Genomic DNA, 123,286 nt, shown 5'->3' with positions numbered 1-123,286 from the left:
TTAATTAATATTTTAGCTAGCTTCAGATTTTTACCTAGTTTTAGCATTTGTTTTTTTAGCTAATTTTTGATTTTACATGGGGTTATTGAAACTGCTTCTATTATGTTACTGTAGTCAACATGCAAGTGCTAGCCTAGATTTGATCATCAGTATTTTAGATAGTTTTAGCTTCTTGGCTTATTTTACCTTATAAACTGTTGTAAACTTCAAATTTAGCTCTGTAAGCAGGCCATAGACCTGTCCTATCCTGGTCAAAGAAGTATATTTACTCAACTTTAATGAGTTTTCATGTTTTCTTGAATGTGGAGTGTTGCTTTTTGAGACCATTTAGCCTACTTCATGTTCTATATAAGTATCTTTTTTATTTGGTAGTACAAATCAAAGCAAATGTAGTTAATCAGAGTTAATTAATGATTTAATGAGAAGAAAAATTACATTTACACACAAGTCAAGGTTGGTTTGAGTACCTTTCTACCCTTAGCAAAATAAATCATAATTTGAAAAACATATTTTGCATTTACTCTGGCTAACTCTCTGCGGGCCCACTGTTTCTCAGATCTGTATATTTTATCTTTCCTTCTCATTCTCATTCTCTTTGGGAATATTTTCCTCTAAAGTTGAGCTTTAAATGAAGTTCTCCAGATTGAGCAAGTTTCTGGTATCGCAGCGTGAGTGGAAATGACTCCCTCTGCAGGGGTCAGTGAGGCTGAGATGGGCTTGGTTTGTAGAGGACTACTAGATTAACTTGCACAGGAGGTGCACACAGATAGGCACACTTTTTAATATTATGATCCACGGTATGAATACTGCATATACTCTGGTCTGTATTAATCAAATTGGAGGGTAACATTTGAAGATTCGTGAATTTCATTATAAAGGAATCACCCGGAGGCAACGCTGGTGTGTGATTTACATTTCCCAGGCTCAATAAGACCAAACAACAATCGCTTTCATAGATGCTGCACTAAAGCCTTTATTGCAGTGATGCTTGTTTCTCAAAACAACATTTGGTTTTTGGTTTCAAATATGTCTTAAACACACAATAAAACATAACTCCATAAAGTCCACTCCTTTCAGCTGTGAAGCATGTGGAAAACATTACCACCTTTCTCAACTTCCAATAAGACGATTTCCACGTAATCCGACAAAGTTTTCAGACCTCGCCTTCAGATTTATGTCTCATTTGAATCCTGTCTGTCTCTGCCATCACAGATCAACCGTATTTTTTTTTTATTTATCTCAGTATTTGCCAAACAGTTTCCACTCTTGACGCCTCTCCAGTGTCGAGCGTAAATCTGGCCGCAGCTCATTATTTCATTAGGTTCAGCACGACTCCGGAGGGCACTGCTCATGAGCAACCTGATTACAATCACAACCGACTGCTTCCACAACCATTATTACATACAGATGGGAGAGGGTGGAAAACCCCACTCATCCCACGTCATTCGGATTTGGTGCCAACATATATGTCACTTGGAGAGGCTGAATGAACTCTGAGGGGGGAAATGAGAAATCATCTGGAATTGTTTCCGATCCACAGGCGGAGCAATGAGCTGCTTAATTTCCCCAGTCATATAGTTCTTACTATATTGTGGCCTTCAGACCTGAAAGTCAGTAATTACAGCCAGACAAAGACCCCAGATTTACTGGGGTGAAATGCCGTAAATTTTAAATCTGTTAATTAAATTCTGCTGCTCTCAATCTCTCTGCGGCCACGCCATTAAAACTCATGTGGCTTTAATTTGATCGCTCCCCCTCTTTTATTTTGGAAAGCCTTCAGAGGAATTTTCTAAAGTACTTCAAAATTGGTTTGTACAAAAATTAAACTGCTTTATATATATATATATATATATATATATATATATATATATATATATATATATATATATATATATATATATATATATGCATATATATAAAACAATAAGTGAGAATGAGTTTGGCTTTGGGGTAAGCAGACATTTAATTTGCATTGTTCACCAACGTTATCACAGAAATACAATAAATTGAATTAAAAGAGGAATAATAGATTAAAACACTATTTGATACAATAAATCATAATTTGTTGGTTTCAAAATTACAGGGTTATAAATTAAGCAACAGTTTGTAAATTTTTATGATGAAACACAAGAACATATTAAATGGTTAGATTTTGTGTTTTTGCAGTGATTGATTAATAAATATTTTAGCCTACTTCATGCTGCTAGAAAGGTGCAATTAACCAACCTTTTGACTCTACAGGCCTACCAGTAATTGACTGTACACTGCAAAAACACAAAGTCTGACCAAGTATTTTTTTTGTTTAGTTTATAGTGCAAATATTTTAGTACACTTAGAATAAGACAAAGACTAACTTACAAGTGACTTATAAGATGTAAAAACTTGTTTTAAGTCAATAATTCCTTAATTCTGATAAATATAACGAGTTTCACTAGCAGATTATTAAACTTATAACGTGAAAAATGTCTTGCTAAAAGTGAAATTATCTGCCAGCAAACTAGGACTTTTTGAGAATAAATACTAAGGAATTATTCACTTAAAACAAGCACCTATATGTAAAGTCAAATAGAGTTTGAATACAGATATATGTATCATGAAATTAAATTAGTAAAGTCAAACTGAGCTAATATAGAAAGGGTGTTGTCTTATTTCCTGCTCCCTGTAATGACAGAAACCAAGCAGGCAACTCAAGTAGAAAATGTATTATTTTGGTTTTATGCTCCTCTTGTGAGCATTACCAGCTTATGTATACAAACACAAAGCTGTAAAAAGAATAAGAGGGTTTTTAAAAAATGAAAACTCTCTGTTGAGTCTCCGTGGAAACAGACGAGCTGCAATAAGGCTCCTTATATAAATATTGTGGCTCTACATCTTTGCTGGCAGGTACACCTCTGTGGTCACTAGGGGGCTATCAAAGCCAGAGCTACAGCTGCTCAGCGGCAGTTAATAATCAGGTGCATGGGCCTGTAAGGCGTCTCATTTGTTGTTAATAACAGGTACTTGCAGCTTGATTTTACTGCCCTGCCACCTCCTGAAAGGCCGAGGCGCTAAATGTTTTGTGCGTTTGTGTGTTGCTTTCTATAAGCAGCTGGCCTCTGTGTTTGTTGGAAGAGTAAAAGTGATCTGTTGACAGTTTTCTTTCCTTGTGTAAACTGTGTTTTTTTTTTTTTTTTGTAAAGAAATGTGCAACGTTCTCTAAATTTCATGTTTTATGCTGTAAACAAGAGCAGGTTTTTGACATGCAGACGCAGTCAGATTTACAGCCGAGGCAGTTGTTGGCGCTCCGGTGCTGCAGCAGCACAGTGGGGGGTTGCAGGCGGTGAATAGCTCACATTGCTCACTCTGCTGTTTGTTTCCATTACCATCACCTATAACACTGCAGGTAATTCAATCCATTTACTCAAGTCTCATAGCAATCTCATTGTCATTTTTCTCTGCTTTATTAAAGGTAACTTTTTCTCATACTTGGAAAATTGTAGAAAAACACAAGCTGTAACTCAGGTCCATTAGTTCAGAGGGAGGGGAAAAAAATCCTAATTTATTAACAGCAGTGCCTCACCTATTGGTTCCTCTAATAATCTATATTTCCTAAATGTTATCAGTGTGTATTCACTGCACAAACACAAAATAGGTCTGGTTTCTAGTGCAGATATCTTAGTCTGCTTGAAATAAGACAGAACTGACTTACAAGTAACTTTTAAGCAAGATATAGGAGCTTGTATTAAATCAACAAATTCTTAATAATAATTTTAAAAAGTACAGGTTTCCCTGGCTGATTACTTCACTTATAGATGTTTTCCTTTATAATATGTTTTCCCATGTTGTAAGTGAAATAATCAGCAAGTGGAGCTAGTATTTTTTTGTCAACATCAAGAAATTATTGACCTAAAGCAAACTCTTATATCTTGCTCAAAAGTTACTTATAAGTTAGTTTTGTCTTATTTCAACTGTACTAAAAACTATACCTAAAGCACTTGGTAAGATTTAGTGTTTTTGCAGGGTAGCACTTTTTAAATCAATTCCCGACTTTCTGTTTTCCTAGCAACAAGGGGAAACACAAAAAAACATGTCACTCAATTAAGATAATTGTGCTAAAACAATGGAATGCTTCTTCTGTCCTACCATTACAAACATAAACATGTTAAATTTGTTGCATTGGAACATGGCGCCTCGAATGATTAAGTGACGTAGTTACAAAGGGTCAATAGGTTGAATGATATATGTTGATGTTGGGAAATGAACGAGAGACTCACTCACCGAATTTTTCTCCTTAGTTTCGCAGCAACAAGAAATAGATCCACAGGCATTTGCACAAGTCATCATTGTGACCAAATAGCTCCCTCAGGTACCACACCCATGTTTGGAAGGGCTCAACAGGAACTGAGCAAACAATGAGAAGAGCTGGATTGTGAGTGTCTTATTTCCCAATGTCATCAGTGCTCTGCAAGCTTTCTCAACAGCATGTCAGCTTGAGGCAAAATCACAGTCAGCTTTCAGAGAAATGTGTGCAGAGCAGCGTTCCTGTCTTCCTGCTCCAGAGAGTCGCAGCACAGCAGCTGGGATTGTTTGCTCAGAGGACTTGAGCTTGAGAGGTGCGAAGGCCTGCTCTTTGTTTGACCCACAGCTCTCTGAAAGCAGAGGGGATCTTCAGCTGCGTTTTAATTACAAATGGGCATAAATCTTTACCTATGCTCCCACAAGGATGAAAAACACAATTTTGTAAGTGCAGTGTTTCCATCAAATAAGAAATTACATGAAAATCACACGTGAATAATAATAAACTTGTTCACGCCATCAGACATTTAAAAATCATGACAGTGACGGGTGTAAACAGTTACATGAAATATTTTCAAACGTGGCTGAACATCAGTCATCAAAGGAGATGTTGGCGTCTTATTCATGCGTCGGAGTGATACATTTCTTAAATCGGGGAGCGTCTATGTATGCAGCGTTTTAGGAAAATTGTAGTTGTCGATTTTACAGAGAAGCTGTGGATTCAACACATTAAATTGACAAACAACTCTTTATTAATTGTGTGATTCTGTGAGCTGAAAACCCCCCAAAAACAAACCATCACCTTCCTTCTACTTCCTGTTGTTTTCTTTGGCGTTTTTACCAGTAGTAACATCCGGCTATTGATCACATGACTTGTGTGATGCAAGTTGCAGTTTTACAAAATACTTTTATTTCAATACAACCAAACAACCATTTTGGATTTTTTCAAAAATTGGTGTAATTGTTTATAATCTGAATTTGCTCAATTTCATGGTTAATGAAAATCCGGCCAGAGTTCTGAGGTTTAATAATCTTGCATATGGTGGCACTTTCACGTCTTTAATTATTAAAATACTGCCCTGAATGTGCAAGTTTGCAGGGTTTTTTTATGGCAACTTCTGCCCCTGTGATGCATGGATGAGTCCTCTCCGCTCGCTGCTGTTTGTCTGTGACTCTCCTGCTGAGCTGGAGCCCATGTGTCAGTCGGGTAAATTTAGCACTACCTCTCACTGCATCGCAATGGCACTCATTTGCACCCCTCCGAGCGCTCCCCACTCCCCCTGCGCCCTATCCCGTCCACCCGCGCTGTCTCCGGGGCCTCCCAGCCCGCCACAGCAGTCACTCTCACTGCAACGAGCCAGCAACAGTCGGTTTAAAAACAGGGCGGGAGAGTTCTGGCATCTGAGCAATGAAGATCTGATCTGGGTTCCTTAAGAGATAAAGAACTGGGGTTTTGTTTGAATATTAGCTGTAATTAAAGGATTGATGTAATTGAATGTCTTCATATAAAGACCCTGGGAACATGGCATGAATGTTTGAGGAAAGTCAAACTGATGTTTGAGCCAAAAGCGGCGGAAGGACAAAACAAGGCAAGGCATGTTTGTTTGTCCACTTTTAACAGAGCAGAGCTGAGGAAAGAAACGCTTTATTTTGGACAATTAAAATGCAGAAGATACTGAGAAAAAAAATAATAACAAGAAGAGACAAAAGTCTGATAGGACAAAAAAAAAAAAAAAAAAAAAAAAATCCAAGAATAAAATCCTTCACTGGTTGATCATACATTTATGAAATACAATCATATGTATTTAAAAGCATAAAAACACATTTACAAAGTATTAATTGACATTTAAATAAAACACGTAAAAATGAAAAAAAAAAGTTACAGTTACAGTCCTTTAATTAAGTATAGTTTGAAATAACATTTACACTCTTTTACAGAAGCTATTTCAAACTTTCGCTCCTCTCTACTGGAGAGAAAACTGACCTCTACAGGTCTGCTAATGGTTTAGTAATGGTTGAAATGCATTGGTATATCCTCTTGATTTTCATGAAACAAAAACATAAATAAAAACATAAATAAAATTTGTGTTTTGCACTGAATAAAAAGCAAAAAGTCTGGTCCAGTTTCTAGAGCAGACATGCCAGTACCCTCAGTAAACTTGAAATTAGACTCAATTAACTTACAAGTTCGTTGTAAGATAAACTAATTTGTAAATTAATCTCAACTAATGTACCCGTTAGTGGAGTCACAACATCTTACCAAAACTTGGTAAGATGTTGTGTTTTGCAGTAAGGCGTCACGGTGTTTTGGGACGGTGGTTTTAGGAGTTTGTTCCTTAACAGTTACTACATGTGGCCTTAGTGTGAAACACAGGATAAATATGTTAAAAACTAACCTCCTGTTTACTATTAATGGTGTTGTTTCTAATATAGTTCCCTTCTAAAGGTACTTTGTATCTTGTCAGAGAGTAAGGCATCACAATAATTACAAGTAACTTGTTTTACGTCAATATTTCCTTGATATTGATGAGGAACTGCATTAATCTGCCATCATTTTGAATTAATTACTTACTTAAATCAAGCTCCTATTTCTTGCTAAAGACATTACTTGTTAATTCGTGTGTACTAAGATATTCCCATTAGAAACTAACCCAAAAACACATGGTAAAGTGTTGTGTTTTTGTTGTGTATGAACTAAGTATAGTTGGAGATAAACAGATCGCTGTCTACTAGGAGGATGGGAAGCATGAAGGAGCGTTTGAAGGTAGAAGAGCCCCTCGAATACCACAGCAGAGGTTACTGTCCACACAGTGTGAGCACGAACAGCGGGGAAATTCACAGGCAGGAGGGAAACATGACTCCCAAAAGAACATGGCCCCCCTCCTCCAAGCACAAGGAAGACGAGGCACAACTGCAAAGCTACAGCTGAAAGTGTCTCCAGAGACTCCGGACCGAGTGACGGATCGTCTGGAACGCTCCCCGCCCCCTCGCCGTCCTCCTGACAACAACTCACGGTTCACCCACATGATCTGACGGATCACAAGGGCGCTCTGAGCCAGACAGGATTCATCCAGGAGATTCTTTGATGGCTAGCCCGACAGACAGAAAATGAACTGTTACAAGTTTTTTCTGTTAAGTGTGACAAAATGTTTTACTTTCAGAGTTATGCCTGAAAGCAAAGAGACCTGCTTCCTCTAAAGTCGACAGAAATTCTGGCGTTCTCATTATGTTCTTGCCTGACTGGTTTGGAGTTAAGTATCTCTTGGATTTTAACAACCATGATCCACATAGCTCAGATTTGTAATTTTGAATATCTTTAGTCTTTAGAGCAGGAGTGTCAAATTAATTTTCATGTTGGGCCACATCGAGGTCATGGATGTCCTCAAAGGGACGATTGTGGCAGAACATATTGACAAAACGAACAAAATGTTAAAATATGAACAAATAGCTGTCGAACAAATAGCGTTAACAAAATTAATCCTGGAGATGTAGACATTACTAACGTAGTGCAGCGCACCACAGCAGATAGAAAAGTAACGCAGAAAAAAGATTGAGGAATAACTCAAACTACTCGTGTTCCTTCTCTGGTTCCCTTGTAAAGGCTACATGACGCACATACTTGTTGCCATAGCAACTGACTGACAACAGCTCTTTAGTGTATTGGGATTCATACACAAAATACAGACCATTCAGTCTGTTACAGTGTTATGTTTTCTGGCCTGATGTTGATTTTGTGATTATTAGTCATTTAAACTACCAATAATCTGCCAGAGAGCTGAATGACAGAGTGTGACTCTTTTTTAAACTGAATCTAAACACACCAAATTCTGCAGCACACCCACACGTTCAAGTTGTCAAAGTCAAGCTAGCATAACTGACCTACTTCCCTCTCTTTCGCCATTGTAAATAAAACTTTATATTAACAAGTGAAATGTGACACCCTTAGACCTTGTTGTCTAGTTGTTGTAGCGTTGACAATCAGCGTCAAAGCACTGAGTCCTTTTTTCTTTTATATATCAAGCGTACATTTAAAGTTTAACACACTATGTTAACAACTTGATAGCTAAAACCAACGGTAGCCATCATCAGCAAGCTTTTTTCTCTTCAGCAGGAAGATAAGGTTGGGATCCTGTGCATATGAAGTAATGTTGCAGTTTGTCTATAAAGTTCACAGGACCTCATAAAATGTCATGACGGACCAGATTTGGCCCTCGCACCTTCGGTTTGACAGGTACTTTAGATGAACTGTTAAAAAGAGGAAAAAAACTAAAACATGTTCCCCAATTAACATCACATTGGTTCCTTCATCTCTCGAATTCTTCCAGATCACATATAAAAGTAACACTGATGCAACACAGTGTAAATGTAGATGCTGCTTTCCTTGCCTCTTGTGATTTTTCACTCTGACAGTAGACAGTAAAGTTAGTAAGAGTAGCTGTTTTCTTGAATCAGTTTGTTAATATCGAATGCACTTACCTCACTGATTAAATGGTGTCTTCTCAGTCCCATTTGGGAGAGTGGCTAAAATGAAATGGACCTCTGGGTCGCCTTGTATTTATGCTCCAGGGAAACAGGAAGTCAGAACTGTAAACACTCACAAACTTTAGAAATATATACTTTTTTAAAATGCGAGACTTAATTTACTGTATGTTAGAGGCACCAGTGATTGTGATCCTAGTGATTTGGTGTCTCTTTTACCCAGACAAACTAAATATACTCAAATTAAACATTTGAATTCTCTATATTTTTCTCTGTTTCACTGTATGGCAAGATTTGTTTTTCACAGTTTCTGTTGTTTAAACTCGTTGATACTGTATATATGTGATGGTGTAGGTATTTCAAACTGCATACTCTCTTGTCTTTCCGATTTTGAAGAGTAAGATAATTGGGCATCCATGTTGAATCATCCCATATTTCAGCCTCACTGATCAAAGATTAATGGATTAAAGTTTCACGTCACACTGATGTGAAACTTCAGTTTAAATCTATGTGGCCAAATTGAAGGTTGGATTATTTTAAAGATTACATGTGAGATTATGTCAGTATAACAAAATGTTAATGTATTTTATGTATGTTTTCAGTTACATTTTTAAAGTGCGTCAGTGTTTTTAGCAGTATGGAGAGGCTGTTTACACAAAGATGCTTCTCAGTTTCAGCTGTACTTTGTATTTTAATTGGTAACACCAGCATTCATCTCAAGACAAAGCTGTCCAGCTTCATGCAACATGACAGGACTCCCTTCTTAACAAGGCGCCTTGTTAGGAAGACTCACTAATAATCTGGAGTCCAAAATTAAACATCGCAGAGCCTTGTTTAGAGAAACAGGAGCTGTCATAGAAATGTTCCTTTTTCTCAACATTTCAAATGACGGCTCAGAGGTCACGATCAAACACCAACCTCCTCCCCTTGTTGCGCTCCCCTGGAGCAGACAGTGACCCCGTGACCTCTTGACACCTCCAAACTCCCAGATCTTTCTCCAGGAGCTCATCCAGCAGAACCGGCTCCAGACCTGGGACACTGATGGTCACAGTGAGCCGACATTAAGATCAGATCAGATGAAAAAATGCTTGTGTGTTTGTTTGTTTGGTTCATCATATGTATATATATAAATATATATATATATATATATATATATATATATAGCGAAAACCTACCATATTAGCTGGAGTGCGTACGCTACTGTGTGTTGCTGTAAAATCAACATTAAGGGTTTTTCTTGTTTGCCAGTGGAGACTCTGAACTTTCCCAGAGACCCAGGCAGATATATTTCAGAGGGCAGAATGGTTCCCAACTCTCTGCAAGCCTCGCATTCTGCAACTGATCTGCATTGTCTGAATCCTGCGGCCCTGCACAGCTGTCAGACCACAACAGGAGGTGGAGAGGCAGCCGGAGAGAGACAGAGAGAGAGAGAGAGACAGAGAGTGTGTGTTGTTCCTTTAAACTGAACACTTCCATCTCTAATTCAGTGGCTTGTGTTTCTGAAGTCAGAGAGGTGATCAATTCAAGATGCATCTTCGCTCTGACAGGCAATACATCATCCGTCACCAACGCTAAATAAAAGCTTTTGATAAAAATGCAAATTTTTTCCCGCTACATGCAGCATCCTCTTCAGAAAAGAGGAAAAACTTTCCCAATTTAACAGTTTTCACTTCTTGAAACCCCCTCTTTCTTCTTCTACTTCTTTGAATAGCATTGATGCTTCAGGTAATGCTTTCTTTTCTTGGCACCAAGCGGTCTGTCGTCATTGCGGCCTCATAAGTGCAGTACAACTTTTTCTCTTTTATTCCCTCCCCGTTCATTTCTCGCTGCGTGAATTCACTGTGTGAATTCCTCACAGGATCAGACCTGCTTTTTATGCTCCACTGGTTTTCACTCAGAGTTGAAGAGGGAGGAGAGTGGGAGTGGGGGGGGGGGAAGCATTAGTAACAAACCAAAACTTGACAGAGAAACTGTGAGAGTTGTGTGGAAAAAGACCGAAATGAGAAATATCAAGAAAAAAGAAACGGATCCAGGCAAAAGCAGAAGTGAGGCGTAAACAAGAATAAGAGAGAGGGTAGAAGGGAAATAATGCAGGAAAAAAAAAAGGTCATAATTTTTGCCAGGGGATTTGCAGTTGCCCAGACAACTAACAAAGCAGAGCCTGTTGGACGACATGCACGACAAAAACGAGCTGAAAGGCAAAGGGGACGGCTTTTGGGAAAAGAATAACAGAGCTGGGAGTTACTGCACTCAACTGGACGAATTCTGGGAATCGGTTTCTTGCTGATGTCACTGAATTATCACCTTTTTCCCTATTGCGTCCCTCAATTCACAGATTAAAACCTGCAACTTCGCATTTTAATTGCGTTTGGTTTGGTGTAGCTGTGAACTGAAAGTGATGAGAGAATGTTAATGACACGCAGGGAGAACTGAGGCTAAGCCAGATGAAAATTCAGCACAACTCTTTTTACTTTTAAGTCAAAAAAAGTTGGAAACAGCGATGGAGATGGCGAGGGGGAGGAAGGGAGAACGGCTGATGAAAACATGGCATCAGTGAAGCAGAAACAAGGGAAGGCAGATATCAAGTGTGCAAACTCAAAAACACTTTCAGTCGACACACAAACATTAAATGTGTGCAAATCTATGTTTTTTTTTCTAGATTATAGGAAACAGTCTTGTTAAATTTACCACATTAATCCGTCATAATCTTGAAGAGACAATCAACCAGGTTCTGCTGTACTTTGCAAATGTATTCATACCAATTAAACCTTTTTACGCTTCTTCCTACTGCAACCAGAAACTGGCATCTTTTTGATTGGGATTTTATCTGACAGATCAATACAAAGTATACAAGAAGCACAGAAATGTGAAATGGGTGAAAATGTTTTTCTAAACCTTTTACAAACAAAAATCTGAAAAGTGTGGCGTGCATTTGTATTTAAACCTCCAAATTCTGATACTGCCTGAGAGTCTCGTTTTAGTCGGTGTATGTAAACTTCTGGTTTTAACTATACAGCTCTGGAAAAAAAATGAAGAGACCACTGCAAAATGATCAGTTTCTCTGATCATTTTATAGGTATGTGTTTGAGTAAAACGAACTTTGTTATCTTATTCTATGAACTACTGACAACATGTCTCTAAAGTAACAAGTAAAAATTTAGTATTTATTTGCAGAAAATGAAAAATGGTGAAAATAACAAAAAAGATGCAGTGAATTCCGACCTCAAATATTGCAATGAAAACAAGTTAATATTCATTTAGAAAGAAGAATACTAATGTTTTAACTCAGGAAGAGTTCAGAAATCATTATTTTGAGGTTTTCAGTGGGGGTCAGAGCAGTGGGCTCTTAGTTTTTTCCAGAGCTGTTTCTAAGCTTTATGAAAGACTGACAAGCTACATGGAGCAAAACAGGAAGAGCAATCTTGTAGGACATCCTTTAAGAAGACTCGAGAGGTCAAGGTTCACCTTTCAGCAGAACAATAACCCTTAAAAACATTTTTAAATCAAAGCATAATCATGTATTAGAAAGGCCCAGTCAAAGTCCAGCTATAAATCTAATTGAGAGTCTTTGGCAAAACATAATCACAAACTTTCTCCTTCCAATTTGACTGACATATTTTGCAATGAAGGGTGATAAAAGCTGCGATGTTCACCACTTTAAACTTCAGAAAACTCACAGATGTAATTTGTACAAAAGCTGAAGTCAGACTTACCATCTTGTTTCTGGTGTGTTAAACTTGTATGTGTGTTAAACCTGATTCATCAACGGGAGAGAAATTATAAGTGTTAGTCGTAATTGATGTGTTGATCAATGTCAAGTTCTTCACAATCTGTCGTTTCCAGCTTCAGTCCGTTCTTGGGAAGGTTTAAAGAACGATTAGGAGCGTTCAAGAGAAGATCACCATCTCGTTATCTGGAGAAAACCACGTCTTCTCGTGGTAAAGGGAGAAATCATCTCGTTATCTCAACACAATGGGTATTATTTCATAAAAACGACATAATAAAAAAAAACATGCAGGCCTGGTCTCTGCTGGATTCCATGGTGATTCTAAAACGTTTAACTCAGGTTTGAACAGATATTCATGCTGTATTTTTCAGATTTTTAACGTTTTCTGTCAAATTCACACCTGTGCTCTATGTTGTGTTGGTTCATCAAAAAAATCCAATAAAATACACAAAAACATCTAGCTTTAATATGACATTTTGTGAGTGTTAAATGACTGAATACTGTAAAAATGACTGTGTAATTTAAATAATGTTCTGTGAGATCGTGTGGGTCCAGAACTATTTAGGAGTTATTTAGGAGTCACTGGACAAAGTGAACAAGTTTAAACACGAAACACCTTGGAAAGCACAAAGTTTTTTAAGGAGTTCCCCTTCCTAGTTTATCCAAGGTGGAGCTCAGTGAGTAAATTACCTTTATTGTTCCCGGTTGCTGATTGAGCTCCAGCTAAAGTTTCTCTCCTCTCTGCCAGACAAGCACCAACAAGGACTCCACCTGCTTTAAAGCCTCCTTTCTAGTCCGTTTCAGTCTGTCTTGTTCACTTTTGATGTTATGCAGCATAGAAATTCACACATGTGGCTCTTTTTAAACATGAAATCCCGACTCAGCCCCGCGTTGCCTCGGGGTCCCATATCAACAACTGGCCTGGCTGCAGCTCTGCTTTCCTGCTAACCCTTCATTGTAAGTCATTATAGCCAAGAGGCAGTAATGGTATACAGTTACTCCTCCAATACTCTGTAATAAAGTTGCCTTAAGAGATGAATACTGTCGTTGAGTACAGGGTCCACAATGAATGGGCCTGGCCAGATGCAGAGACTTTTACTACTGATTATTTAAACAGTTTAAAAGTTTATAAATCCACTTCAATGAGCAGCTGAAACAATTTCCTTTACATGCATCAGTTTAACTGCTTCTAGATCATATGACCCACATTTAAATTGTACTGGTGCTAAACTGAAACTACACCAAATTGTTCTTGCTGTGTGAAAGCATGTCATTAAGATCCTCTTTTCTTTTTTTCACAACTCGCATTTCTTGGCCTGCAGCTACGTCTACAACCTTGGCACTATTTCAGCTCTTTACATCTATGACTTCATATGTTTACAGCTTATAGTACATGTATTATTAAAACAATTTACCCTTTCTTGGTTAGCCGTCTAGCTAAAGTTAGTTAATGCTAGCAAACAAGGTAATGCTAAAACTTTAGCTAAAGTTTTCTGATTAGCGAATATTAGCTTAACTCCAGCATGTAAATAAAAATGTACGTAGTTTTTATAATTAGCTATTGGAAACTAAAGTGCCATTTGGTCATTCTTGAATTTTATCTGATTTTAGCACACACATCTCCACAGACGTTAAATTAGCTTTTGGAAGCTAACGTTACAATATTTGTTAAAGTTCAATATTTCAACCATAATTTTACCATGTAAACAACCATTTAGCATAGTTGCTGAAATTAGCTACTCGTAGCTAAAATGCCATTGTTACATCAATTAAAGTTAGCTTATAGCTGTTGCTATAACTTTATCTAATTTTAGCAGATAAGCTTCCATTAGCTCTTTGAAGCTAGTATGCTATTGTTATGGTATTATAAAACATTAGCTAGATAGCTAATTCAAAATTAGTGTCTAAGTTTAGCAAGTAAGTCACCTTTAGCAGAGTAGATACAATTAGCCTTTGGTAGCAAACATGCTAATGTTAGCATTTCAGATAAAATTAGCCAGCTAGTTCATAATTTGGATTTTATTTATGTTTGGGTTTCTTTATTATTGCTCAACTGATAGAGATGCTTTTTATTATAATAGTTTGATATATCAAATTTTATTACACTGGGGAGGACTGCACAGTGGTGCAGTTGGTAGAGCTGTTGCCTTGCAGCAAGAAGGTCCTGGGTTCGATTCCCAGCCCGGGGTCTTTCTGCATGGAGTTTGCATGTTCTCCCTGTGCATGCGTGGGTTCTCTCCGGGTTCTCCGGCTTCCTCCCACAGTCCAAAAACTTAGCCAGGAGACAGGATGAGATGGAATGTTGTTTATCCCTCTGTGTGGAACAGGATAGAAACTGATCAGGGATCAGGATAAACACCGCGAGTACAGCACCTCGCGCCCATTTCTCATGAACTGGCTAATTATTAACACAACGCAGACCCGATCGAAGTTCCCGATCACAATTAGTGAGGTTACACCTGCGTGGGTTCTCTCCGGGTTCTCCGGCTTCCTCCCACAGTCCAAAAACATGACTGTCAGGTTAATTGGTCTCTCTAAATTCTCCCTAGGTGTGTGTGTGTGAATGGTTGTGTGTCCTGTATGTCTCTGTGTTGCCCAGCGACAGAATGGCGACCTGTCCAGGGTGAACCCCGCCTCTCGCCCGGAAAGTAGCTGGAGATACACACCTGCAACCCTCCCGACCCCATTAGGGACAAGGGTGTTAGAAAATGGATGGATGGATAGATATTACACTGGGGTGTTTTGGTGATTTTTCCTTTGAATTATATTGTTAAAACCTTAGAAAAAATTTGAACAAAGTTTAGAGCTGTGTACAAAATGAACAGGATAAACAATAAACAAAATGACCCAAAACTATGACACACGACTTCATAAGGGGATCTGAAGGTATAGATCTGATATCAATCTGATACAGATACTGATTTGGTATCAATACTATCAAAATTATTCATATAATATTGATACCAAGTTAAGATAAAATACTCTATTTTGTATTTAGTTGTCTTCTGTTCTAACTTTTGGATTTTGTTCTGATTTATTTGTGTAATTATTTCCCCTCTAGTTTGTAACCTTTGACTCCTTTAGGCTTCCTGTGTTACTTATTTATATTTTCTCAACCTGCTAGCTGATTCTCTTCCACAGCGAATCTTTATTCCTCACCTGTGTCTAATGTTATTCTCCATACCTATTTTCTCCCTCCGGTTTCGCTGTTTTTTCTGGCTCCTTCTGTGACGGGATCCATTTCTCTGCCTGTTTCACTGTCCGATCTTAGACTTGTTCACCTTGTGAGATCTGTAGGTTTGATGTTTCTTATTATTAATATTATTTTTCATGCTGATCCCAACATCTTGTCTGTTTGCTCTGGAAGAGGCGACCCCTCGTCATCCCACACTCCAGAATAACATGCATGCAAAGTTAATTGGTTACTCTAAATTACTCATTATAGTTGTTTGTCCTGTGTGCTTCATAGCTGTTGTCCAGTACGTAACTCCCTCCCCTAGGCGGCTCTGATTGGCTGAGCTGCACGCTGGAATATTCAATCAGACACCTTGCTTGCAGCTGTGATTGGACACAGCCGGTGCAGTTATGTAAATGAGCACCTGGCGGCGCCTGCTGGCCCGGCTGCGGAACCCGGAGAGCAGGCGGTGTGGCTGGGGCTCGCATTCAGAGAGCGACCAAGGAGCGGAGACCTTCCACGGTGCGCTCCTCCACAGTGTAGGTCATATATGGCCGTCCTTCTTTGTTGACAAGTCTTAAATATCTGTGTCTTTGAAGTGACAAGAGGAAGTCGGCGCTTACAACAAGAAGATTTGACTGTTTTCTGAGTTTTGGCTGAACTACAGACTTCGGACTCTTGGATTATTCTGAATTATTCTGGTGGACTCGTGTAGTTAAAGGCATTGCTGTATAAATACAGCTTATCCCCAAAGTTTGGACCGCTGTTACGACACTCTTCTCCCTGTTTTTCTAAGGTAAGTACAGATAGAACTCGCGTAATGCCACGCGCTTTCCTCCTCGCTTTGCGTTTACTCCATAATAAGCGGCTATAATAATATTGCAGTGGATATTTCCAGCCTGCTGTCCGTGTGTTTGTCTGTGTGTCTGTCTTGGCTTGGCGTCTGTGAGTCTCGGTGTGATCTGGACATCGGCCACAGGCTCGTAGACGCGCGGATCAGCTCCCAGCAATGCGCCTCGTTTTATGCGCGTTTGTGCGGGGCGACGCATTTGGGCATCCAGCGACTGAGTAACAGAAATATTCCGACTGGGCGCATCATGGTGTTGACTTGTTGACCAGTAAATGATCTGGGGCATGTTTATATTTTAACTCAGGACTTCACCTTAATCATTTAACACATGATAATAATTTATTCTAAGCAAATCCCATTGAAGGGAACTTGGCGGACTTCAATTGCGTTACGGCCACTCACTAGTTTCTTAATTAGATTTAGGCAGATAAAACAAAATCTGTATTATTAACTGTGAAAGCTCAAAGAAAAGCATCCCCACAGCATGATGCTGCCACCTCCATGTTCCCTGGTACGGGAAGGAGAGATTCGGATTACTTTTCTGGCATAAGCGACGTGTTTTGCACGTAGCCTACGTATTCCTGCCAGTCGACCATAAAAGGTACATTTGTGGAGTGAATTGGCTAATAAATGCAATGATTTTTTTATTCTTTTGCTCATTAGGTTACTTCATGGAGTTTCATTCTGATAAATTGCAATGTCTAGACTTGCTGACATTAACTCCCTCACTTTTGAATAGATTTTCTGTCTGTCCTTATTTTCTGGAAGACTCAGTATTGATAACTGTCATGCATTCATTAATTTATCTGTTTCTCACACACACAGACACAATTAACCTCATCTGCCCAGGTGACCGGCTCTAAGACCACCAGCTTTGATTTCTCTCTCCTCCAGCTGTGGAGTGAAAGCTGACTGGTATCATGTTATCTTGATGAATTTCTTATCATAATAAGAATTTTGATTTATTCTTGTCACAATAAATTCCCATTAATGATGTTTACAAACCCACTAAACTGTCCTGTTATCAGGATTAATAGTTTTACTATTTTCTCCACTGTTGAAGGAAAGCATAAAAAACAACCAATAAATTTGAAAATACAGTTACAGTATGTAGACTATTGATGCTAATCACACTTCTTTACACGCTAATGGATGTTTTTAGCAGCATTGTTTGTGTTTGTGGGGCTACAATTGCCATGACTCAGTCAGAGTTGACGAAAAAAGATGCTTTATCCCTTTTTATTGTTACAATAGTTCTGCAAAATATTGTGATAAAACTTTAAGTTTTGGTCAACAGAGCCAAACCCGGAGCCACCCGCTGCAATGTTGATAAAGAAAATATTTCAGATTCTGAAGCAACGGCTCCAACTGGATATTTTCTGTGGTTTGAGTCATTGGGAAAGGGCAGCAACAGTGAAATGATTGTTCTCTCTTATTCTGAGAGCAGAACTGTATAAATAAATCACAGGGTTGTGCTCAAAAACTGTGTTTTGACTTGAGGGGCAAGGTTAAAACGCGGGAGGCGTTGCATTCTCCTCAGCAAAGTGAAGGTAGCCTGATGGAGGCGTTAAAACAATCCGTTCAGCGGGTGGTCACCTTTCCCAGCGCACACACTCGGCAACATCTCGATGTTTTGGCTGCAGGTCACTGAGCAGGCAATTCAGAGGAGGTGCACCATTGTTAAATTGTTTGGAAGAAGAGGACGGAGGAGGTGGGGTGTTTTTGCTTTTCACAAGCAGAGGTTGTAAAATGCTTTCCTTTTTTTTTTTCTGTTCCTCGTCCCTCCTTCTTTGCCTCTGGAGCAACGGCGGAGGCATAAAGAGAGGAGGAACTGGAAGTGTGATGCAGAGTTCCTCCCAGCCAGCACATGTCTGCTGGATCTCTGTCTAATGGGCATCTGGCTGCTAATTCCTCCACAGTGTCCCACGAGAGCAATTGGCCCCGTGAAGCTGCTTTTTTTTTTTTAATCAGCTGAGCAGCCCGAAGGGACGAGGAATAGTTCAAATAGTTGGGCACACCAGCTGTGTGAGTATAAGACCTGAAGGACAGCTTTTTTATCGATTTGTCTCTGTTTCTGCAGTTTTAGGACAAAATGACGTTAATAGGTTTGTGTGATTTGTGATGAAGGATGGCCTGCGTTTTGGGTGTGGCTGTTTGCTTCTGTGTTGATTTATCAGAGAAGTGAAGACTCAGCAAAAGAAGTCTTAGGAAAATTATCTCTTAATGTCAATCTAGAATTAAGGTGAAGTTGCAATCAGGCTTGAAAAGACGTTATTATGGTCTACTGTTGCAAAAGCTTTTATTCAAAAAGGAAAAACTATTATTTCCAATGCTATTATTAAGGTGATATAAGACATTAACCGCTTTAATGTCTTATCTGTTGGATTTATGTTTTAGTGTTATATCTTTGTTGTTCTGGTTTCAGTCATGCTTAAAAGTTTCACCATGAAATTACTTTATTTCAATTTTGTTTTTTAATCAAGTAACCTCACAAAGTCCTTCTTCTACGATTTGATTTGTCTTTACATATAATTTACTCATTTATTAACCTACTTAATTTTGATTTAATATTTCAAGTGTTTTCAGTTTGATGTCGATTGTTGCTACAGTGGTAATAAGGTCAATCTAATGACTGTTTACTGTCTTAGTGATGCGCAAACGTATGGAAAGATATGAAATAAACATCTAGCAGCTGTGATCTGCTAAACTTAGTGACAGTTTGAGTAAATGTCCTCATTACAATAATATTATTAGACCTTTGTGTCAAGTTGCTGCTGATTCTAAGCAGGTTAATTAGTTTCTCTTTTGCCTTGAGTGGATCCTGCAGTCGGCTGCTCAGTAGAGAAACTCTTTGTTTCTCACCAGCTGCAGATTTAAAATGATCCGAATGCGAGTGTTCGGAGTCTCCTTTTGATTAGATCAGACATATTTCCAAACATCTGAAGTTATTTATTTATGCAAGGAGAAGTCGTTTTGGCCTTTCTTCAGCCAGCTGACAGGCAGTACGGTGCAACAAGCTGAGGAGGAGTGTTTTCAGATATTCAAGTGTTTTTCAAAACCTTCAGCTTCTGACACACAAAATAAAAGCAGCATGAACTTGTGACCCAGACTCTGGGGTGAGTGTGCGTTTATTTCTTCTTCATCAATAAAACAGAGATACAGCAGCCAAAAAACCCATTAAATATGTTTTACATACTGGAAAGGACCTGCAGACCTGACATGCAGGGGCGTGCACACACATTCTGGGGACAGGTGCTAGAGGGGGACCTTGAGCAGCACATGGCAGTGATGTGGGATTTAATATAGACACAGTTTGAACAGCATGTAGATATACAAGGGCTGCTACTAACGATTATCTCAGTCATCGATTAATCGGTTATTCTTATGATTAATCTGATAAAAAAGGAACATTCTACAGATTTTCCATTTAACCACTTGAGCCTTTTTAGAAATGCATTAAAAAAAGCAAATAAACAAAAACTAAATTTCTTTTTTAAATAAGTAAATTAACATTTTATTTATATTTTTTTTTGTGAATCTGACCAGGTGAAGGTAAAATTTTGCCACTTATGTAGTTTTGGCTGAAAAATATTTACGAACAAATTTTATTTTAACTGTAAAATGTATGTATGTTTTGGCTGAATTACTGCTCTGAAAATGTTTTTTACAGCAGATGTCGTTTTTGTGTCTGTAAACTCCATTTAAGGATTGTTTACTAAATTAGTTGGTGATTATTTCATTAATCTGATTAATTGCTTCAGCCCTAATATTTGCTAACAAAGTAGCAATTCCATATTATTGCCTATAAAATAACCATTTCAATTGATTTTACTTGCTGCCTTGTTGTGAATTGGCGCTTTATAAATAAACTGAACTGAATTGGATTAAATTGAAATTGGCAAATTGAGAGAAATAGAAAAAAAGACTTGACTAGCCCAAAGATTTATGTGAGCATTATTATTTTTTTCTCCTGCTTTAAATGAGTTAGAAAATAAATTTTTGTTGACATCAAATGCCGCCTTTAGCTACACACAATACACTTAACAGAAGATTTCAGAGGGGCACTTTTTCCTCTTTGCGGTCTAGCTCCCCCTAGTGGCAGTCTGTGAACGACGCTACCCATGCGTGAACCAAGTAGCACTCCGACACAAACTCTAGTTACTCCAGTCAAAAAAAAAAGTAGGGCGTGCTGTGGTGGCGTAGTGGATAGCACGACCCACATTTAGAGGCCTTGAGTCCTCGACGCGGCCGTCGCAGGTTCGATTCCCGGACCCGGCGACATTTGTCACATGTCTTCCTCTTTCCTGTCAGCCTACTGTCATATAAGGGACACTAGAGCCCACAAAAGACCCCCTGGAGGGGAAAAAAAAAGTAAATCCAGTCACTCCGGTGTTTTTCCTGTTGAGCAATTAATCCGTAACGTTTTAAAATCCCTGGTTTGCCTCATTGTGGGTCTCTGGCCCATTCATATTCTAGTTATTGTTGCCTTTGAAAGCACAGTGATTCATTCAAACAGAGAAGAAGTGGGGCTGATGTTTAGCTGCAGTTGGTTTTCGTCTGGTTAATCAGTGACCAGAGTTCAGTTTGTTGTCTGGGGCTTTGTTCGGGTGGTGCTCCTCCTTTTATGACTCGCTTCTATGTGAAAAGACTTTCAGCAGGTGAATAGGGAGCCTGCAGCAGCTTTGAATTCCTGTCTGTTGAGTCATTGTGCGGACCCTATGTGATAATTGAGCCACATGTTTGCACAGTTGGCTGATCTTTATGGCTAACGGTCTAATGTGGCTGGTAAATCACATGAGAGAACACGGTGATAATGGGTGTTTTCAATCCATACTAGCAGGCTTTTTTCTGAGTCTCCTCTCGCGGCGGTCGTGTGTTAATCAGAAAGTCTGCTTCTGCTCATAATTGGCTCCCGACAGGCTGAGCAGGAAGGCCGGTGGAGGAATTCATCCAAGTCTGAGGAAGCAGCACCACCACTGTTCTCTCTCACACTCTTCAGCCGCCTCTTTAATGGGGAAGAAAACCAATTGAAGGCACAACTCAGCTGACCACCATGACACCAAGTCTAGACTTTTCAATTGAGTGTGGAGAAAATGTGGCTGCATGCATGTCATCAAAAACACAGTAAAACAAACAGTTTATTGAGTGGTTGGACTTTAAGCAAGATGTGGCTGCAGCTGGGCAACAAATCAATATATATTGTGATAGACCGGTGATCAATATCAGTACATCTGATAGAATATTCAGTAATTTTTAAAATCTGGATCCAGAACCGCACAGCATTCTGGGAGACGTAGTCAGAGGAAAAGTATTAACCTCTCATAGCTGGCTAAGCTACGCTGGTGGCATCAACTAACTCACTCACTCTTTGGTTACATAGCAACAGCCTGCTGAGTAACTTGTGGTTACCTAGCAACAACTTGTTGAGTAACTGCCTAAAAAAAAAGAAAAAACAGTGTGGAGTGAAAACTTCAGATAAGACAGAAAAAAATCACACCACCAGTTTGGCAATATTTCTGATATTTAGAACAAAATCAATAATTATCTATTGACTCATACGAAACGCTGGTGCCTTGATAACATTTTTCAGTCGAATCGTCCAGATCTTTGATTTTCCTGAGCTTCAGATGACATTAAGTTTTCACATCTGTTTGATGAATCCACATCTACAAGACTCTTCGTCATCCTCTCACTCCTTCCTGATACCTTTGATCACCTGGAGTATATTTTCTGGAAAATCAGATTTTCTCTACCTCTACCTCTGAGCACAGATTTCCCATCCTTCACCTTCTATCCTCTTTAAATCAGCATTAGATGTTTTATTTGTCCTCCTCTGCTCATTCATCATATCTCCAGTCTGCTTTGTGCTGTCCTCTCCGATTATTTATCTGTTTGCTCTTTCCATCAGTGACGCCTTGCCGGGATTTAGATGTAAGCGCTAACTGGATAAATTTTCCTCAAAGGATTTTGTAACTTGTCTTATCGAGACCTTTCAAAGCTTTGCTTTGTTCTGGTTTTAGATCAAGAAGCTCTGTGTTCGTCCTAAAATTTAACGTCTCGCCTCTTGAAGGTCATCTTACAAAGAAACGGACATTTTCAGTCCAGCAGCTCACCCACTGGTTCATTTCTCACCACGTCTCTTCTTAAAACCCAAAAATGTTCACATACAGAAATACTCCTGATTTATTATTTTTTTATTTTATTTAAACATTTTTCACATTTCAACCATATATTTCTGTATTTTATTGGAATTTGATGTGGTCAACATGAGGTCACTCACATTTGGGAAGCGTGAGTAAAAATGACACTTGGTGTCAAAAATAATTTACATATAAATCAAACTTGAGGCCCGGGGGCCAAATCCGGCCCACCGTGGCTTTTAAAACGGCCCTCTGGAGTCTTCAGGGACATCTAAGTAGAACAGTTGTGTGCTTAACTATTATTTGTATCAATCAAATGAAATCAGCGTGAAAAGATGTTTGATATATTAATTTTAAGAAGCACTTATCAAATCCAAAGACAGTTATTTATATTTTAGCAGATTAATGGGTTTTATCAGTATGTTTTGGAACAACTGGCCCTTTGACAACATTCATAATCTAGATACGGCACAAAATAAAGATGAGTTTGAGAGCCTTGCCCCAGATACAGTCTGGTGCAGCCAATTTCCTTCAGAAATGGCACAATTAGTAAATCTAGAGTCCGGTAAAAATCCATTTGTTCTGTGAAACCCTAGAATTATTTATCCATCCCGCCTAATTCCCTGAGCTGGTTTGTGTTGATTAGTAGCCCTAAAACTAAATTTCTGGTGTTGGCATGGCAGAATGTAGAAAGGTTTAATGGTCTGAACACTTTTTCAAGGCTCTATAAGTTGACTGGTTTGAATGATGGAGTGAGTATTTCTGCTTTTTTTATCTCCAGAGTGTCTGTTGGTTTTAGCTCCAAGGCTATAAATCAGCTTTATTAAAAAAGAATGATTTCAGTGAAAAGTAGAAGTAGTGAAGAAGAAGTGAATTCAAACTGGCAGCTGGTTTTAAAGTGGAAGGGCTGGAGTATTCCCAGTGCCACCACTGTAAATGCTTCCTTGGCAGCCCTCTCCAGGTCATCCTACTGAAATATAAACTTTCACTCCAGGCTTTCGATTCTGAGCCGACAAAAAAAAATCTACCAGAATTTTTCTATACGCATTCTTTCTGTTGGAGATTTTCTTTAGTTTCTGCCCCTTTAATGGGGAAAATCCCCACAGAATGATGGGACCTCCACCATGTTTGACTGTAGAGATGGAAATACCAACGTGATGCCAGGAGAAAACTGCATTCAGATTATTTGTCTCCATTGCTTTAATGCAATACAGCAAATTAAAAAGAGACGGGATAATATTGACATTTTGAAAAACAAAAATAAACCAAAAGAGTCTGAATTGGGTCTGGGCTTAAATTTAAAATCTGATTTTATTTCGAGTATTAAACATTTTGTTTTCTTGCTTTCATTTCTAAAAAAAATTATTTTCAAGAAGTGGCTTTTATTTCAATCCACATTTCTGCAAGTTATATGACGGAGTATCAGGACAATATAATATAGTTGCAAAATAAGCAGAATAAACCTGCAATTTTACCAGAAAGCAATCTGAAAATTATGAGGAAAAAGTAGTTTTAATGGAAAAACGTTTCAGTAGCGTCATTCGCAGTCCTGCTACTGATATTTTAATAGACTGAATAAATTTTTTTTTTGTTTTTTCTCACTGTGTGAAGTTAAATCTGACCAAACCTTTCTTATATTAACTTAGTTGGAATTACCAAAATTATTTCTGCGACTGTGACTCTATGGTAGAGTAGTCGTCTTGCAATCAGAAGGTTGTAGGTTCAATTCCAGCTTCCTCCTGCCACATGTCGATGTGCCTCTGGGCAAGGCACTTAACCCCAAATCGCCTACTGATCTGCGTATCGGTGTGTGAGTGTGAATGGGTGAATGTGACTCCAGTGTAAAGCGCTTTGAGTGGTCAAAATGACTGGAAAACGCTTTACAAGTTCAGTCCATTTACCATTTAATTGCCAGAAAACTTGATGAGTGATAATTGTCATCTTAAATAGTTTTTATTCAGTGTGTGAATACATCTGGTTTCAATGGTAATTTGATGCTGATACGTTTAAAATAACAACTTTTTCCTTCTAAAACGGATAATTACTTCACAAGATGATTAACATTCCTCATTTAATATTTTTGTGTTAGTTCTTAAACTTACTGCTTCATTCCTTTAATATTAAAATCCTGATTTTCCAGAACTCAAATCTTCAAAAACTAAAAATATGATTAATGAATCAAATTGATTTATCGCCCAGCTTTTGCCTGAATACTTAACAGAATATTTCCACCCGAGTTCTGGTTACTGCTCTGTGATTCAAGGATTTGTGAGAGAATAAATAACCCATGTTATGATCACTCAGAGAGACACAAGAGAGCGCCAGACGTGGAAGCACGCTCAAACTTCTTGAGCCGGTATCGCAAATGAATCTAACATGCATGTTTCTGACTGTGGGAGGAAACCGGAGTACCTGGAGAAAGCCCAGAGAGAACATGGAAAATCCTCCCAGAAAAGGTTCCAGCTGTCATTTCTAACCACAGACCTTCTCCTTGTGCCGCCACAACGCAAACCCTGATAACTTGGAGTCGTTCTTTAACTCTGAGAGTTTCGGTATCAGCGGTAAAGCACAAAAAATCCAGGAGCTGACAGGTAACAACTGCCCAATATATGATTTTTCATCTGTAATAATTTTTTTATGACCTCATGAAAAATAAGTGAAGTGATTCGCTCCTACATCACTGTTGGGCTTTGATGTACAGTTACTCTCCTTTTTTTACCCCGGTGTCGGCGCCCAGCACCTCCCCTACACACAATGCAGCCGTGCTGCTGACGGCTCAGCAGGGGGCTCTGCCATGTTGGCTGGTAGCTGCTATGTAGCCCAAAGGAGAAAGAAATGCCCTAGAAATATTTGACTAGAGTTTTCAAACCGTGTTTTTCCACCTTTTTAAAAAAATAAAAAATAAAATCCAGCCATTGTAAACAACCGTTGACTCTAGAAATCATTTTAGGTTATTTGTCCGGCTCTGGAGCCACAAAAGGTTCTACGGGCCTTTTTTTCCAGCCTCTCTGAAATTTATGATGCTCAGTTAATGATCTGATGAGAGACGCCATCCAGCTGAATCCAGCGGGCTGGAACCAGCCGTGAACCTGCTTCCTTCACACATTTCAGCAACTTGCTGGAGGTGGTGGTTGTTGCTTTTGGAAGAAGATGGCGCTCTGTAAATGATGGATGGAAGGAGACCGTTTTTTTTTCTCTACCCCAGTTCACTCTAAAAAAGAGCTTCGTTTAAATTCACTTCAGGCATTTAAAATGAGTTGTGTTCGAAGCTGAAATATCTAGATCTCATTCTTTTATCATGTGTGTTTGCAGCAGTAATAAACAGTTTTTATAAAACTGCTGCTGTTCTTGACATTTTTTTTTTTAAGGTGACCTACTATGCTTCCTTGAACAGGTTAGGATAGGTCTATAGCCTATACAAAACATTCAGATTATTTTTTTGGTGAAAAACAAATCGTTCTTGGATAATGACATTTTAGTCTTTCATAATGAGCTGTTTTAAGGCTTCTTTAAATCCAAGTCAGCTGCTGCTGGCCACGGCCCCCAACTCAACATTTACACACTCGCATGAGAATGGCTGCAAACAGATGCACAGTTACACAACCGTACATCTTTGCAAAGCAGAAGTAGAGCCTCCTGCACAGCCAACACGAATGCAGCAATTGGTTCCTGGATGGCAGGTCAACAGCAAAGCATTTGTCTTTTCCAGTAGCCATTGTACAGCACATACAGCGGTAAAACCAGCTGACCAAATGTGTTGTAACTCTACTTGAGTTGCTAGGTAATGGGCTGGGATTTGCTGGGGTTGCTAGGTAACGGCTGATTTACTTAGCAACCAAATCAGCAGGGTCGTGCCTGCTGATTTGTGATGTTATATTCTGGAGGTTATTGAAAATGGCTCGTTTCCAAACACCAAAAAAAAAAAAAAACAAGCATCTTAATTGCCCAAAACTAGCTGGTTGGATTTTTTATTTTATTTTTTGAGTTTGGACTGTTTTTAGAAGCAGTTGAGATCCAAATGGAAGAACAAAAATGTGAATTCAGGAACAAAATAAGTCAAACAACTTCATAGACATTTATTTTTTAAAGTGCTAAAAGGTTGCTGTTCTATGATAATTAAGAAAACAAATCCTAAATTGTCACTCATGTAAAATGAAGATTATTTTGGCTCTTTTCACCTGTATGAAAAGTTAGAGGTGACAGAATCCACCAAGCTGCAGCTTCCTGGCTAAATGTTTGAGGTTTAAACCGAGCAAAACCTCTTCAAAATGTTGAGGCATGATGTTCTGAGCCTGAGCACCTGATGCAATATGACCTATTTTATGTGGAAATATATCTAATTTAATTCCTCACCAGAAACTGCATTTGTTTAATTTATCTAGCTTTAAAAAGGCATTTTTTTCCTTCGGTTTAATTTGCCTAGTTATATTACTTGCGCCAGCTCTTAGTGTTGTTGAAAGAAATTTGAAACATGCATAAAGAGTGCTGTAATTCCTGAACATGATGAGTATGTGGTCTGCCCTTTTTCATTTTCCTCTTTTCACTCCGTCTCATTGTTAAAACGTTAAAAGCTGTGTTTTCTAGCAGCGTTTCCAGCACACATCGCACCTCCTGTGGTTCAGGACACTTCTAATACTCACTAATGGCTCTTGGCAAAGCAGGCGATTGTCAAACCTTCTTGGAATATGTTAGACAACCGTGTTAAACATCAAAGGCTACTTTTCTTTTCCAATATGTCTCCTCTGCATATGACGGATGTGAGCTGCAACAGCAGCCGCATTGAGTGGGCTGGATGCGTCGCTCTCCCTCCCTCCGTCCACCAGGTCTGAACGGGTAGATTACCATCAGGAAACCGTTGTGTGATGTGTAATTTAGCTCTTTTTGTCCTGATGAGAGGGCGGAGGAGGGCTGGCACCGTGATAGAGGCATCAGCCTGAGGCTTTTAACAGAGAGGTGTTTGTGTGGCTAGAGCCGCAGCAAAGCTCACTCTTTATATTAGCCAGGTTGCCACATTTTCGATCCATTGTTTGGTTTTTGTGGCAGTGAAGTGTTTTTATTAGCCTGCATGCTGCTGTGGTTAAACATTAAGCAGTCCTGAGAAATGTCAGAAACACTTTAACGTCTCCTGAGCTGGAAGCCATTAGAGATGAGCTGAAGAGCTGTTGGAGGGCTGGGTTAGGCCCGACTGCTTTTCTCACTTTGACTCAGAACGCCGAGTCTCGCTGATCTCATTCCTGTATGACTTGATCTCTGCTGTGCTCTTCATTTCTCCCTCTTCCTCCTTGTCTTCTCTTGTTCCCCAGCTCTCAGTTTCAATCGCAGCTCACTGAATGTAAAACTGTCAACCTCCTGCAGGCGATGAGATGATTTTTTATTTTTATTTTTCCCTCACGCTTGTTCTGTCATTCCTGGTTCTTTCGTGTGAATACTGCTGGGAATTTTCCTTCATGATGATCCACTGCTTGTCCATCTGTGGCTGTTTTCTCTCTGTAGTTTGCGACAGTAGCATGGTGCCGTCGCCCGTCCTCCACTCAAACCTCCGCTTGTTTCCTGACAGCTGCCAGTGAGATCACAGATTCAGGTTTCCTTCATGTTCTCCATGTCAGAATTTCATACTTTTCCAGGCTCAACTTGTTTAAAAAGACAAAAATGTAGATGTTTTTACAGTGGACAGGTTTTAAATATGGAAACTTCAAAATTTGAGGAATGAATGGATGGACAGGCAGCAAAAAGAGAAATGAATGGGTGGATGATAAACAAAAAGATGGATGGAAAAACATAGATTGTGGATAAATAGCTGGGTGCACATCTAGATTGATTGATTGGAAAGATTCCATCCATCCATCCATCCATCCATCCATCCATCCATCCATTTTTTCATACACCCTGATGGGGTCGGGAGGGTTGCTGGTTCCTATCCCCAGCTAACGTTCCGGGCGAGAGGCGGGTTCACCCTGGACAGGTCGCCAGTCTGTCGCAGTAATTAGAAAAATTGATTTTAGAAATAATTGTCAACTAATTTAGTAATCGATTAATCATTAACTGGGGTATGCAGACTGAAAGAAATTCTACATGTTGCAAAAAAGAGACATATTCAGAGATGTTATTTAAAAAATTGTACAAAACATATACAGCTCTGGAAACAACTAAAAACAGTCATTTCAGTTTCTTGCATTTCATCAATTGCAGAAATCCATGCAAAATCAACAAATCCATACATTTCTATACACTAATGTATAACTGTGAGTATATTGTAACATTTAGTTTAAGTGAATAACTTCCCTTGGATGTAGCAGTTTTCTTCTACTGCAGCACTACCTCAGCCTTACTTATTGTTACTTTATAGTTTATTGTTGAGGAACAAATTAAAGCTTTTTAAGGTCTTTAAAGAACAGAAATGTTTGTGTGTTCAATCCGTCTGCTTGCTGTTTTTTCTGATCTTTTTTTTCTTCTATATTTAGTTTTTGGAAGAGCTTTAGTGAAGGAAATGTACCGCAAAATTCCTCACAAATATTTCTAATGCAGTAATTTGATTGAAAAAGAAAACGCAAAAATGATCCTAAAATCCTCGGCGTACAATAGCAAAACCTTTGGACATCCTTACTCTACATATTGATTATATATGCATATAAAGCAGATTTTTTATGGAGTGAAAAATATCGGTTAATACCGATATGTTTATCTTCAGTGGCTGAGATGCTGAAATAGTAAGGAGGTTGTGCAGTCATAAAGAAAGTGTTCTTCATTTCAATATGCAATAACAGTGGCACAATTAATGATTTTTAAATGGATAAGTAGATTAAGGGACAAACGGAGGACTCGATGATTAATGGATGGTTATGGAAATCTTCAGGCATGAATGTATGGATTGATTAACTCACATCCCTTAACCCAAAAATTTGTATGAATATAAAATCCTTAGATTAAATCTCAGTTTTTCTTCCAGATTGAGTTGAATTTGAGATGTTAGCTGTAACAAGTCAACTCAAAAAATAACACTCTGCAGAAATGTCTCATTAACGCGCCAACGCCGCCTCATTCCTGCTGAATTTCCATCACGAGTTTTGCAGACACACTCCAAAAGAGGTCAAACTTTCCTCGGGCAAGAGCAAAGGTTCATTCCCAGGTATCTGATAACCTCACTTCTACTGAAGGTGAGACAAGCCTTTCATTAACGGGCTTCCAGCAGAACCTGGACGTGTCTCATTCCTGATGGGTAAAATCTGGGAAAAGGAGCTGAGAAGAGTTCGGATTCTTGTCCCGACATGTGTGAAGTCTCTCGCCCCAAGAAACATCTCTGTGTTTGAGCTACTGTCAGTCCTGTCAGGTTTCCCACAGGAAACTCTAACCCTCTTGTTTTTTCAGCGCTCTTCATTTGCATTCGCACAAAGAGCAAGTCGATGTGGTTCACACGCTGCAGCTAATACGACGCCCCAGTGCTAATAAGACCTTCAGGGTTTTTTTTTTTTCTTCTTTCAATCTCATGTTTCAGCTCTCAGTCTTTCTTCTTTTTGTTCATTTCTGTTTTCTTTTCTCACAGAAGCTCCTTCTGGGTCAAGCAGTTTTTCCCTTGTGATTGGTTTCTCTGATACAGCGGTTCTGGATCACTGTGACCCAGTACCAAACTCTGTTTTTTACTGTAACAGAGCCTGAAATATAACCTGATTGGGCTTTCAATTTCAAATTACCTTGTTTTTTTTGTTTTTTTTTCATCATTCACATGCTGGTAATTGGGATAAATACTTTAGTTTCAGTTATCACACTTGTATTGATAATTGATTGATTGATGAGAAGATGTAACCCAGGACAGTACTGGAAATGCATGAAGGAGCTGCATTTTTCTATTTCCTTTGAAGTTGCTGGCTGACATGGTGATATTCAGTTCCTCTTTAAAGGTTATTTAGATGTGCATATTTTGCTTATAGAATGCATCATGGTTTCACAAATCATGTTTGCCCTTAAGCTGCTGTCACAGTTTCACATGTTGCTCTCAATTTTTCCAAATATGTTTTTTATGCTGGTCCAAAGATGATGAATTGAGGCAGATTAAATCCCTGTCACACATCTGAATGTTTGAATAATGTTGGGGAAACTTTGATGCTTATGTGGGTTTTTCCCATCAATTTTCTCTTGATGTTTGTTTGACTAAAGTCAATCCTCTGCATACAATAAATTATTATCCTTTTTAGGCAGAAAATATGATTAACTCCCTTTTCACGTCAGCCACTTCAAGCATTTCACATAGCCTGTTTGGTGATCCTTCTTAAATGTAGACAGAGTGTCTGCACACTGTGGAGTGAGATCAGGGGTACATTCATACTTATCTAACTTTTTAATGGTAATCTGAATGGCCTAATTCCAATCTTTTCACCCCACAAAGAATCAAATTTAGCCCCTTCCGTATTTGGGTTTAATTTGGATATGCATGCGGTAGTTTTTAAAGCGTCTGTACCCTGAACGGTCATGTTATGATTTTACATCTTTAATGGAGGACATACTTCATAATTCTGCCCCAGAAGAAGCCAGAAGTGATAAATAGGGAATAAATTATGACTGAAGCGTCATAATCCCACCACTCCTGGTTCTGACTACATATTCAAACAGATTTACCTTGGGAACTCAGTCATTTCTCCACAAAAGGTCGTTGCCATTAATTGTGCTTCCTCTTTATTAGCTTTCGTCATCGTCAACATAAATTCATTGTCAAGTTTATTTGTAAAGCACGTTTCAATAACGTGAGGCAGCTCAAAGTGCTTTACATCATAAAAACACAAAAATACGTTATGAGAGACAGTCAACATTTGAAACAACATTTTATCTGATGGCATTATTACACACCAGAATGTTCTTTATTGTCAGCTGTTTTGCATTTTTGTGGAAGTTTGTTACAAATTTATATTTTTGTTCATTTCCATTAATATTTCCCATCCAAAAAAGCTTTCAGAAGAAAAAGTCATTTTCTAGTAGTGTATTAATTAAATGTTGCAAACTTGGATTCCTGTAAATAGTATAATAAACACTGATAAGGGAAAGTACATGTGAATTGAACATTACATCATTATCTCTTTTCTGTCCTGATGGACTCGCTCCTCCTGCTTGTCACTCATTGATTCCAGATTCTCAGCAAACCGATCCATATGAGAGAGAACAAGTCGTGCATTTTGATGCTCATGTTGCTCCATAGTTCAGAAGGTTGACCAGATTGAGCAAAACCAATGTGACTTTTGGATTCAGCACATCAAAATTTCCCTGAAACAGCTGAAAAACCCCAGACAGGTTTTTTTTTTTTTGCTGTTGACCAGTATAATGAATGCATAGATGGAACTGCTATTTTATTTTAAAATAAGTGTAAAAACAGATTTTACAGTGACCAAATCAATTAATTACCATTCCTAGCTTTATGTAACTTAATCATCCAATGTCTGATTCAAATAAAGCACAAAACACCTGAAGTATTCTGACATCACTGCTTATAATGGATGTATGTGAACATTTGGCCACAGTTGTAGAAAAGCTGTGCGTTGGACCAGACAGAGCTGTTTTTACATACTTTGTTGAAAGCACAAAGGGGAATAAAACTGCAACTGATTTTATTTTTTTAGCTTGGTGTGGCAACCAGCTAATGATCCCGAGTTTGCTGAGCTCATTCTTCACCTGAGTTTGTGCTTCTCTTGAGCCTCAGGAGTTTCTGTGCGGTGTGGATCTGTGGTAAACGTTGTTGCTTTAAAATGCTGCCTTGCTGCGCCTCTACCACCAGGAGGAATAGTGGGTGTTCGTGTTGAATTTGGTGTTTTTTATTTCTTTTAATGACTCATTTGATCCTGAGCTGCTAAACATCCTTCCAGGAATAGTTTCATCACCTTTGACTCTCACTGTATGTGCATCATCATCTTTCTGGGGATGCAGTTTTTAAATCTGCATCCAGTTCCTGTCACCCTCTATAAGTGATTCATCTATTCTTTAGCTGCACTTCCCATCAGGAAACTCAGCAGATTTTAATGTTCCAGAGGCATGAATGCAGCTTCCTTCTGTCAAGGAGAGTTGTGACACATTGGTGGGCAATGGATGACAAACCAGACTAAATGAGACTCAACTTCCTCCTTAACTCTCTATTTCTTGTTCTAAAAGAGAAATTCACAAGAGAAATGTTCTCATTGGTGGAAGATAACCAGAGTTAAATGCTGTTTTAAATGGTGGTTTTGTTTAAAATGGAGAAAAAGAAAATCTTTCTAATTCAACCCCTCTCTATGTGAAAGAGTAATTTTTCTATTTGCCGACTATTATTTGCGGGATTGTTTTAATTCAATCACGTTGGAAGTTTCCTGAGCATGACCTGCCTGTTTAAGGTCAAGTGTCAGAATCTAAATCAGCTCTTTAAGTCCAGACTTTGACTAGGCCGCTCCAAAACCTTTCAGAGTTGGTTTTGCTGGAGCTGAAGAAGTGAAGCAACCCCAGAAAATCCATAATACTTTAGTGTTGGTAGAGCTGGACGATATGGCTGAAAAATGTACCACGATATGAGGTATTCATAGCGGTTGATATCGTTAATCGTTGATTAGTTTTTTTGTTTTACATTTCTGAATACAGTCAAGCTGGTGGCTCTTCCTGTTTCATCTGCAGTTTCCTCTCAAGTTGTTGTGCTCAGTTTCTCCTTTCACTCAAAACCTTAAACTGCTGCTGTTGCAGCTACTCTCCATGTTTCTGTAGGTAACCACAGGTTTCTCAACAAGTTGTTGCTAGGTAACCAAAGAACGAGTGAGTTAGTTGGTGTCACCAACCTTGGCCACGAGAGGGTGAGCAGGTAAAGTGTTTCCTCTGCCTACATCCCCCAGAATGCAGTGCGGCTCTGGATCTGAGTTCGATGAAATTATTGGACGTATTTTCTATTTATTGATCTCTTGTCTGTTGCAATATATATTATTGATTTATTACTCAGCACTAGCTGTTGGTATGATGATGTTTTAATGAAAAGCTTTGTTTTTCACCAGGTGTAATAGGAGGCACAGCCAATTTTCTCCTGGCAGTCTACAGAATATTTTTTGGTGATCAAGATGGACTTTTGTGTTTTTTTAGGAGGAGATTGAGGTATTAAATGAGTCCAGTGAGGCCTGTAGCCTTTTTGATGAGTTATTGTTCTTTTTGAGTAACGTTGGTACACTGGCCACTCCTAAAAAGGTTCATTTTGGTTTTATAGGAACAGCAGTGCATAGGGAGGAAGCTGTCACTGCACAGTGAAAGGGAATAATATTTTTACATTGGCCCAAATAAAATTGCTTGAAAATTGCATTTTTTTAAAATTTATTCAGATCACTTTTTGTGTGTAGCCATTTCAGTAAAACAAAAAATGCAAAAACTTTAAAAAAAAATATGTATGTGGGAATACTTTTTCACAGCCCCGTGTGTTTTTCAAAGATAAATAAGAAAACATACTGACAGTATTCTCTCAATTTCTAGGAGTAAAATCTTCTTCCTCATTAAGGGTAAGAAGCTGTGATGTTGATCCTCTGGAGAAATTATACTGAGCACTGGTAATACTTAAATATTTAACCAATGTAAACTGAAAAATGTTTCCAAGCTGAATGAAGGATCCCCCATGAATAAACCGGGATAAACAAACAATTGCTGACTCCTCTCAGAGTGGGTCTTCAGTAAAAAAGAGAAAACTGCGTTTTCCCGCTGAGACGGGCCCTTCACCCACTCAGAGCCTCTAACAGTCGAGGGGATTTCCAAGAAAACCATCTGATGGCCTTGTTTCTCATGCTGGCAGTGTCCCATCCTTCAAAGTGTTGGGAAGATAAAAGATTGATTCGTGCTTCCCTCCTTCTCCAGGACTCAGCCTAATATCGCACACATCCAATTTCCTCACAGGCTCACGGAAATCTAAAACAAAGAGCTCACTTCTCCGTGCCTCCCCAGTGACCATTAGTCACGTCTAACTGGCAGCGTGTTGCTTTATTTGGCCTCGGCTGAAGACTTCACACGTTGTTTTCTGTCAAAAACGGTTTCGATAACAAAAATGTGGGAAAAAACTGAGGCTCTGGGCTTTTCAGTGTTGGAATCTATTTACACTTTTACATGTTTGCTAGATTCTTTCTAAGCAAAGTGCAGAGTTTTGAAGGGTCTCTCTTTCAGCATTTAATTGGTCAAATTAAAATGATGACTAGCTTTGATGATTTCACTTTTACCAGAGGCCAATCCTGCAGAAGCTGAGTCCTGCTGACTTCACTGATCCACCAGCTCAAGTTTTACTTTTTATGTACTTTGACCAAAGTATCTAAGCATACAAGTGGATTGCTGTTACATTTCCTAAATATTAATCCAATAAAGTCTTGACTTTGATCAGATATTCACAGCATAATTCTGATTGAAAATACAACAGACTCATGCTGTCATAGTTTGTTTTTGTTTAAAACAAAACGATACAAAAAAACTCCATCTAACCTTTTTTTTTTGTCAATAAGTTTTTGGTGGCTGAAAAATGACTTGAAATGTAACATGACAAATCCGCAAGCGCTGGCCGTTACCTAGCAACCCCAGCAAAGCCCAGGCCGTTGCCTAGCAACCGAAGCGGAACCCAAGCACATTTGGTCAGCCAGTTTTAAGATGAAGTAATTTTGTTTGTCCCATCATAGCACACAACAAAATTAAAAAAATAAGTAAATAAATAATGTGGGAATAATAACAATAAACGTACAACAATAAATAACAATCAGCAGTGATAATCTTAAGCACAAACGCATATGTTCAACATTTAAAATGCACAGCTCCATAGACTGTGTGTGTATCATAAAGTCTGATCGCTGCGGGCAGAAAAGACTTGCTGTAGCGTTCCTTAGCACATCTGGGCTGCAGTAATCTTCAGCTATTTCTGGTCCTCCAGCTGTCCACCATACTGCTCCATGTGCTGTACAATGGCTGCCGGAAAAGACAAGTGTTTTGTTTTTGACTTACCATCCAGAAACCGCTTGTTGTTTTATAACACCTGCATGGTATTCTTCTGGGGAGTCAACATCCCAATACCTGGCCACCACAGACACTCCAGTGCCGCTCCTTATCGCTGGAGGAGACGAAGGGGAAACGTGAGACTCTGGACATAACTGGACTTTAAAAGCTAAAAGTAAATTAAGTCTGACCAAGTCTTAGACATCCCCTCTTGTGTTCAACTTCACTGGTTCTTTATAACTCCAGCAATACAAGGTGTACTTGGCCTAAATATGCAAGACCACAAACTCTACCGTCTTAAATGAAGCCAGCACACACACGATCGCAGGCCAAAGCTGCACTTTGCTTGCCAACACTTCACTTTTAACTGGCTCTGCAGCCGGTTTGGGGAATTAAATCTCAAAAGGCATCATATCTCACCCAGGTAGTTGTGTCTCGCTCGTCTCTCCAGTGATGTTAACGAATGTGGCTCACGGCGGGGTGTCCAGGATCTTGTGGTAGCCAAGGGAAGCGGTGACGTTTTGGAACCTGCCAGCCACACGCTCCACACTGCTGTGGCTAAGCACTTGTTGCTTGAGCCTTAGAACTGCATTTTTAGAACAAAGTTACGATAAAGAACATGATGGTTTCCACCCCATGTGTCACCTGTGTACCAGTGACAGGTGCCACAGGGTAATGCCGTGTTTCTCTTTGTGTATTTACTTTGAGCCCTTCAAGCATCCATTCCTGTTCTGAACTGAGGACTTTCCCGTCAACCTTTTGACACTGGAAAAAGCTGGAGAAGTTGACACCATATCTGTTGGCTAGAAGCATTATCAGCAACAATTTTCTTTCATCTCCATCATTACAGCTGCATCCACTCCACTCCAGAAAACCCTGGAATATAATCACTTTAACAAGCAAACCCGGAGCAGCGAGGCATTCTTAAGCGGGGCTTTTGTTAATGTTTCTGTTCAGCTGCTCTGTCGAGGCGAGGGTTGTGGTGATGTAACCGACAGAAAAAATGAATTAACCATTGATTGTGATTGATTACCTCTCAGATTTCAAGCCCTTGGAACTTGGTTTTTATTTGGCACTGACACAAACTGGAACTAATGGCTGTCTGGACAGGGTGTGGGGCAAGGAGAAAATCCCAGAATGACTTAGAAGTTACGATGGGCTTCAGAAAACGGTCAGCTGCGATGTAAAACATACTGTTCACAGTTAATGGACTAAAACATGCAGAATTACCAGAAAATCCTTCAGGTGACCTTTTGAAATCTGGACCAACTTTAAAGAGGGAAATTTTAAAGGGGACATTTTGCACCTTTTTATACTTCCATTTGGGATTATATTCTGCTCCTAAAGACAGACCAAGTGCTTAAAAAAACACCCAGATGTTTTTATTTTATTTTATTTTATTTTTTTAATGTAATATGTTAATGTTTTTCGGTGTTTGGAAAATGAGCCGTTGGAAAAACCTGCGGAATGTAACAAATAAGCAGGCACTGTTACCTAGCAACCCCAGCGAAGCCCAGGCCGTCTCCTAGCAACCTAAACTGAGCTCCAGGACATTTTGGTGAGCTGGTTTTACAGCTTTAAGTGCTGTATAATGACAGCTTTGTTGTTTGTATGATGTTCAAATATGGTTCTGCTTTTGGAAAAAAGAATTCTTAGCAAAATCTAAAAACGCATGGACAGCTACCAGCCTCTTCATGAGACTCAGAGGCTTCTTCAAAGTCACGGTAGTACAACCTGCTACAAGAGATCCTTCCTGCCAACAGCCTTCACTATCTACAAAAAAACTCTTTGAAGAATTTGAATTAATGAATTACGACACTTGATCAATAAAGTTTACTGAAAGCTTGAAAACTTTATTGATCCTTCAGGATCAATAAAGCATCTTTGAATTTGAATTGCAGCCATTTTCACAGAGCTTAAGCGTTGAGTTGGATGACTGAGCAGCGGTTTATTTGGATTTAAAGTGACAAGACGCCCTAAAACATCTCATTCTGAAAAGAATCAAATATTCAGAACTGACCAGACGGATATCTCATTATCTAAAAACGTAATAAGGAGGTTTTTGTATATCCTAATCTGTGCATAAGAAGTCACCTTTAAAGAATAATAACTGCTTAAGGGTCCAACTTTCGGATGTGTTGAGCAGACGTGAAGCGTGGCCAAGGCAATCTCGCCAGCTTTTCAGAGGGGGAATCTAATTATAGCAACTGGCAGATCATCTTATATGATGCAATGGCAGCAATCTGTATCGGTCCTCCCCGCCTGTTTGTCCTGCTCCCGGCTTTGTCCGTCTCGTCAGCAGCGTTTTGTTGTGGGGGCACAGAAACAGCAGCTGCTCATAAGTATTCATTAGTCCTGCTCCTGGATTAGTGGAGACAAAATGTGAGTGTGGACCGGGCCTCCTCCAGAACACAGCCGGCCCTTCTCCTTCCCTCGGAGCGCTAACCACAGCTGTTCAACACCACTTGACTTTTCCAACAACAGTGTTCTCAGATGGCTGCGGCCACTTTTGTTCCTGCTAGATGAAACGCGATGTTGCTTTCTGTGCTCATGTTTACAATGTCTTTGTGTCTCGACGCGCTGCTGGAGGAAAAGTTCGCTCCCGTGGTGACGAAACGCTGATGAGACTCGGTGGAGGGGACGGTTTGTTGATGTCATGCTGGTCGTTTTGGTTATTGCCTCAGATTTTAGGCCCCGCTCATCATGTGCAGTCTGACAGCATACACTGAAAAACACAAAACATCACTTGTGCTGGTGTAATTTATAGCATCTACACTTGAAATAAGTTGAAACTAGCTCTTCAGCACCACATAGGAGCTTGTTTTAGGTCAATAATTCCTTAATATTGTTGAAAAAGCATAAGCTTTAGTTTTATTGCTTTATTTTAAGCCATATAAAAGAGAAAAGAAATGCATATTATACCCAATAAGTAACAAAAGATGAAGCAAGTTAAATATATATACATCCACTTACATACATTGATATTCATGCAGTAACAAGACATTGAGTCATTCAATTCAGGTTTTACATGATTATGTTGTATTTAAACATAAATAAAATGTGTTTAGCTCAAATGTGTTTATGTCACTAAATCAGTGCACCACTAGTATAAATGAAAAAATCTTCCTGTGGTACAAGATACGTTTTCCATATTATAAGTTATAATATATATATATATATATATATATATATATATATATATATATATATTTATATATATATATATATATATATATCACATTCATGTTGATGTGGAACAACACTTTATAACTAATGTATTTTTCATTAATGTTAAGGAATTGTTGATTTAACACAATCTCCTACATGGTGCTGGAAAGTTACTTGTTAGTTTTTGTTTTATTTACAGTGTGCTATGATATTTGCACAAGAAACTAGACCAAAAACACTTAGTAAAATGTAGTGTTTTCACAGATTTTAGCTTATTGACGACGCGTTTCCCCGTCTCACTGATCTTGTGACACATGCAGCACATTACTCTTGCATTGTGTCTCCCCTTCTGGACAGCTGCAGCTCCTCCATGCCCAAATAATCGCTCCCTTGCCTGTGGAAAGTCACCATCTTTCCACCGCTTGCCCCCCTGCCCAAATACTCACACATGTACCTCATGTCATCGCTGCTCTCGGTTTGCCGTCCCTCCGCCCTGCTGCTGCGCCTGAGCTACCACTCGCCCCGTTTCCACCGCCCCCTCCTCCTCAAAGGATCCCCTGTCGCTACAGCTGTGTGTCAGTTGTCAGCCTGTTGGAGTCCAAGATGAAGCTGGAAAACGGAGGGTCTGCAGGGAGGAAAGTCTGGCCGCTCTCCCTCTCTCTATCCCAGCTGTCACTCCCTCCAAGACCTCCACATTTCACAAGGTTTCTCTCTGTGAGCCACTGGGAGCATTTTTAAAAATGTTTTCGAAAGCCGATCACGTACAGTGGTGACCTTTAAATGATAATCTTGAGCAAAAAAACACCACAGTTTTATGGTTGGCACACAATAATATGATAGATTGCCCTACATTTGTATGCATTTTAATTAAAACCATACAGGTGTATGGTTTTAATTAAAAAGAGAAACCATTTTGGTTTTATGATTGCTATTAAAAATGTCAGTATTTGATCATTAATGTGGAATATTTTTATAACTTTGATGCAAAGATGTGATAGTGGGTCATTTTGCTCTCCAACTGTTTCATCATTTCAGGATTTTTATAGTTTTGGTCTCCATAAAAAAAGTCAATCTGGTGCAGATTCACTTGTCTCTTAGCATGTGTGTGCATTGTTGTTGTTGAACAAACAACCCCTCCAACCACGACCCTGCAGGAATGAGCAGGTCTATCTGCAGATCATTAAAGTTGAGGGTCTTTCAACAGGAAAGGGAGAAGCTTAACGGATTTCAGCCTTTTTGAGGTTTGAACCTCTCATGAATGTGTTGGCATCTGAGTTAAAGTCTGAATTCACTCAGAGAGAACCGTTTTAATGATGGCCGCTCGATAGCCGATGTTAAAGATGGCTCAAATTGTTTAATCATTTTCTTTGTTTTGAAAAAAACAAAAAACAAATCTCTGTTTCTCATATGAATAATTTATCTTGTTGTGTTGTAGCTCTTGGAGAGAGTAAAAACGGCTGTGATAGTGCAACGTTTTACCAAAAACAAGTCTGTGCAGCTGTATATTTACTGCTGCTGTTCACCTACTTGTACACCAAGACTCTGGAGATCTGATTTTAGTGTGTTACTGAATCGATGATGAATCTGGAGCACATTGTGTTTCAGGGAAATGGATATGACAGCATGTCAACTTTACATTAAAAAGACATTTTTTAATTAAGGGGGAAGTTCAGGAGGTTTCCTTTCTGTCGGCCGGCATGCACAGTTGACTGACAGCTGCAGAAACCAAATGGAGAGTTAAACTGTTGCTCACAGCTGGAGGAGATCTAAGCTTATAGATCTAGATGCAATAAAACCAGGCTATTCATAAAGGGGACTTCACTTTTTGGACGTTTTTTATACTTCCGCTTCTACTTTTCAAAGATGTACAGTTGTGTAACACACACATGAAGCAACTAGAGGTTCACACAAGAAAATGCAGCCATTTTCATGTGCGAGTGTAAACGTTGAGTTGAAGGGTGTGGGCAGCAAAGCTGGTTACCTAGCAACTCAGGCAGGACTCCAGCACATTTGGTCAGCTGTTGTTTTTTTTCCCACTGTATGTTCTGTACAATGGCTGCTCTAAAAGACAAATGTTTTATTGTTGCCTTGCTATCTAGAAACCACTTGCTGCATTCTCATCGGTTGTGCTGGAGGCTCCACTTATGCTTTTCAAAGATGTACATTTGTTATCACATGCGAGTATAAACATTAAGTTGAAGGATGTCCAAATCCAAATAAGCTAGCGAAGCTTATTTGGATTTAAAGAGACAAGACGCCCAAAAATATCCCATTTTGAAAGAGCTCAAAATAATCAAAACTGACAAGAAATGTTTTGTTTAGGCCATATACATCCTAACCTGTTCAAGGAAGGATAGCAGATCAATTTTAATATGCAAGAATCTAAGCTAGAAAAGTCACCCATTTCTTCATTATTATTTAACTTGTACTTTTTTCCCCCTTATCTTTTAAAAATAAATACTCAAAGTATTGCAGAGAGTCGGAATTCAATAAAATGCTCCAGTTTTATCCTGGAGTTGAACATAGTTTTATGAAAGCCTCATTGTTTTGTTGTCTAAACGCTTTAGGACGTATCAACAAACAGTTTAATGGAGCTACAGTCTCCTCAAAGATAAAAAGCATCATTGAATCAAAACATCTAAATTAGTTACAGCACAAAGTCATCTTTGAGGCCTTCATGAATGGAGGATGTATTGCTGTATTATTCTACTGTAATGCTCTGAACTGGGTTAATTGGTGCCGACCACTCCGTGTTTGTGTTTACACAAAAGAGCCAATACTGGGCTGATTTACTGGGACAGGGTACTACACATAGAATATTCATGATATGCTGTATATTTCTGCAGCTACTCACAGGCCTCACTGTGTGTGATGCTCAGCTTGAACTCACGTCTGCTTTAAGTCGGCTCTGATTGGTCGCATGCTGCACTGCAGGAAGCTGCTGATTTAGTCCTGTTTGTTTTTTTTTGTTGTTGTTGATTTATTTTAGTTGGATTTTAAAGTCATGTGTTGGAAATAAGTTCATTGGTGCTTTCATAAATATTTTTGTGTTATTTGCACGACTGAGCCTATGAATTATGACTGACATTATCAGTACCTGCTGCCTTGATGCAGTGATAATCACACCAACACGTATTTCAAAGAAGTTCTTCGATTCCATTTTCAGTTTTTTCTCTGGTTTCTGAGTCAATGTGGCTAAATTTGTTTGTGTCTGCCTTGAAGGTTTTATTTGTAGTTTGGGATTCTTTGTTGTTTTGCAGCCATTCATATCATCTACAGGGAGCAAAGATAAGAAACCAAAAGGTTTCAGGCAATTTAAGAGCTGTGTCCAATATGAAAGACAATGATTTGTTTTGTTGTTTGTAACGTTACAGAGACTTGCATGCACCAGGAGCTGTCGCTGCTCGGTGTTTAAAAAAAAAATTTTTATTACTCCCCTCTTATTGATTCATCTGTTTGGTATTCACTGCAAACATGGATCCATAACCAGGTGCTCCAAAAATGGTTGGAAAATAAGTTAGAGAAACATTTCAACCACAGGATGAATACCTCTCCCTGCGACTAAAGAGAGATCCCTTAATTATGCCTTCCTCATTTACAAAGCTGTTTGCAGCCCTTTTTTAAAGGCAGGAAAGCTTTATTGTATCACCGTGTTTCAGTGCCAGAGAGAAAAACAAATTAGTGTGTGAAACTGCTCTTTGTTATTTGGCTGTGTGCTCGCTCCTGAGAGGGCTGGCCCATCGCTCTGCCTCAAAATGTGGAGAAACAACCGATTGAGAGGCACGCGACGTGCTTTGGAATAAGAGGATATGATCGGGAGAGTAGAGTTATTAATGGTGATGTCGAGCCAGTGAAATCAGCCGCCTCGGGCTACAGCTGCGTGCGTGCGTGTATGTGGAAATTAAAGTTAAAGAGCCTTGTGATTTGCCTGTGTTCACTCCAGTTCAAACTGTTGAATCTGTCTCTGAATTTCCTCTGTTTCTCTCTGGCAGGTATGCCTGTGGTCCTCAGTGTGTCTGCGGACACGTAATCAGGCGCGTTCCTGTTGTCATGGCCTCCACAACTACGCGGCTCCTTCTCGTCACGGTGATCTCTGTTCTGGCGGAGTTCGTCGTCTCATCAGAGGATCATAAGTGGCACTTTGATCCAAGTAAGATAACCTACAGGCACATTTTTAAGAGCTTCTCACTTTGCACAAAGGCTGTTTGATGAATCCATTTTATTCATTCTTTGGTTTTTGACGATTAAATTTTTGGAAAATCTGGATTTTTTTTCACTAATGTATTCCTTGGGTTCCCATAGTCCTGCAAGAATGCCACCATCTTGTTTGACAAACATGCTTTAAAGCTTTGATTTATTTGGACTTTGAGTTCAGGTTAGGGAGCATGTCTGTCCTACACCTAAATGTTATTGGTCAGTTTACTTTTATTTGGTGGCTTGGTGCTCTTTCTGTAAGTTAAATGTGAGACGCCGTTTTAAGAACCCCACTAGAACTTTTTATCCTGTGCGTGGCCCGCCTATGCTTTTCCAAATTTATTTTTTTTCCGTTTGGGAACTAAAACGCTGACGGGACACCCCATCAATCTCCATTGGCCGACCGTGACACCTGCCGCGCTCTTCACTAGCGTCACGCTATACTGGAGAGTTAAATAGTTAAATCGAGTCAAAACGTTTGCTTAATTTCTATTGTTTTTGACAAACATTGTTGCTTCACATCCTCCTAAGCAAAGCCTGCCTTACAGCTTTTCTGTCTTTATTACTTAATGTAATTTGTCATAAAAATAGTAGGTTATTCTGGCATAAGTGTGTATGTGCGGTGTGTTGCATTGTGCGGGATTCATCGGGCGTCGCTAGGACCAGACTTGCTGGTTCTGGTGCATCACGTTCCTGTACCATATTTGTGTGGGTTAGGTTTGTGCAGTTTATGCATGTTGGAGATGCGGCCGTGTTCGTAGTTTTGTGCGAATCCTCTGATAATATCCTGCACGTAAAGTTCTCAGTCTGGTGATGATGCTCTGTCACTCAACTATTAGAAGGGATGATTAAAATAAAAGACAATTTTTAAACATATTTTGTGATTATTTTTAAGCGAAAAACAAAACAGAAAAAACTGATTTGGCCTGAAACAAATCTGAGATTTTGTTTTTAAACCTTGTAGCTCAGCCCTAGTCGGCATGTCTCCAGCTGGATTTTTATTTTCTACAAACCTCAACCTGTTTGCATCTTCGAACCTCCTCCTCGTTGCCCTGTATTTCACGGGATCACCAGGCGTCTGCTCTGACATTCTCCTCACACTCTCAGATCCGTACGGCTCATTCTCCATTCACCATCAACAGGCTATCCTGTGTCCTCTCCCTGTCTGCCAGCCAGTCGTCTGTAATAGGAGACTGAGATAGGCAGCAGCCCCCTCCGCTGCCTCCACGTACACCTCCGACCCGTCAGGATCGCTAATGCACAGGCACTTCATGAAAGTGTCAGTCAAAGTGTCGGGAGGGAGGCATCAGAGGAGTCGGTGAATGTGAGCCAACCAGGGGAAACTGGAGACTTGTTTGCAGCGCAGGCAACCGTCTCACTGCAGAAGCTAAAACTGTGAATCGGATTAAGTGGCAGATTAATTTAGAGAGTAAAAAGTAAAAATGACTAAAGCGTTCAGATATGTTATATGCAGGCTATAAACCAGAGGAAAATTCCTGCTCGAGGTTAGAGTTCTTTAAAGGAGGAGCATTAAGTGAAATACATTTTTGAGCTTTACATCATGTTATAATGTTATTCCCTCTTCAAAATATGCCTTCATTCTTCCATCCATGTTTGAGAAATCCTTTAATCTCCATGGCAACCATACAGCTAAGCAAAATGCCTGCTTGGACCTAGCCCCACCTTAGCTCCTCCATGGCTCTGCAGAGCAGCCCTCTCCATGACTCCTCCACTCAGCTCCTTCAGACTAGCCAGCAACAATTAGCAAACACCTGGTTGATCTACTGAGCTCATTATAGGAGATGCTTCTCAGTGCAGCGCTGGTAAAAACCAGGGCTAGCAGAGGAGCCATGTTGTGATGACTTCCTGAAGGTGGAGTTTCATATTAAATGGCACTGTGTGCCTGGAAAATACATAATTCTGCCTCTTTATTGGAGAAACGTAGTGATGACTTCCTGGAGGCGGAGTGTCACAAAGACCAGGAGCTTCTTACAGAGACAGAGGCCAATTTTAAGACATCAAATTACAATGTCAAATTTCTTGTAATTTCTTTGAGATGCACAACATTTTTATTATGCTATAAAATGGCACTAAAGGTCTAGAAAATGCATAATACTTTCCTTTTAAAGCTCATTTTGAGTCTACTGAGCCTGTTTGGTATTTCTGCATTTAATGTCTACCACTTTAAAGCTTTTAGTTTGATTTTTAAGCTTACCTTTCTAAATCAAATATGATTTTTTTTATAGCGTCACAAGCGATCTAAAGGTGTTTTTTTTCACAGACCTACTCTACAGTTGGGTCATCAGATGTTGGTAAAGGACAAAGTCAGCTGCAGGTCATGAAGTAGAATCTCTCCAACATCCAGCCAGCTTATTTTTAAAAAATATATATTTCCACTCGCCTCTACTGCCAGACGAGTTGCTTTATGTTGAAGAAGATTCCCAATCTGTAACTTTGTGTCCTCAGAGGCTGAGAGGTTCACAGCTGAAGACTCACTCAGAATTAAGCAGACATTGTTATATTTCTCCAGGTGTCCAATGTCACTGGAATCCGGTTATTTTTGCTTCTTCTTGACTAACGTTGTGTTTCTCCTCTGTTTTTTTGTGTGTTTTCTTTCTTGTGCTGCTTCCTTCTCTCTGCAGTCATTCTGCTGACAAGAAAAGTTTGCAACTGTACAAAAGCAGCTACATTGTTGTTGTGATAAATTTGGCTCACATAACTTAGAGATGCACTAATCAGTGAAAGTCTTTGCTGATTTCCAATCAGAGATTTTTTGAAGCTGAACTGCTGACACTGATTTGAGTTTATTTTGATTCGTCTGTCAAAACCGTAAATACTAACAAAGTAATTTTAGAACTTTCTGGATGAACTGAAATTGCATTATCTTCACAATAAAATGTTTATGGTAAAATGAAATGATAATTTTCTCAAAAATAGCCCAGAGTTACAAAACCGTTTAAGAATCAATAAAATCTTCAAATACACGAAATGTTCTCCTGGGTGTAGTTATGCAGAAAAACACTAAAACAAAAGAACTGAAGTATTATTTGCTTCTTTGTAAGAGAGTACAGCTCAATAAGTGTTTATGTTTCAAAGGATTCAAAGTAATCCCTTGTGGGGAATCCACATTTTCCCCACAAGATAATTTCAGAACAAAAAACTTTATATGTTATCCCTCTGATTTACTGCTGGATACGCTAATAAATTAATTAAATTATCTATTGTAACTACACGAGCCTTAAGAAGCCTTACTGTGACTGATAAGTATATTAGATTTGAAGGGGAGGGCATAAAACTGACATGACATTTTAATGCAACGTTTCACCAAAAGTTACATTAGAAGTCCATTAAAAGTGTAAACTTTGCATTATATGGTCAATAATGACCCTTTTAATGCAAAGTTCTCACATTTGCATAAAAAGTCACTTAAAAGTGTAGTTATTTACTGAATAACACTTCATGACGACAGTCATAAACAGACTCCTTCATGTTCATGTTTTATATTTTATGACAGTGTCGTGTCAGTCTTATGCAGCTCTTCAAATAAAGTGTTTCAGATTTAAATAAGCATAACCTTTGACTTTATCCTCTACCTTTTTCAGCAAGTTATTGGTTTTTCTCATATTGTACATCTACCACAATAAAACTAATCTGAATTATTTATATCAGGACCAGAGGTGATGTCACACCATGTGAGAGACGAAGAGAAGTGAATTTTAAAAATCTGCAGCTACACAGAGTTTCACTATCATTTCAAGTGAATAAAACATGATTCAAGGTCAACATCCTCAGTTGTTGAGAGGATTCAAAGCAACACCATTGCTGCTTTTTGAATCAGTTTCTCTGCTATCTTCACTCGTTGTGTTTTATGCCTTCTGAAATGATTCTCTGTGACTTGGTTTTCTCTCTACAGGAAGATCACCCTGCGTTGTCAGCATTTATTTATGTGAGAATCTGTCAGAGTTTTCACCTCAGGCTGCTTTTGTGAAAAATTATGCAACGAATAGCCCTGACTTGCAGATGGGACCATGCCTCCCAGTCCACAATGACACCTGATTTATCTTGGGATGATTCTCGATGGCTGGCCCTTCTCCAGGCCATCTGGCTTTGTAAAACCATCTTTTTTTTGTTTTTTTTTGTTCATACATGGAGCAGCAGAGGTTTTTCTTTTTAGGAGAATATGTGGAAAATCTGGTCTGGACTTATTCTTTAGTTGCTGTTTACACCCGAAGCTCACAGCAGGAGACTTTCTGCTGGAGATGCAATTTCACAGCTGGAAAAGCAGCACACAGGTCAGCAGAAAAAGCAAAGTAAAGCAGCATATTGCACTGTCTTGTATGCTCAAGCATTGCAATATCCGCTGTAGAAAATTATCGACAAAACAAGATATATTATTAGAATGCACAACAAATCATTTCATCAGAGCGTTTTACACAGTTGCAGTTAAATGTCCGGTACTGAGCTGTCCGCAGAGATGATTTTAAAAATTAAATGCCTCATTAAGTCGTAGACTCGCCCCGGGATCGTCCACTGATTTTACTGGACAGCTGAAAGAGTGTAAAGCAAATGCTGCAGACATTCGCTCGTAAATGCAGTCAGTTGTTTCCGTTGTAAACTCCATCACTCATGTTTTGGTTTCACTTGCTGATTACTTTGCTTCAAAATCAATGAGGTTGAAATTGAAACCTTAACAAAAACTGTCAGAGGAAAAAAAGACAAAAAAAAAAAAAATTGGAATAATAATCAATCATGTAAACAAAACGTTCATATTCACTTTGAAAGGGAGTAGGAAGAAGCCAGTGCTTATTTAATCCTACCTTTAATTGACTTTTTCAGTCTAGAATATAGAATCCCACGTTATAAATATCTACACAAATCGATTTACTAGAATAAAAGACATTTATGTTAAATATGTGGGATATCATATCTTCTCTATGATCAGACTTGCAGTAAGCTATCTATTTCACTGACAGTCATGCTACGTCTATAAAACAGTGATAGGTGATTCTCCGCTGGTACTCAAACCATGGCTGACTTTGTTTTTCGCTCATCATTTTTCAGTGAAGGGTGGAAAGTTGAGGGAAATTCCTCTCCTTCAGCTGCGAAGGTAATCCCACACTACAGAAATGGTTCGCTTAGTCTTATTGACTGTCAAACCTTTTAAATCGTGATCTACCGTTAAACCATAAATATTAACACAGTAGTTTATGGTGTTTTCACACCTTATAGTCCGGTAGACTCGGTTCGATTAGGGATAAGGGATTTGTTACATTTTCAGCTGCCGTAGTTTCTCTCCACACTACATGGTGTGGAGGGAAAACGTTTGAAAAACCGCTGTTCCCCTCCTCACCTGTGGTGGCGCTGCACCAAGAACTACTGAAACACAAAAGCCTCTGTAGAAGACAAGAGCCCAACTTCATCTTCACAAAATGTAAACAAAAATTGAGTAGGATTTTTTCTTTCATAAAAAAACCCATGAGTCCCTTCTCCCTTTAGCATTAGGTTCACACATTTGTTTTGGTTGTATTTACCCAGAATGCCCTGCAATTTAATCTGTTTCCTGCTTTTGGAGGGGTCTGCGGTTCGCTTGGCATTTACATAGGCATTCAAGCTGGATCAGAGTTCTCTGCAACTGAACCGAGACGTGGGTTTTTAGGCAGACCAGAGTTCGCTTTTTTGGCTTGATTGTGCATTCACACTTCTCCAAACGAACCGGACCTGAACAGATCTGATTAAAGCGGACTAGACAGGGCTGGTGTGAGTGTAGCCTTAACGTAAAGGCAGGCTATAAAACCCATTAACTTTTACTAAGTACATTAATAGACGTTTGCATTAGGGCTGGACAATAAATCAATTACAACATATGTTGTGATATTAATAGCTAATACGTCTGATAAAATGTTCAATAATTTCACTGAACTGATTCAGAAACGCACAGCATTCTGGGGGATGTAGGCAGAGGAAAGGCTTTAGCTGCTCTATCTGTTTCTGACAGCTCAGCTAAGTTGGTGGCATGAGCTAACTCGCTCTTTCGTTACCTAGCAACAACTTGAGTAACATGGTTACCTAGCAACAACATATTGAGTAACTGTCACAGTAGCAGTTTAAGGTTTACACACCGTGCCTCATTACTGCTTAAAAATATAAAACAAGGATGTGGAGTGAAAACTGTGGATAAAACTGGAAAGGTCATAAAAAATTTGGCAGTAATTCAAATATTAAAAACAATAAAGCTAATAAATATTGATCAATATTGACGGACATGAAACCCTTTTTCAGTCAGATGGTCCAGTTTGTTTACAGATTTACATTCAGCAGCAGGTTTGACTTACTCTCTCAGCTAAGGCTGTGCCATAGCAATAAAATATAAGCTGAAACATTTCATCTAGCAGATCAAGCTCATGTGAAATTTCTGAAATATTTATTGCACGGGTTAAATTCGCAGAGCCTGAAGGTGACCTCATAAGTTACAAAGGGAGCCAGAGAAGTGAAAGGACTGCAGATTGCTGGCTGCAGACCGTCAGTGTGGAGTGATGATGACGATGATGTAATGAAATGGGCACCTGTCCCCAGGGTGTGGATGAACTGCGCGAGGCCCCTGTCACTCGCTGGGGTTTTGGGGTTTGTCATGGAGCCCAGCATTCCTGTTGAGTGACTCAGTGACAGAAAGTGAGTTAGACGCCTTCCCCACACCCTCCATGTCACTGCCGTTACCACCTCCATCCACCCTACGGCTGCCCAAACACCCCTCACCTCCTCCCTGTGATGACTTCAGAGCAGATAGCTGGCTGTTTGGGTAATCCCTGCCTGGGACCAAGCTATCTGGATCGTTTGATAAAGCTGCCTCTGGAACGAAGTCAGGGCAGACATTTGAGACCCGTCTGTGTTTTTCTTTCTTTTTTCCTCTTTGCCGTCAGTTTCTTTCTCTTCCTGTAAATCTCAGAGCGCTGGTAACTGGAGCTGCGCAGGATAGCTGGAGCCCTGAGGTAGCTGCTTTGTGTGGGACAGAGATAGTTGGAAAAAACAAAAAAATGACAGACAGGAAAGGTGTAATCTAAGACATCTTTCCTGTCTCCAATGGGGGGCATAAAACTCCATAGCTTATATAGATTAAAGTAATGGAAACTAAAGATGCACCTATCACGAGCTTGTGGTGACACAGCAAAACCAACTTTAGCACAGCAATATTTCTCTAAGAACTTTAACACTAGTTCTTAGAATATTAAAAATATTAGAATATTTTCTTCTTCTTCTATTCCTGTCAGCTTTCAGCCTGTAAAACACCGATCCCAAACCTAAGATTAAGACTAGTACAAGACTAAAGAATGAGGTTACATTCACACAGCAGGCAAATGCGACACAAACACACTTTTTTTTTTTTTTGCTAAAATGTGGCACAGAAAGCAACAGAGAGGCTTTTCTTAAAATAACGCTTCAATTGTTGGCTGTCTTCTATGACTTCATATTTTTTTGTGTTTTTCTGATGTAGAGCTATTTGAACTGCCTTGTTGCTGAAATGTGCCAAACTAATAAACTTGAGTACATCTGACTTTTCACTTCAGTCTGAATCAGGTCTGTGCCTCTTCCATATGTGGAACTAAATCAGATTGTTTTCAAAGCAGTCATCTGATGTGAAGAATGACTAAAAATTATGAGTAAGAACTTATGAAAGATTCCTGTTTCAGAGAAGCATCACATCACAATCCCACCGGTCAGAAGCTGGTGTTAATGCTCCATTAATACAAAAGGCCATTTCTATTGGTTGTGCTTTCTTCATGTTTTGATCTTGAAGGCTGAATGAACTTTAAAAGTGACTCATAAACGTCTCCGTCTTTCATAAACAAATTCCTGCTCTGAGACGTTAATGTTCATCTGGGTCGAAAAATATTCACATATAAGTCTGATTGGAGCTTAATTAGCAGAATGAAGGAGGAAAAAAAAACAAAAACAAACATATTTCCAGCAAAAAATAAGAATAGAGGATCTAGACCTGCTGTGTGAACGTAGACTCGGGGTGACGGGGTTTAACCTGTGGAACATTTTTTCATTTTGCTGACTTAATATTTTAAAAACAGCTGAAAAACGTTTTGTTCTTCCAGGCTTTTTTATTGTTTTTGTGCTATGCATAACTAAAATGTGATTTATATGTGTGCAGTGCTTTGTGGCTTTGCATGGTGTTTTATCAATAAGCTTTCTTACGTACAACTCGGAAATGATTTACGCTCACAGCAGAAATGATGTCTTTCAGCTGTGTGATATTTGTCAGGTCTGTTTATTTAAAGGGATTTACTATTATTTTAAAACAAAGATAAAATTATTTCACATTTTAAACCAATTTCAGCGTCTTCTTTTTAACAGTTTTCCATTTGGATTTCCTAAAAAATATAAATCCTTCCCTTATCTGTCTTGCAAAGGGTTGCCACATTTTCAAATGCAAACGTTGGAAACGCTAAAACAGAAAATGGAGGTAGTTCTCCATTTAACCTTCTTATTATCTGTTTAAATTCTTGTTCTCTCACAACCTGAATGACCTGCAAATGTCTCAACTAAATGTTCTTTAAAATGCAGCACAGAAAAGTAAAATGTTTGTTTTTTAACAACTCAATGAATGCAGCAAATATCAAATAATCTTCTCTCAATAACAGCATCCACACTGAAGAGTGTTAATTCAACTCAGAAGAGCATATAGTATGGTGTGTTTTCTGATCAGATTTTTGATCAGGTTTCTGAATAGCTGGTCCAATCAAAACCCAGACTGATTCTCATCACAAGAAGATTTCTTGGTGGATTTTCTGAAGGTAGTTTTTCACGAAGCATCTAAAAGAAAAAAAAAATTTTCTAAGATTTCTATAAAAGATACCGTTGATGTCCAGTTAAAACAAATTTGACTTAAAGAGCATTTGTGACTTTTGTTCATTCATTAGAGCTAATTTTTAAACTAACTCTTTGAGGTACAAAGTCCATCTACACAAACCACAGGGAACTTGCTGCTGTTTTATTTGTGAATATTTGACCCAAAAATGTTCAGAAACTGGGACTAGATGCTGGTGTGTCTGGAGAAAAACCTTTGCAGAGATGGAAATATTGAAACTAAGCCCAGCTCATGTCACAATTGAAGCTACAATCTGAGTTTTGTTGCTGAATTTTGTGAAGGAAAAAAAAAAAAAGATTGGTATGGGTTGTGGCTTAATTTAATCTTGAAACCCCTCAACGCTGCAGCAGATATGGGAATTAAATGTCAACCGATTCATAATTTATCTGGAAAGTGTGACTTTGTTTTGTGCAGCAAACGACAGCTAAAGTCTCTTGTCTCCTACAACTCTCCCTGCACTCGCTTTCTGTTTTGGCTACGATGCATCAAGCCCGGATGTTTTCCCAGAGATGACATAACAATGTTACGCTCCGTGACGAATGATGGCCCCTGACAACTCCAGTGAAAATATTAAGTTTCTTCTGGACAGATGAGAGTTTTGCTCATATCTTTATCCCGTGTCTGTCTTCTCTGCTTCCCTCGATTTTTTTTCCCCCCTTCCAGCTCAGTGTCGCTACGCCCTGGGGATGGAGGACGGCACCATCCCAGACTCTGACATCACCGCCTCCAGCGCCTGGTCCGACTCCACAGAGGCCAAACATGGAAGGTGGGAAAATGTTTTAGTGTGTACGTGAGGGTGGCGGGTGAACATTGCAGATAAAATTACTGTTGTTGAAGAGGTAATTCTTTGCAACTTTCAGTCATTTAGCACAAAAATGAAGCATTAATAGCCTCAGCAAAGACACATCTTCTGCTTGGCTGTGCAACACAAGTTTTGCTATTAGGATCATGAGGATACAGGCCAGGTTGCAGGATGCCTGCTGTGGTGAATTATGGGACCACCCAGACTGCACACAGTGATTAAACACTAGGGCTGTAATGGTACATGTAGTTTTCCTGAACCATCACAGTGCAGACAGTGCGTGTGCAAGCAGTCAAACGAGGAATTTGTTAGTCACAGGGGATCACTATTCTTATTCAGACAAGTCTGCACACACATTTTCTGCTGCTAGAGAAAGTTAAACGACTATCTGAAGAACAACAAAGTAATGCACAACTGGCTGGTAATAATGACACGCAGGTTAAAGTCCTCGTGATTATTAATCAGCAGGGCAAAGTGTAAAGATGAGCATTGAATTGGGAGCTGTGGTTTTGCTTCCAGCTCAGTGTTCAGTAGAGCTTTTTCATATGACCTTTTTCTGTCTTTTTACTGTAATTTATTGAAATACTTACAGAAATCATTCAAATTTGTCTTTTTTGATTTGTTGGATGAAATATGCACAAGTCATTGCACATTTCTTTCAACTTTAAGCTTTTTCATGTGTCTTCAGTGTGAAGTGGAAGAAAAATTATGAAGGTTTTCTAAATATTTTTGCATGTAGAAATTTGAAAAATGTAGCATGTAATTTTATTCAGTCCCCTTTTTTCTAATAATTCAAAGTAACCCTTTAATTGGTTAACAGTTAGTTACTCTGGAGGAGCAGCAGAGATCCACAGCTCAGGTGAGGGTATCTATTATTTATTCTCCACAAATCTGGCCTTTCTGGAGTGACAACAACAACAAAAACTGTTGAAACAGAGATATAAGGAATTCCCTTTGCACATTGCTACAAGCTGCATATGATGCAGAAAGCATGTGGAAGAAGGTTTTCTGGACAGATGAGACCAAAGTCCTACAATCTGACTTGCACACAAAATGTCATGTATGATGGAAATATGGTGGTTGCAGCATCACATGGTTTCACTTTCACACAGCAACAAATTCAACCCAAATCAGATTTTTTTTTTTTTTGCTCACATATCAAACCTTTTTACATCAACCTGAACGGCCCAGTTCCAATCTTTTCATCCCCAAATAAATCAGATTTCAGATGTTTGTTCGATATTTTTCAAAATGTCTGCTGTCACAGCGGTCATGTTACAATCACCATCTGCTTGACCATGCAGATGGTGATTCGTCATCAATGACATGCATCATAATTCTGCACCAGAAGAAGACAGAGACGGTAAATCCGGACATAAACAATGTTATGATCTTGTGACAGCCAGCCCCCATTGCTCGACAAATGTAAAATCGATCCATAAACAGCTCCGTCCGTTATTTCTTCGTTCTTCTTCTGGGGACATAAACATTTCACACAGAAATGTGTTTGCAGTTGCATTTAACTTGTATGAAGACCTGCTGTGTGAATGCAGCCTAAGAAACAACGACCTGAGGCTCACAGCCCAGACTTGTAGCTGTGACTTTATAAAGTATTGTCTCAGTACAAATGCATGCCACACTTTTGAGATTTGCATTTGTTAAAAGTAAAGATGAAAAGCAGGTATCCTTTTTCTTCCACTTCAGATTGGCATGTCTTTTCAATCTCCTCGAATTTGGATGAATAAATTCCTGTTGATTGATTTTATGTCTGCTGAGCAGAACCAACAGTGTGTAAAATTTAAGGCAAGGCTTGTCCTTCATTTAAGTAGTTTTTTTTTTTTTTTTGCAATATAAACAACATTTTTGAAGAAATGTTCTTTTCATGCAGCAGGAATAGCAATTGGATTTTTGTGCAACACAACTGAAATCGATACCGAGCTGACGTTGATGTGGTAAAATGTAGGAGATGACATCAATGTTCTGACATGTACAACTCTGGAAGAAAATGAGGCAACTTAAAATGATCATTTTCTCTGATTTTACTTTTTATAAGTATAATGTGTGAGTAAAATGAACATTATTCTACAAACTACTGACAGCATGTCTCTGAAATTCCCAGCAAAAATTAGGTACTTATTTGCAGAAAATGAGAAATGGTCAAAATAACAAAAAAGATGCAGTGCTTTCAGACCTCAAATAAAGCAAAGAAAACATGTTCATATTGATTTAGAGAGAAGAATACTAATGTTTTAACTCAGAAATCAATACTTGGTGGAAAAACCAGAAGGTTTTCAATGGGCTTCAGTGTAGTGGTCTCTTCATTTCTTCCAGAGATGAACTTCGGGGGTTAAAAGATGTTCTCAAATTTGTGATTTGGTGGTGAAAATAATTATAGTAGACTCAGTGAGTCTATTGTTCTTGTCTCTAAAACCACAGGTTCTTTTCACTTGGTCTACTTTCCCACTTTTAAAAGCCTGCCTTTGAAAGGGCTCTTTATAAAGAACATATAATCACCACTTTGAATAGCTGCTCTGGCTGAGACTTGATAGGGTGGATTAAATGCGTTGCAACCAGTTCTCTGAGTCTGGGCTGCTGCCCACATCCGATTTATGCTGGAAATCACATTCAGGTGAGGGTAAAACTGTTTTTGAATTAAGAGACTTCATTAAAAACCACAACAGCAATCATTAAACATTAACCTCCGCACACATGCTTCACAAACACAACAAACACTGCCTTTAACCTTCTGCCTCTACAATATGCTGCATGCATAATTCCTGGAAAAGCTGGAGTGATGATGTTGTTGTGATGCTCAAAGTGCAGCCGCATGTTTTGGTTTAGAATTATATTAAATTGAAGGCATGTTCGTAATCGGGTATTTTTAGTGCAGCTCTGAAATGAGAAGGTTGATGCCTGAAGAGGTGAACACCTGCTTATTAGGCTGAGCTTCGAGTCTCTATTTAAGTTAGATCGGTTCAAAAAGTAAAACTTAGAAATGACGCAAGGCTTAATTATGCCTCTGCAAATTAAAATTTAATTAGAACAATGTCACAAGTTGAGGGTGTAGCACGTTTCTGTGAATTAATCCTTTATCCGATAAAGGATAAAAGTGTCGTCATTTTCCAGATTAGACACATTTTTCAGGTAGATTTACAGAAAACTTGAGTGTATTTATGCACTCATTCATATACATGCATAAAATGGACAAATTCCCCCAAACATTGATGCATAGAGACACAAGTTTATTCATATATAAAACACTGTAATCCCAAGATTTTCTGAAGTCCCAATCCATCTTGAAAATGTCTGCACCACCTTGAATAAAGGATTTCTTCTGACAGTTTTACTGCGATGATTCAACTTTTAGCTTTCCATCAGATGCAGCAGCTGGAAAGACGGGTGATGAGAACTGCAGCAGTCATTATGGGTCTTCAGTGGTACGGACCAGTTTCATAAGAGCTTGAATAACAAACGATTTAAGCTAACAATCTGAAAAAAGGTCATTTTAAGTTGGTTTATACCAAATTAGAAGTAAATACACGTCCAGTAAGTGACTTAAAAACCATGTACATGTTTGCCTGTGTTGGTCTCTTTGGTGATTTTATGTTTCTGTAAATATATTATGAAGTACAACTTGCTGGTTCCAGGTTTTACCTCCTTTATGGCGCTTTGATTGAAGAAGATGTCTGAAAAATTCCTCTTAGATTTTGAAACATAATGATATCAACAGTTCATAAAGTCTCCAGAAAGTTGTGGCTGATTTGTCGTCTCCGTGACGTAAATCTCCCGTTTGCCAACATCCCAGTGGAGATCTATGGAGGTACATTCACACAGCAGGAAAATTAGACCCAAATGAACATTTTTTGCTCAAATATGACCTCTATTTGACTTTTTCACTGCAGTCTGAACGGGCCAATTCTGTTCTTTTCATCCTCAATTAAATCAGATCTGTGCCGCTTCCATTTGCGGCACTAAATGTGATATGTGTGATTGTTTTCAAATGACTTAAATCGTTGATGTGAGACATGCATCTTAACTCTGCACCAGAAAAGGCCAGATGCTGTAAATCAGGACATAAACTATGACTGAAAATTATAATTATGTAATTATGAACAAAGTCTCTGTCACTGAATCCCATCAGACTTTGTCTAAACAGAGCCGTAAGCTTCAGTAGCTCCGTCCATTATGACCTCTGCAAACATGACACTGCTATGCGATGCTAGCATTCTTCTATTCACACAGAAGTCTCACTGCGATCAAGTTTAATTAGTGGTATGAACAACCAGGAAAAAATAAAAAAATCAACACCTGCTATGCGAGTGTGGAGTTCAAGGCCCTTTTTAAAAAAAGAAGATCTAAAGTTGAAGAACCCAGTTTGAGATTAATTGAGTTTTGTTTCATGGCTCAATGTCCTGCTGGAAGCAGAGATGGGAAGATGGAGGCACTGTTGTCATGGAGACGATGGCGGTGCTTTTAAATTGCCCTCTGTTGGTAGAAAGCCAGTTGCAATAAGCAAATAATTAATCAGCTAATAGTATAATAAATTAAAATGATTATGATCATTTCTATTTTTGATTTAATATTTTTCAAAGGGTAATTTTGTTCACAAAATTCACAATCCATTTTATTTATGGTTTTGTGTGTTTTTTTAAATTTCTTTATTTTTTGTTGTTGGTTGTTGTGTTTTGTCTCGCTTCATGAGTGACTGAAGACACTTTATGAGGGAAAGTGTCTTCAGTCAGAAGCTCCTTCAAATTAGCTGTAATACAGACTGCTACAGGAAATCTTTCCTGTCAGCAGCCATCACTATCTACAAAACCTCTGAAGAATCTGAATTAATATGATTTAATTTCCCTTTTGGCTCAATAAGGTATGTTTGAAGTATATTAGTCTTAACTTGCATTATCTCACCATTCCCATTACAAATGGATGAAAATGGTCTCAAAATGATAATATCGTTTATCACAATAATTTCTGGGACAATTTATCGTTGAGCAAAATTGGTTGTTGTAACAGGCCCAGTTCATACTAAGAGGCCAAAAGTTTTCATAAAAAATACGCTGTGCAGCCAGAACTGTTGATGCAGTGGATGATGCTGGTGAGCCTGCGGTAGTCGTCACCTCATTTTGGTGTTTTTAGCGGACAGGAGTGGTTCCCGGTGTGATCGTCTGCTGCTGTAAACCATCTGCCTCTACATGGTTGTTTGAGCTACCATTGCCTTCCTGTCATTTCAAACCAGTCTGACGTTAACAAGACATCAGCCGCTCGGTGGACACGTTTTCTTCTTTAAAACATTCTCTATAATCAAAGAGATGAGCAGTTTCTGAAATACTCACATCAGCCTGTCTGGCACCAGCAGCCAAAACATCCAAAGGGGAGCATCGTCATCAGATGAAACATAAAATCAGAAGCTTCACCTCGGTCCTTGGCTGCCTTCCTTTGTTTGTTTTTCTCTGTCCATTTCCTTCACAATCTGGTGCAGAAGATCTCCTGATGCTTAAACTTCTGTGTTTGGGAAAGTTTTGCTCATAATTTGGTGGGAGCACTCTAATCCGGGGGTGTCCAAAGTGTGGCCTGGGGGCCATTTCTGGCCTTTGCAATAACTTTGTGTGGTTCAAAAATGGTAAATATTTGGTTGTCCAATGCAGACGGACACTTTGTATCATCAGGTTTATATCTCCTAAAGCAGAAAATATTACATGCCACACAAAGGATTTTCTTTTGTTTTCCTTTTTTTTATATGAATAGAGAGTCATGCTGCAGATATCCAGTGACTTTTTACCCAAAAACACACTTGGGCACACCCATTCATTATGCTTGGCTAAAGAGCAGAAGATTTAAAAGAAAATTCTCATTTTTGTTTCTGGAAATGAACTAAAGCTATTTATAGACCAGCAAAATCAAACATAATTGGCCCAAAAAGTTAAATAACCGTAAATATTAAGGCAAATGTTCGTTTCTTTAAAGTATCAGTTGTTTAATTTATTTTTGTCCAGGTAAGAATTCAAAGTAAAACTATTTATGCATTTCTAATTAGAGTTAAAAAAAAAAAAAAAAAAAAAAAAGAAGCTAATTTTGGGTCCTAAATTGTTTCAATGCTGAAACCTTTCCCATCGAGTCGCTCATTCTCAGTGCCATAATCACAAACTAGAGTTAGCAAAAACGCATAATTGGAAGTTAAGAAAGTAATAAAGAGTGATTGAGGCTCTCCTCTTAAAAATCCACCGACTCCCACAATAACTTCGCTATTTGGATTGAGTTACTGCAATAAAGTTGCCAGAATGAAGCAGTCAGACGACGTAGCACAAAGCTCAAGGTTGAGGAGCGATGAAGCCCATTTTGAGGTTGACAAAATTGTTTTGCCAGCTTTTCCAGGAAGATAAAATGAGACTTTGCAGGCGATGGATGAGCCAGTGTTGATAACCAGAAAGCATAAGGCGGCGGTAAGCGTTGGCAGGATGGTGGAGTACCGACACGGGCGGCTACCATTGAGGACGAGCCAGTTGGAGCTTTTCAGAGTGAATAAGAAAATCACTCTGCTGGAAAATACTTTTCTCAGACAGTTTTAACAGGAGGAGGTTTCTAGTGTGTTTTGAGGTCTGATGCTTTATGTGGGTCACTGCTTCATCACATGGACCCACACTCCATCACATGCTCTGCTAGCTGAGGCCTGAAAGATGGCCGACAAATGACCTGAGAAAACTCCTCACCTGACTCGCATCCTGCTGAGAACTTGTTGGCCTCTTAAAGAAAAAGGTTAACGGGGAGGCAGACTGATAAAAGTCTGTGAAAATGTTTTTTTTTAAAGGGCAGCTATTATGCAAAATTCACATTATGCAGGATTTTAAACTTCAATTTAAGACTCAACTGCTTCTAAAAGCTGCCCAAGTGCATAGAAAAAACATCCGGCCATTTTCTGGAAGTAAGATCATCTTTTTTAGTGTATAAAAAATTTGCCTTTTCAACAACCTTCAGATTGCTTAGTCACATTCGATGGACACTGCACCGTTCCCTAGCAACCCCAGTCAAATCCAGACCCGTTATCTAGCAATCCACAATGAGCTCCAGAACATTTGGTCCGCTAGTTTTAACACTGTATGTGTTGTACAATGGCTGCTGGACAAGACAAGTGTTTTTTTTTGTTTGTTTTTTGTCGACTTATCAATCAGAAACCATTTTCTGCATTCTTGTTGGTTGTGCAGGAGGCTCCCTTTAATGCTTTTCAACGACGCGCAGTTCCATATCTTGGCATCATCTTTAAGTATAAATCCAGATTAGTTGGTCCTCAAGGCTAAAGCGAACAGCTAGCATCATGCTGTGTCCATGGGAGGATGGATGGAGTCAAATTTAAAGCAAAGATGAAAGAAAACCTGCAAGAAGCTGCAAAAAACATCAGACTGGGATAAATGTTCTGCTTCCAGTAACACAAAGATATCTGACTGAACTTGAGCTCCTTTGAAAAAAACAATGGTCATAAAATTCAGTCAGCAAAGCTGCGAGATGCAAACCCCCAGTGGTGGCCTTAGGCGTTGAATACAAATGCATAACAATTGTTTAATTCTTAAATATTTTACAAACTGTGCATCATTTTCATTCGTCTTCAGTTATTTACTTTGTGTACAATCTATACAAATAATCTAAACAGTGAAATTTGGAGTTGTGCTGTGAAAAGGTTTGGCAAGGTGCAAATATTTTTCACACATTTTTCACAGAATAGTGTTTATTAAAATATGATCTATGTGTATATTGAAATCCAACTCACATTTTTTGTAGGAAAACAAAATAATTAGGGACAGTTTTTACCTTTGAGGCTTATACTCTAGTTAAACATTCAGCTTTGATGTTCACAGCCTGACCGATTGTAGTCTTGGTTAAACAATTTAATGAGGAATACAATTCATCTCATAATTATGCATCTGCTGTAGCTGTTTGCTCCTAACCTGCGCAAAATGTAAATCAAGCCCTTCTTTAGACTAATGTGTTTGTCTGCAGCTTATTTTCAGTCCGCTGGCACCACTCTAAAGAAAAAAACTAATGTTTCTGTAATCTATTAAATTTCGGCAGGAGATAATTGCATGAAACCCATTTGCTAATTGTATTACCACCTCGTCTGCTCAGATCCGCGAGAGCCCAGTTAAACCTGTAACACGCTACAGCCACGTGTTGGAGCTTTTTGCAGGATCATGTGTTCGGGCCGTTGGGTCTGTTGGCCCGGTGTCTAACCATGTGGAAGTGATTGTTAGCTCAAGCTGTTTTTAAGGCACATTAGGGAGACCCTGAGAGGGAAAACAGGCCGAGCTGCGAACATAAAGTAAAACAGAAAATGAGCGAAAGGTGCATTGCTGCAGTGCTGCGCTATAAACTGGGGATGAATCGGCTTTCAAGGTTTAATGGACCATATTTCTCTTTCCCTGAAAAATTATATAGCATATTGGATACGATGGAGTGAAGAAAATTGGGGAATTTGCAGAAGAAATTTAACTAAACAGAGCAGGCTTAGGTCAAAACTGAGCCTGGCTGCATTTCTCCTTCCTCCTCCGTCACAGGACTCTGGGTGGACCGCTAATGTGTTGATTTAATCCTGCGGCTCACAGCTGCATGAGCTCACCCAGGGGCAGACGGGGGAAGACGTTGATTTTTAAATCCCAACGTCACCGTCAGTTTAACCGAGTTGATCTTGTGATTTGTTTTAGTGGTCGGCGCAGCAGCTTTTGTTTTCAGAGAGGCCCCCGAAGCGGTCAGAGCGTGGTTGTGGCCTGGAAGTTTGTTCCAAAAGGCCGGTCCAACCTCACAGATTCACGGCCAAGGCTGTGGTCTCCTCGTGGCCAATATGTGGTGCTGGTAAAAGCTCCTCTCCTCTGGGTGGCTTGAGGGAGGGGTCGCACTGGGAGGAAATGTTTGATGCATGTGTGTGGTCACGATAAAAGCTCTCAGCAAAGATCCAGTCCTGACAGTGAGCACCAGATCCCGTCAGAAGGAGGTTTTAGTCCTTCCATGTTATTCCCCCTCTTCGTGAGCTGGATGCTGTCTGTGCTTTTCGTCAGTGTCCATATCCAAGTCTCTTTCTTGCTGTGTATTTCTTGGTCAGATTCACTGCTACAACTTTGTGAATCTTTGATTGCCATTATTATGTACGTAAGGTTGTGCTGAATCCTCTGCACGTTGCCAACGCTGAGGTTTTAGATTTAGCAGAGGGATTCGTTTGCTTGCCTCTTTTTTTTGTTTGTTTCAATTTGATGGACCAGCCTTGAAAATGAGTTTTACTTTTTACTTAAAAAATAATCGATCTTCTGTTTTTCAGACTGAGCACCGGGGAAGGGGATGGAGCGTGGTGTCCGGCAGCACCAGTCTTCCCCAATGAGTCAGAGTACCTTCAGGTCAGTTTCTGTGTTTATTCAGTGTTCCTTGCTTATCTGTGGGAAGAATAACAATTATTCAAAGGGATTCAAGCACTTACAAAAACAACCCAGCTGTATTTTGGCTATAAGTTTATGCTTTTTGGAAAAGTAGCCATTTCGAAAACCTGCCTGAGTCAAAAATCAACTGACACTGTCCCGTTACCTAGCAACGCCAGCCAAGCCCAGCCCGTCACCTAGCAACCCAAGCAGAACTCCGCTATGTTTGGTCAGTTGGTTTCACTGTTGGATGTTTTGTTGACTTACCACCGAGAAACCCTTTGTTGCATTCTTGACTTTGATTTAAAGTCAACTCACAGAATTAGAAACCCATTTTTTAAAGATATTTTCGGTCATTTGTAATTTCTTTAACGGAAAAAAATAGATGTAAAACGGAAATCAAATTTGATATATCCCTACCTGTTTCAGGAAATTGCAAAAATGTGTGCTAGCATGTGCAAAATCCAGCAGATGTTTAGTCAGACTTTTCCCGTTCATTCTCAAAGTTAAAATGACATTGAATAAATCTTACAAAGTAACATTAATATTCATTACTGATATATTAGATTATTTTAACAGAACAATTTTTGCTTTTCTGTTTTTACATAAAAGTGATTTGAATATGTTTCTCCTTTCATTTTTTGTGTAAATGTTATAAAATAAAGATTCATAGCTCAGATATTTGTGGCCAATTTTAGCTTTGATGTTAGTTAATTAAAAATTGTATTTCAGAACTACAGTTAGATGTATTACAAATATTTTCTATCAGCTTTTCCTGCCATAAACCATCATTACTTATATTAGGAGCAGAAGTGGCGTCACACTGTGTGCAAGAGAATAGTTCTCATAATAGTTGTTGCTATTTTTAAAGCTGAGTTGACATTCAGCATTTTAGTGATTAGTGATAAATATATAATGAGCATTACAAACTATAAACAACAATCTCCATCTGTGTTCTCCAAATATTGTTGCTGCCTAAATGAGCAGCTGATTGCTATTAAAGACTTTTATATAATTTCCTGCCTACATTTTCAAACATCTTGCTTCATTTTGAATCATTTCAGCTTGATTGCACCAGTTGATGTTGATTATGTTTTTCCTTGGTTGCTCTCTTATTTGCAATACAGTGTTAAATCTTATTTGTTCATTACTTAACCAGTAATGTGTGGCAATCCGTCATTGTGCTTTAGGATTGGAAATAAATGGCTTCACCTGCGTTTTGTGAGCTGACTTTCCTGCTCTTTAAGTTTTTAAAAATTCATCCCTGAAGTGAAGCTATTGGGTGGAAAACCACCATGTGTTTTAGACATTTTGCTGGTTCTGCTTTACAAATCTCCAATGGCCTATACAGCTACAAGGTAAAAAAAACAAACTACAACTTAATCCACGTAATATTGCTAACTAATTGTTTTGTGCTCCCTTAGCAATCACTGGGAGTTGGTGTTAGAATAGATGAGCAGAAGGGATAATTTAGCTTTAATTGATTGCTTGGATATATCTGGTTAAATGGTCACCCTGTTGATAGAAGAAGACTGCAGAGGATGAAACATGCATTTCAGGTTCAATTTCTTATATTCTACCGTAGTCAGTATTTATCATTGTTCATTCTTGTAAAATGAAGTGTTGCTAAAATCAAAATTAAAGTCATTCACAACTTCATGTGAAAGTTGTGAATCTTCTAGAGAATATTAGCAAACAAGCAGCAGGGATGTTTAAAGCAGATTAGGTAAACGAGACATTATTTTTTTTTCCACTGGCAGATTATTTTAATTGACAGTTTGCAATTACGTCACTTAATCAGACGCCATGACGGATGTCGGAAGTGATACTAAACAGAGCAACTGAAATTGTTTTCCAAAGTTGTTTTTGTCAGTTTATTCATATCTTCCCTCATTAAAAGTTATCAAATTAAATCACAACTTTGGTTTCCATCCTTCTCTGTTTCCGCAGCTGACTGCGCAGCATCCTGTGTCCATTTTAAAGCGAAATCATCTAAATCAGTGTTTCCCAATTCCAGTGCTCGGGGCCCCCTGCCCTGCATGTTTTAGGTGTTTCCTTCATCCAGGTGTTTCACACACCTGGATTGAATCTTTGGGTGATTAACAGGCTCCTGTAGTACTTGGTGACTGCAGAAGATGTCATGCAGTCATTTGAATCAGCTGTTCTGGTGTAGAGGCACATCTAAAACATGCAGAGCAGGGGGGCCCCGAGGACTGGAATTGAATAAACGCTGTATTATTCTACAGATGTCTGCTTTAGACTAGCTTTAAAAGAGCGCATTGGTTGTTTTGACGTCCGTCATGGCGGTGTGGGCGGGGTTCTAGAGAGCATGACGTCACATGCAAAGGGTCAAAAGCCAGTACTTTTTCATCAATATTAAGAAATTATTGACTTAAATCAGGGGTGTCCAGAGTCAGTCCTCAAGATCCGGCTTCCTGCGTGTTTCACTTCTCTCCCTGGTTTAAAGGCCTTAGGAGAACGTTGACATGCTGACGAGGTTGTTGGAGAACTAAAACATTCAGGATGCCGGCTGTTAAGGACTTGATCTGATTTCTTGTCTGAAAGTAGCTTGTAAGTTAGTTTTGACTTATTTCAAGCGTACCAAGTTAGTGAAGCTGTTGGTGTATTAAAGTGTGCTGTACCGGTTTAGAGCAAAGCAGACCCATGTGTTTGAATGGATGTACTAGCCTGAGCTTGAGCTGCAAACAAGAAAGGGTGAAAATGTTAGTTTCAGGATAAATAATACCAAAAAATACCACAACCTTGTGGCTGTAAGTTTATTTTTGAAAGTTTCGAAATGTTATTTTTCTTTCACTTCACAATTATGCACTACTTTGTGTTGGTATGTCACATAAAGTCTCTTAAAAAATTGAGCTGTATTGCTCCAATATGAATAAATATGATACTTTGAAAAGGCTCTGTACATGTTTTTCACCAGAAAAAGCAGCTTAGACACAATCCTTCCATACTCGTAGTTTGAAAGCATAATCCGAGGGAGCATTCCTCTGGCTGAGCCATTGTAACTCTATCTACTTTTTAAAATGTGAAACAGTTGTTTTATGATGTCAGACAAATCTGTAAATATGGAGAATTGGACAAGTTTAAGGTTCTGTATTTCAGCAAAACAAGGCATGCTATTTCACCTGTGACTTCAAAGAGGACGTATTATGCAAAACTCACATTTTGTACCTTTTTGTATTTTCATTTGGGTCTCAACTACTAGACACCTGGGTGTTTGAGTCTCAAACACCCAGGTGTCTGTTTTGTTTTTAGTGTCTGGCAAATGAGCTGTTTCAAAAACCTTCAAAATGTAAATTTGTGATTTGTGAATCAGGAGGCACTGCCCCTCACCTAGCAACCCTTTCAAAGCCCAGTCTGATACCTAGCAACCTGTTGCAAGCCCAGCCCCTCACATAGCAACCAACCTAGCAACCAAAGAGGAGCTCCAGCACATTTGGGCAGCTGCTTTTATTGCTGTACAACTGCTGCTGGAAAATACAAGTGAAGTGTGGTTGACTTACTGTTTTCACTTGCTGCATTCTGGTTAGTTGTGTTGCTGCTTTTCTAAAATGTATGGTTGAATAATTGTCCAGTTGGCAGCCATTTTCATCTTTCATGTGTGAGTGTAAACATTGATTTGGGAGGCATGGTCAGCATCAGCCTATTGGGACTTAAAGTGACAAGAGGCCATAAAACAGCTCATTCTGAAAGGAGCTCAGAATACAGAGAACTGACCAGACTAAAATCTCATCATCTAATAGCGATTTTGTGCAAACAATGTAATGAACATTTTTTGTTTAGCTCATGGACCCTATCCTAACCTGTTTAAGGAAACATAATAGGTCACCTTTAAAAAGAAGCAGGTGGAGAAGAAAGAAAACAAAGAAATAATAAATTACTTATTTTAGGCTGCAAAGTTTTTAAAAGATGACTTGTTCTGGGACACTTGTGTTAATGATGTATTTCCTGCAGATCGACCTCCACAAACTCCACTTCGTGGCTCTGGTTGGTACCCAAGGTCGGCACGCTGATGGTCATGGCCAAGAGTTCGTCCGCAGTTATCGGCTCCGTTACTCCAGAGACGGAAAGAAATGGATCACTTGGCAGGACCGCTGGGGACAAGAGGTCAGTCAACAGAAATTCATCCATCTAAGGAAAGTGTTTCATTAATTACTCTGGGACAACTTTGTACACAAGTGCAAAAAAGGTAAATGTCAGAAGGAGCCTGAGGGTGAGCTAAACTATTGAAGATAAATTGATCCGTGTCTTCAGGCTGTTGAATATTAATGCTCTTTACCTGACTGTTTTATTTATAGCTTATCATTGATTGTTGTTGTGAAGATAAGTGCAAAGAAAACCCTAACTTTTAGCATTCGCCACATGTTAAGTGTTTTCCTTGTCGATAAGCCCTGCTCTGGGTTTCTGGGAATTCAGACCCCCATTAAGCACCGTCTAGACGAAGAGTCGCTCACTTTGTTCTCCACTTTTAGTTGTCGTCTGATATCAACTCGATCTTAGTGGTCAGAAGGTCCTCAGCATTTCCAGACATGTTCATGAAGTTATATTGGTCTGACTGGGACAACATGTCCAAGTGTCTCCAGGCAGCTGGACCTGGCAGAGTTTCTGATTGTGGAGCAAAAATAAGTGGATTCAATGACGTCCGTTCGTCCATCAGTCTGTCTGTCTTTTCATTCATCTCGTCTTTTTCTATCCATCAGCCCATCTGTCCATCCTATCATCTATCCATTACTTCATCCGTCTATCTTTTCATCCATCCTTTGTCTTTTTCTATTCATCTATCTTCCCATCCCTCAAGTTGTCTCCATCCATTAGTCTATGTCCTTTCATCCATTAATGAGTCCATCCGTCTACCTTTTATCCATTTATTTCTTTTTCTATCCATCCATCCATCCACTCATCCCTCTGTTTGTCCCCATCAATCATGCATTTGTATCCATTTGTCCATCCAATTAATCCATTCATCCACCCATTCATCATCACTGTCATTCTTTTCATCCATCCATTAGTCCATCCATCTAAATATCTTTTCATTTTTCCTCATTCTCCCATTTTCCATCCACCCATCAATCATTGTCATCATTTTTTCATCTGTCCATTAGTGCATTTGTCCAACTATCTTTTCATTTACCCATTCGTTTTTCCATCCATCTGTCCGCATATTTGTCCCTATCCTTCTGTCCATCCATCCATTGTTTTTCCATTCATCTGGTTAAAAAACTTTGTTTATATTGCGTCAAATGCAGACTTTCTTTCTCTAAAATCAATATTTTTCATGTTTTTGGAAACTAAAAAGAAAAGTTAATTTCATCCAGACATTTTCTAAATCGATAGAACTGAAGCTGCCCAGAAAAAAAACATCTGAGCCTTCAGGGGGGATCAGACAGGAAGGAACCAACAGGGTGGTGCAGCATGTAATTGAGTATTTGTGCTTTTCCCCTCTCCAGGTGGTGTCAGGTAATGAGAACACCTATGATATTGTACTGAAGGACCTCGGCCCCCCGATTGTTGCCCGTATGGTCCGGTTTTACCCCCTGGCCGACCGTGTGATGAGTGTTTGCCTTCGGGTGGAGCTCTACGGTTGTGTGTGGAATGGTAAGTGTGTGGTGACAGAAACACACAAACTCTTTGCTTTTCTTATCATCTGGTGTGCGTATTTGAGGCACGACGGCTCGATCTTGATAAGTTTGATTATGTTGAAGGTGACTGAGTTTTCCTTCTTCTTAGATTTGACTTCATATCAGATGGTAATGATTACTAGTACGTGTTTGTGCAGCCCCTAAGGGGTTCGCCCAGAGAAAAGAAGCCACAGCCTGATGAATGATGTTGGTTTTTGTGAAGCACAACGCTGAGTATTTATGACTGGTTCATCTCCTTTCCTGCCCCCATCCACCTCCCAGAGACAGAGTGGGGCGCTCTGTAAATCACAGTCGTCAGTGAGACCCGGATCCTGCTCCCTGCCTTCAGGGAGAGCGTCGCTCTAAAAAAAATTATCCTCTGTGGTCTCAGAGGTGCAGCAACTCGGTTCAACTTCAGGCCACAGATTATGCAGAATCTAATGAATGGCAGGCTTTTTTTTCCACACATTATGTAATCACAAATCAGTATACAGAGGTGACTGCTCTTTCTAGTGTTTGTTTAACATTCAGAGAGAAGCTGCACGACCCTCAGACAGTCATTCATGTGCCTGAAGAGCGGTCTGCAGTGTAAATACCCTGTGAAGCGTTGTTTATTATGGATAGCAGAGGTTGTAGCCGCTGTTGCTCTCTCTGACTAACCTGATTAGCAGCCGTTTGTTACGAGATTCAAAGTTAATGCATGCAAGGGATGAAGACGTCCAACAACATCACCACCTCATTTTGCACATTACTTGGAAAGCTACTGCCTGGGCAAGGTCAAAAACACACATATGAGGCATAACATTATGACCACTGACGGGTGAAACAAATAACACTAGTCATATTTTTCTGGCACTGCCTCTGAGTAGGGCCTCAATTAAGTAATTGATTTTTCTATCAATTTATTCTAACGATTAATTGGATATAATAATTTGTTTTATTTAACCTCTCAAATACCTTAAAACATGAAAATAAATTTCCTTTTAAATAACATTTTATTGCCTAAAATGCAATGTCGGATCATGCGATACATTTTTCAGCCCTTTGCTAATCTCTGATAGCCATCGCTTGACGTTTGCACATTGATGTTTAATGCATTGGTAGCCAAAATATATTTGATAAAAGCACAATTTAAGTTATATTAGCCCTGGTATAAAAGCCCTGAAGAAGAGGAATATTTGAATGAAAGAGCCAGACACATCGCCTCTGCTCCAGCGTGTATTATTATCTTGTGTATTATTATAACAAACATACACAATGATTTCAAAGTTTAATGGCAGCTAACAACGGCGCTAATGATGGAGCTAACAACAGAGCTAGCAACGGAGTGTGTCAACATACGGAGTGTCAAAAATATACTCACAAGCTTTCCAAAAGTTAATGAACTAATTTACAACCGTACAGGTGTGTTTATATATAAACTCATACTTGAAGGAGGAGAATATTTTAATGAAAGAGCCAGACACGTTTCAAGCGCTAGACTCCCTCTGCTGGTTGCATCTGACCACTACATTAGCCAAATCAGACTAGACATTAACATCTTTAGCCAAACTGCTGGCAACCAAAAAGACTAAATGTAACTCAAAGAGTAAATGTACCTCTGAATGCTAAATTAACAAATTTCCATCCATCACACTGGCACTGCGGTGCTAAATTTGACATCCTGTTTGTGCATCACCAAATCAAAATAATAAGATTTGAGTAGCAGAATATTTGGAAACATAACAGAAAGTTATTAGAGACAATGCTTTCTTTCTAAAACTTCCTGAATAACCTGTAATTGTGTTTTTCCAGATGGATTGTACGCTTACACGGCTCCGGTGGGACACGTCATGAACTTGCCCGGCATGCCGGTCTATCTAAACGACTCCACTTATGATGGCAGCACAGAACAAGGGTACGATATTCAGCTGCATCTTTGTTTCTGTTTTTACGCAGGAGAAGACGATAACTCTTCCCTATTGACTCTCACTGATTAAATCTTTAAGAAAATATTCAGATGTGGCCCAAATGTTGTTAAAGTAAACCTAAAAATAAAAGGGATCTGGTGCTTGTCACATCTGCTCAAACTAAAAAGTGTTTGGTTTTTTGTCCACCTAATCAGCAGAGAATACCATTATTTTTTTTAGTTGCTCAGGGATTTGAGGTGCGTTTCCAGACCATAATGTTTGGCAGTGGGCAATGAGGGGTAAACCAGGAATTTAGGGTGGTTTGAGTTGTCCACACTTTTACAGGCTGTGCAGTTAATGGAGCTGAAATGTTTTGCTAACGGGTGAGCAGGCACTTTTGATGTGATCCAGACGTTTTCCTAGCAGATTCAGGCACATCTGTGTGTGAGGGGGTCCTATTGTTGACCCTGTCGTGCTGCTTTCACCCTGCTGGGATGTATTTCTGCTATCGATGTGTATTTTTGCATGTGCATTTCAAGTTTTTGCCCTTAATTGGCTCCCATTGCTGCTACTTGAGTCTGTTTCTGTGAAAATGATGCGTTAATGATACCGCGTGTGTTTAGTATGCAGTTTGGAGGCCTTGGCCAGCTCTGTGACGGCGTCCTGGGAGGAGATGACTTCATAGAAACAAAGGAGCTGCGGGTGTGGCCAGGGTACGATTACCTTGGATGGAGTAGAGAAGCCCTCGGGCAAGGCAGCGTGGACATCGAGTTTCATTTTGAGAAACCCAGATGCTTCAACAATATGCAGGTGAGGACAGACGCGTTGTTTTGGGATGATGGTGTACGAATCAGCTTATCAAACAAAAAAATATGCAAAAGCTCCTAGTAAGGAGAGAAAAATAGTTCTGGTTATCGACATTAATGCTGTCAATGCAGACAGTTTATTTGGCCAGTTATTCTAAAATCTAAAGTAGTTTTTTTTTAAAGGAGACATATAATGTAAGATTCAGTTTTTGCATGTTTTTATGCTTCCATTTGGATCTCTGCTGCTTCTAATAATAATTTAGAAAAAAACAACACCCAGCTATATTTTGGCAATAACTTGACGTTTTTCGGTGTCGACGCAATTGTTAAGTCAGAGTGCGCTGTTACTTAGCAACCCCAGCCCGTTACCTAGCAACTCCAGTAGAGTTCCGGCATGTTTGGTCATATCTACGAAGGTCATATTTAAACTAGGTATGAACGCTTACCGTGAAGGGACATAATGAAAGAAAGGAAAGTGAAAACTGAGGGAAATGTGAGTTGAATGCAACTCGCAATATCCAGGAATTATGTCGCAGTTTGACGTTCTTTTCACATCTTTAGTGCACAAAACTTGCCCTTCAATTTGAGCACCACTGCATGTTTACATCAGACAAACCAGTTTTGTATTATGTTGCCATTTACATAAAAACTGTTTTATTTACCACTTCACAATTTAAGAAGAACATTTGATCTGGATCTAAATCAATAATTCATAATTTTTAAAACCCAAATAAAATGTGTTTTAAATTCAACATATGAAGAATTTCCTCATTTGTGCATTGAAACACACATTCTTAGCCTGTATCTGATTTGTATTAAACTCAAAAAGGTGCGTGAAAGTTTATTGGAACCTTATGGACCAAAAACTGTGGGACTTTTAAGTTTTAGTGAATTTAAGACATGGATGGAATGAAGAAGTCCGACTTATGTTTTTTAGTAAACAGTTTTATTTTCAAGGATCTCTCATTCATTAAAAAACTCGATTTGATGCTGGATGACCATTATAAAGCTTGTTCTTCTTCTTCTGATGAGGTTTATTATAAATGATGTTGCAGGCATCCTTATTGGACAGATTCAGGATTGCATTCCCTCTTCTTCATACCAGATTTTAAACTTGCTAGTTATGTCTCCTAATGATTTTCAGCATAAGTTTGACATAAAATGCTCAAATTCCTTGTAATTTATTTTCTTGTATAACAATTTCTGAGGATTTCATATTCCCCATGACATTCCCCTGCTGAATCTAATGAAATATGACAGATCATGACCCCTGATTGAGCCGAAACAATCCCCTGCTGGTTGATTTCCTAGACTTCCTTACAGGAGTGTGTGTGAATCACATTAAACCACCGACTGCTAAAGCAGGTAGGAAACATTTACAAGGCAGGTATGAATTGATGCAAAAATATCTATTTCATACCTGGAAAAAGTCCCAAAAAGGCAGAAATGTAAAAGGAGATGATAAAATTACCAGCAGCCCCATAGACCTGATGGCCTTTTGTCTTCATATCTGGATGACGAGATGTTTGGTTATATTTTATTATTTTTTCAACCTGGTTGTTTCAGGACAGTCATTTTACACAAAACATTTGATCTATTTATGTCCAGAAACTCCAGATTGGACGTTAAACGTTTTTTTAATGTAGCTTTTTTGGATTGTATTCTGATTTATTATTAAATCATAGTTTGTTGTCTTTGTTATTTTATTATAAGGCATTCAAATCTTGAATAAAATTATCCAAGAACCAATTCAAGGATTCATTCTGTGTTTTTCCTCATATGTAACATAACAGGGCCTGCTTTATTAAAATGCACAGGCAGCATTGTGTCTGGTAACAAATTATTTCATGGTATCCCTGTAAATATTTCTTGGCTTTGTCCTAATTCTTCCGGTTGCTGATGAAATTCCTTTGACATTCCCATATTCCAGCCTCAATGTTTTGGCTTTGTTAATTTGCCACCAGCTTCATTTTGGCTGGAATCGCTCTGTGGCCATGTAATTAGTTTGGATGCGCTATAGTTTGCGTCGGGACGGTGCATCTGTGCTCGTCTGTCTAGGAGCCACTGAGTTGCATCAGAGTCTGTTTATGCGTCTGTGTGGCTTTTGGGGTTAGTTTTTGAAGCAACCATGGAGATAATGATATGAAGCAACCCAGTTTGAGTTATAACTGTGTTGTTGTATTGGACGAGGGTTGGAATGTCGGTTTGGGTGAAACAAACTCTTCGTGTACGTATTGAAAAGTGAATTTACAGCCAGTAATCGCGCAGAAAAATCCAATTATTTTCAGTGTTCTCAGCAGATTTATGCTACAAGTGTTCGGTATTGTCCTACTTTACCTCAGTTACCATTTAAAATATCTCCCAGCAGTGTTCCTATTGTTTTTCCAAGACTTATCCAGCTTTTCCTGCCTTTTCCCCGGTGGTTTTCCCACACTAACCTCAGCTGCCATACACTGTTATGCTTGCCTGACTGAGCGGATATGTCGGGCGCGCAGGTCAGATAAATAAAGAGTGGGAACCTGAACCCAATTCTTGGTTGATTTGTCTCTGCAGGACAGAGTTCCCTAACCTGTCGCTAATCACCTTCCCAAACGGGAAATCTGCTCTACCCTTTGACAGTCGCAGCACTCTTGGATCTGCTTTTTGTCGAGCTCCAGATACTTTGGGGAATATTTCACAGCATTTTACTTTTTTTTTCTTTCTTTTTTTTTGTCAGTGCTCTTAAAACTGAGAAGAAAGATCAGAGAGAATCCTTAATAAACGCTGGATTTATGATGAATAAAGTTAAGCATAATGAATGCAGAGCTGTTCCCTAAAAGAGAAAAACGCCTTTTGCAGGTCATTGGAGCTATACTCCCTAATGGGGTAGTGAGTTACTTGTTGCTCTCATACAGCCATGATTCGCTGCACACACCAAATGTTGTTCCTGCTTACACATCATCCGAGCATCTGGTGCAGCTGGACGTCTTGCATCTCGTGTGTGTGAGCATTAACATGTGGATTAGATTAGCGTGACTGCTCCTGCACTGTGTGAGGTTAACAGCCAACCTGTCAAAGCAACCTCTGCACCAACTCCTCTATCTCCAAAGGAAAATAAAAATCCACCTTTTTCCTTCTTGATTTTCCGTCTGATCTTGCGTTTCGACCTCTCACTTACTCCTTTTACCATCGACATCCTTTTCTCATCTCCTTAGCTTCCTCCTCATCCTCATATACCAGAGCAGATTTACTTGTGAACACGGGAAATCTCTGTCAGTCTTCCTTAGAGATTCACCAGTCAGTTTTGTGTCGCTGTTTTTGTAAAGCCAAGTCCTGCAAATATAGATTCCAAATGATTTCTGTTGCTATTCAACAAAGTTAGAAAATATGAGAATAACATTGAGAAATCTGATTGAAAACTATAATAACAATCATTTTATTATGAAACCGTCTCATTGTGCTTTTAAAACTGAAAAATTGATTACCATGTCACTTTTTCAGTTTTAAATAAACCTTGTTATAGCATTCAGCATAATTAGAGCAGCTTATAGAGTATGTAGGTCCTGATTTTTAAATGTAAGATTTACAAAAAAGCTGCAAACATTTTCAAGTCCAACAACACAAAGACTGAAAATCCACAAAGTTAGCTACTTTGCTATGATCTACACTCCCTCCAGGATTGTTTTTATGATTTTTCTCCCCCCAATCAACATTACTCATTTTGTGGTGCTACTTTAGAAATAATTACAAGGAATTTTGCAATATTTTTTCCTCACTAAACTTCCAAAATTTACACATAAAAGGAAAAATATGCAAAAAAAAACAAGCTGACAGATTAAACACCCAAATATTATCCTTCAAAGAAATTAAACAACTCAATTTTTGTTACTTGGCAGTCATATAAACCATTTTTGTGGAAAATAATAAACTTACAGTTATGCATTAGCCCTCCTCCACCAAAAAAAGGGAATCCGTTAATTTTACATGAAGTTAATTTTACATGCCATTGTGTGTTCTCAAAAAACTGACTAGACTCTAAATGACCTTCCCGTTATCTGTTGAAAGGCTTGTTCTCTCTCTGTCTGAATGAGCAGCCAACATTTTTCAATATGTACTTTTTATTTCGTCAGCAAATATAACGTTTCCATGTTACACCATATTGTCCGGAGTTCAACAGAACATTTATTTAATCTGTATCTTGTGTTTTGATACAAGGAAAAGAAAGGATTTTATACTGGCATTGCATATTTAGTTGAATTTTAAAGTCTCATATTTGTAAACTACCAGAAAGGTCAAGTGGTTTCCAGATTTTACTGACCAACTCTGACCTCAAAATCCAACATGGATGGATACTGTGCATTTAAAATCTATTTATAGCTGCACTGAACCAAAAATGAAACCCTTGTACTTATGGCAACAGGAATCTCATTAAATATCTCTAATAATAGAAGTACTTTAATAAAGGTAGCACATATTACCAAATTTACTCTAGTACAAAGATTAGAGCTCACATTTCAAATGCATTAGCATGGTGATTTTGTCCAACGTGATGAGAATCACTCACCAAGAAACTATAACTACATCCTGTAGTAAACGTGAATCTCTGAATGTTTTCTTTGCGGCTCCAGTTCTGGACCTTCAGGCAGAGTTATTCTCCTGTCTCCTAAACTGAGCTCTGTAAACGTAAACGTCGTGATATTAACTACTATGCTGTGTTTACATTGCATCTGAGTTGTGGGCTGGTCACGTTTACCTGCCACTTCATACATTTACCATACATTGGCCAGTGGTGGGGTTCAGTTTTCCATAAGCAGACGCCAGCAGGTGCACCTGGTTTTCAGTGAGAGAGTTTCTCCTGTGCTCAGCAGTCTCTGTTTTAACATGAATGTTGTTTGCTTTTAGCTTGTTAATAATTTAGGCCACAGTTTGAGAACTGTGCTTGTAGATAATGTAGAAAATGCAGTTTTCTTTTAAAAAGCTTCTTGCATCTTCATTGTTGGGGCGTTTTCACGCTTGATAATCCGGTAGACTCAGTTCAATTGGAGACCAAAACTGGAACATTTGTTTCATTTTCAGCTGCGGCCGTTTGCTTTCACACTGCTCTGTGCCAAATGAACCAAACTAATTGAATGACCTGTTGGCCCCTCTCGCTTGTTTTGGTTGCTTTTACCCAGAATGCCCTGTGCTGTAGTCCGCTCCCTGCTTTTGGAGCGTTGCCTGATTGCTGTTCACATATGCATTCGAACTGCACCAGAGTTCGCATCAATCGAACCGAGATCGGGGTTTTTAGGTGAACCAGAGTTCACTAGAAACTCATTTTGATTGAACATTCATCACTCCTCAAACAAACTGGATCTTCCAGACAAACAAACTATATTTGGATTAGAGTAGACTGGAGTGAATTGACCCTAAAACACCCAGTAATTGCTGAAAAGAGATAGCTACTTAGTTTGTTTCTACTCATCAAGAGTGCTGGAGAGGACTGTTTGTTTTTGGGGAGGGTGTGTTTACCGATTAAAAAAGATTGGATTTTTGAGTATCTGACCGGTCACCGGTGAATTTAGCAAAATAAATAATAATGTCAGACTTTGATCGCCAGCTGAGTTTTTTTTCAATGACTCTCTAGTCTCTGTTGATGGTTTTTTTCCCTAACTGCCTTTGTTATTTAGTTCATCTGCAGTCCTGTTCTGTGTTTTTCATACCAAAGCAATTACAGTTTAACAGAATGAAAATGTGTCATTAATTTAGGGTCTTAATTTAATCTTTTCCAGCCTCTCTACTCATTATGAATAACAAACATCCCAAAGTTTGCTGTGTGCTTGAGCTAATTCACATTCATAGTTAGTAGAATTTTGATTGCATCTCGTTCCCTCTTGATCTTTATCTTTTACGGCTCATATTTTTCTCTTGGACTCACTTGTGTTGCTCTCCCAGGTTCACAGTAACAACCGGCACACGCAGGGCGTGCGAGTCTTCAGCAAAGTAGAGTGTCTTTTCAAGCCTGGCCTCCTTCAGCCCTGGTCTTCTCCGGCGCTCAGCCTGCCGGTTCCCCTCGAAGATCTGAAGGACCCCTCTTCACGACCCATCTCCCTCCCGCTTGGTGGCCGGCCAGCTCAGATCCTCCGCTGCAAATTTTACTTTGCAGACCGCTGGTTGCTCATCAGTGAGATATCATTCCTCTCTGGTAGGAAAACAAACTCGAGCAGTTTTGTTTCACGTATTTCAGATAATTGGCTCATTCAGAGCCGTTATGTTCCTGTACAGATTAGAATCTGCACTGATATCACAGATACCCAGGCTTCTGCATCTTATGTATTCCCATAAACCATGAAGATATTTTATATGCTTGGCCTTTTCTGCAAATAAAACATAAAATAGACATAAATATTGCAAATATTTCGTTTATGCATTTCAATATAAAAAAATGTTTTCAAATGGTGATAAACTATTCTAAGCTAGTTATAGTAGCAGGACATTATTAGATACACATGTGGTCATTATATTGTACATCTCAGTTAAACTTTACAAAAAAATCTTTAAAAGTCTTAAAAAATAAGTTTTATTGTTTCATTGGTTTGATTATTGCAGCTTCCACATTACGTACTATAACCAATTAAGTGAAACCAGTGAGTCTTTCAAAATAAAACTCTTGTATTCTCTTCAAAGTAAAAGTTTCAAATAGGTTATCTTATTGCACAGCTATACAATGATTCTGCTGGCCTTTCAAAATAAAGCTTACAAATGTCTTAAAATAAAGTAATTCATTTTACGGCTAAGTTTTGTCCCACATTCATGAGAGGGATGAAACCCCAAAATCTGTGCATGTTGGATCTAGAACAGCAGTAATGATATAATTATTTATCAGGCACCATTTTGCTACTTTAATTTGTAATTCTTGGTGTTAAAATGTTCGACGTTTGTCAACGCAAACATTGACAACGTCAATGTTATAAACTGTTTCATTTAAATTTATTATAGAAAATGTTTCAAAGAATACATTCAATTTAAGTCTCAAATGCAAGGCTGCAGATGTCCAGCAGGTTCATGATCAACAAAATAAAAGACGCTTAAAATTCATTATTACATAAACTATGTTTTAAAAGCCAAGCTTAGTAGTGCAAACGGGAGGGATTAATAGCGTCTTCATTTAATGAAACCAATTATTTTGATAAAAGTTCCTGTGCTGTTGACTTTTATTCTGCAAGTGTCAGCATTTGTATGCAAGGACTTTATTGTAGTATTTATATCAAAATGGAATTTACCCAACAGCCTTTCTGGTGCGGTCGTCTCTTCGTAGAAGAGAACGTGCACCAATTAGTCTTTGCACACCTCTTTATCATGCTGCATTTTCAGTTCTGGGAAAAAGTTGTTCTTTCCTACATTGACCTCCTTGTCTTTTTTTTTTTTTTTTTGTTTTGAACCCAAAGTATCTGAAGTGTAAGATTTATTACTCTGACCAGAAGTCAGATGTACCCATCTACACTACAGCTGAGATAACGGCGGCTAATTAAACTGTCCGTTGTGTCAGCTCTAATGTGATAACAGCAAAGTCAGGTACCTGAATAATTTGACCCAGCAATGTCTAGTTTGTCGACTTGAATCATGCAGATAATAAATTAGATTTTGAAGAAACGTTGCGCTTGTGCAACTGTGTGAATATCACAGTAATGGATCAGTAAAGCATGTCTGCTGTATTAACTCCAGAAAGAAGAAATTCAGCTCCAGTAACTTTAACTTGAGTGAAAAACCTTGATAAGTAAATTATAAACACATAATCATTGAGGAAGAAGATGGTTCCTATAAACCAAATGTGTCAGACTCAAGGCCCATGGGCCAAATTTGGCCCACTGCGTCTTTTTATGTGGCCATCTAGTCTCTAGATGCAAAATCAATCAGACCCTCTAGTTTTTCAGTGATTGCTGAAATTCACACACATTTTTGAGCTTATTGCAAATATAAAACAAAAATAATCAAACACAAAGTCCTGAGGCACTGAATAATGTGAAAACATTTTCAATATTATTTAATTTTAAGAAGAACTAATTGAATGCAAAGACTGCTATTTATTCATATTTCAACAGTTTAACGGATCATTAACAGAACAATCATGACCTTGGTGTGAGTTTGACACTCGTTCTATAAACCCCCAAAGCTCCATTCAGGATTTCAATCAGTCAGAGTTAAATAATTTGTTATCTGCTTCCCATCTCCTCTCCCTCTGTTAGCTACAACCCTGATGCTAAATAGTGAGCTGACAAAAGCAGCTGGAGAGTGACTGAGCAAAAAAACAATCCATCATTCTTGTTGAAAAGTACCTCCTGATCCTAAGCAGCAATCACTGTTTCTGCTCTGATGAAATACTTTCAGATGTTGCTGAGATCATGTATGTCAGGTTTCTATTGACATACAGTACAGACCAAAGGTTTAGACACACCTTCTAATTGAATTCAATTAGAAGGTGTGTCTAAAGTCTTGGTCTGTACTGTATAAGGTGAGTAGAAATACTAAAATAGCAGTCTGTATGTGTGTAACCTGGAGATTGCAGACCAGGGGTAAGAACTCGGGTTATCGTGGTTCTTTATGTGATTAATTCAAAGCTGGTAAAAACAAATCTGGCCTAGCTGCTCAGGTGGTAAATCCAGAGACATTTTTTAACTCGGGTGCAATTTGACAATTTTTGTCGTTGTCTCCAAGGGTCCTCACCATGAATCAGAGATTTCCAGAAGGCTCCTGCCATTTCAAAACCCAATTTTTCTCCATGATGTAATTTTAAACTCAGCCTAAAAGGATAAATCTGAGCATCCCTTGTTGTGGTCATCTGCTAAAAATCTCTAATTTTCTCTCGCAGCCTGGATGAGCTGCGGACATATCTCAATATGTTGTGCATAAATAGTTTTCTTTAAAACACATTCTCACGTGTTTGTAAGAAGTTAACTTTGAGTTTTCCCTCAGTAACAAGTTCTTCGCTCCCTTATTGGAAAACCAGGGCAATTTTGTCTTTAATTCACTTTTTTCCCTTTGTTTTCTCCATATTTTGTGTATTCAGAACCATTTGAAGAGGATGAGACGGACGCTGATTCATTTCTTCACAATCGTCGAAAGTTTCCGGACCCTAGTCCGACTCCTCTGAGGAATGTCACCACCTCTGTTCCCACATCGAGTCACAGCTCATTGAGCACCAGCTCCAAGCCGTCTGGTAGGTTTGGGTCAAGTTTTTGATCCTCACTTGACAACATCCTGCCTTTTTCTATCCTTCTCTTCTTTTCTACTTTTCTTCTTTTATCTCTTTCCTCACTTGTCCCTTGTATCTGTGCCCATCTCTTTATCTTCTCCTGTGGCAACTGCAATTATGAGTTTGACAAAACTATAAAATATATTTTATCCTGAACTCAGGTTATTTGCAGATACTTATTTTCTACATTTTATGGTGATTTTGGAAATACTGAAGAGAAAGATTAAACAATTACCATCACAAGGAAGCTTTTACATGTGTCCCCTTTAATATGTTAAAGGCGACATATTATGAACAATTCACATTTTGCACTTTTTTTGAGAGGGGGGAAGACGTGTAGCAAAGCTCAACATGCCGGGACTCCAACCTGTGATTGTTGCGTCAAGAACTGAGGCCTCCTTATGGGTCGAGCACTTTGTCCGTGCCCACATTTTGCTCTTTTCTATACTTCCATTTGGGTCTCAATTGCTTCTAGAATCCGAACAAGAATTTAAAAATCCACCCAGCCATATTTTGGCAATAAGTTGATGTTTTTTAGTTTCTGGAAAATGAGTCGCTTCAAAAACCTTTGGAATGTAAATCACAAATCAGCAGGCTCTGCCTTTCACCTAGCAACCCCAGCCTGTTATCAAGCAACCCCAGCAAAGCCCAGGCTGTTGCCTAGCAACCCAAGGGAAGTTCCGGTACATTTGGTCAGCTGGTTTTACCACTGCATTCGTTGTACAATGGCTGCTGAAAAAGACAAGTGTTTGGTTGGTGCCTTACCATCCAGAAACCACTTGCTGCATCCTTGTTGGTTGTGCAGGAGGCTCTACTTCTGCTTTTCAAAGATGAATGGTTGTGTTATTGTGCATCTGTTTGCAGGCAGTTTCACATATGAGTGTAAATGTTGAGTTGGGGGCTTGGCCAGTAGCAACTTATTTGGATTCAAAGTGACAAGACGCCCTAAAACTGCTCGTTCTGAAAGGAGCTCACATAAGCTTCTCAAGTGAAATCTCATTACCCAAGAATGATTTTGTGCTTTGTATAGGCCATAGTTTTATCCTGACTTGGTCAAAAAAAGGACAATAGGCCACCTTTAATATATTTTTGCTGAGATGAAAATCCCCCTCATTCCTCTTCTTTGAGCCTTCATCATCTCTCCTCTCACACTTTCCTCCCTTGTTCATCCCTCGCTCCTCCAGAACCCCCCACCGCCACCACCCTCATGATGGATACCACTGCTAACTGGACGCTGTCAGGTGAGAGAGCGCACCAAAGGAGATTCTCTTTTTTTAGTTTCGCAAAAAAGAGAGGGAGAAGGAGGTCAGCTCCATTTGTGTTGGCTCCTCTCCGGTAGCTTAAAAAAACCTGTCCGCTGTGCTAAGTAGACAGTTTGCTGTACAATAATGGAGCAGGGATTAGAGGGACAGGATTTGGCACTGGGCTCTGTCCCCAGAGTTGGAAGATAAACAGCTCGAGGAAACAACTCTTAATGCAGCCGTAGTAAATTATGTTTGCATCCAATAACATCTTGGCTTCCTGTGGTCTCACAAACTGCATGTTTTGTTGGCGAGCTGGCTCTGTTCTACACAGCTAAACAATAACAGGCTTTAAAAAAATGAAAAGAGCTGGAAATGGTTTTCTGTGTCGTGTTTGCTGCTTTGTACTTTTTACTGGATGTGGTTGGATGCCTTTGTCTGGGTTTATTTATTATCCGCATGGTGTTCAAGTGATCGAGAGAGAGATGCAGGAACACTCTTATGTTCTGACAGACTAATGTTTAAAACACTCGCTGGTAAATCTGGATTTATAGATGTAGGCATGTGCATGGTTTGCTATGTTCTTGTCTACACATAGGTTCAACAAATGTGGGATACATCCAGTGCCATAAACACAGATTATTTTTGTTTTTGTCTTTTTATGCCACTGTTAAATGTTTCATGCAATCAAATTGATTTAAATATCAAGTTGAGTTTATTTATAGCACATTTCACCAGGAAGGCAGTCTTGCACCATAAAAACACAACACAGTAACGAATTATAAAATGAGCAATAAACATTACATTTTGGCAGAGGAATATTGATCAAATGCATTGATCAATGTTCCACTTAGTACTAATCAAAAACAACTCTGAGGTTCAGAGATGATTTAGTAAATACAAAAAGCAGTTTTTAAATGAAGGAAAAAAAAAATAAGAACAATATGGCGATATTAAAAAAAGAGAAACAAACTAAATACTTAATGATGCAACAGGCAACTAAATCAAATCAAATCAAATTTTATTTGTATAACACATTTCAGCAGCAAGGCATTTCAAAGATTACGTTGATTACGTTTCAAATACAACTCTAAACAGGTGGGGTTTTAGTCGAGATTTAAAGGAAGTCAGTGTTTCAGCTGTTTTACAGTTTTCTGGAAGTTTGTTCCAGATTTGTGGTGCATAGATGCTGAATGCTGCTTCTCCTCGTTTGGTTCTGAGAAGACCTGAGAGGTCTGGAAGGTCGATACAACAGCAGCAAATCTTTAATGTATTGTGATGCTAAACCATTCAGTGATATATAAACCAACAACAGTATTTTAAAGTCTATTCTTTGAGCTACAGGGAGCCAGTGGAGGGACTTTAAAACTGGTGGTATGTGCTCCATCTTCCTGGTTTTAGTGAGAACGCGAGCAGCAGCATTTTGGATCGGCACAGAGTCTGGACTCCACAGAGTCCTACATCTCTGTGGAGGTTTCTACACCCACTAATAGGGCTGGACAATAAATCAATACCATTTATCATGGTAGACAAGTGATTAATATCAGCAGATAATATGCCTGACAGAATATTCACTGAACTGTGATCCAGAACAGCTTGGCATTCTGGGAGATATAGGCAGAGAAAACACTTTAGCTGCTCAAACTTGGCCAGTTAAGGCCAGCTTATCAAAGTTGGTGGCCTCAACTACCTCACTCACTCTTTGGCTACCTAGCAACTCACTCATTCCTTGGTTACCTAGCAACAACATGTTGAGTAACTGACACAGCGGCAGTTTAGGGTTTCTTTGTACCTCAAAAACGCTTAAAATTAAAAAAACTACGGTGTGTAAGAAAAACTGTGGATAAAACAGGAAAGGTCACAGCTCTGGCAGTATTTCAGATATTTAAAACAAGAAAGTAAGCAATAATGTCTATATGTTTTTCAGCCATATTGTCTAACCTTATATCGCCTCTTAGATCTTGCATTATATGTAGATTTCACCACAGTCCAGAGGAAAATAGGACTTTTTTCATTCAACAATGGCAAAAGCCTCAGTTGACATGAAAGGAGAAAGAAACTGGATTATTGTAATTATTGCTTGGCTACAAAGCCACTTAGAAGTGAAACCAAACGGACACGCTGCTCAGCGGGGTACGGGAGGCTCTGGGTTATGGTGAATATTGAAGCACTCGTTCCTATCAGATGTGCAGTAAGCCTGGTGTGCCTGTGCTGGTGTGTGACCCCCCTATGAGAGCGTGACTCCTCTCAGAGCACTGATGTTTGAAGGCTCTTCAGTGCACTAGCTTATGCCACACTCTGGTTATAAATCCACAAACCCACACAGTGACTGAATACACAGAGCTACAGAATAATTTAGAAAACTGTTTGGCAATATGAAGTTCTCTCTTTACTGCTGCCCAAGTCACGAAAAACTCTGAAAAATAGCCTAAATGGAATAAAAGCATCATACTACCTGCTGCTTCTTTTATTTAGTGATTATGTTATTGTGTCAAATGGTTCTGTTAAAGCTTATATTCCTTCTTGAAGTTTTCATAACCCTTGAATGGTTCCACATCTTGTAACATCACAACCAGAAAGGTCAACACCAATACAGAGTATTAGAAGCCCTTTCACAATAAAAGTCAGAGCAGCGTACCGTGTCTCTGTGTTCAGCCTCTCTGAGTCAGAACTTTATAAGTCTTTTTTAGTTTAAATCATTTCCAGCTTTGCACATCTAGATGCCCTTCTTCTTATTAGCCTGGACTTGGTCTGAACTTTGACTTTTTATTATGGTGATATTAAAAAAAAAACCTAAGTGTTTAATGATGCAACAGGCAACTAGTGTCCTACATTTCTGTGCACACTAGTTGTCTAGTTTTCTAGTGCCTAGCTTAGATTCTTGGCTCATGACCTTAGATTTATGAGCTTTGGCTGTGAATCTAAAGTCATTGTCCTGATAAAAAGTCTCTACTCTTTCCAGCTTGCAGAAGGTTTTTATTCCAGAGCTGGTCAACATTTGGCTCCATCCATTTTCTCATTGTCTCTGTCATCTGCTTTCATGTTGCTGCTGGATAAAAGCATAATGCTGCCACCACCATGTTTCACAGTGGGGATGGCATGTTTAGGGTTTAGTGCATTGGTAGTTTTCCACCACTTAAAACATTATTGTTTGTCTTACATGACTTTTCCCCTTTCTTTTCTATTTTACCAATGGCTTTCTTCTTTCCACTCTTCCATAAAAGCAGATTTGTTTGTCCTATTAGCTGATTTTCCCATTTGAGCTTTGAATATCTGCAGCTCCTCTCAAGTTATTATGGGTCTCTTGGTGGTTTCTCTAATTCTGTCCTGCCCTATTTGCCAGTTTGGGTGTCTTAGAACAGATAAGGGGGACATATGCAAAATCCATGATTTTTTTTTTGCTACTATTTGGGTCTTAACTGCTTCTGAAAACAGCCCAATCACTTATGAAAAACCCACCTGGCTGTTTTTGGGCTATAAGACTATGAGGAAAAGGAGCCGTTTCAAAAACCTCCAGAATGTTGAGTCATACTCAAAAGGGACTGCAATGTTACCTAGCAACCCCAGCCAAGCCCAGGCCCGTTACCGAGCAACTCACGCTGAGCTCCAGGACCTCTGGTCAGCTGATTCTACCACTGTGTGCGCAGTACAATGGCTGCTGTTGACTGTTGTTGACTTACCATTCAGAAACCACTTGCTGCATTCTTGTTGGTTGTGCAGGAGGTTCTGCTTCTGCTTTTCAAAGATGTATAGTTGTATAATTACACATCTGTCTGAAGCCATTTTCCTGTGTGAGTGTGAAAGTTAAGTTTCTTCTATTTGTAAAGCATAATTTTCTTTTCATTTCTTTATGTTAATCTGAGACATAAAAAACTAACACAATACAAAATTAGGAAAGCTGGTATGCCTTTAACGTTTAGGGCAGAAACATTTGGAAATGGGGTAATGCTGCATTTCATGGTGCATAATGTAAGAGATTTAAAAATAAAATCACAAGACCATGTAATATATTAACCTTAAAGACTGGGAGAAAAATTCTTTGAGGTTTTTCTGCAATTTTGTCCTGCACTAAAAAAGGGGAAAGTCCAAATTCCCAGCTGTCACAGAATGCAGCATAACTTTGTTGCTTTGATGAAGTAGTGAATAAATTGTGGTCATTCACGGAATAAAGTAATAAACAGAACTAAATCATCATTTCCTGGATGTTTTTCTGTGGTTAGACTTGAAAGCACGTTCATTCCAAAACTTTCTCGCAACTCCAGCTACAGAGGCCGCACCCACATATTTTATTCTAAAACACACATTATCTTTATGCAGAGCATGGGTTTGTAAGCATAAAACAGAAATCTAATTTAGTTTAATTTATAGTCATAGCACTGGCATGTTTTTATAAGCCTGTTGCTCACACACCTTCAGTGCATAGATTATTGGTCAGATATGCCCCGAACACAAAAACGGGGAAATTAAATCAAAGACTGATTTCTTTCTGCAGGAAAATACACAACAACTCACTTATACAATAGTGGCTCATAAATCATGGTTGAGAGAGAGAGTGCAATTTACATCTAAGCTTTAAAACAATGCTTGAAAGGAACAGAAGGTGCAGCAGAAGGATTGAGAATTGATTCTTTATCATCTTCTGAAACGGGCTGTCAGTTATTATCGCCTTCCTCATGCCAGGCAGGATGATGAACATGGAAGTGCATGAGGATCCGAGTTTGACTCAAAGTAAAACTAACATCAAGTGTCGTTCAGTTCGTCATTGGTCTTCTTTTATCCACCATATTAACTTAGAAATATTCCATTTCTAAAGCAATCTTTTATATTTAGCCGGTTGTAAAAGGATAAATTGGAGATTTGCTGTAGAGTCATTCAAGGCGCCTCTGAAGCTGCATGCCGTCTATGTCATAGAGGTGGAGCTTTTAAAGAGGGTAGTTTGTTTAGTGCTTCAGTGATTTCTGCAGGAACTTAGAAGAGACAAAATGCATAAAGTTGGAAAGGATGCTACAGACACATTCAGGACGTGGCTTAGATTAATCTCATACGGAGACGTGTTGACCGATGGAATAAATTCCCATCTGATGCACATGGGCGTTATGGGGGGAAAAAAAAAAATCTAATTTGAAAACTTATCATGAAAACCTAAAAGATACAAAGAGAACCCTTAGTCATCAGAAAAAATCTGTCACAAAAAAAAAAAAACAGGAGTCACTGAGATTGGAAAATGCTGCTTTTACAAATATGCCTCAATATATGTGGAAACTTAATTTTATGAAGTCATAAAAATATAGTCTGTCACAGTGGAGATAGTGTCATCGTTTGGGTAGTTTAATGCTTTGATACAGAAAAATACCAAGCCTGCTCAGTGGCACAACCACAAAATGAGAAAAATCATTTAGATAAATCAATAAAGTCGCTAACATAGTTTCTTTTCCTGCCATGTATATTGCCCTTTCTAAAAATGTGTTTTACATGAGAATAAAACATTTGGCAAAAATTACATGTGTACATAAAGGATGTTTGTGAGGTGCCTCACACATGTATTGTGTCTGTATAATGATGAAGTATAGTGAGTCACAACAGAGTAAGTTATGTTTTTCTGTGAATTAATCATCTCTTTTCTTGTTTTTTTATGTTTCCTACCATCTTAGCATCAATGTTTATTCAAAGTATCCCTCTGCAGGTGTTCCAAGTCTTCGGCAAATGGTTAAATACTAAAAGAAAAATGAATTAGAAAATGGCAGAACTTGTCACTTGCATGCTGAGATCACTGAATCTTCTTCAGCGCAGACAGAGAGTCAGCATAGTGTAGCAGGAGATAAATTGGGAGATTGCTGAGACATTTGTGTTGAACTTGATACTAATGCTGTGATGCAAAACTAAAATGGACTGTTTATGAGCTTGATGTTTGATTTCTGGTCCCAATGCTGCAGGATCTTTCAACGTCCACAACCCTGGGGCTCATTTGATGGTCTGGTTGCATTTATACAGTGTCAGATTACGATTTCTGTGAAATGCTTCATCTGTAATTGATATAGAAATGCAGTTTAAAGACATCATGGTGTGACCAGGTGATACGAACTCAACCAAAACCGAAACGACAGCTGGTGAATGTAAATAATTTACTCAACTGTGATTGTTAAAGTGACTTTGACATGCATAATTATTCTGCTGTAGGTTTCTTTAACTCAAAACCTTCGAACCATTAAAAAGTGGCAAGGTTTTGATGTCAAATATAAATAAAAAGCTAACTGAAATTGTTTTTTTCTTCTTTTTTTTCCCCCCCATTTCAAGAATTTGCTGCCTTTACTCCGAGGGCGGGACTTCCTGTAGCCAAAGATGACGGCAGTAACACAGCTATTCTGATTGGCTGCCTGGTGGGCATCATCCTGCTGCTGTTGGCTGTTATAGTTGTCATTCTATGGAGGCAGTACTGGAAAAAGATTCTGGGCAAGGTGGGTTAGGTGCTGAACCTTGTGTAATTTCCATTGGCAGATGGAAATTACGGTGTAATTTCTAAGCTGGAAATATTTTATTTCATGAAGCCAAACCGTCGCTTTGATTCGGTTTAAGTTAAAAATAGCTGGAGAGAACAGCTGCCAGCCTTCTGGCAGTAAACCAGCCGGTCTCCATCTGGATTTAGATGCGCTGCTAATCAGTCAGCGATTAAAGTTTGTGTCCAGGATTTGAGCTTCCCTCTGCCCTAATGGTTCCTTCATGCTGCCTTTCAGGCCCAAGGCAGTCTGTCCAGCTCAGAGCTCAGAGTCCATCTGTCCGTCCCCTCGGACAACGTGGTCATCAACAACACACACAGCTACTCGAGCCGGTACCAACGCATACACACTTTTCCTGACGACCGGGACCATGACAGAGAAGCAGAGGGGGAATATCAGGAGCCCAGCGCTCTGCTGCGGCCCAGAGACCAGAGGGACAGCACCAGTAAGTTACAGAACAAACACTGAGGGGTTTAAGTGCTGCTTACTTTTAATATTAAATCTCTGTGTTGAAGGAAATGTTTCCAAGTCAGTTTTCAATCATGAATAATGGGACATAAAGTCATCCCTTTTTCTTCATTATTTCTTCTAGACATTTCTTTGGAGCGTGTTTCTTTAAAGTTTTTAGTGCACTGACGCTGCTTTTTCACTCATTAGTCCCTTTCAGATACTGTCAACATTCAGCCAAAATCCGACCGTTTTGCACAAATGTGGCCCAAATCTGTTCTTATTATTGATGTTCTGAATAAAACAAAACTCATCTTAAAATCAAATAAAGTGGCACAACCACAAAATGAGAACTTCCTGCTTAAATATTTTATCCTAAATTGGATACGTGACCTCAGTCGGAATGGTCGCTTTTATTCAACATTTCATTCACACCACTGAAGTGTGACAGCATCACATGTGTTGCATTAAAGGCTGAAGAACTGAGGACTGTTCACACTGGAGTCTGATGTCATTGCATTTAAATTACAATGTGAGAAACCGGCCAAAAAAATCTGACCTCAGCAAAGAGAGTTGGCTGCAGTGTGAATGGGACAAAACGCCTCTATAAACAACCTAATAAAGGGAAAATGTAGAAAACAGCACGTCTAACTTCAGCAGCTTTAAAATGAACTTCCTGTGGCTTTTCGTTTACTGTCGGCCTCTGGGTGTCGTTTCTTTGGCTGATTATCAAGCATCACATTAGTGTTGGTTTGGCTTGGAATGAAACTTTACAGTGTGTCCAAAGCTATCATAACATTAATAGAAGTACTCTCAATATACAGTCACATGAAAAAGTTTGGGCACCCCTTTTAATCATAATTATATTTATCTCTAAATATCTGGATGTATGCCATAGCTTTTTCAGTTTGATACAACCAATAACTTATAGACACAGTCATATTTCAGTATTGAAATGAGGTTTATTGGACTAAAAGAAAATGTGCAGCATGCATTAAAACAAAATTTGACAGGTGCAAACATATGGTCACCTCAGCAGAAAAGAGACATTAATATTTAGTAGATCCTCCTTTTGCAAAAATAATAACCTCTAGTCGCTTCCTGTAGCTTTTAATGAGTTCCTGGATGAAGGTATTTTTGACCATTTTCTTTGCAAATCAATTCCAGTTCAGTTAAGTTTGATGGTCGCTGAGCATGGACAGCCCCTTTCAAATCATCCCACAGATGTTCAATAATATTCAGGTTTGGGGACTGGGATGGCCTTTCCAGAACATTGTAATTGTTCCTCTGGTTGAAAGCCTGAGTAGATTTGGAGTGGTGTTTTGGATCATTGTCTTGCTGAAATATCCATCCCCGGCGTAACTTCAACTTCGTAACTGATTCCTGAACATTATTCTCAAGAATCTGCTGATATCGAGTGGAATCCACGCAACTCTCAGCTTTTAACAAGATTCCCAGTGCCAGCATTGGCCACGCAGTCCCAAAGCATGATGGAACCTCCACCAAATTTTACACTGGGTAGCAAGTGTTTTTCTTGGAACGCTGTGTTTTTTTGCCGCCATGCATAACGCCTTTTTTTTTATTTATAACCAAACAACTCAATCTTTGTTTCATTAGTCCACAGGACCTTATTCCAAAATGAAGCTGGCTCGTCCCAATGTGCTTTTGCAAACCTCAAGCGACTCTGTTTGCTTGCAGAAAAAGCTTCTGTCGCAAACAGAGTGACAGCGATGCACATTGGAAGCCATTGGAGGTGGTCTGTGGGTTGTCCTTGATTGTTCTCAACATTCTTCTTCTCTGACTGATATTTTTCTTGGCCTGCCACTTCTGGGCTTAACAAGAACTTCCTTTTCTTTACAATGTTCCTCGCAGAGGAAACTTAAAATCTCTGAGACAACTTTTTGTATCCTTCCCCTAAACAACTATATGCTGAACTATCTTTGTTTCCAGATCTTTTGAGAGTTGTTTTGAGGTGCCCATGATGCCACTCTTCAGAGGAGATTCAGATTGGAGAACAACTTGCAACTGGCCAACTTAAATACATTTTCTCATGATTGGCTACACCTGGCTATGAAGTTAAAATCTTAATGAAGTTACCAAACCAATTTTGTGTTTCAGTAAGTCAGTGAAAAGTAGTTAGGAGTATTCAAATCAATAAAATGATTTTTGTTTTAATGTATATTACACATTTTCTGTTAGTCCAATAAACTTCATTTCAATACTGAAATATTACTGTGTCCATCAGTTAGTAGATATATCAAACTGAAATAACTGCTGCAAACACCTAAATATTTAGAACTCAAAATAATTAAGATTAATTAATAGGGGTGACCAAACTTTTTTAAATGACTGTAAATGTCTACTGAGATTTAAAATGTAAAATAATAATGATAATAATTAACCCAGCTCAGCACATTTGACTGAAGAAGCTTTTTCTGCCATGTTTATTTTGAAATGTTGCGGACTGCAACCACAGGGATGATTTTCACAGATACGGCGGTAGTTTTTTTTTTTAGTAGTTTTTGCACTCCAAAAACACAAAATCTTACCAAGTATTTTTGTCTAGATTTTAGTGTACAGTACTTGGTACACCTGAAATAAGACAAAACTAACTTAAAAGTAATTTAACATGGAAAAACATTGAAACAAATTTTGCTTGACAATAAATTGCGACATTTTTGCGATAAACGATTTTCTTTTGATACTATTTTAAAGCAATTTAACGGTAAAGGTATAATAATGTAAGGACAAATTCTCAAAGCTCAGTAAAGTTTAAATTCTAATTAACATTTTACACTGGATCTGGAAAACATTTTATAATAAATAAATATAAATAGATAAACAAAAATACAGAAACGACAAATAAAATAGGAACTGAAGTCTCTGTAACAAAATTGTCCTTCAAAAAATGGGCTAGTTGAGACAAAAGCACCAGACTGAAGAACGTTTTTCATCTAGTTTTTGGCAGGAAGAGCTAGAAAAGGGAAAAACTCTAAATCATGCAAATAGAAATGAATGACCTTGCTTTAATTCATCATGAGGGTAATTGATTTATTGCCATGTCTAGAGGAGACCTGTTTTAAAAGTTGGCATTGTTTGGCATGAGGACTGGGCAGATGAGTAAAAAAGCAGCCAAAGTCTAAAGAAACAAAAGTAAAAGTTCCTCAGAAAACTGGAAGAACAGTTAAATAAAAATTACTGCAAAAGATCACAAGAAAGCAAGAAAATAATGCTCTGTTCTGTGCAACATGTTGACAGGCAGGAAAACATGCAAAACATATCAGCTGGCAATAAATAAGCAGGAAAAAGTGACAACAATCCCACCTTCCATATGTACCATATTTAAATTTTTTGCACCCATGCCTGTGGTTTGTACCACATCGCTCAGTTTGCATGCCTGTTTGTGATTTTGCAAACTCATTTGGAGACGGTGCAAAAGCAGAAGGAAAACTCCCGATGTTGCGTGCCTGTCTAGAAAATTGTGGCGTTGCAGTGTATTGCACCACACCAAACAAAAGTGAATCAAATCAAACATCCTGCAAGGAAGACTGCCTGCAAGAAGATGCACGGTGCAGAGTGGGCACAAAAGAGCTATTGTTCCGAAGAAAAGGGAGGAGAAGCTAAGGATTAAAGAAGAAAAAAATGCATTCCTTTGCTTGCATTGTTCCTCAGGAGGTCGGCATGCCATCTTTACTAGCCGCCTGTGTTAGTTTGAAATAACAAGAGTAACAAACATCCCATGCAGTCAGTTTTTTATGTTGGGTTGTGTTAACTTGCCTGAGACGTTCTTCTTTCCTGTGCTCATAATGAAAACCCTTATGATTCCTCGTATGTACATGAACACGCTAACACTGTCATGATTCTGTTTTGTTCCATGTTATGATTTTGTTTGTGCGCCCCACCTCGTTCTGTACGTTTGTGTGTGTGTGTGTGTGTGTTTGTGTGTCTGTGACCTTGTAGCCTTGCTGTTAAACAATCCGGCCTATCACGTGCTCCTACCAGATCACAGAAAAAGCTCCAGAGCCGTAGTCGTCACAAGATCGGCTCAGGCTCAGGAAAAGAGCCTGAATGTGCCCCAGGGTAAGAAGCCTCAGACTGGGCCGGCACAGTCAGGAGGATCCCCTGCTTCCCACTCACTTACCGACTGTCGATGCTGAGGCAGGAGATGATTTTCTCCCAAATATTAACAATCTATTTCTGCATGCGACCTTCCCGTTCTCTCATTCACTCATCACATAACTCCTTCCTTTGTTTGAAGGGATAGTTTGGTTTCTAAGGAACTGCAAAGTTTCACAAAAAGCTTTTTATTTTTACTTTGATTGAGTTTAGTTTCTGTGAACGCCTCAGTAGAACCAGGTTATCATGCTGCGTTCCAGCTGCACTCGGAGCTGGGAAATTACGACTTCCTTTATTTCACCAGGAAAATCCCACTGAGATTAAAGATTTGTTTTACAAGAGAATCCTGGTCAAGACTGGCAGCACATTCAAATTTAACGCAGTCATACATAAATTAGTTGAAACATTTATAGATAGATGATTTCTTCTAAGAATCAGCATCTTAAGGTTCATGTGTTTATGCATACATTTATAATTGGTTCCAAAAAGATGGAGCAGAAAACTGAAAAGTTCAGAACTTTTCTTAGTTCAGTTCGTATTTATTTTTACCAGAAGAAATAATACATCTTCTGGTAAAGGAAGATTTTACCAGAATATCACATCTGCAATGTGATATTCTCTCACATTACAGAGAATATCTCCCAGTGGACTTTCTTCTTATGTAAGCAAAAAGTTTCACCAACTTAATCTGACTACATGTAGCAATTTAATTTATTTTTTTTTAAGTTGGAGATCCATTCTTTTTTTTTTTTTCTTTCAGTGTGCAATAATGAGTAAAACCCTCCAAAGTTGGACTTCCCACTGGGAAACTGGGAGTAATTTACACTACCCCAGTTTGACCTTTATTTTATTTAAAGACCACTCCTCTAGGAGCAACGACTGGTCGACTTTATTACTTTTTCAATTTACTGTCCATTTTCATTGCATCTCTAAATGATTTCAATCTGTGATGTATCATGAATATCAATAACCCAGAAAACAAATAATTATTTCTAATTATATAATAATCTTCTTGTAACAACAGCAGACTTGATGAAGTTCGGTTTTCCTTGCAGGATCTTTCCGGTATTGTTCGTCTAAAGCCGTAGTTTGCAGAGAGATTTTTGTCCCAAAACTATCAGATGTCTCCAAGAAATCATCACAGGGAGTCCCAAACGACAAAAATCAGCAAAAACACAACGAAAAAAGAAGAAAAGTAAAGTTTCAGAAGAGTCCAGTGCACATGTTGTCAAACTGAGGGGCGGGGGCCAAATCTGGCCCATGATAGCTTTTAATCTGGCCCTCCTGACTCCAGAAGGATGCATAAATAAAACCTTAAAGGTAACGTTTGTGTGACTAAATATTATTGTAGCAATATAATCAGAGCAAGTTTTGTCTGTATACTGTCAAATCACATCATCCAGTCCCTCCAGTTTTTTTTTCCTTTTAAAATTCCCAGATCTCGAAAATGACGTAAAATAAACAAATCCGTGCATAATACATAATTGTAAGTTAATTCCATATATTCCACAAAAATGGTCAAAAACATGTTGTTGTTTTAGAGTAAAATTTAATTCTGTTTTGAGAGTCCCAACTCTCGCCTGCAGGTGGCAGTATTTCTTTCTGTACAGACATTTTTGTCTTACTTGTAATCTGTCATCTATATGGTGAGTAACAAAAGGTTAACCTTCATACATATCAATTATTGCAAAATTTTGTGTAAATATTTCTAAAGTAGCATCAGAAAATCAGGAATTTTGATTACAAAAAAATCACAAAAGCAGTTAAGATTATTATTATTATTATTATTATTATTATTATTATTATTATTATTATTTACTAATCGAATGCAGGCAGTTTATTAATGTTTTAAAATGGGTTTTAGCATAAACGACCCTTTCAGTCAGTTATGATTTTGAACTTGGCCCAAAGTGAAAATGTGTTTGACACTCCTGCTGCAAACTAGAACTAGAAAACTAGATTTTGCAGAAACCTGTCAGGTCAATAGAGCTTAGGACAAGATGCTGCAAGTGGAAAAGTATTGCCAAGTCAAGACTCAAAACAAAGCTGCACACTTCTACAGCGAGGATGTTGAACTTTATTTTACCTTCCCAGACCAATCCAAGATATCCCATTTTTGTTAAAAAAAAATGGGATAACAATGTGTAGTAAACATATTGTTAACTACAATGTGTTTGTTAAAACACAATGTAGTTAAATCCAGTTGATAATGACAGATAGTCACTGTGACTCCTGCTTTTCCTCCTAAATATATAAGCTTTATAAAGTTACAGTATTGTGATCTAATGGCTGCAGTTGCGTGTGAATTTAGGTTGAACATTCTCCTATCAGGCTCATTATTATTTCAAAGGTAAAACAACTTAGCATTCAGGTCTCACTCTCCCTACAAGCCCATGACTCAAGTGCTGTCTGAACCTTTTGGGCGCCGCTGGTATCAAAACGTAAAATTGTTATCTTCTCGAGGTGTTTCAGTTTTATCGGCGAGTAAAAATGCAGGTTCAAATTTAGTTTAAAATTAGGAGTTGGATATGGTGTAAATGAGCAAAGAGAGATTCAGTTACAAGTGGTTCATACCTGCTATTCATGCAGGAAGATGGATTTGATGAAATTATAAATTATTTTAGTCTCTCATGGGAATAAAATAAGTCACAGGAGGGTGAATGTGTGCTGTCACCTGACTGAATGAAACAATGATTAATGCACTGGCCTGGCTGCTGGAGGCCGCAGTGGGAAATACATTCACAAAAATTGTAATCCTTCACAATGTGCAGGGGTGTGTCGATATTTCTGCAGGATGACAGCTCTGCTGCATAATTTCAGCTCCAGCTCAGCCTCCCAGTAGATGAATGAGCGTGCAGCTGTGCTCAGGACCGTCATCGGTTCTTCTGTAAAAATAACCAACCTTTTCCCGGGCCGACAGAGGAAAGGTAGCTCTGTGGAAAACTTCATCTCTCTTCTCTTAGATTGCTTACGTTTTTCTTTTTGAACACTGGATTTGATATTCAGCTGAAAATCCAAACTATCCCCTCTAAACAAGTCGCCTGACCTTTTATCTCCTGATTCTGTTCCTGCAGACGGCCGTTTTAAATCACTCGGTTGTTCTCAGTTATCTCGTCTTTTCATCCGCCCCCTCTCCCTCTTGTCTCCAGCTTGTGGTTTGGACTTGGACCTTGAGAAAGGCTTCCCCTCTGCACACGAGGAGCCCCCTCCCTATCCGGGGTCGCCTCCTTATCCGTCTCTGTCTCCCCCCGTCTCCCCGCCGCTGCCTCCCAGCGTCCCGCATTATGCAGAGGCGGACATCGTCAGTCTGCAGGGGGTCAGCGGCAACAACACCTACGCGGTGCCGGCGCTGGCCTCTTCCAGTCCTGGTGCCGACGCTCTCCCGCTGCCGGAGCTGCCGCGCCAGTGTCTCGTCTTCAAGGAGAAGCTGGGGGAGGGACAGTTCGGGGAGGTGAGAACTGACAAAGACGGAGGACACGTCTGGGGGAAAAGATCATCCTCTAATTTGAATTTAATTTCTTGTGGTTAAAGGTTCACCTGTGTGAAATAGAAAACCCTCTGGACCTCCCGATCCTGGAGTTCCCCTTTAATGTGAGGAAAGGACGCCCTCTTCTGGTCGCAGTGAAGATACTGCGCCCAGACGCCTCAAAGAATGCCAGGTTTGAATCATTTTGTTTTTACAGTGCCTAAACCTCAATAGCGGCTTTTACATTGCATCATATTTTTTTACTGTACCTCAATATCGTTGTTTTTTTTGTTTTTTGTTTTTTTTTAATTTTTCAACAGTACTTAATCAATTTTTTACGGCACCTAAATAACGTGTGTGTGTGTGTCTACATATATATATATATATATATATATATATATATATATATATATATATAATACTTTTAAAAAATTACAGTACCTGTCATGTATAAACTATAGTTCACAACGTATTTTTTTTATTTCAGAGCTTAATTAGATTAAATAAACAAATGCATCAATTTTAGTGACTTTGTCTTTCACGATTAGCCCAGAGCAGTGTGTAGGGGTTTCATGAGCAATTTACTTAAAAAGTGGGGGAAAGTCCAACATTAAAAGTTACATAAATGTCAACTTGTCATCCACTCAGGGTTTTAATGTACAGACATGAACACATTTTTTTTTTTTTTTGCTCCAAAAAATAGTTTCTGTATTTGCCAGATATTTTGAGATCAGGATAAGTGATACCTCTTTACTGTGCAGAGTCATAATATTTATGGTTCATTATTCACATTAGGTTTTTCACAAAAGCAGCAAAATAAAAGTCATGAAATGATCTAGGTTTTTTTAAAAAAACAAAACAAAACTAAAACTGACTTAAAGAAGGTTGTTTACTTAATTAAGGAGATTATGGCTGATTTCCTGAGGAGCTGCTGGGCCATGACTGCAAGTACCAGACAGAAGATCGCTCAAAATCTTAAATTAAATGCCTCCTATGGTGGGAAATGGAGAAGTGAAGAGATGTTGTTTGGACAATGAGGCATTAAATGAACCAAAAACATAGTGGGAGAGACGTTAACAGAGGCGGCAGGAATAGACATGTCTGCTCTGGATAAAGACTGCTGTTGAGTTTAGCCTTAAATTGGATAAAAGATCTTCAGTAAACAAAAGAAACTGGAGAAAGTATCTGCTTCTCTGTGGTTTTCTTCATGGTTGAGGCTTTTCAAACAAAATATAGAGAGCTGGCGCTTTATGTTGGACTTTTGTACAAACTTGTCTAGTTGACTCAGCAGATCTGTCCCTTTTCTTCTCGTAGGAACGACTTTCTGAAGGAGGTGAAGATCTTGTCTCGCCTGAAGGACCCAAACATCATCCGGCTGCTGGGAGTGTGTGTGAGCAGCGATCCCCTCTGCATGGTCACCGAGTACATGGAGTGTGGAGACCTGAACCAGTATCTGTCCCAGCGTGTCCTGCTGGACAAAACTGGGCCTTCACACAATACGCCGACCATCAGGTAACTTAAAGGGCACCTACTACATAAAATTCACATTTTGCATGTTTTTGTTCTTCCATTTTGGTCTCTACTGTTTCAGAAAACCAGCACAAATGCTAAAAAAACACCTACCTTTTTTTTTTTTTTGGCAATACGTTAATGTTTTTTGGTGTCTAGAAAATAAGCCATTTTGATTGTTGACTTGTATTCATCGGGGACTGTGCTGTCACCTAGCAACCCCAGCCAAGCCTGTCCCTGTCACCTAGCAACTCAAGCTGAGCTCCATCACGTTTTGTCAGCTGGTTTTACCGCTGTATGTGCTGTACAATGGCTTCTGGAAAAGACAAGTGTTTTGCTGTTGACTTACCAATCAGAAACCAGTTGCTGTATTCTTGTTGGTTGTGCAGGAGGCTGCAGTTCTTCTTTTCTAATATGTGCGGTTGTATAATTGCACATCTGTTCACAGCTATTTCCATGTGTGATTGTAAACTTTGAGTTTATTTGGACTTAAAGTGACAAGACGCCCTATATCAGCTCAGTCTAGGCATGGTTTTGTATCACCTATAGACCTATCCTACCTATTCAAGGAAACTGTAAAGTAAACATCCTCAGCTACCGTTCCTGACATTTCCCTCCTGTCCTCAGTTATCCAGCGCTCATCTCCATGGCCAGCCAGATCGCATCAGGGATGAAGTTCCTGTCGTCTCTGAACTTTGTGCACCGGGATCTGGCCACTCGTAACTGCCTGGTTGGCGGTGAGAAGGGAGAGAGCGGAGAGGATCGAGGCGGAGAGCGTCACATCAAGATCGCCGACTTCGGCATGAGCAGAAACCTGTACGCTGGAGACTACTACAGGATCCAGGGCAGAGCTGTGCTGCCGATACGATGGATGGCCTGGGAGTGCATCCTCATGGTGAGCAGGCAGACGGACACGATGGTTTCCGTGTTCACTGGTTATCATAAACTGTTTTTAGTTTTATCTGTAGTTGGTTTTTCTCTTTTAAATCAAAACTCAAGACTTTTCCAGACTGAACTTTCTGGAGTCTCACTGGTTTTAATGCATAAATACAAAAGTTTGTGATAAATGCAGGGCAGATGCTTCTGTGGAGCTCAGGATTTAAATATAGTGGCTGAAAAAAACTGAATACGTGGATGGATTAACAGATGTAAGGCCGACATCGTTGAACATATATAGAGCTACATTCGTAAGGAACACCTTATTATATATCTTATCATAAAAATATTGGAGATTCATCAGAAGAATTAATTTCAACAGCTTTAAGGTGATATTGACTAAAAAAACAATTATACTGAATAATTCCTCATCTTTTATTGTGTAATATTGATTGTGTTTGTATGTGTTGCTCAGTAAATCATCATCTTCCTGAAAAACAATCGGTTATCTAGTTATAAGTGAAATAATCTGCCAGTGGAACGAATAATTTTACTTGTAATATGGGAAAAATGTCCATTGGCAGATAACTTTTTCATCAATATTGATAAATTGTTGACTTAAGTAACCTTCCATTTTTTTGCTGATAAGTTACTTGTAAGCTAGTTTTGTCTTATTTCACGGCTACTAAGATATTTGTAGTAGAAACTAGACCAGAAATACTTGATTTTGTTTTTGCAGTGTGCATTGGGTTCTCTCAGGGTACTCCGGCTTCCTCCCACAGTCCAAAACATGATGTCAGGTTACTGATCTCCAAATTGTCCTTAGGTGTGAGTGTGAGATGGTTATTTGTCCTGTGTGTCTCTGTGTTGTCCTGTGATGTTTTCTAATGTTTTAGTTGTATAATATTACTCTTAGTGGTCCTGCATTGACTCGGTCCAGGCTGGAAGCCTCAGCTTCTCTCCAAGGATAACCGGATTTGCACGATGGATACTATTTTCGCTACTTTTTCAGAAATTAAAAATGGTTAAATTTCAGGTTTCCAGACTCTGTAGGAAACACAAATCTGTCATTTCTTTTAATTGCATTGCAATTTTTCACCACTTTAATTCAGGTCAAGGCTGTTTGGACCTTTAATAGTAAAATTATACAAATAAAACATTGGAAAACAAACTAATGCACTCAAAGATGACGCACTCACATGTGAAAGAAACCCATTAGACGTGTCATTCCTCTCCATCAGATTCACATTTTATGGTAATGATGCTTGCAGTAGTTGGGACACTAATGGAGGTTGTGACGATGAAGGCAGAGCTTCAGGTGTGCGTGTTGGTGTGTGCCCTCAGGGGAAGTTCACCACAGCCAGCGACGTGTGGGCGTTCGGGGTCACTCTGTGGGAGATGCTGAGCGTTTGTCAGGAGCAGCCGTACTCCGACCTGACAGATGAACAAGTCATCGACAACGCAGGGGAGTTCTTCAGAGACCAGGGCAGACAGGTACGACAAAAACATGAGCACAGCTCTACAGGTTTATACTGAAACTGGACATTTAAAAACACACACATTAGTCCAGCGACGTTTTTCACAAAAGTATTTGCGATCATTCAAGACGGGCCTTTGTGTTATTTTTCGCCAGCATTGATTTTGTCCTTACAAGTCTTATTGCTTAAAGGTGATCTATTATGCTTTATTAACAGGTTAGCATAGATCGATTGGCAATACAAGTGAGAGAAAACGTCAGTTTTTTCAATTAAATATGGCGTTTATGATTAAATGGGACCTATTATGCAAAATTCACTTTTTACATGTTTTTGTGCTTCCATTTGGGTTCTAAAAACAGCACATAAAAAAACCACCCAGCTGTTTTTCGGTAATAAGTTCATGTTTTATTTTTTTGGGGTCTGGACATTGAGCCATTTAAAAAACCTTTCCAATTTAGTCACAATCCATGGACTAAATTGGTTGCCTAGCAACCCAAGAGGAGCCCCAGCACATTTGGTCAGCTGGTTTTACCACTATATGTGCTGCAAAGTGGCTGCTGGAAAAGACAAGTGTTTTGTTGTTGGCTTACATGTCAGAAACCACTTGCTGCATTCTTGTTGGTTGTGCAGGAGGCTCTACTACTGCTTTTCAAAGATGTTCAGTTATATAATAGCGCATCTGTTTGCACCCATTTCGACATGTGAATGTAAATGTTGAGTTGGGGGCGTGGTCAGCAGCAGCTCGTTTAGATTTAAAGTGACAAGACGCCCTAAAACAGCTCAGTCTAAAAGGAGCTCAAAATATTCAGAACTGATCAGAATGAAACCAAAAAATTTTAATGAACATGTTTTGTTTAGGCCATAGATCTGATTAAAGTAGTATAATAAGTCACCTTTAATGTGAGCAGAAGAGTATGGCTACCCTGACTTGGCTGCACTTGGATATGATGCGTTCACTGATTGGAAAAAAAAACAAAACAGGATTTTGAGTTGATGACCACTTGACTGCTAATGAAGCTAGTCAAAATAACCCAAAGTGATCGAGAGCTGTGTGGATGTTCATCACATGCGTTCTTTCTCTCTCAGGTGTATCTGAGCAGGCCGGCCGTGTGTCCTCAGGGTCTCTATGAGCTCATGTTGAGCTGCTGGAACAGAGACTGCAAGCTCCGCCCATCTTTCGCCAACATCCACTCCTTTCTTACCGAGGACGCCATGAACATGGTTTGACGGAAGAACGACAGGAAGAAAGTTGACCTTTTCGCTTGAGCGGTGAAGTGGGCTGGTGTGGTGGAGGGTGCGTTCACAGGCACAGTGGGGTTGCTCGCTTTTGTATTTTGTACGTTTTGGGCGGGTGGGGCTGAGACACCGCTGGTTCGGTTTTTATTCCACCTCAGACCCCCAAAAGACGTCTTTTTAGTAGGTAACGGCTACGTTGCGTAGTAACTGGTGGTGGGTTCAGTCTTCAAATCAATTTTCCGTAATTTCAGATCATCTCTTCTGATTTGATGCTGCAGAGTTAATGTGCAGGAATCAGTGGCACAAATTACAGCTTCATGTGTGAAACCTTCAGCATTTTAAATGTTATTTGTGAACTAACAGGTGAATACGCTCATATCACGAAGAACACCTGTTGTTTGGAGGTGAAAGGTCACGCAGGGATTGTCTTAGTATTTATAGCCCACAGCATGAACTGTAACTCAGTGAGCTTCCTCCCAGCTACGTCCCTTTCGGCCTACTTTGTGTTACGTCTCTTCATTTGATCTCAGCCCCACGTTCTCGCCCAGTGACCCACATCCACAGTGTTTGTGGGGAAATAAAGAGCCGTGGACCAGGCAGGAGCAGCCTCACCGTTTCGTCAGCGTGAACACGTTGAGTCTCCCGTCTTTAATCGGAACAATCTGACCTCCAGCCTGCACCCGACGCCAAACAAGAGGAAAAAGGTTCAGAAGATGAGAGTCTACAGCTGCAAATTAACAAATAATTGTTTTGTTTTTTCTTCCATCAGAGAGACGCTGCTCTGGGACTCCTTTTCAGGCACTTTGTCAGGTGTTCTTCTTATCATCGTTTCTTTATTTGACTGTGACTCGGTCAGAAAGGATCGATTTTAAAATTCCACAAATCAGCAGCACTTTACCCTACATGAATCTCCCTGACTGTGATGAAACCCGTCTCTGTAATGGGTCTGAATGATGATTCCTGATTCTGATCAGGACACACATCTCAAACATGCACACTCTCCTGTTAAAATGCCTGGCTTTCGTTACCTAAAAAATATGATAAATTATTTAAAAACTAGGTTGTTGTTTTTTTTTACCTTTAAATGGCATTCATCTTGTACATTTAAACTAGATAAATAGAATGAAATCAATGAAAGTAGAATATATATATATATATATATATATATATATATATATATATATATAAAGCTGCAGTAACCTGTGCACACCTTTTTAACAAACTTTTATTTTTATTTTGTTTAATAGCACATTCTTTCTCAAGGTTTTGTCAGATTTTTACCCAGGCCGGGATTTTTTCTTTGGACAAAATTACTTCTGTCTTCCAGCCGTACTCCTTGGTCCATCATGTAGAGAAATAAAACCTCCTGCAGCTTCTCCTGTGTCACAACAGTAAACTGATAGAACCTTACAGAAAACTGCAAAGAACCTTATTAATTGATCACATTCACTGTAATTGACTAAATCCTGAAATTAAATCAAAATGCTGCAGCTTTTCTTTTTGCACATTTTCACTCCTAATAAATTTGTTTACAAATATATGGATTGACATTTTTTTATGGCACAGATGTCCGGCATGTTAGCAGGAGTTGTGAAAATGTCTGAGACCTCCTCTCCCCTCCACAGCTCTGCCAAACCATTAGATGTAAAAAATTGTTTTAAAAACCTGGAGTGGCATTCTGGATTCGAACAGCAATCCTGTGTAAGCTTTCAGAGCGCTGAGATGTTACTGATCTTATAATTTTCTTTTATATCACTGTAAATTTATGGCATTATTCAAACGGGGAATTCTGGGATTCCTAATTTTTATTTTTTGTTTGTTTTTGTTTTTTTGGAGTGAAAGTCGATCTCTGCGTTGATCCATGTGTGAGCTGACCGCGGTGGAACCAGTGCTTCTACCTTACTGTCTGTACAGCACTGTAAATCTGAGATCACCCTGATTGTGAAGTAATACATGTTTAGTGATTGGTTGTGCCATTTCATTCATTTTGATACACTGTAGTTCACTTTTTCTTTTCTTTTTTTTTTTAGCTTGATTATAGTAAAAAGTATGTACACTCACTTTCAGTTTAAGGGATTTCAAAAGATGCTGTTTTTGGTCGTCACCAGATTATTTCCTGAAATGAACAAAATCATATTACTGCATCATTATTTATGATTGAGAAGCTGTAGCAGCAATAGCTTGAAGACCTCCATCCTGTTTGGGGTGACTTGGTTCACTTTTTGAATTTGCCACATTTCTCCATCTCAATTGTGTTCAGGCTTGGATGGCAAAACATTTTACAAGTATTTACAAAATAAAAGTCGAGGAATATAAAATAAAATGGCATGAAAGAATAAGAGAAAGTTGGCAAATAGAGACTGTGTAATGAATGTATTGCCAATTTATAAGGAGGATTGTCTGGTGAAGAGGAGGAAGTCAGGAGAAATGTTGTTCGTGCAATAGCTTGGAGACTCGGCAAACCAGCATCCTACACAGGGGCTTAAAGGTACAGTTTGATCTACAACATTATCTCACTTCTTCTCACTAAAGCCGTAGTGAACCACTGGCCTCAAGGTGGCGCTGTTATACCTTCATCGTCCATATATGGAAGTGCTTCCTGTCATTGATGGTTTCAACTCAAAATGTTTGTTTTTAAAAAAGTGTGTTTTAAAATTACTTTAAACAAAATACCAGAAAGCCTGATTGATTTGCGTTTCATGCTGGTGCAAGTTTTATCCTCTCTAACGTCCTGAAACAATATTTCAGTGAGCCAAACCAGAACGAAGATATATATATTTGATATTCAACAGGGCAATGACTTGAATTATTACAGTGAATTATTTCAAAATTTGACTGAAATTTCAGGATTTCTTAGCTGATTTCTTTAGACGCTCCTCAAGCAGTACTGCACCAGATGTTTTTAGCATAAGCTCTTTTATTTAATAGACGAAAGGATCGATAGCCATATAAAATGTCTATTCAATAGTTGTTCAGCCTGCTAATTATGTTATATTGAAGATCCCTCGTCCAGATTGATGTGTAAAGTCTGAAATGGTTTTATTTGAATTACCTGATTCCAAATTGTGCAGAAATGGTTGTATGACTCTTAAATTTCATCCATCCATCCATTTTCTAACACCCTTGTCCCTAGTTGGGTCGGGAGGTTCTGGTGCCGATCTCCAGCTAACGTTCCGCGCGAGAGGCGGGGTCACCCTGCACAGGTCGCCAGTGTGTCACAAACTCTTCAGTTTGATGGCCAAAAACATGTTTTTTCTCAGGTCGCTGGAACCATTACACATTAAACAAGCTGCTAAAACTTCAGTTTTCACATAAATACCTGATCAAATATATTTGTTTAGCACTCGGTTAATTCCCACATGCCGAGTCTCTGCGGTGTCTCGATTTATCAAAGAATGGGTCTCAGTTCAGGCTGTAGCAGCACAATTTTTTAATCATGTGATGACCAACACATTTTTGTCCCTTTTAGTAAAATTATAATATTGAAGTTGGTTGTACTTAACATTTTACTATAATTCTTCCCAATCTGTCAGATTTCATCTCTCTGTGCTAATTTTCACAGTATGTACATATTCAAAGGACAGGGTTACAGTTTTCTTTGCTAATATATAGATAACTCCCTGTCACATTTTCATTGTTGCTATAGAAACGCTTGTTACCTTCAAGCTCTCATTCATTGCTGTTCTATTTTTGTAGATGTTTTATTAAAGTTACCCTTTTCAAATAAAACTGAGCGGGCTCACACTGTGTATAAACACCAGGCTGTTTTCAGTGAGTTGAATATTTTATTTTTTCGTCCACTACAGACTATTTAGTACAAGCAGTTCCACGCTAAATATGATTTACGTTCACGTCAGTTTAAGTAACCATGCAACAAACGTTTTCGAAGCATTCTTCACAAGAATCACATCGACAGCAAGAAGGCTTACTGATGCAAAACCTTTGGGTGTTTTGGGTAAAAGTCTATAAAATCTGGTACAGATGCAACTGGTAGTTAATACACATACAAAAAAATTATAAGAAAACACCTGCAGTTATATTAGAACAGGTCTCAGCTAACGTCTCAAATATTCGGTATGATTTCACCACTTTAACGTTCAGTACGATCAAAGATGGAAAAACATTCCAAGTCTAAATTCCAAGACGAAAAAAAAAAAAAAACATACATAAGTTGAGGTGTGAATGTGACATTAGTTAGTGCAGATTCTGTCTCTACAGCATAAAAAAAAAAAACCCAGAACTTTGACCTCAGAGAGCAACGCTGCTGCAGAGACAACACGCTTTTCTCCAACCACCAGACGTCGAACAGGAAAACCTCAAACCTTGTTTCCACCGAACACTTCCGCCGACATTTTGAGACTGAAATCCCTCTGCCTGCAGCTCAAACTGGTAAGAAATGTAGCCAATGTAGCCAACAACGCTAGAAGTGATTAGTAATTTAATTACCAAAGAGGATTAAAAACAGATGTGTCAAACTCAAGGCCCGGGGGCCAAATCTGGGCCGCCACAGCTTTCTAGGTGGCCCTCTTGACTCTAAAGGGACACATAAATAGAACCGCCAAGATAACAGCAAGCTTAAATATTATTTTATCAATCAATTCAAAGCACTTTTTATCTGTTTACTGCCAAATTGTATCAATTTGTCACTCCAGTTTTTTGTGAATAATTGTGGAAACTTACATAAAATCAATAAATCCCGGCACTTTTTTACATTTACGCATAATTGTGAGTTTATTGCTAATTTTTCGCAAAAAATTGTCAAACATTGGCTCTAAGTGACCTGCAGGTGGCAGTGTTTCTACTACTACTAATTTTCTGCGTCAGCCGTACTTTATGTGGGGTGATGCGGTAAGTAATCAAAAGTTTTTTATTGCAAAAAAAAGTAGATTGTGAAATCTTGGAGTGACTGAAAATATGTTCGGTGTTTAATTTTAAGAACTGATTTATATTTTAGTAGCTTAATGGGTTTCATCAACACATTCTGGCACAACCGGCCCTTTAAGAACATTTATGGTCTTGAGAACATTTATATAACCAACAGTCAGGACCACAGAGAGAGCGACAATTGTTAAAGTAAACAAATGGAAAATTTGAGAGATTTCTCTACATTTCAGATCTGACTTCAAACAGGGGAGAAGAGCCGCTCTTCAAGTGACAGGACAGTTCTTCCATTGTAGCAGCAGGTGTAATTCGGGCTCCCTGAACTTGCTAAAGCACTTTGCGTTCTGTTACAAATTAAAAAGGCACAGTGACCTCTGATCCGAGGGGTGATGCTTTAGTGGTCCAGCTCCTACGCAGGAACCATGAGGAAAACCACAAGGCAAGAAGTTGCATATTGAAAATCAGGTATAAAAAGGCAGCAGCTCTGACTTCATGTTGAGCTAAAGTGGGCTGCAACGGCTACGACTCCGACGGGCCAGAAAAACATCGAGTGTTTCTGTGGTCGGTAACGACAGGGAGAAAAACAGCAGCCATCCAGGAAATGAGCAGAAGCCACAGAAAGGAGGGGAAACGAACGACGGTACAGATTGTTGCTCTCAGATGATCACCCTTCCTAACGCACACGGGACGCCTTCGAAGTGACCTGAATCAGAGGAAAATAAGAAATCAACATTCTCAGTTTACTCAGTCTGGTGAATTATCAGTTTTTTAACAGATCGGACTCAGGAGTACCTGTGAGATTTCAACTCCTGTGAGTTTTTCCACAGCCTCTGGCAGCCGGGTCATGATTTCCAGAACCTCCCCTGCCAGTTTGGCGGCTCCCACCTCTGAGCCGCCGCTGGACACCATGGTGATCTTCTGAGCCTTCGACAACGGCTTGCTGATCTCCTCAGCCATCTGCGGCGAAACGTCATCAGAGAAAGCAAAAAGGGTAAGTGTTGGTTGTAATGAGGAATTTAAAATAAAATGACAAAATGCTTCCAGGTGGAATCAACAGTTTTAAGGAATGAAAAAAAAAATATCAAAAAGGATTAAAAATACAATACTTTTGGTGCATTTCACAAAGCGGGCGGTCTGGGTTTCATAAAGTTGTTTGAGCAACATCTAACATCCCTAAATTCATCATTTACAGAAGAAAGCAGAAGTTTAAATATGCCTTATAAAAAAGCCAGACATCTTTTTTTATTTCTCAACCTCTAAAGTTAAATCACAACAAACTTTAACAGAACCAATGAAACATCGGCTCCATTTGGTTCTGGTTAAACTGAAATACTGGGGGGGAAAAAGTTGGTTCTGAATTTGAAGTGGTTTTTAAAAGATTTTCCTGGAATCGAACCAGCAGCCTCAATATGAACTGTTGAAGGTCACCTGGAGCTGAGGGTGAGGCAGAGGTCACGGGGAGTCAGGAGGGAGAGGAGGGGTCAGGGCTTAATTCTGTTTGCTAAATGCCACAATGATGAGAAAATATGTCAGATTTACTAATTATGTCTTCAAAATCTGAAGCTGGATACATTTATTTGGTAGTTTTGCCTCTGAACTGCATGAGTTGATTCAAACGTTTTGGTTTTCCTCCTCCATCTTCTGGCCCGTTCCTCCTGACAGGATTGAGTCGGGTTTGAAGTCCGCTTCGCTCACGCACCTTTTCAGATCTGACCATAAACTCCATTCAGCACTGAGATCAGGGCTTTAAGAGGGCCACGCCAAAACATTGAGTTTATTTTCCACGAGCCACTTTATAACCATCCTTTGGGACATAGTTAAATATTTCCACATAATAAATCTGAAATATTTTGTTTCATTATTGTGTTTTAACTGGCCTAAAACAGCAGAAGTTTGATTTGATTTAACTTCAGACAGTGAGAGAAAGATGTGTGTTTTGGTGTATGTAAACTTCTGGTCTCAGCTGTATTTCTAAAGATAAATCTGACTTGGTTCATACAGTAAACACACATCTTGCTCTGCTGAGGATCTTTACACAGTGAGACGTTTTCAGACCTCTGGCTAAGGTTAGCTTGGTTCTTCTTTGTTTTCATGTTCATGGTTATAATTTGTAATAACAATAATTAACGCCGAGAGTTTACAGCAGCTCTCTCACCCCTTTGCTGTCCTTTCCATCATGCTCAAAATAAAAATTAATGAGGACTAAAAAGTAATTTTGTTTTTGGCTAATTAAGCGATTATTCTCTCAGCTCTAAGATTTGTTTGGATTATTTTATCAGAGAGAGTTAAACTGACCAGAGGAAGTTTCTCCAGCAGCATGTCCACCATGGCTCCATCTTTGTACTGATTAAAGGCCTCGGCCTTTTTGGCCATCTGCTCTGCCTCAGCGCGACCTTTAGCCTCCAGAGCGAAAGCCTCGGCATCGCCTCTCATCTGAATGAAAGCAAAACAAACACAGACGCTCATTAGAGACAACAGCTCAAACAAAGAAGCAGTGTTAGACCTTCACTTCTCACAAAACCAAACATACTATTATAATTAATAACAATATCAATAAGTAAAAGTCAGCTTTTACCTTAATCGACTCCGCCTCGGCTTCAGCCTCCATGATGAGCTGCAGGCTGAACAAAAGAAGAACAGAACGAGTAAAATACTCACTTTCAATCCCAGTTCAATGAACTCAACAAAATGGCGGCGTGCTGCTCACCGCTGCGCCTCGGCTATCTTCTCCATCCGGTATTTCTCAGCTTCTGCAGGTTTCTTAACTTTGGCCTCCAGCTCCTTCTCTTTGCGGGTGATTTCCTGGTCCTGCAGCGTGATCTGCTGCGTTCGCTCCACCACCTGAATCTGCATCTTCTCCTCCTCGATGCGCTGCTTGGTCTTGGCCACCTGATGTGGGATATTTAAAGGTGACCCATTGTGCTTCCTTGAGCAGGTTAGGATAAGATCTATACAAAACATATTCATTGAATTTGTTGCACAAAATTGTGAGATTTAATTCTGCTCAGTTCTTCCTATTTTGAGCTCTTTCAGAATGAGTTGTTTTAGGGCGTCTTGTCACTTTAAATCCAAATAAGCTGCTGCTGGCCACGCCCCCAACTCAACAATTACTCTCACATATGAAAATAGCTGCAAACAGATGCACAAAAATGCAAAAGTACATCTTTGAAAAGCAGAAGTGGAGCCTCCTGCACAACCAACAAGAATGGAGCAAGTGGTTTCTGGATGGTAAGTCAACAATAAAACGCTTGTCTTTTCCAGCAGCCATTGTACAGAGCATACGGTAAAACCAGCTGACCAAATGTGCTGAAGCTCTGCTTGAGTTCCTAGGTAACCGATCGGGCTTCACTGGGGTTCCTTTTTGACGGCTCATTTTCCAGATACCAAAACACATCAACGTATTGCCAAATAATAGATGGTTGTTTTTTAAACTCTTGGGCTGTTTTAAGAAGAGGTGGAGACCCAAATGGAAGTTCAAAAACATGCAAAATGTGAATTTTGCCTTATAGTACCCCTTTAAATGTGGCTGGAGCAATAAAATGTGATGCGTCGTTTACAAACTGTGGTGCACTGTGGTGCTGTAGGCACCTGAAGCTGGTAGGCCATCTCTGACTCGGCCTTCTTGGTGTTGACCTCGATGTCGTAGGCTGCTTTCTTCAGTTCATAGTCTCTCTGAGCTTTCGCCATTTCGATCTCATTCTTGTACTGCGCAGAAACCTTTTCCTGCATTGCATGAGCCTCCTGCGTACAGCCAGCGAGACGGGAACAGATCATGAGGAAATTATTACAAATATAATTTTTTTTTTCCACCATTTATTTCCACGTTTGTAATTCTTTACCCTGATAACAGCATCGCGTTTATACTGAGCCTCTCCGATCCTCGCGTCTTTCTGGACCTGGGCTGTCCGGGCTTTTCCCAGCGAGTGAAGGTAATCCTGCAGAAAATTAAAGATTAGAAAACACAAATAACCTTGCAGACCAAACAAGTTCCAATAAAAATGTAAAAGAAGCTATTTTTTTACTTATACATTTACATTTAGTTAATTCATAGTCAGTCTGTTCACTGACTATGAACAGACGCAATATTTCATGGCCACTTTTTGAACTTGAACATGAACTTTTTCAAATTGATTTCAGATAGAAACTGCTTTGATTTCACAAGTAAAATATTTAGGCGCACAACTGTATCTCTTTATCTAGAGCTTAGATGGCCACATAAGAGGTTATGGGGAGCCAGATTTGGCCCCCGGACCTCGAGTTTGAAACATGAAACAAAGTGTGAAACGTGGAAAAACACAACGTGCCCATTGTAAGGTACAGTAGACAATTTGAGATGCTATAGGTCTATTTACCTTCTGAAGGAATCCTGTTAAAACGGCACCATAAAGGCAGCACCAGGAGATTTAAAATAAAAATTTGGTGGATAAAGTAAGTAAATAAAAATCAATCATCAGGAGTTTCACGAGGATAAGAACCAAACATCAACACATAAAGAGTCACAAGATTCAAAATCAACCAGTTTCATCCAACCTCGTGCTGATTGTGCAACAAAACAAAAAGAGAATTTATGACTGAGAATTAAAATGGCTTCTGCAATTAGGCAGAGAAAGATTTAAACTCCCTAAAAGTTCCCAGCGTTAAATGAGTTTGTCACTTTAACACACTGAAACCCCAGAGAGCGACACGCAGTCATTCGGATGTGGTGCATTAGTCAAACCAATGAAGAAAGGCTTCAACTACCACTGAAGCACTTCGGCCTAAACGAGGCTGGGAGTTAGCTGGGTCAAAATCAATCACTCAAGTTCTTCAGCAGCGGAAACCGTCTGAGGCGGAGAGCTTTCCTTAGACGCCAGCAGATGTCTTCCGCTTCCAGATGTTTGACTTTTATTTAGAGAATACAAACCTGATCGTCGTGGACGTCTTTCAGGGTGTAGCTGACCACACCGATGCCCATGTTGACCAGGTCGGAGGAGGCCACCTTGAACACCTGCTCAGAGAACTTCTTACGATCCTGGTAGATCTCCTGCACAGAAAGCGAAACATTACCACCGATTTTACAACACAATGCATAGTTCTGACCCGTGTGATGTGAAATTCCAAGTGAAAACTGTGAAGGTGCTGGCGGACCGACCTCGACAGTCAGATGAGCGATGATGGCTCTCTGGTGGCCCTCCAGGGTCTCCAGAGCGATCTGAGCGACCTCAGCCTCAGACTTCCCCATGAACATCTGACAGGCTGTGGCCAGCATCTCCTTGTTCTGACCCTGAATCTTCACCTGGGGAAAAAACAAAACAAAAAGAACGAGCTAAAACTGAAACCAAAGATTTAAAAAAGGGAGAATATTTAGTAAGATTTGAGTCAGTAAAACAAAACATCGCAGAAGCTCCTTGTCTTTCCACATTGCCTTGCAAATTTCATTTTATCTCTTGAAACTTTTTCATAAACTACATACGCCTTAAGCAGGGATTTTATTGAGTGGTATCAGAGTCAAGGGACCAAATATTTTAGATTTGTGCAACAATATGCAGTTTATGGTTTATCAAATAAAATCACAATTAAATACAATGAAGTTTGACGTCGTGCTAAAAGGATCAGTGAGTTTTTATGTTTTGAAAGTCACTAATTGCACATAAAAGTAAATATGTTCACAGAAGTTGATTTAAAGAACAAGTCTGTTAAACTCTCCGATTATAAAGCATTTCTACCACACAACGGTTGGCGCTCACCTGTGCGATGCCAGTGACCGAGATGGGGACCCCATGACGAGTGTAGACTTTGTCACTTTTCACGTTCAGAGTCAGGGTGTTGAGTGTGATTCTGCGGTTGTAAAACACAAACAAGCGTGACGAAGCAGAAATGATGATATTCTGATCATGATTCATGTATGCGCTCTCTTTTGTCTCCATTTAATTTGCCAGACTCTGAACCGCAGAGGCAGAAGGCGGCTCACCTCTGGATCTGCTGGATACACGGGATGACAAACACTCTTCCTCCAGCAATCATCAGAGGTGGAGAACGGCCGCAGCCTGGTGGGGGAAAAAAAAGAGAAATCATTTAACACTACAGTGCTGATTAGTGACAAAACAACCAGCTGCTTCACTATCCAGAGAAAGCAGAAACAGATCAGTTATAGATTCATTTCACAATACAGGCGAGTTAGTCGCAGTATATTAAAGAAAACTGGAAAATCCCCAAACTGAAACCTACAGTGAAAGCAGAACACATTTATAAACACAGCCATTAAGTGTCATCTGTTTCCAGCAGCTACTGAAAGGCTTTTCTAAACATCCTGTGTTATTGCAGGAAATAAGCAGGAATCCATTACCAGACACCACCATGGCTTCATTGGGTCCACATGTGTAAAACATCTCGACTCCTGAAGGAATAAAATGTACATCTATGATTAAAAAAGGAATCCTTCAGCAGTCTGTGAGCAGTAAAAACAGGATTTTATACTAATATGATAAAAATCAATATTTGGAAAAAGGTATTTGTGACCAAGATGCAAATTACAATCGAAAAACCTTTACATTTATTACCACATAAAAATAGATAAATTTATGCATAATACATCTTGTTGGATGATAAATTGCAATATCATGATATTACTTAAAAATAGTCTCAATAATATTATTGTTTAACAACATAATAATGAAAGTTCGCCCTCTCAAAGAACAATAAACGCAAATTTGGAACTGGAAGATATATTAAATATTAAAAAAAGACAACTAAAAACAATAAATAAAACTGAAACAAATACCATACACAATCTAAACCATAAATTTAATGGATCATTAAATCTATTTAATAATCCATTTAAAACCGGCCTTTAAAAAATATATTAATAATCAGATCAGAAATTATCAAGCTGATTTTTATTTATCATGTGATTAATTTATTATTGTGACAAGCTTCTTTATGACATGTAATAAATAACAGATTATTTAAAATAACAGATTAAAGTTTATATATAAATAATATAAATAAACGCATTAAAATATTCTGATTGCTTATTAGAAACATTTTCAATACTAACTTCACAACGGCGTTGTTCTCTGAAAAGTGACTTAAATGAAATTAGCAGCTAAATTGCTGCTAAAGGAATCTAAAACTAACCAGAAATTGCATAAGAGTTACAGGAAAAAGCCCACTCATGTAAAATTATCCACAGGGAAACACAGTGGGGGTGTCAGTTACATTCTGACTGGCAGATTATTACACATAAAGCCATTTAATGTGCAGAGTTTAGTGTATAGTGGAGGATCTGTGATGCTGTGGGCCTGCTTCTCATTCACACAACATGGGAATCTTGGTAGAGCTCTTTAAAATACCAGGACATTTTAAATATTAAATAAAAACCTCTGTTAGAAACTGAAAAACTTGTCAACATTGGGCGTTTCAGCAGGATATTGATTGGAAAATGTAGACAAATGATTCATCAAACTGACAAATAGCTAAGACACATTTATCTTTCTATAAATAGGATGTGTAAAAGTCCCAAAGAATGTAGCAAAATAGTAAATAACATCACCATTTCTTACAAACATTTTTGAAGTCACTAACTTGCTAAGCGTTTTATTTAAATTTAACTTTACTTCTTTAATCACCTTTATTATAGTTGCCAAGTCAAAACTAATATGAGCAGAGGAGTGTAGGAACAATATTTACTCATTTGAGTAACATTTTGGGGAAAAATTTACTTTTAAGACTAGCTTTGCAACACTGTAGTTCAAGGGTGTCCAAAGTGTGGCCCAGGGCTCATTTCTGGCCCTTAAACTGATTTTGTGCGGCCCATCAACTGCAATTCAAGAATGACAGAAAATTCATTCTTGAATTTGCATCAAGCAGCTTTTTATTTGTGATAAAGGTAAAAACTATAATTCTTTTTACAGCCACCCAAGGTACGTATTCACTTTTTATAACCAAACTGACCAAGACAAATATTATAGTACAGAAGATATTATCACTGGAAGTATTTCGCAATGCTGTAGCATATATTTTCACTATAGTAAATATTCAAAGGATTTGCTTTTACTTGAGTACATTTCCTTGACTTCTCGAGTAAAAATAAGTACTGGTGCTCATACATGAGTAAACTTTTTGAGGACTACAGTTTACACATGTCAACGCCAGTCAGAAGACCTGTCTGTGTTTTCAGCCTCACGGCTCCTCCCTCTTTCCCACAAACCCACTGAAATCTTCCTGACATCTCCCCAAACAAAACTGCCGAGTCCAACAAAAAGCTATACCAATGTTTAAAAAACAACAACAAAACAAAACGTGACCAAACCGAAAACAACACCCTTTATCTAAAATCACGGCGCTAAGAAAGCTAACATGAGGTAGCCTTTAGCACATTTACTACACACTAACAGTAAAGGAAAACAGTAAAGGATTACCAAAGCTACACTTCAGCGAAATAAACACCGGAATCGACTGCTTCTGTTTAAACCGCTCTTACTTGGTTTATAAAAGACAACAAACCTTTTCAGGAAGCAATTAAATTAGTTTCGTGCTGCTGCGGACAGATTGTACTGTAGCTCGGTGATCGTCAAATTGGAATCAGAGGAGAATGTCGTTGCGAAAAAGGAAGTATTCTTTCACCACGCCCCATTTGACTGGCGCCATCTTGTGGTGAATCTGGTCTGGATCTGTGCACAAACAAGGTTTTTAATATTTTTAAATTTTTTTTACAGCTTTGATTAAGGAAATCAATCCATATTATTTCCAAGAGCACAAACAAAAGAAAAAATTTGTAAACACATATGAATACTGTGGGTCATTGAATAATTTTAAGTTATCATAAAGTGTATTTTTGTACCAGTGTATTTGTTTCACATTCTGTGTTCCGTTCCTTGCTTTTTCTTTGTTTTTGTACCAAAGATGTTTTCTCAGTTTAAAAATAAAGTGTGACCAAACAAAGAATTTGATTCCACTTCCAATTGCTCACATAATACAGATATTATGCATAATTAGATAAACATTAGAGGGAGTAAAGTTAAGAATAAAGTGAAAATACACAGCCATGTACATGTTAATTTTGTGGTAGTGCAATTTTGTTTCCTCTTAGCAAAAGGTATAGGTAAATTTTATTACATATGCTTGAACATAAAAGCACAGAAAGTATTACAGACTTTCTATATCCTTTACAGTACAAGCCAAGTGTGTTTCACTATGCTGTGCTTAAATATGTAAAATATAGCTTACTATTAATAAACTTTAAGTAGACAGCCAATCTAAGTCTTATAAAGGGTCACAGAGTTAGCAGACTACTCTGGCTGTAAGGTGTTCATTGTGTTCATCAGTTTGGACAGCCTGGAGGAAGAATACTGTCTCTGTGACGTCTGGTTTTTGTAAATAGCGCTTTGTAGAACCGACCTGAAGATAAAAGTCTAAACAATTTGTGTCCAGGATGTGTGGGGTTGGGATAGATGTTAGCTGCCCTTTTCCTGACCTGACCTGTACAAGTCCTGGATGGAACGACGGTCGGGCCTAATGATCCGCCCTGCAGACTTAATTGTTTGGTTCAGTTTGGACCTGTCCTGTTCTGTGGACAAGTCAAACCACACAATGTAAACCACAAAATAATGTTTCTGTTTTATACATTAAAAAAATATAGTCATCTTATTGGGATTTTCTTCAAATAATTATGTGTACTTGCAATTTAAAGAAGCAGTGATTTTTTAAAAATAAAACCACTCCCACATCACCTTATTAATGGAAATGCAAATTATTTTTTTTTATCTCAGGAAGCCGAATACTTTCTGTTTTATTGACTGAGAACAAAACTATCTAAGAATAGGATTTGGGTCACTCTTCGTTCTTCATTACAGGTATATTTAGCAACATTGACTGAGTGGAACTGTTTTGGAGTATAAATTGCTGGATGTTGGTGGTTCTGTTCACAATTACATTAAAATTAAAGAAGCAGTCATAGCTAATTAAATACTTCGCAATGTACCAAAGACATTCCATTTTAATCAGATTTAGTTTTGTATGTTACATTTTTCCAAAACATTTTTAACAAGAGTACGTCTGTATCCGCTGCACGTTCTGGTCCTGAAATGTTTTCAGGGCCAAACAAATGTTTTTCAAGGGCCATAAATGACTCCTGGGCCACACTTGGGACACCTGGCTGCAACACAATAACTGGCCACTTTTTAATGTACAGCCTACTGGAAACATGCTGGAGCCCCATTTGGCTTTAGGACTGACTTCATCGTTGATGTCATGTATTTAACAAGGTGACTCTAACATTTTTATGAAATTTTGTTCTCTATAAGCTTGATCAGCTGTGGATTTGTCACAAGCTTCTCCCACAGACCAAATGTGCTCTAGTGAATTGTGGTCTGGTGACTGAGGAGGCCATTGGAGAACAGAGAAGTCGTTGTCAGGTTTAAAAAACAGTTTCAGATTACCTTACATGCTGGGTTAACATCTCAGACTTTGTGTTTCCTTCTTGGAGGTAGTTGAATTTTATTTGAGAAGCCACATTTTTCCCCGCAGAACATCACTGAGCAACATGATGAGCAAGTTTTCATTTATATGACCTGTAAGCTGTAGAAACAATGTTGATCTCTGTTTGAACTATCAGATACTAATTGACAGTCTTAGTTCCCTAAAGCAGTTTTATGTGGTTTGAAACATGTTGACATTTACTGACTTTGCTCTCTGATGGCCTGAGGCATAAGCTGCTTGCTGACAAAGCAGTCTACCGCTTTCCCAAAGCTTCACCCATTTCCTTATTTAATGATTTTCTCTTCAAATTTAATCATAATAAAGTTAGAATGTGCAAAATATTATGACTTTTAAATTTGGATAATATTGTAAATGAATGAAGCAGCTCCAGCACTAAAGAATAACTTACATAATTGTCATGAATCTCATATTTATTTTTAGCTTTTAATGGCGCATGTGACCTGTTTGTTACTAAGGTGCAACAATGATGCAATAAAGAACTTTAATAAACTTTTGTATATGGTACATCTGCAAGTTACTAAAATATATTTATTCAAATATTTAATGGGGTGTATGTATATATTTTTGGCAGGACAAGCACAGAAGAAATTAAAAATTTGCTTGGGGTTACACCCAAGAGCTTTTTTTATGTCAAGTCATGCTATCCCCACCTTCCAAGGCCTTGCCACCCTAGACAGTGATCCATATTGCTCTTATAAAAACTACCACAGATGATGAATGTGTGTAAACATCTGTCTTTGGCTGAATAGGGTATATTATTGCCAGTCTATAAATCCATTTATTTTTCTCCCATTGGCGTCCTACATTTAGCCACATTGTTCACAGCTCTACAGCTGCAGGATAATTTCTTTTAAAAATGATCTCATCCACTTACATCCAGGCTTTTTAATAGAGGGTTGACTATTTTCTGGCATTCTCCCTGCATTGAGAAGCAAATAGGCAAGTGGATAAGGCAAGGGAAGAAAATGCACATAATGTATGCTCCATCTAGAGACACTGAGGGCATTAAATCCGACTTCCAAAATCAGCTAAATTGATCTGGTAGTGAGATTTTGCTCCTGCACACATAATGAAGAGGGCTTGGGTGAAATTGTCCCCATTTCCCCCAGTTGGACACGGAAATGTCCACCATCTGTTTCCTATAAAGTAGGCGATACGAGATTATTTGTCATGGCTGACCCAGAAAACAGCTGTAATAAATATTTCTGGACACCAGCTGGCAAAATTTTGGTCAATCTCCTTTTCTCATTTCCACTCCCTGATCTGCAACATTGGTGCTCCTCCCTACCCAGATCCCCGTCTCCTCCCTCACTCTGTCTTTTGCAGCCAATCGGCGCAGTGGAGCCGCTGCATGTGGGTGTATCCGGGACCCCCCACCTCCCCTGGAAACGCTCCAGCCTTATAAATCCATTGTCCAGCGCGAGCACTTAAGGCACCAGTCGGCTCCTCGTGCTGCAATCGCAACCTCTCCTCGCTCTTTATCTTAGAAAACTTTCACTTCCACAATGAGGGAAATTGTGCATATCCAGGCCGGCCAGTGCGGTAACCAGATCGGTGCCAAGGTAGGAGAACACAGTATTTCCTCTAAAATAGGGTAACCAGATTTGGGTTTCTGAAAAGGAGGACACTTCTTTTTTTGTTGGGGGGTGCTACCGATTTCTTTGCCATACAAAGAAACCTGGAATGGAGCAGTGGAACGGAGTGGCAATGTAATCACAATGCACTGTAAGCTATGTAATGTGTTTTGAGGCAGTTGACCAAAATCCCGGACGATTTTGAAATTCCCCCCGGACATTTTTTTTAGGTCTGAAAAGTAGGACATGTCCGGGAAAAAGAGGACGTCTGGTCACCCTATCTAAAACCAACGCTCCTCTTATTTAATGTATTCAGTTTTAGCTCATACAAAGACCTTTTTATGTCAATTGTGAATATAGCCATTTATTCTCTGTGCATATATTATGAGTTTATTCTTTTTAAGTTACACCAGCAGATCTTTCTTTGTGGTTTTCCAGTTGAATCTTGTGCACTGCGGTAACTGGTGGGAGGGCGTGTGCATTGATATAACGGTATACCGGGGGTCTTGATGTCTCGACGGGATTTTTTCCCCACACACAACACCGGGCACAACACCTTCCCGACACTTTAGATTCAGCTTATCCTCAGACATTGTTGAAGAGGAGAAGAAAGAGGGTAGAGTCTGTTCTGTAGTTGTCACAGCCCCCCTCAGTCAGACCAGTCTGCTTTCCTTTGTCTCCCACAGGCAGATATGACCGGTATTTCAAACAATGAGTGGGAGTCTAGAGGAGAGGCCTAGTACTTCTCCTCTTCCTCCCTATTTGGATCAATAGCTCTTATTGATTAGATTTTTTTTTTTAATTCCCCAGGCTGTGTAGAGGCAGACTGCAGTTCAAGTGATCTAAAAAGGGATCTGGTGGAAGGGTGTGGCATGAATAATTGGCTGAATTTCTAATTTTGTCTAAAAGCCTCTATCATAATGAACCTGTTCAGTAGTTGTTGATGATTTATACATATATTTTGATGTATTTGACCTAATTATCTATCCACCAGTGGTGGGATGTCAGCACAGTCTGAATGGGAACCAATAAATCAATTCATCATCTACCCAGACTTTCACTAACAATTGTATTCTGCAACAAAAGAGCTTACTGGCCTGTTATTATGGCTGTCTTATTGTTTCTTTATGTTACAGCTGATCATTTCTTATGTTTACTTCTAATCTTCAAGATTGCACTACAGCAATAGGCTGGATTTTAAAGGATGCATTATTATAGTCATTACGCAGTACTTGCAGAGGTGCTTCTGTCCTGGAGAGCCAGACCCTCCTTTGTAATCGATGTCTTTCCTTCCATAACCAAATTAAAAGAAGGGTGGGGGAAGACTGGAGGAAACACCTGATGCACAGTGAATGCAGAGGCAATTGCTTTAATCTGCATCTGTCTGCATTGTCTCTATAGAATGCTTATGACTAATGCACACAGCTTAAAATCAGTATTCATCTTTTTCTTCTACTTGTTGCTGTAAATAAGGTTGGAACGATAAGCAAGTAAATGTTTATTCACCTGAATTCACTATTTTTGCCCTGTGTTTGACTAAGCTGATAAAACTACTACTGCTGCCCTTTCAGATAAGATCTCTATTTGTTTCCACTCCCTTGAGTCCATTGACTCAGATGTCCAGCTTATGTGATTGACAGAAATGCTGAATGCATACATTGCAGGGATCTGGGTCAGGGTGTGGCATTTTTTTCTGCTCATTGTCCTCATTCTTTCACTGGGATTCTTCATCTTTGCTGATAGCCATCTATTGTGTCACCGTCAGCCTTGCGTCAGTTCTCTCATCTCTGTTTCTGTTTTGTTTTGGGCAGATCTTTTGTTCTTCTCGACCTTATTGGGCCTCAATTTGCTCCTGAAGGCATTACTGATTGCTATGCATTGATTTAAATGTCATGATTTGCATTCCACCGCTGACTCCCAAAGTGACTGCTTGCCCACAGTACGGCTCATCCATATAAAGGAAATCATAATTTTGATGAATATATTTTAAAATAATAAAACATAAATCAATTAAAAGTGAAATAAATGTTTGAAAATATGGTCAAAGCCAATAATCGCCTGCATAATTACACTGGATTTTTGAATGGGTTTGTTTTTAAAGATCTTGAATGCGGTCTTTTTAAAAAGGGCGAACAAGACTTGAATACAGACGGTCACTGTCCTCCTGTGTTGAGCGACTGGGTGCAAATGAAGTTTATTTGCAGTACGGCGTGCAGAGTGCTCTGTGGCTCCTTTGTGCTGCTCCTCCATCATGTTTTACATGTGTAAGAACTGCTTTCTGCAGTGTCATCAGCTGGCGGCTGTGGAAATATTAACAGCTGCGTTGCAGGAAATGCTTTTGATATGACACGCTTAAAAGGGGGGGGAATTTTGGCCTAACCATCAGCCTGCAAAAAAATGGCTGTTTTAGCCATTTAAATGCCCCAGTTTCATAAACCACATGGATATATTAAGTGGTTTTTTTATTGAAAGTAACAGTCATGTGATCACTTCCATTTTGTGTCTGCAGTTCTGGGAAGTGATCAGCGACGAGCACGGCATTGATCCCACAGGCACTTATCATGGAGACAGTGACCTGCAGCTGGACAGGATCAGCGTCTACTACAATGAGGCCACAGGTAAAATTCCCTCTCAAAAACTAGTCAATTAAACATTTTATAGATCATTTTCTCTGGTAATGTCAGAGGTTTATAACAGCTTTTACTCTTTTTTTTTCATACAATATTGAGCTGGTCTGTTTCTTTTGGTCTTCCTCTTCCTCTTCCATTGTCTTCTTCTCTTTCTTGTGGAGGAGGTAAATATGTACCGAGAGCCATTCTCGTGGATCTGGAGCCTGGAACTATGGACTCTGTGAGGTCTGGGCCCTTTGGACAAATCTTCAGACCTGACAATTTTGTATTTGGTGAGTAGAAACTTAATAAATCTGACTATTTTATGAATAAATACAAAAGCATCAAGAAAAAACACCTCAATTTCTATCTTCTCCATAGGCCAAAGCGGTGCTGGAAACAACTGGGCCAAAGGTCACTACACAGAGGGAGCCGAGTTGGTGGACTCTGTTCTGGATGTGGTCCGCAAGGAGTCAGAGAGCTGCGACTGCCTGCAGGGCTTCCAGCTTACCCACTCTCTTGGTGGGGGAACAGGATCTGGAATGGGAACCCTCCTGATCAGCAAGATCCGTGAGGAGTACCCCGATCGGATCATGAACACCTTTAGTGTGGTGCCTTCCCCCAAGGTAACTGATCCTTGTGATGGCACATGATCTGTTTGGGATTTAAATTTAGTTTGATTAGCCGTAGGTTCCCTATTCTGAGATCATAAGACTGAATAAAAGCTGTTTATCTGCAGGTTTCAGACACAGTGGTTGAGCCGTACAATGCTACCCTGTCAGTCCACCAGCTGGTAGAGAACACAGACGAAACTTACTGCATTGACAACGAGGCCCTGTATGACATCTGCTTCCGCACCCTGAAACTGACCACACCCACCTACGGTGACCTTAACCACCTAGTATCCGCCACCATGAGCGGCGTCACCACCTGCCTGCGATTCCCCGGCCAGCTCAATGCTGATCTCCGCAAACTGGCCGTCAACATGGTGCCTTTCCCTCGTCTGCACTTCTTCATGCCTGGTTTTGCTCCCCTCACCAGCAGGGGCAGCCAGCAGTACCGTGCCCTGACGGTTCCAGAGCTCACCCAGCAGGTGTTCGACGCCAAGAACATGATGGCTGCTTGCGACCCACGCCATGGCCGCTACCTGACAGTGGCCGCCGTGTTCCGTGGTCGCATGTCCATGAAGGAAGTGGATGAGCAGATGCTAAATGTGCAAAACAAGAACAGCAGCTACTTCGTCGAGTGGATCCCCAACAATGTGAAGACCGCCGTCTGTGATATCCCACCACGTGGTCTTAAGATGGCCGTCACCTTCATTGGCAACAGCACTGCCATCCAGGAGCTATTCAAGCGCATCTCTGAGCAGTTTACAGCCATGTTCCGGCGCAAAGCCTTCCTCCACTGGTACACAGGTGAAGGTATGGATGAGATGGAGTTCACCGAGGCTGAGAGCAACATGAACGACTTGGTGTCAGAGTACCAGCAGTACCAGGATGCCACTGCTGAGGAGGAGGGTGAGTTTGAAGAGGAGGCCGAAGAGGATGCCTGAAGATGTGAAGTCAAGAAGTCATTGCCAAAATGAAACTATGAAAGGAACAAACTACAAGTAACCAACACCCTCAGATAAACTCAATAGCATTACTAGGAAAACTTAACTGTGTTCAAACATTAGGTTGCTGTAGAAATCCCCTGTCTTTCAGTACCAATAAAGTTGACAAACTAAGCTGCCTGGTTCTTGCCTGGTTCTTGTGGTCTTTTCCTGTTTACAGGTATTAAATGACATGGGGATTGGTAGACCAGAAAATGTACTAGACAAAAATCAACATCACCTGATGGTTATACATGAATATAGCCAATATACGAGCAAGATTAATTTCAGACACACAGGCTGATCCTCTTTATGCCACACCTCACCAATGCAGTGCAAGACAGTGCATCCAAAGAATATTCACAGTTCTTCACTTTATCCCCATTTTGTTACGGACTTATTCCAAATTGGATTAATCTCTTTCCTCAAAATTCTGCACACAACTACCCCATTACAAGAATGTGGAAAATTTATTAAAAACAGAAAACCAAGAAAACACATTTACATAACTATTCAGTCTTACTCTTGACGCTCAAATTGAGCCGTTTCCACTGATCGGTCATCTAAATGTTTCTACATCTTAAATGGATGGAACTTTATTTGGAAAGACACGCCTGTCTTTACAAGGGCCTATAGTTCACCCTTCAGGTCAGAGGTCAAACAAAATTGTCTGTGTCCTTCAAAACAGGATTGAAAAATTTATGCTGCTTTCAAGAATGAGACTATTGGCCTCCATAATTTGAATATTGAATAAGTTTGGCACCACAAGGACTCTTCCCTAGAGCTCTCCGGCCATCTAATCTGAGCAATCAGAGGATCTTAGTCGGCGAGGTGACCAAGAACCCAAGAGTCACTCTGTCAGAGCTCCAGCTTTCCAGGGGGACAGGAAAACATTCCTGAAAGACAACCATCTCTGATGCAATCAATCAATCAATCAGGCCTGCATGGTAGAGTGTCAGGACAAAAGCCACTCCTTAAGGCACATTGCAGCCCCTCTAGAGTTTACCAAAAGACTCTTGGAGGACTCTGACCTTGAGATACAAAACTCCCTTGTTTGATGAGACAAAGATTGAACTCTGTGCTGTCAATGCCAGGCGTCATGTTTGGAGGAAACCATGCGTGGCTCATCACCAGGCCAATATCATCCCCAAAGTGAAGCACGGTGGTGGCAGCATCAAGCTATGGAGATATTTTGCAGCAACAGGGACTCTTAGACTAGTCAGGATACTGGGAAAGATGTATGCAGTAATGCAACCTTCTCCAGAGTACCTTTATTATCCAGCATGGAAAAGACCCAAAGGACATGGTCAAGATCTCAAAGACTTCAGAATCACTCTGTGAATGTCCGCGGGTGACCAAGCTAGAGTCTAGACTTGAATCTATTTGAACATTTCTGGAAAGATAATAACATGGCTGTCCACAACATCTCAACAAAGTATTAGGTAAAAGCTATGAATACCTGCATTTCTATTTTTAATAAATTTGCAAAAATCTCAGAAACCTTTTTCCACATTGTCATAATGAAGTATTGGTGTTCAGAATTTTAAGGAAGGGGATTATTCTAACACAATTTGTAAGGAGAAATCAAAAGGTGGAAATGGAGGAGTGCTGTGAATACATAGAGATTCCCTGAAAATTCATAGGGAGCAGGGGTGCACAATATTAGAAACATGCAATATGTGACATCATTGTTGACTGCCTTAATAAGATTACTTATGATGAACAAAA

The 123,286-nt window shown here is 39.1% G+C and overlaps 3 protein-coding genes across 8 annotated transcripts; 2 read left to right on the top strand and 1 right to left on the bottom strand.

The window, feature by feature from the left end:
• The first annotated feature begins 16,095 nt into the window (after window positions 1-16,095).
• ddr1 (discoidin domain receptor tyrosine kinase 1) lies at window positions 16,096-103,840 on the top strand. 6 transcript variants are annotated; one of them, XM_044116813.1, is made up of 20 exons: window positions 16,096-16,452; window positions 42,749-42,906; window positions 52,486-52,588; window positions 61,926-62,001; window positions 65,992-66,144; window positions 67,485-67,632; window positions 69,450-69,552; window positions 70,168-70,354; window positions 76,264-76,513; window positions 79,376-79,525; window positions 80,746-80,802; window positions 87,097-87,257; window positions 87,534-87,741; window positions 91,704-91,823; window positions 95,009-95,310; window positions 95,391-95,518; window positions 96,640-96,837; window positions 97,462-97,729; window positions 99,055-99,204; window positions 100,275-103,840. In XM_044116813.1, exons 2-20 carry the CDS (start codon window positions 42,807-42,809, stop codon window positions 100,413-100,415), a joined length of 3,003 nt encoding a protein of 1,000 aa, XP_043972748.1. In that variant the 5' UTR covers window positions 16,096-16,452; window positions 42,749-42,806; the 3' UTR covers window positions 100,416-103,840. The 6 variants fall into 6 exon arrangements, with proteins under 6 accessions (XP_043972748.1, XP_043972750.1, XP_043972751.1 ...); XM_044116815.1 differs by having other exon boundaries at window positions 16,139-16,452; window positions 91,746-91,823; XM_044116814.1 differs by lacking the exon at window positions 16,096-16,452 and adding an exon at window positions 18,515-18,531.
• A 355-nt stretch (window positions 103,841-104,195) lies between these two features.
• Window positions 104,196-113,920, bottom strand: flot1b (flotillin 1b). Its single transcript, XM_044116821.1, has 13 exons — window positions 113,790-113,920; window positions 111,631-111,681; window positions 111,256-111,331; window positions 111,032-111,122; window positions 110,437-110,580; window positions 110,209-110,328; window positions 109,145-109,240; window positions 108,894-109,046; window positions 108,013-108,194; window positions 107,881-107,926; window positions 107,601-107,738; window positions 106,098-106,262; window positions 104,196-106,008 (listed from the first exon to the last, which is right to left on the bottom strand). Exons 2-13 carry the CDS (start codon window positions 111,671-111,673, stop codon window positions 105,979-105,981), a joined length of 1,284 nt encoding a protein of 427 aa, XP_043972756.1. The 5' UTR covers window positions 111,674-111,681; window positions 113,790-113,920; the 3' UTR covers window positions 104,196-105,978.
• A 3,234-nt stretch (window positions 113,921-117,154) lies between these two features.
• tubb5 (tubulin, beta 5) lies at window positions 117,155-121,693 on the top strand. Its single transcript, XM_044116820.1, has 5 exons — window positions 117,155-117,346; window positions 119,868-119,976; window positions 120,150-120,260; window positions 120,349-120,593; window positions 120,707-121,693. The coding sequence occupies exons 1-5, from the start codon at window positions 117,290-117,292 to the stop codon at window positions 121,517-121,519; spliced, it is 1,335 nt and encodes a 444-aa protein (XP_043972755.1). The 5' UTR covers window positions 117,155-117,289; the 3' UTR covers window positions 121,520-121,693.
• The last annotated feature ends 1,593 nt before the right edge of the window (window positions 121,694-123,286 follow it).

The sequence above is a fragment of the Gambusia affinis genome, linkage group LG05 (assembly GCF_019740435.1).
Source record: "Gambusia affinis linkage group LG05, SWU_Gaff_1.0, whole genome shotgun sequence".
Lineage (NCBI taxonomy): Eukaryota > Metazoa > Chordata > Actinopteri > Cyprinodontiformes > Poeciliidae > Gambusia > Gambusia affinis.
Note: the sequence above shows the minus strand (reverse complement) of the source record. Positions and strands in the feature narration are given on the sequence as shown.

Bases quoted from the DNA above. Each gene is read 5' to 3' on its own strand.
- tubb5 (XM_044116820.1), top strand. From the start codon at position 117,290: ATGAGGGAAATTGTGCATATCCAGGCCGGCCAGTGCGGTAACCAGATC. The intron at 117,347-119,867 runs GTAGGAGAACAC...TTGTGTCTGCAG, and splicing joins GTAACCAGATCGGTGCCAAG to TTCTGGGAAGTGATCAGCGA. The intron at 119,977-120,149 runs GTAAAATTCCCT...TTTCTTGTGGAG, and splicing joins CTACTACAATGAGGCCACAG to GAGGTAAATATGTACCGAGA.
- flot1b (XM_044116821.1), bottom strand. From the start codon at position 111,673: ATGTTTTACACATGTGGACCCAATGAAGCCATGGTGGTGTCTG. The intron at 107,927-108,012 runs GTGAGCAGCACG...TCTTTTGTTCAG, and splicing joins AAGATAGCCGAGGCGCAGCG to CCTGCAGCTCATCATGGAGG. The intron at 106,009-106,097 runs GTACTCCTGAGT...CCTCTGATTCAG, and splicing joins CAGGAGTTGAAATCTCACAG to GTCACTTCGAAGGCGTCCCG.
- ddr1 (XM_044116813.1), top strand. From the start codon at position 42,807: ATGGCCTCCACAACTACGCGGCTCCTTCTCGTCACGGTGATCTCTGTT. The intron at 79,526-80,745 runs GTAGGTTTGGGT...TCGCTCCTCCAG, and splicing joins CACCAGCTCCAAGCCGTCTG to AACCCCCCACCGCCACCACC. The intron at 96,838-97,461 runs GTAACTTAAAGG...TCCTGTCCTCAG, and splicing joins CACAATACGCCGACCATCAG to TTATCCAGCGCTCATCTCCA.